A 144,179-nucleotide genomic window follows, 5' to 3' on the forward strand; every position below is an offset into this window, starting at 1 on the left:
GAGTGGTGATTAAACCCAGAACCTCGCATGCAGGAAGCCAGCACTCAACCACTGAACCACACTGGCTCTCCTGAGTTGAATTTCTTGCTTTTTTTTTTTTTCATTTGTTCGATTTTTAGGTGGCACTGGGGACCGAACCCAGGACCTCCTATGTACCAAGCAGCCGCTCAACCACTTCAGTCATATCCCCTCCCGTAGCCTTGATTTTTAACACCTGATGATCCAGGATTGCTCTGTGAAAAGAGGACTTCATAATGGTAGTTCAGGTCAGAAGCAATTCAATCCCCAGGAAACAAACTCACAATCCTTGTGAAACAAATTCAGAGACCCTTCCACAGTTCCATGCAAAGATGAGTGAGCAAACATGAAAACCCGAGTAAGTCTTAGTATTTTCAGGATCAAGCAACTGGATTATTCTATATTTTGGATCACAGCCTAACCAAATAATACCTTATTTTCCATCAAGCAACTGGATTATTCTATATTTTGGATCACAGCCTAACCAAATAATATCTTATTTTCCATTAAATATTTACCTGGTTCTTCTTGTTTAAAGTAATGTGTTGACTTAACTACCTACCCAAAAGATGAGTACCCAGAAATAAGATATAAACCATTTTCAGGGGAAAACATGCATGCATTTATTTTTAAGCATTCCCAGTAAGGGGGAAAAAAAATTCAACATCTTTAAAAATGTGTTTATTTTTAAAAAAATCAGTTGTGTACAAAAGTGTTTCGTAGTTTTTAATTCTCAAGACAAATACCCCAACCCTCCACCCCAGCCCACCCTGCTTCAATGGTCTTTCTGTTACCCCACCCATTTTCCCCTTACAGGAAGTTTACGGCTCAGAGTAGACCCTCCTACAGAATATATCATCACTAACAGATTGTTTAGAATAGAGATCTAGAGAAGCTAACAAGCAAGGTTCTTTCTCAGTGAGGTTAATGAGAATCCCTATAATGGCAGTAGGCTTCCAGCAGACACCACAACAAAGCACCATCAATTGCTGAAAGCTAAAAAATAGATATTTTCAATAGTATTTCATTTTCTATTGGAAAAGTCTTTAAATTACATTAAATAAGTCTCTTTCCCCCCAACGAAATAGTCTAGCTTTTATTATGATGCCTGTAAAAAGTAGGTAACAGCAAGCAGACAAGGATCGTTAACAGCACAGTGCAATGATCTGTATCCACTCATCCCCTAGAATCCAACTGAAAACACTGTGTCACACCTGATTATATTTAGCAGCATGGTTGAAATAACCAAGCAAAAGGTGACACATTCACAACTTACATTTAAATGATGATCACAGATTTATGAGGGTAGATCAGTCCAATAAGCAGTAACAGAACAAATGAGACAAAGGAGCTAATGACATCCCCCTACCCTTATGCCACAAGATTTTTGATCCATATTGCAACAATGCAAACAGAACATGTGACATATGTAGACACTGCAGAAACTCACACTTGGAAAAAAGGCTATTTATCAGTAAATACTTCAAGTTGCCTTCTTCCCTAGTGCTATCAACAGGTTGATATTAAGCATTTATTTTAAAATGGTATTAAAAGAATGGAAAGGTAAATTTTTTAATCAATGGTTTGTACCCTGGATTGAAATTGTTTAAACTGAAAAGGCAATAAATACAACACCATTTTGTAAAAGTTCATGACATAAACTGTAAACAGACGGCTTCCATTTTCAAATCCAAACATTGTTTCTATCCATGTACATGAAGAAGGTATACCTGGCTTCAACTCTTCCCTGCCCAAGTTCATCTGAAATCTTTACAACAACAAAAATTCTTAATTTCCTGTGTGCATACACAGGATTGTGGAAATATTGTCATATTCCTAATGCAGTTTTAAAAATCCAAATCAGGCATACAATTATTGTAACTATCTGCATTTCACATTGATAAACTTATTAAGCAGCCTAAACATTAACACAATATGCTGCATTCTGTAGTGCATAAATAAGCAAAACCCACTTTAACAGCCAATTTTTCCATAGATACTTAAAAAAAATTTTTTTTGCATAGTTTTAAGTGCCACCAACAATTACAAATGTGATATACTTTCCAAAAAAAATTAGTTTTTCATTTCATAGACTACTTCCCTCAAAAGCAAAATACTCAAGACTCCAAACATTTATATATCCTTGGACATAGTATATGTTTAAATAAACCATGGTCACAATTCTGGACATTTGGGAGGGCCAACTTAAAGTATCTAATTTAGTATCAAGTTCCTTAAATATTTATATACTATGTATTTATTTGGGTCACAAACTGCTATTCATTCATTCAGAAATCTGTAGTGAAATAATATACAACTATTTCCTCTTTAAAAAGTCAGGCACATACTCAAAAAACAGACCTGATGCAGTAACAGCCTATTAGAGTATTAGGTAAGTTTAGCAAATCTGCCTGCCTTAAAAGTGAGTTTTAAATGCACTTTTAAACCATAATTTTTGATGCCTTTAAAACAAACTCATAAACATCAAGAATTATAAAAATAACTTCCACCACAGTATCTCTTTCTTAGGTCTATACTTATAGTGTCCTTGTTTCAAACATTTAAGAACACAGAGGAAAAAAAGGCCTGAATTTCTTACTGGGTAAATAAATCTACCCATAGAGAAGAGAAAAAAACAATAAAAATCAAAAGGACAGAGGGAAACGTACCAGAAAGGAAAAAGGGATTATCACATTAAATGTAAAAATGAGGTAAGTAAATTTTTATAATTAAGAATCCATTATGGAGAACCTCTCAAACCAAGTATCATCATATTTTCTAATTTCCTGGGCACTGGGAATATTAAAATTGTAAGTAGGTGTATAAAAATCAAAGGCAAGATACAGCTGCCTCCAAGAGCAAAGTGTGTGATGCATGAGCTTCAGTTCTAAGTCCCCTCTTCCTTCTGTCTAACCATAGTACAATTAAATATACCCTGATAATACAGGCAAGTAGTAACCTAAGTAGATGTCTTTGATATCTGTTTTAAATCCAAATATTACTAATATTTACCAAGCCATCCTCCATTAAAGAAAATTAATTATAACCAACATGGGACAAAAGTCTCCACATTTTCACACATTCCCAATTTCCTTCAAACTATAAAGTACAAGATTTTAGCTGCTTAAAATAAATAAAGAAAAATCTTGTTTCCTTTGGCATCTTTAGAAAAGAACTATACTACAACAATAAAAGGAAGTGATTGTATAACGAAAATTTTTCTTTAAACAAACATTGGGGGGAAAAACATAGCAACTTGTGTTTAGTATGCAATAATATCAACTACAAGAGTTTACTACTGAATAGGAAAGCCTTACAAGTTTTTGGAAGAACCTTCACATCCTTAACATTATAATATATTTAATAATGATTCTTTTATTGCTTCTAAGTATCAAGATTATTGAGAAGTCAAATGAAGTTATGTTGAATTGATGGTTCAAAAATTATCCCAAACACTTTTAACCATTATAAATTTAGGATAAATAACATTATAGAGAAAGCAAATCTTTTTAAATATGACTTTCAAAATACAGCCTTATTTTAATTCAGTCTGAATCCATTACAGTTTTTGTTATTTAATAAGAACTGTGTTTCTATGAATAGGACTGCCTACATAAATCTACTTCAACCTTTATGAAATGGTCACATTAGTGTTTGAGCTTGCAAAACTAGTAATTTTCAAACTTTTGAACTTAGAATGAAATGAAACTTTAATACGAATAGAAAGTTTGACTATGTACAAGAAAAGGTAAAGTTTTCAATTCTTAAACCAGAAACATCATAAAGAAAGCTAGATTTATAACACACTTCTATTCCTATGTGCATCTGAAGTATGTACAGTAAAACACCAACACAGCTTTCATGTTTCAATAGGGGAAAATGCAAGCAAAGAATGACTTTTTAAAAGTATCCAATAAAGCAATAAAGCCTCAAGTTAGGCAAAAACAAACAAAAAACTAACTACTGCAGCTGACTGCATCCTTACAAGTTTCAAAGGAAAATTTTATCAAATTTTAAAAATAGTAAGATGTCAAATTAATAAAAATTAAATTGGGTTCTTTCATTAAATCTGGGAATACTGCAACATCAAGAATTCGCTGTTATTTTACTTTTTTTTTTTGCTAGATAAATAAAATTGGCAGCTCCATTTTTACATTATTACTTACATAATAAGAAAGCTTTAAGAGTGTTTGAAGAACCATGACAAAACATTCAAATCTATGGCCTAAAACTGAAGCAAGGGATACTACTGTCCCTCGGCACATTTCCCCACCAAATACAGAGAAATTTACCATTAGAATATTAGCTGTGTGTGGTAGAGGGGAAAAATAGATAGGGTATCCCAATCTGTTGACAGGGACAAAAAAAGGCTCTGAATAGGTCACCATCTTCAATTATGGATAAATCTCATACTCGAGAATTCGCAAATGCTTAAAATGGTGGTCTTTTCAGCTACCCACCCTAAGAAGTCAAGTACAAGCATGCAAGTAAATTCACAGGCACAGAGGATCCATGTTAAAAACGGTCAAGGTAGCTGTAATGCAACACCAACAATTTGAATGGTCCTGACACACTCAAAATAGTATCTTAATTATTCAACAAAATCCTGAAGCAAACTCTTGCTAGTCCTGGTACACTGCTAAACACTAAAGTAGCATGTTTTTCCATGGTTTTAGCTTAGCTCAAAGAATTTTTACACTATTAAGAAAAAAAATTAAAGTATTTCCCCTTTTTAAATTTACACAGACGTTTAATTAGCTTTATTTACAGAGCAGGGGTTTGTTTTGTTTTGTTTTCAGTCTCCAATGGTGCCTAGATAACATCATTAGGCAAGAATGCCAGTTTAAAAGAAATCTATGCAGAATCCTAAAAATAACAGATGCTGATGCTCCTCAAGAAGGGGCAAGCTTGACTATATATCAGCAGCGCTCTCTCTCTCTGCCTCAATTACTCAGAAGTAATTCTGTTGCAGTCTCTACATCCCATGATTTTGAAGACAAGGCCACTATTACTGCATTCTGTAGAAAAGAAAAGGAAACAAAAAAAAAAAATCAAGGGAACACTGTTAAAATACAGAATCACTGTGTTTACATAATCATTATATAGAAATCAATATGCCCTTAAGTACTTACCCTATCAAAGCCCATAGCACATAGGTTTTCTATCTTTTTGGTGTATTCCGGACTAGAAACTGGTGCTCCAGCATACACATGTGCCCAAAGTCGAGCTGTCTGTTTGAACATTTCGGGATTTTGTTTGTACTATTTTTTGGGGAAAAAAATGATTCACAACAGTTATAATATTCAACAGTTATAATAGTTCAGCTCTAAATTGCCTAAGATCCTGCATTTTCTAAAGAAAATTAATTTACATTTAAAATGTCATTCAGTTCCCATTGCAAACAAGCTGTGTCACAATCCTGAAAAGACTATTGAAACCGAAGCTTTAATTCACAAGATGTGTTGATAAGAAAAACAAAAAACATTTATCAATTTTAATCTCCAACTTCAACAAATAAAAGTAGCAGAAAACTAAGACTAAGTGAAGTGATATAGTAGAGATGGTTTTAAACACTGTGCAACTGCAAACATTATTCATGACAATTACTAGCTTCTAAAATTATGTGGACCTTAATAAATGGGATCAACTTTTACATTAATCACAGCTCAGGCTAGTATACAACTGGATTTTGCTGTTTTGCTAAAAAATGTATTCATGTACGGTGATTTAAAGAAATCCAACATGCAAAGTGCCAACCTGACTATTACTGACTCACTATAGAGTACTTTTAAAGGGTAAGACTTCCCATATACATTGGAAAGAGGTCAATTTATCCTCAAATACTTTGGGACCATCATTACTTAGTAAAGCAACGCATAAATCTAAAAACAACTTCTCAAATTTTTCTTTTTAAAGTGTTTTATACATATCGAAAATCTTAAGACTGATCAGAGCAGTTTACAAAAGAATAATTAAATTCCAAACATTTATATATCTTTGGAAGTGTTAACTGTTTAAGTAAACCATAGGAACAATTCTAAATATTTACGGGAGCCAAACCAGAGGATGTAATTTACTACCAAGTTTTTAAATATTTACATACTACATATATTTATTTGCATCACAATCTGCTATTCATTCATTCACTCATAAACCTGTATTGAAATACTATACAACTAATTATTTCTTCTTCCAAAAGTCAGACACATACTTAGGAAATTGACCCAATTACAGTCAGAATCTGAACTAAGGCAATGTAAAGGTGGTGATACTGGGACTGGACTCGACACAGCAAGGAGATATTAAGGAATCCAGTCTGAGGTGTAGATATTTAACTAAGCTGATAATGGTATTATAGAAGAATGGACAGGTTCACAGGATTTAAGATTCTCCATTCAGTTTGACAATGCTGTGCTGAGGTATGCAGGGAGCAAACAAATAGAAGAATCTAGTTGCAAATAGGCTCTTGTGCTCATGACTTAAGCCTGAACAAAATTTTTAACAATGTAAAAATAGCAACATCCATGTGGGGTATGGCAAGCCAAGTGAAAGTATACAAAGGAAAGTAAAGGGAATAATGTCAGAATTGAGGAACTACATTTAAAGGGCAATGGGAAGAGAAATAACTATAAAAACTATTAAGAAGGGTATTAATGGGAAAAGCTACCATTTATAGATCAGTACTTACCAATTACATATACTTCAAGTATATATAATTTAATTCTTCCCTAAAATGTAATAAAAAGGAACTGAAATGGTGTTTCTGTGGTGACCCTCCAAGAATTATATCAAAGGAAATGTAATAGGCTATTGTGTCCAGTTTCTGTTGAACCCTCCATACCTCACAGCCTTTCCATTCTCATTAAAGAAAAAGGAGGTACCACACTTTTGTTTTGTGGTCCTCCTGGTTGGGGACCATTTGATGAGTTGTGAACGATTTAAGAATGTCTCTTTAGTTTACACAGAAAAAGATACATTGCTTCTTAGCATTTGGGCTAAGGTCAAGCGTAGTATGGAGAAAAAGCCATGATACTGCATAAACTTTCAAAAACACAAACTGAGGGCTACACACTAGTTACCAGTGAGATATTAAGAATTACACAAATTGGGAGCAAATGTGGCTCAAGTGGTTGATACCCACCTCCCACATGGGAGGTCCTGGGTTTGGTTCTTAATGCCTCCTGGAAAAACAAAACAAAACAAACAACAACAACAAGCAAAACAAATGAAAAAACCAACACAGGGAAGTTGATGTGGTACAGTGGTTGAGCTCCAGCTTCCCACATATGAAGTCCCGGGTTCAATCACCGACCCTGGGACCTCCAAAAAAAAAAAAAAGTCTTACAGCAAAAAGGGAAATAAAAAGGGAAATAATTTTTTCAAGAGTGTGCACATGTGTTAATATTGCAAACCACTGAAGTAAAGGTCCATAAGGCAAGTATACAAAAGTTTCAAAAGCAGCTATCTTACCTGATTTGCTACTACAGCATCTTGTGGATCATCTGGTTCTGCAGCTGCCAACAGTGCTTGCAATGACAATAATACCGTGCGGAGAGTCATTGCTGCCGCCCTAAAATTCAAAATAGGAAAACACCCTGATATTAAGAGGGCTCTGCATGGCACAGCAAAGTAGGCGTTTTCTGAATAGTGAAAACATCTTAAAAAGCACTTGAGCTAGAAGTAATCTAGATTTTACTTTAATCATATACTTATGGAAATTTATCATTACATATCTGCCTATTTTATCTTTTTCTTCTTTACAATGAGCCTGTTTCTTAAGACAATTCTAGCCATCCTAAAGGGACTTGCTTTTCTCTTACTGTTGCCAATATCCTTTTTGTCACCTTTATCAACCAACTTACTTTCTACCCTACAGAAATAAATTTAAAATAAAGTGATAAAATATTAGTATCACTCGCCTCTGGAACTCACTTTCAGTGGCACTCTAAAAGATAAGTAAGATACTATCAAGAAAACATCCTTTACTTTCAAGAAACCCTGAATTCATTCCATAACATCCTGAAATACCATAAGTTTTCTGTTAATAATAAATCACTTAATTCATACTTCTAAATATTTATTTGACGCAAACATTGATCTAAAAATTGGATATCTACCTATCCAGCAAGGATTCCTGGCATTTTAAAGTTATTTAACAATTAATACTGAAATATTTATAAATAATATACATCACACCAATATATTCTAAATGTTTAATAATATTAAACCATCTACTTATTTTTACCACATAAATTAGTTCCTTTTAAATTAGCTTTTTTAAAAACTGGGTTCTTTGAATGACAGAACACAGAAAATTGAGTAACAATTTTCCCAAAGATGGTATCAAACTAGTACCATCCTAGATGCTTGGGAGAAAAGTTGAATTTGTAAGAAATGCAAATAATCAAGCCCTTCAACACATTACCTGAATCAGAAATTCTGCCTGTGTTTTAAAAAGGACTCCAAATAACTATGATGCACACTGTTTGAGAAATACTGCCTTAGGCCATTACAGCTTAAGCCAAATGAGAAAGGCTTTTCTAAAGCGATAAATTAAAATCAATACTACAGCATTAGGCTATATTTTATAGAGAGAAAAAATTACACTTTAAATGGCCTTTTATCTAAAATGCTATTAGAACAAAAATTATATTCATCTTTTTATCTTTTTAAAGAAGCTACAGGAATAGGAAAACGAATTGGTTATGACTTTTTGAGCATCACAGTTTATAGTTTACCTAAATGCTAAACAGGCATTAAAAAGAGAATAGGATTTAAAAGGATTTCAAATTCATAGTTATATGTAATGGAAATTTCTAATTCTGAAATAGGAGAAAGTAAGTAGAAAATGTTTCTCTAGACCAAAGTCCTAAATTTCCCTAAGAGCTTAAACAAGTTATTTTCAACCAAGAGTCCTAACATCTTTAGTATAATCTATTTTATTAGTCAAAACATAAAAAGCCAAATTTTAGTTCCTAAATCTTTATTCTTGTCCTAACATTACTACTGTAAAAGGGGGAAATGCTTTCATTATTAGGAATATACTACTACAATTTGAATTTACATTTGGGTAATTTCAAAGAGACCATTTACAAGCACATGTATCTCAAAGCTGGCTAGAGGGAAGTGGACTTGGCTCAATGGATAGGGCATCTGCCTACCACATGGGAGGTCTGTGGTTCAAACCCCGGGCCTCCTTGACCTGTGTGGAGCTGGCCCATGCGCAGTGCTGATGCGTGCAAGAAAGTGCAGCCTGCCCAAGAATGGCACTGCACACACGGAGAGCTGACACAACAAGATGATGCAACAAAAAGAAACACAGATTCCCGGTGTCACTGATAAGGATAGAAGCGGTCACAGAGGAACACACAGTGAATGGACACAGAGAGCAGACACCTGGGGGGGGGGGGGGAAGGGGAGAGAAATAAATAAAAAATACATCTTTAAAATAAAAAATTAAATTAAAAAGCTGGCTAGATGAACAGTATGATGCTGACTTAAAATGACAACCAAAATAATAATAATATTCTAATTTAAAAAACCCATGCTATTACTTTAAAAATCTTAAATTATAATTTTAAATATATTTTTTTCAAGGAAATTTATCTTAATGTTGAAAATACATCTTCACCAAAAGGAAATAACTCTATACTTACACATAAAAAATTAGTTATTTACTGGAATTGTTAAATATAAACACTGAACTCAAAATAATTTTTTTTTAACTTTGGTTTTTTTTTTAAGGATTTATTTATTTATCCCCCCCTCCCAACTGTCTGCTCTGTGTCCATTCGCTGTGTGTTCTTCTGTGTCTGCTTATATTCTCTGGAAGCATTCGGAACTGATCCTGGGTCCTTCCAGACTGGGAGAGAGGCGATCATTCTCTTGTGCCACCTCAGTTCCCTGGTTTTGCTAAGTCTCTTATTGTCTCTCCTCTGCGTCTCTTTGTGTTGCATCATCTTGCTGTGTCAGCTCTCTGCATTGGCTGGCACTCCTGTGGGGTGGCACTCCTACGAGGGCAGCACTTCACGTGGGCCAGCTTCCTTCACCAGGAGGCCCTGGGTATTGAACCCTGGACCTCCTATATGGTAGACGGGAGTCCAATTGCTTGAGCCACATCCACTTCCCTCAAAATAATTTTAACTTGCAATGAAAACAAACTATTAACATAGGTAGCTTTATATGTATCTCAATGAGGTAATAAACATTTCCTTAAAAGGTTATAAACTCTTTCCATAGAAACTCATGAATAGTTTTCATAAAATAGTTGCTACCTTTCTATTTACCATGTTTTCCTAGGGGGAAATCACTCACAAGCCATTGGACTTTTTGGAGTTACCACTTTAAGAATCAGAAACTAAGAACTTAAGAGTTGAACATGTAATATAACTTTAAAATTAAATTCATAATGATCTCAAAGAGCAAAAACTTTATGCTTGAAAATGTACATAATAAAATATTTTTGGGGGGTTATATACCATTAATTATCAGTTATTTGAAAAAAAAAATTTAAACACAAAGGTTTAAGAAAGCTGAACACAAAAATCAATGGTAAAATAATGACATATTGATAATCAGTCAATCTCTACTTCTATTTCATTTATTCTTCTTTTCAAAATACAGAAATAAATGCATCTTGCTTTGAGGTTTTTAGAGGCCAGTGTGTAAAATTAGATTAAATCTACTAAAAAACAAATTCCAGCAAGCAAACAGGAGTATGAAATATCAAAATGTGTTAGTAAATTTGTATAAACCAGTGGATGATATGTAAGTTCCTTCATAAATCTATCTTTACTAACTTTGCTCAAGTCTCAAGTCAATAAATATTGTTATTGTGGCTAAATGAATATTCATTCACGAGGACTCAGCTGGGTCTTTAATGTGTAGAAAAACCATGTGCATTGTTAAAGATATTCTACAAGATAATGAATTATCTATGTTTTTCACTCAAAACACTGAATGATTCTTATAGATTGGCAACTTTTTTAAGGATTTATTTTTTTAAATTTATTTCTCTCCCCTTCCCCGCCCCAACCGCCCCCCCCCCAGTTGTCTGCTCTGTGTTCATTTGCTGTGTATTCTTCTGTGTCCACTTGTATTCTTGTCAGCAGCACCCAGAATCTGTGCATTTTGTTGCGTCATCTTGCTGCATCAGCTCTCCGTGTGTGTGGCGCCATTCCTGGGCAGGCTGCACTTTTTTCTCACTGGGCAGCTCTCCTAATGGGGCACACTCCTTGCGTGTGGGGGACACCCCTGCGTGGCACTCCTTGCGCGCATCAGCACTGAGCGTGGGCCAGCTCATCACATAGGTCAGGAGGTCCTGGGTTTGAACCTTGGACCTCCCATATGATAGGCAGACACCCTATCCGCTGGGCCAAATCCACTTCCCTCAAGATTATTTTTTAACCGAGATAAAATAAGCAGAGTAAAATACTATCCAGCTAGATGAACATTTACATATGTGTAATGTGCCCATGTAACCACCACATACATCAAGATACAAGATAAAACTTAACTTGCCCCTCCCATTCACAACCCTCTCTTACTCCCACCCTTACCCTAATTTCTATTATCATACATTAGTTTTGAGTGGACTTAAATTTCATAAAAAGGAAATCATACAATATGTATTCTTTAATGTCTGGCATTTGTCATTCAACATGTCTGTGACAGTCATAGATTTGTTTTTGTGTGTCAATACTATGTCCTTTTTTATTGTTATGTAGTGTTCCACTGTATGATTATACCATAATATATCCATTTTCTTGTTGATAGACATTTAACAAGTTTGGGGCTATTACAAAGAAAATGGCTATGAACATTCTTGTACAAGTTTTTTTAGTGGACACATGCACTCACTTCTCTTAGAAATATACCTAGAATTACACAGGTTGAACCATATGGAAGAAATACCTTAATCTTTAACTGATACCACACATTTTAATTGGCTGAACCACATTCCCCAAAGCAATGCATGAGAGCCATTTGCAGGTTTGTAGCTGTATCTAAATGTGACTCTAATTTGCATTTTCCTGATTGACTAATGATTCCGTGCATAGTAAATTGACCATCAGACATTCTGATTAGCAAAGTATCTGTCTAGTCATGTCTTTTGGAAGGCCAGCATTATTGAGTGCAATTTTTATGTTGTCATTTTTAACCCAGGTAAAGGGACAACTTTAGTAATAATAGGTGTCAAAGAAAAAACATTAGGAAATAGTTTCCACACATGGTAAGTTGCTGAAACCATACTAAAGTAAGTTAAGAAATAAACCATACTATATTCAGCTATTTCATTTGCCTCATGAAAAAGAAAAAATTGATAAAAATGTTTTGCTACAAAAACTCAAGTTATCTTTCTATATATATACCATAATCTTTTTACAAGCTATAAGGAAATACTAAGTGGTTAACTAAGCAAAAAAGGAAGCCACTGGAAGGTTTCGGTATGGAGTTTTGTTTTATTTTTAAAGGGAAGGGAGGGGGAGTTGTCCTGGCTTGAGTAGGGTGAAGTTAGAAGAAGAAAGGTAGGCTACTGGAATCATCCAGGCAAGAAGTAATGCAGCTTGGATCAAAAGTGGAGAAGTGGAGGCTTCACCAACAAGACTGCAGATAGACTATAGGTTATCAAGAAAGGAATAATCAAAGATCATGACACGGTTCTGGCCTGAACAATAGTAACTTAAATGGGATGACTATCTATAGAAGAAGCAGATTTGCGGTTAGAGGAATACTGGTTCAGTTTTTGACATGTTTACATTTGAGATGACCTATTAAATATTCAAGGGAAAATATTAAGCAGGAAATAGGATATGTATGCCTGGAGTTCAGGAACGATAAACCGTGAGCTAACAGTATATAAATGGTGGGAAAATGAGCTCACCGAAGAAGTCAATACAGACAGAAACAAACAGAGGTCCAGAACTTAGCTCTGAGGCATTTTAATGTGCAAAGCTCAAGGAAATGAGGAAGTAGTTAAAGAGGATGGGAACAGAAAAGGAGAGGGGACTAGAAGTCTGATATTCTGGCAGCCAAATGAAAAAAGTATGACTTCTTTAATGCTGCAAATATTCATTAGTATCACTGAATGACAGAACTACAAGAGGCATTAGAAATAGTTTTATAGATAAGAACAATGAAGCCTCGAAGCTCAATAAATTGCCAGAAATCAGCAAGCTAAAGGGTGACAGGTCTATTCCATACTGTTCAAAGTATAGCAGTACGGAATATAGATGAAGAAACTAGATCCCAAGAGATGATCTGCTGAGGGAGAGTTACTCAAATGTGGTATTACAATGGAAAAACAAAACCAAACCAGCAATTCTAGTCTAATTATCCAGTTACTGAATAATGAAATAACCGTACACTAAATGTTGTCATTCCTGTTTCACCTTATTCTGTTCCACTCTTTTCTTACTGAATTAAGTATAACTTAAAGATTAGGTAGACAGCCTGGGCACATTAAAAATTGTCTTGACTCCATTAATTGTCATCGTTTCTCTTATTTTCTTTTTCCTTCTCTTGGAAAAGAGTAAAATCAGAGGAAAACAGGTCCCAGAGTATATCCACTCAATATTTTCTAATTTTATTGTTTCCTCCAATTCAAATGTCTTTTAATGCCTCTTCTCTTAATTTCTCCACCTATAAAATCATGTGCTAAATAAATAACACCTATTTTTTTGCCTACACTACCACCATCTTCATTATTGTTAAAGTATGCCAGGCTCTAAGAGAAATATATAAAATAACTAATTTAATCCTCTCAACAGCCCTATGAGGTAGTTATTATTATTAATTCCATTTCACAAATGAGGAAACCAAGGCACAAAGACTTTAGGTAACTTGCTGAAGACCACACAGCTTAATAAATGGCAGGGCCAGGATTTGACCTACCTCCAGGTTAAGTGTTTTTACTTAAAACACTATGTTAAAATCAAATCAGAAAAAATCGTATGAAAGCATTACAAAGTACTATGCAAATGAAGCTATCACATAGAGTACTCCTTGTAATCTGGAACTTTATGCTCACTTAACATAACATCTAGTATTTTAACCCAGAGTTGAATTCATTATTTCAATACTTACCTTTTTAGTCTTTCACAAATATCATTCTGATACAGCAAAGAATCAAAGGATAACTAAAAGACTTCATAAAGTTTTTAAAATCATTGCCAAAAATAAAAGAGTGTATAGAAAATGCTTATATTTTAGGGCAATTCCACATTTAACATGCCTAAGCTTATTCATGGTATTCATGTGAGAGAGGAGAGAAGTGAATTCAAAATCTCTTACCATTGATCTTTCAGGATATCCAAACAAATAGCCCCTGTGACGGAACTAATATTAGGATGCCATATTTTAGTGATAAACCGGACCTAGAATATAAAGCACATTTGAGTTTTTGAGTAACAGAAATAAAACATAGTTTAAGCAAAATTAACTAGAAGAAAATGAAATCTACAGATTGAAAAAAAAAAATTACATCATTTTGCCTAGGTTACAGCAGGGGTAGGTGCAGAAGGCAATGCATCCAGTAAGCAAATGCCATCAATGAAACAGATATTAAACCTTTTAATATATGCCCCACCTTTAAACAAACCCAACAATTACTAGGTGTTTACAATTTATGTATTCTAGATGCTGTGAGAAATTTAAAATGTGACTAAATCCAACTTCTGAGTAAAGCAGTCCAGGAAATTTAAAAAAGAGAACAGTAAGTGGCATCTTTCTTAGAGTGAGATAGGGTGTAGAATAGGAGTGAAGGAAAAAGTAAATAAAATATATGCACGGAAGCATGAATAACATGTGGCTACACAATTGCTACTAATTTTCTGTAACAATTTTTCTCAAATTCTTTAAAAAAATTTTTTTTTTAAAATTTGAATGTCTACTATTATGAGTCAACCACTGAACAGTGTGGCTTTGAGTTTAAGAAATTTTGTATCACTGAATAATACTCCATTGTACAGATGTACTACAGCCAAACTTGTCTTTCAAAGTGGCTATATCATTTTGCATTCCCACCAGCAATGAATGAGAGTTCCTGTTCCTCCACATTCTTGCCGGTGTTTGGTATTTCAGTGTTTTGTATTTTAATCATTTTAATGAGTATGTAGTGGTATCTCACTGTTTTATTTTGCAATTCCCTAATGACTTATGTATTGAGCATCTTCTCATATGCTTATTTACCATTTATATATCTTTTTTGATGGGTTGTTTGCTTAGATCTGTTCTCCATTTTGTAATGAAGTTGATTGTTTTATTACTGTTGACTTTTCAAGTCCTTATCAGATATGTATTTTGCAAACAGTTTCTCCTAGTTCATGGCTTGTCCATTCCTTCATCGTTGGCTGTTATTTGATCCTCTTTGCCCCTTCAAATAATTTTATTATTACTCTCAACGACATTTACTTCTATTCATCCACAGAGCTACCACCCCTGTACAGGTGGCTATCATTCTTCACCTGGGTTATTGCAGTATCCTCACTTCACTGCCTTCAATCTTGCTCCTTCCAATCTATTCTCTACAGTGAAACCAAAGAGAGCTTAAGGACCTTTAATGACTTTTCATTCCCTTTATGAAGTCCCCATTTTCAACCTGGCCTTAGACCTACCTCTCAAATCTCAATCCTATCTCCAACTCCCTATTCTGCAATCCTACTCAATGAGCCATATTCAAAATTATTTTTGCCTCTGGGCCTTCATACATGTTTGTTCTCTCAGTAACACACATCATGTCCTCCCCGATTAGCTCCTTTTCATCCTTCCTTCAAATTACAGCTTCCAGATCACTTCATCCTGACCTATTCCCACAGCACCCTGTACTTACCTATGTCACACTAATGATCACACTTTTTTTTTTAATGATCACACTTCTATAATCAATCCCCTATCTGTCTTGTCTTCCCTAAAAGGGACTTTATCTATCCTGTTTACTACAGCATCCTCAGTATCTAAAAGTGCCTCACATTGAACGAATATGCAATCAACATTATGACAAATCAGTTTTTACAAGGTTGAACAATCACTCCAAAACACAGTGCAGGTCAAATTAAGCCTATGCACAACCAACACTTCTTTATTCACAGCATTCTGTAACTTCAAAACTAAAGGTGATTCAACATTTTCAAAAGAATTAAAAAACAGACTTTAAATTATCACTGAGGATTTCAGAAGGTTATGGTTTAGGCAAGTAATCTGAGGATATGTGAACTATACCATATTTTTTAAAGAGGGTTCTTCAACACAGGATTCTCTGTAGACTAAACATAAAAACCAATACACACATGCAGAACCAAGAAAATTATGCACCTAAGTCCTACTTTGTAGTACAATCTACAGTTAGGAATAAACAACTTTGAATTTGCAGGTAATCTAGTAAAGAAATTAATTTTCAAGGGGACACTATTATCCACCAGTACAGATAAAGTGTCCCATAAGCAGATTTTTTGTGAGACCTACCAGTCTTTCGCTATTTCTCTCTGTTTTTCTTTAGCATCAATTACTCTCCTTTCCGAAGTTTTTCACATCTTTCCTTGTCATTCTCAAGTCTTAATGTCACCAATTAGCACCTACATATATCCCAAAACTTTTTCCTATGGTCTTACTATCCCTGGTCTATATCAAGAAAAATGCAGAATCAAAAGATCTTGGAATAATTAAAATAACAAAAAAGAAAGAAAAAAGATCTTGGAAGGTATATGTATTAAGTAAAAAAAATAACACAATAACATTTATTGTGACCTACTTTACATGAGCCATGAATGATTACAAAACATACTGGGAAGGTTTACAGAACTAAAACATTTATCAATAACAATTCAAGTTTCATTATATAAAACTGATACTAGCACTATCTGGGTAACTTCAGAACATTCCCTAGCCTTGAGGAGCACTCAAGGAATAAACAAAAATCTTAACACTATGTACTTAGTAGAAACTGTGTTACCTGACAAAAATGAAGACTATTTTAATTATCTATATTAGAACACCATCACCAGTATTCTTATCTCATACTAAAGGATGCATCCTACATTTCATGCTTTCTTTAGTTCAACAAACATTTCACCTCCTACTTCATGGTAGATAAATTTGAGTTCCTATTTCCATACAGAACTTCCAGTTTCAAGCTTGGAATTCAAGGCTATTATAATATTAAACTGGCTATAACTAGTTTATGGTACAGAACAAAGTGCTATTTTATTTTAAGCATACACGGTTCAGATGGGTAGACTATAAAATAAAGGTCATTAACACTGGTATTTATGCTCAATTTTACATTTAAGAGTATATTTATACCACAAAAGAGAAAGAAAAATTCATACCTTAATCTCTAATACATAATAGAACAAATCATAACAGTGGTTATATATAATGGATCAAATCCCAACTATACTACATACAGATGATTCAAAGATTTTTTTTTTCCATCTAATAGTAAATCTCTGCAATTCTAGTCAATAACTTCAGGCAGAATAATAAGCAATTACAAAAATATTCTATGGCCATGTAAAAAAATTTATCTAAGTTTTCAATATCTTCTCAAATTTTAACTGCAAAGAGATTATAACCAGCAAACTCTGATACTTTTACCTCATAAGGCTTATAATTAAACCTTTTTCTATATGTGAAGCCTATCTGAACACATGATTCAGAAAGAAAACTGCACAAACACCCTGCATTCTTTCCATTTTATTTTATATTTACCAAACAGTAAAAATTCAAATCACTACAGTTTATACATGGAATATACTTACCATAAATTCTTAAAAGCATTAATCTTTTAGCAGTAAATGTCAAGTGGGATGTATACCGTATATAAAAGTATACTATTTAAAAGAATAATTATGACTACTTGGTTGAAGCCAGAGGGAGACAATCTGGTTTAATTTAAAGAAGACCTTTCTAAAGCTTGAAGCTACTTCAGGATAGCATAGCTGGAAATAGGACAGTGGTGGCCTGAAGGGCAGCCTGAGGTAGCAGCAAAAACATGGTTCGGAAATCAGAAAGACAGTTCCAAGTCTGACTTTTCAGCTCTATGTTTATTGCCCATTTTCTTCATTTTATATTGAAGGGGAAAAAAAGAGTAAGTCTAATACAACAGTTATTTCAAGAATTAAATGAAATAATATGGCAAAGTATCTAAAACAGAGCCTGGACGATGTAATTACTTTGAAGCTATTCTAGACTATAAAGGGGGAAAATGTAACACCTTTAGTGAGATATAATTCACTTTGGTATTTAGTATATTCAGAGTTCTGCTACCATCACCACAATCTAATTTTAGACCACTTTCATCACCTCAAACATAAATCCTGCACCCATCAGCAGTCATTCATTCCCCAATCCTCCCCTGCAATCCTCCACACCAACCTCTCAGCTCTAGACAATTCCAATCTACTTTCTATCTCTGAATTTGCCTCTCCCAATATTTCATATAAATGGAATCATGCCATTTGGGTCAGGTTTCTTTCAAGGCTTTCAAGGTTCATCCAAGTATCAGTACTTCATTCCTTCCTATAATGAATAATATTCCATTGTATGGATGCACCCACCATATTGTATTTACCCATTCATACACTGATGGACATTTGGGTTGTTTCACTTTTTGGCTATTATAAATAATGCAGTATGAACACTCGTATACAAGTTTATAAGGGGGTTTATGTTCTCATTTCTCTTGGGTAGATACCTCAAAATAGAACTGCTGGATTATAAGGCAACTTTATGTTTACCATTTTGAGCAAAATGTTCTCAAAAGCAGCTGTACACTTTTACATTCAACCAACAGTGTATAAGAGTTCCAGTTCATAGAGGATATTTAAGTGGAAATGCTACTGTATTTTAAAATGAATTTACAGAGGGAAGACAACAGACTACTTCAGAAAGGGCTTCTTAGGGTGATAGCTGTTGGTTAATATTAGCTGATATTTATCAAGTATTTATTCTGTGCCAATATCTGTTCTAAGCATTATATTTTAATGACTATCAGGCAGCATCAACTATTCAAGATACCATTATTTTATGTACCCTTGAGAAAAAAAAAGAAACCTCTGCCAATTAAATTATGACATGCCATCTATTTGAGGAAGCATCTTATTTTGGAGATGTTAAAAATGTGAAAAATTGTTTCAAAGATTATTGAAATATATGGTGCTTTACATGGATTAAGTTATTTAAACTTTACAATCCTATGAGAGGATATTAGATAAGGAAAAGGAAGCAGAGGCTGGATAACTTGCCTAAGATTATAAAGCTAGTTAAATGGCAGAAGATTTGAACCGTGGTAGATTTTTCTTGGTAAAGTCTGATTCAGACCGATAGTTCTTCTTTCTCCTTATCATGATCAAGGAAGAAGAGGACAGTTGTTTAACACATGGGCTACCAGAGCCTTATGCCATCTGTGATCTATTTAACATCTAAACCTCAGTTCCCTCATTTATTACGGCTGTTCTAAAGACTTTTAAGAAAGGCATATAAAACTCTTAGTATAGAAACAAGTGATGGCTGCTGTCATTATTTAATAGTAAAAATGTTGTGGTTCAGAGCACTACTTCTTGAGCTTTTTCTTTCCTTTTATCCTTTCACATTTCTGTTTTCTTAAAAGCACTTTAGGTCACAAAGACAAACTATCCTTATCTTCTAAACATTTTAAATCTTCTTTACTGAAATTCAGGGTACTCTACATATAAGGTAGCTTCAGGTCACCTACTCATTATAGTAACACATTGACAACCTATATACATGAAATCCAGGGAGGGTGACCAGGATGAAGATGGTCTAGAAAAAGCATAGATTAAAGATATATTTAACAGTGATCATCTCTAGGTGGTAGTAATTGTTCTTTATAGTCTATGATATATTTTCCTCAAATTTTACAACAAACACAAACTAATTTTTTTCTTTTCTTTTTTTTTTTTTTAAGGTATCAGGGAAGGGGACTGAACCCGGGACCTAGTATATGGGAAGCCAGCTCTCAACTACTGAGCTGTTTTGTTGGTGCAAAAGTAACTGCAGTTTTGCACTGTTGAAATTTGCCGTTTGATATTGGCATATATCCTTAGATAAATGAGGTTATGTTATACATCGTTTTAATGTGCATTTCTCCTCTTTATGTTTTTTTACTAATGCTATTACGTGCTGTTTACTTTATATTTATTTTAGACTATGGAAATGATGTTAGATAAAAAGCAAATTCGAGTAATTTTCTTATTTGAATTCAAAATGGGTCGTAAAGCTGCGGAGACAACTCAAAACAAGGACAATGCATTTGGCCCAGGAACTGCTAACAAATATACAATGCAATGGCGGTTCAAGAAGTTTTGCAAAGAAGAGAGGAGCCTTGAAGATGAGGAGCTTAGTGGCTGGCCATCAGAAGTTGACAATGACCAAATGAGAGCAATCACAGAAGCTGATACTCTTACAACTGCACGAGAAGTTGCAGAGGAACTCAGTATCAATCATTCTACGGTCATACTGCGTTTGAAGCAAACAGGAAAGGTGAAAAAGTTCAGTAAGTGGGTGCCTCATGAGCTGACCAATTCTCAATTAGATTGTGATGTGCAAGGAAAAGTGGATTTTCTACGACAACCGGCGATAACCAGCTCAGTGGCTGGACTGAGAAGCACCTCTAAGCATCTCCCAAAGCCAAACTTGCACCAAAAAAAGGTCATGATCACTGTTTGGTCGTCTGTTGTCAGTCTGATCCGTTACAGCTTTCTGAATCCCAGAGAAACCATTACTTCTAATAAATATGCTCAGCAAATCAATGAGATGCACTGAAAACTGCAACACCTGCAGCCGGCATTGGTCAACAGATAGAGCCCAATTCTTCTCCATGACAATGTCCAACGCTTCAAAGGTTGAACAAATTGGGCTATAAAGTTTTGCCTCATCTGCCTTATTCACCTGACCTCTCACCAACCCAACTACCACTTCAAGCATCGTAACGACTTATTGCAGGGAAAATGCTTCCACAACCAGCAGGATGCAGAAAATGCTTTCCAAGAGTTCATCAAATCCTGAAGCACAGATTGTCATGCTACAGGAATAAACTTATTTCTCATTGGCAAAAATGTGCTGATTGTAATGGTTCCTATTTTGATTAATAAAGATGTGTTTGAGCCTAGTTATAATGATTTAAAATTCACAGTCCAAAGCTGTAACTCCTTTTCACCAACCTTATACGTTGGCTCCCCCAAAGTTTGTTCTTTTATTTGTTTTCTTTTCAGGAGGTACAAGGGATTGAACCCAGGATCCCATACATGGGAAGCAGGTACTCAACTGCTTGAGCCACATAGGCTCCCCACAAACTACTTTTAAAATAGAAAAAAAAAAAAAAAAAAGGAAAACAAAAAATTAACCAGGCTTATAAAAAAAAAAAGATTCATATATGCCACAGAATAATAGGAAACTTGAACAGGGGCTCCAAATTCACCCTGGAACTTCCATTGCCCTATCTATTCTTATATGGGAACAACCAATAGTTTGAATGAATTGTGGATGATTTTCTTGAGTGACTGCTATCATATGCTCAAAGGGTACTATCAGAAACTGTAGAAAACACAAAAATGTATAGACATGGCACTTGTCCTCAGAGAACAAAAGCTAATAAAAGATACATATCCAAAATAATACATGTATTGTGTACTGTATATTTAGAGTGATACACATAAAATACAATTGAGGGAGTAGAGGGAGAAATAATTTTATGGGCACAGTTTAATGAAAAAAGTGGTCATTTTTATCTAGACTTCAAAAGAAAACTAGAATTTTAAATGACAGGGATAGGGATGGGAGAAGGAACAAGGATTCCAGTGAAAATGATAGAAAGTGTAGAAGAGTAAGCATCACCAACCAAAGGCAAAATATCTAGGCTAGAAAATGAGACCTATGTTGCAGGTAGAAGGGTGGAAGATCAGAGTGGAAAAAGGATTGGCATCAGGAGGTTTTAAATGCCAAGCTGAGAAGCTGAGGCTTTATTAACAGGAACAGAAGGGAAGCATAATGAAAACTGTATTATAGGAAGATTTATAAAAACAGGAGTGTAAAGGAATGAGAAGTGGCAAAGATGGAGCAGAGACTAAGTAACAGGCAAAACAGGGAAGTACTAAAGTTGAATGACTGAACTAAAGTAGTGATGGTAGTAGGTAGAAGCAGACAGAAATGAAGCTATTCAGTCAAAATATAAGTTTAGGTTAGGTCCCCTTATACAGTGACCTTAGAGTATTCCATTCCTTCTTATAAAAGTAATCAGTTGTAATTACTTGTTCAGTTTTTTGCATACAAGATTGTGAGCTTCATGAAAGCAGGGACAGAATCAGTCTTATTTACTACTACATTCCCTGGCACACGACATTCAAATAATTGTTGAATGAATGTAAATACAATCTTATCTAAAAAGCATACTTCTTTGAGGCTAAGTAAGAACTGCTCTCTACTTGTACAGCAGTTTTCTAAGTTTGGGAGCACTGCAAGTTTCTAGACCTACAGTTTAAGCCACTGTAAGATGCACAGCCTATTCTTTTGCCTAGAGCTATTACTGCCTGCCTTTGAGTAAGTTTGCTTTTCATTCTAATTCCAGAAGCAAAGCTTCTGCCAATACTTAAAATCTTCTCCACAATAAATTTACACATAGTAAAAAACTCATAAAGTGTAATTTTAATAAGCACTAAAACATATATTAACTAAATGGGCCAAGAAAGGTAAATATTTTAAAATTTCATGCACAGAAAGTTTACAATACCTTAGGGGGATTAAATGGATAGGTTTCTGGTATTTTTATCTCTAGCTGGTATCTTCCTCCTGAAAAATGGGGAAAACAGAAAGTTAAGAATGCTGCTCACTTCAATATGTGAAGTTAAATAAATTAATAGGACTTCTGAAAACATTTACTTTTTTTTAACCTAATTACAACAAATTCATTTGTTTTAAAGTTTAAATCCAAAAAGAAAATTATCAAAAACACTAGTTTTTTTACTTAAGTTATTTAATGTATACAGAAAACCCATTTCTTACTACTATATTATTAGTTGATCGGTAAATAACAGAGCCACAAATACATCAAATCCATAGAAAATCCAATTCCAAAAATGTCATTAGAAGAATTACTAGAATATGTTCCACCTCCTTTTGTTTCTTTCAGTCTGGTTTCTCTAGTATTAGGAGTTGCTAAATAACAGGGAAAATGGGAAGGAAAAGAAAAATAAAGAAAAGAAAAAATAGAGAAGGTAAAGAGGTGCCAAGGCAAAAGAAAATAGATTATTCACTAAATGAAGTATCTGCTTTTAACTGGTTCTCTCAAAGGCAAAACGTCCCAATCTTTTAACAAATACAAAATAAAATGCCAACACATCTTGCTTTTATTTTGAAAATAAAATCCAACTGGGCATTATTAGGACTTAGTTCAAGGAGCACAATGCAGATATGTACACCCTATACTCAAGTGCTCAGAAAATGGACTGATAGACTGACAGATGGATACCTAGTATGATAAAACGAAATGTGGCAGAGTTAAAATTGTGTGGCTCTGGGTATCTTGGGGGTGGGAAGGGTATGTGGGAGTTCTCTGTATGGGATTTATGTTGTTTTTAAAACTGTCCTGCAAGTTTGAAAGTATTTCAAAATAAAAAGTTGAAAAAAAAATACAACAATAAGACAAGAGGTCAGCATATACATAGAAAACTATTCTCTCTTCCTTTAAATGGCTATATAAAATGCAAAACTTGGGAGTGGATGTAGCTCAAGTGGTTGAGCACCTGCTTCCCATGTACAAGGTCTTGGGTTCCAGGGTTCAATCCCTCGGACCTCCAAAAAAAAAAAAACACAAAATAAAATAAAATAAAGCAAAGCATTACAAAATATTACCCTATCATGGAAGCAACACATTGGTTTGAAGTTATCTTTAACAACAAGCAGCTAAATAGGTATAAAAAAAAAGTACCTAGCTTCCCATGACTATTGTATTCAAGCAGAGAATTATCACCTCTCAGGAAAGTGAAGGGGGAATGGGGTGTCTTACACTGGATGAGAGGATGGATTCAAATTCTAACCCTAACAAACCTCCAATTCTAAGATTTCATAAATCATTAACATAGAATACTATTACAAAATACGGCAATTAAAATTGTGCTATTGAAGTATTTACAGATGAAACTATGTCTGATATTTGCTTCCAAATAATCATGGGATTGATGTGTCATACACTGGCAATGAGTTGATAGTTAAAGGGGGGTGGTAAGTTCATGAGTTTTTTTTTATATCTTTGAAATTTTCCAAATAGGAAGTAAAGTAAAATAAAATAAAACTTGTACTAGGGGATTATTAACTTCAAAATTCCATATACTCAGTGCTTGAAAAAGTCAAAAGCAGGGGACTTTCCTAAGTGTATCCTTCTTCAAATACATCTCCATTGTTAAGAATGGATGAGTGCGGATCTGGAAGATTAATGAAAAAGCAATTCATTTGACACCACTTTCTTCAACAAGCCCTTTTCCATTCTCTTCTTGCTACTTCTTTTACTAGAGTCCCATAATGACTGATGCATGAGTTGAACTGGATGTGCCTGAATCACACAGCATATGGTAGCAGTGAAACATTAACAAAAACAAAACAGAAGAAACAAAAAAGTAAGACAGGTAAGAGAAGGGAACCTGAGGAATATTTGTGAATATGGAGATTAACTGCTTATGCTGAGCTAAAACAGCCAGTCTCAAATACAGGTATAATAAATTTGACCTGAGCAATACATAGGCTCTTCCTTTTTCTTCCTAAAGAATCTCATTTTTTCAGATAAAACACCAGATTTTCTTCTCTTTAGCCTTTCATAAAAGTTCTCATCCTTAAATGAATGTTGAAAACAGAAGAATTATATAAATGACACTGGATTCTAGAGCCCTGAAATTCTATTTATTCAATATGATATTAATAGGTTGTCTTGGACTACATTTTGACTACTTTCAAAACATACCACTCTAGCATTATTAAATATAGGGCAACACAACTAAAGAAGTCTTATAACTTACACTATTCATATTATAACACATCTCACATAAAACATTTACTTTCTGAAGAATAGCTTGTAATATTAAAAACTTATAATTTTTTTTGAGGTACTGGGGACCTGGAACTGAACTTAAGACCTCGTATGTGGGGAGCCAAAGAGCAACCACTGAGCTACATTGGTTTCCCTAAGTCATTTGTTGTTGGTTTTTGTGTTTTCAAGAGGCACTGGGAACAGAACACAGGACCTCCCATGTGGGAGGTGGGCACTACACTACTTGAGCCACATCCACTCAAAAAATGTACAGTATTTAGGTTTAACTTAATCCAAAGGCAAATGGGAAAGAGGTGACATTTTAAAAAAATATTAGCAAATATTCCACAAATTTAAAAGATCTCTTAAGAAGAAAGTCTTAAGAACTAAAGGTAGAATTCTTAGAAAAACTGTTCCTTTGCCATGGAGGTATTATTAAGGCAAAAGAAGTTAAGAAAATTGAGTTAAGCAGCATGTGCTATTGACATCTTTTCCACAGGGATTCCACTTCTCAATCTGATTACTTTAAATACTATATAAAACAGTTGCCTCTTTTCTTAATGATATAAAAAGTTTACTATCCCACATGTAAACTTTTGCCTTAGCTTTTAAATTTGGATTAAAAAAACCCTTAAAAAAAATAGCAAAAGCCTTATAATAAATATTATCAAAATATTTATCCAAGTTCAAATTTCAAAGCAAAAGCATCTAAAGCTTATACCTTTGATTTTCCTAAAATTCTCTTTGACAGTTTTATGATAAGAACAGAATTTAAGTTAATATAGCTCAAATATAGATACAAAAAGCCTATTAAAACAAAGTTTAACCAAAATATTTCTCATTTTACCAATAAAAATAAGCATTTAAAATGAGGTAACTTGTCTCTAAAATTATGGTATATTTGGCTATTATACAAATAAATGTGCATCATTCATATTTTTAAGTATCAGCTACTTATTAAGGGATGCTATGAAGGTTAACAAACATTCTACCAGTCTAATTTACCTGAGGATGTGCCTTGTTTATAAAAATCAATACCACCCTACTCTTTTAGTAATATATCTAAACAACCTGAAAAAGTAATTCAGAATATTCATAATGCCTGCTGCCTTCAAGAAGTTAGTATATCATTACATTTACATAGAGTATCTGCTATTAAGACAATCACTTAATTTTTTTTTTAAAGATAACTGAATATCTCTTTTCCATCTAATGACTGTCAAGAAGGACTGAAAGAAATAGCATCCTTAAAAACATCCAGACCAAGTCTGGCACATAGTAAGCACTCAATAAACAAAATGAACAATTAAATGCTGATGCCTAGCAATGGCTCATATCATGAACTATAAAACAGAGAATAAAATTTTTATCATTTAAAAATGAATAGGGCATGGTAAATACATCCTGCGGGTTTTAAGTTTGTAAACAAAGAAGGGAAAAATTCTAGAATACTAGATTTTTCTGAAAAAATGTTTTGGCAGCTGTTCATTTGAGAACTGTAGAATCACCGCATCCAAACTAGATATAAGCACTACTTCCAATATTCGGATTTATTGAAAAGCAGAAGAGAGTGACTAAAAACACAGGTTTTGAAGTAAAAGGCTATATTAGGACTCAAATCCCAGCTCCGCCATTTAGATGTATGATCTTCGAGAAAAGCCACTTAACTTTTGTGAGCTTATGTTTTTTCATCTATGAAACAGTGATAACTTACCTTAAAATTTTGTTGTAAGGATCAAATGAGAAAATACATGTAAAGCTCTTTTAAGCTAAGAGTGTAATAAATGCTATTGTTACAAATAATTCTATTACATAATCCCATTGAACAAACATCTGAATATCTGTTATATACAATAACCTGGTAATGCTACATAACCCAAATTTATATTCATAACCAAAGACTGATGACTGAGGAATTACGAAGCTATAAGGCTTCTTTCTTTATCTCACTACCCAATTTCATGGTCTAAGTAACCACAGACTGAGGTTAAAAACACATAATTCAGTGAAGTTGCCTGTCTTTTCCATGTACCTTTTCTATATGTTTCTAGAATAAAGAACATCAATATTTGTACTACAGCCTGTATGAAGATATATGAGTGAATGAAATGCTAAATGAAAAACAGGAAATCTTTTAAAAAAAAAAAACAGAACACTTCATCAGTCAGAAATTTAAGGCAAGGTTTTTCATAGATACCATGTAGAGGGCAACTGAGAGTCTACAGTCTATATAAATTAAAGGCTTAACATGCTACAAAGTTTATATTGTTAAATTCCAACCTAGATACTCCAATCTATATAGCCTATTACTTGGTTCTGTTAAAGTTATTTTGGGGAAAGGAAAAACTAGCTAAAATTCATTAAGAAAAATCAGTCTAGATATATATCTAAATTTATTATTTAAAAATTGCTGTATATCCTAAGCCAAATTAAATTAGCTTCCATGTAGTTTACAGATGCTTAAGAATATTCTGATTTAAATATTTCAGACAAGTTCTAATAAGCACAATATTTTGATACGTGAAAAAGTACTTGCCTTCATATGGTGTGTCTGGAGGTCCTGCTATTTCTCCTCTTAATTCTGTAAAATTCTCATCTACAAGATCTACTTTAATTTGATTTTTGCTCGTCTTAAAAATAAACAGAAAATAAATGTTAGTTAAGTCAGCAAGAAAAAAAGCCTAATTTAAAGTATTACCTATAAAAATTTTTGAAGCCCCCTTTCAAAAACTGATTGTCTGCTCTAGTAAAAATAAAAGTCTGTGCTTCTTGAAAACTTAAGAAATTTCAAAAATATTTAAGACAAGGAAACTAACAAATTTTAACTTCACTGTTTTTAATGAAAGAACACCATTCTGAACAATAGTACAATGGCTTGTTGGTTGCATATTAGGTCATAAATCTATTCATCTGTAGATGAATGCTGCTAAACTATATCTCAAACCTACATGGGTTCTATTAAAAGCTATTTAAGGGGGCGCAGATGTGGCTCAAGCAGTTGAGCAGCCACCTCCCACATGGGAGGTCCTGGGTTGGGATCCCAGTGCCTCTCAAAGAACACAAACAAACAACGAGCAAAATCAACAAGCAAGACAACAAGCAGGGGTAGGTGTGGCTCAAGCAGTTGAGCGCCCGCCTCCATCATGGGAGGTCCTGGGTTCAGTTCCTGGTGCCTCCTAAAGAAAAAAGAGACAACGAGCAAAAAACAACAAGCAGAAAACGAGAAAAAATAATAATAATAATGACCAGACAACGAGCACAAACAATGACCAAAAACAGACAAAGGAGCCATGGAAGGAAAGGAGCTGCTATTCAAGCCATTAACTCTCACTTGAACTAAGTAGAACAATCCTAGATGTCCAGAGTAACCAACTGAAACACTACCCCATCCACTACAACAGTGAGCTCTCTAGACAGATAATTAATTCTGCCATGAAAATTCTCAATGCCTACATGACTCACTAGAATCTTCTACTGCATTCTTAAGTTTTTCTGCTTAGTTTACTTCAATGATCACTGCATTTTTTTCAAAACTTTTTTCTATTAAATCTATCCACATTTATTATTTTGCACTTTACACTTCTCAAAGTACTTTCACATCTATAATATCACATGAGTCCCCAAAAATCATGTGACTCAGTTCACTTTCAGTCATCAAAGGCCTTAAAAATGATTGAGAAAACCCTCCTAAAGGATGCACATTACCATTCACAAGTACTTGCCCGCTAATGGGATCTGCCCTTACATTTAAAAACTTACACCTTGTGGATCTACATTCCTAACATAGTAAATCTTCCACTTCTCTTAATTTTTTGAACCCAAATCCCTAATAAAGAAGTGATCTTTTTACTTTTAGATGTTAGGATTCCATATTTTTACCTAATTGATACAACATTTCTACACTTATTTTTAATCTTGCTTACTGAATAGAATAGTATAAGAAATATTGTTTCAAGGTTCTTGGCTCCCTCACCATTCTCCTCCCCCTTCCTACTACAAAGGGTTCCATTTTTACTATTTTTCTATACTATAACATTTTAGTACAGAATGTTTAACTTTAAAACTCCAAATGTTAAAGATTATGTAAATCCTAATTTTAACCTACCTTATAATAAGAACACAGAATTTTTTAAAAAAACAAAAAACTTTCTTTCTTGCATTTTAAAACAGTCTATTTAGTCCTGGTTTCTATTTAAAAACTTTTCAAACGTTTCAGATTACTATGCAAGAATGTCATAGTTTTCTGAAAATATTTTACCCAAAAATGTACTTTATTATACAAAGAAATTTTCTTATACAAAGAAAATTTCTCTCCGTGGCATAAAAAATAATGATCACCACCACTGGTATTTGCAGTGGAAAATGAAAAGTACATTTTCAGCAATGGTAAAATACTTTGTCCAGTATGTGCAAGAATAAATAATGTTTTAAAAAAAATCAGAGGCATCAGACTTTCATTATCAATTTAAGAGGCCACAAGAGTTAACTATAGGGAAGCAGATGGGGCTCAGGTAACTGAACTCCCACCTACCACACGGGAGATCTGGGCTAGGTTCCCAGTGCCTCCTGGAGAAAATGAACAAGACAGTGAGCTGCCACAATAGGTTGGGATGGCAAGCTAACACAGTGAGATGACGCAACCAAGAGACACAGCAAGGAAACACAATGAGAGACGCAACAAAGCAGGGAGGGAAGGTGGCTCAGGTGATTAGGCATCTCCTTCCCACATTGGAGGTCCTGGGTTCAGGTCCCGGTGCCTCCCAAAGGGAGAAGACCAGCACACAACAAAAGATACAATAAACGCAAACAATGAGGGGGTGAGGAGAAATAAAAAAAAAAATCTTAAAGAAAAAAAAAGTTAACTACAGGCTTCCATTTCTCCCCTAAGATTTCTAAGTTAAAAACAGACTAATTAAACATTTTAAATCATCTGTGCTGTTACGTTCTCTATAGTTCCCCACTGCCCCCATAAAAGAAAGAACCTGATGAGACTTAAATTTTGGAGGAGGGGAAGAGAAGGTTAACAGAGATTTTTAGAAGAGTTGCTTTTTAGGCAGGTCCCAACTGTCAGGTTTGTAAAATGCAGATAACTAAAGATTAAAGGAAAATGGAAAGCTTAAAACAAAGATGTTTCATAGCTCAATAATTTTTCCATCAAGCAAAAATTAAAATTATCCTTTGAATATTTCCACAGTTTAATTCAACATCCACTTATTTCATAATCCAAATAATGAAACTTAAATCCCTAACTCAAAACTTAGGAATTACTCGGAAGACCATTGAAAATAGCAAAAGATGACAGCATTAGAAGAGGAATGCCTTTGGAATCAGACAGACGTGTTAAATCCTAGTTAAGACACTTAATATCTAACTCAATTTTCTTGCTGTAAAATGAAAACATTTATCTCAGAATTAAAGAAAGTCTCCAGATAGAAGTAAATAGCATATTTATTTCTCTCCTAACCAATATTAATCATAGAACCTTTGATTTCAAGGCCCTAATTTATAAAATTTATTTTGTAGTTGTTTCCATTCTAAGAATGGAAACATAATTTCTAACCATAAGTAACAAAATGTGTTATTCACTTTAATGACTGCAACAACCATGGATTGCTGATATTTTTGGCTGAAACCATGGAAAACTGTGTTATCACTGTGCAGCTACATCATTATGAAGATAGCTACAAAAGTCGTTTTATATACTTCATTCTCCCAACTAAGCTAGATACACAGTGGATCCTTCTGGTAGTCTTCCTTTTACTGATGTTCCTTCCCTTGGGGATACTACACATTTCTAATGCTTAAAATGAAAAGAGATACATAGAAGTTACAGCTCTTAACACAAAATTCTAAAACTATTTAAAAATATAAAGTATGCAAAGTAGCACATAATTTTAAAAGAATGAGTTTCATTTTTTTTTAAGATTAATTTCTCTCCCCTTCCCCCCCAGCCCCCCACCCCACTTGTCTGTTCTCTGTGTCTATTTGCTGCATCATCTTCTTTGTCCGCTTCTGTTGTTGTCAGCAGCACAGGAATCTGTGTTTCTTTTTGTTGCATCATCATGTTGTGTCAGCTCTCCCTGTGGGTGGTGCCATTCTTAGGTAGGCTGCACCATTCTTTCACGCTGGGCGGCTCTCCTTATAGGGTGCACTCCTTGCGCGTGGGGCTCCCCTACACAGGGGACACACTGTGTGGCACGGCACTCCTTGCGCGCATCAGCACTGCGCATGGGCCAGCTCCACACGGGTCAAGGAGGCCCGGGGTGTGAACCGCGCACCTCCCATGTGGTAGACGGACGCCCTAACCACTGGGCCAAGTCCACTTCCCACAATGAGTTTTAAATCATTTAAATAAATGATTATTGCTAATAAGCAACAGTACAGAATTTAAAGCAGTTCTACTAGATTTCCAAAGTTATCTCTCAGTGAGTTAATAGCATAACAACTTTCAAATATGGGAAGCAGACTTGGCGCAGTGGTTAGGGTGTCTGTCTACCACATGGGTGGTCCACGGTTCAAACCCAGGCCTCCTTGACCCGTGTGGAGCTGGCCCATGCGCAGTGCTGATGCACACAAGGAGTGCCGTGCCGCGCAGTGTGTTCCCTGCATAAGGGAGCCCCACGCACAAGGAGTGCACCCCATAAGGAGAGCCGTCCAGTGCAAAAGAAGGAGCAGCCCGCCCAAGAATGGCACACGGAGAGCTGGAGACTGTCACAAGATGATGCAACAAAAAAAAACACAGATTCCTGAGACGCTGACAACAACAGAAGCGGACTAAGAAGAACACACAGCAAACAGACACACAGAACAGACAACTGGGGCGGGGGAAGGGGAGAGAAATAAATCTTAAAAAGTAAATAAATAAATAAAATAGCTTTCAAATATTTACTGGTTTTTACTGAAGGGTTAAGTGATGAACAAAACTAAGTCTCTGCCCACATAGACAGTTTATATTCTACTGGGAAAACTAAAAATGGAAATATTTAAATCATATATGCACTACGTACAGGGTATACTGCCATTTAATCTGTTTAAAACTTACTAGGTAAGTGACCCTTAGCAAATTAATTAATACCTCTGTGTCTTAGTTTCATGCTCTGCCAACTGGGGATTATAATAGTGCCTACCTCATAGGGTTCATGAGTGGATTTATGTTAATACATTACATAGAACAATGCCTGCCACATACATAGAACAATGCCTGCCACACAGTAAATGCTGATGGTATAATAACCATTTAACATTATAATATTAATATACTGACTTTTGATAATGAGGCTGTAGCAGAAATTCCCACCCCCCAAAAAAAACTGTATTTTTTTTTTAAAGGATAACTTTTCATATCAGTCTCACTTCTATTTATTCTGGAAATTTTTCTTTCTAAAACAAATTTCAAATGAGACAAATGTAATTCTTAATTACTCTCAAGTTAAAGGTAACTATCATATTCTATAAAGAATTATGAATTTGTTTCCTAGTCAAATCACTAACATCAAAATTTAGTGCTCTGGTCATCATTATCATGGAGATTTTAAATTCAGCTGTTCCTAATTTTTTGGAAACGAGGCTTAAAGTCTTAATTGCTACCACTATTGTCTCATAATTTAAAATAAAGGTCCTGTCTTTCCTCTACTTTTTTATTCTAAAGTCCAAGAACCAAGAAAGATTTCTACCCTCTAAGCAATTAAAACAATTTTGAAACTTGAGACATACCTGGAAACTAAGGGACCAGGAGGATAATGGAAAACTGGGGCCCATGGGAACCTATTTATAGTTCACAGTAAGACCAAGTTCTAGACCATCATTGTCCAATAGAAATATAAGATGAGCCACAAATGTACTTTAAGTTTTTCTAGTAACCACATTACATGAAGAAAAGTGAACAGAGCCTGAGGAATCTGTGGCAATCATCAAACATGCCAATATACACATTGTTAGAGTCCCAAAAAGAGACCCTGGGTGGTACCTAATAAGGGAAGAGAGAAGGATCAAAAGGATATTATTGGCTTTGTTGGTTATACTCTTTTGTGGACCCCAGAAAATTATATTCTTAAATTGAACCTACTGTGAACCTTTGATCAGATTGCTACAGTAGGGCATGACCCAGGGTGGGTCCTTCATAAAGGGAAGAACAAAAAGCTGCAGACACAGGAAAACAGTCACAGAGACAGAGAAAAACCCACTAAGCAGAGAGAATACAATGAGAGCAAGAAGCTGAAAACAACACAGCCTGGAGGAGAAGGCAGAGATCGGCAGGTCTTTTAACCTAATAAATCGCCATCATAAAATGCCAACCCATTTCTGGTATATTGCATCAACAGCCTTCAGCAAATTAGAACATTAAGACATGAAAAAATTGAAATATAGACAGTAAGCTTTATATCAAGGTTATATTTCTTGGGCTGGACTACTGTACTTAAGGTGGGCATATAAGTGAATATTCTTGCTCTTAGGAAATATACTTGTCAGAATTAAGGGTTCAATGAGGAACCTGATGTATACAACCTACACTCAAGTATTCAGAAAACTAAATGACAGACTGATAGAGATGATGGACAGATAGAATGATACTGCAAATGTGGCAAAATGTTAAAATTGGTGGATCTGGATATTTAGGGGAGATAAGGGTATGTTGCAGTTCTTTGTATGGGGTTTCTATTATTTTTGTAACAGTCCTGTAAAATTGCAAATATTGGGGGAAAAAAAGGTTAAAATTGAAAGAGAGAAAGCCTGTGAAGGTAAAATCTAGAGAATTTGGTTACCACATACTAAAAGGGTAAGAAGAAGGAGACATGGGGAAGTCTCATAGTTTGGATTTTCCATTCAGTGGATATGGTACAATAAAACTAAGATAAGGCAACAATGGGATAAGACACCAGCTTTTGCAGTAAAGTAAAAATCGAAAATTCAGTTTTGGACACGTTGAGTACGAGGCATCTGTGAAAATCCAAAGGGTCAGTCAACTGAAAATCCAAGTCCAGTGTTTAGGAGTGATCAGGACTAACAATATATGGCGAGAAAGGTAGGAAAATCCAGGATAGTCTGATACCACTGGCACCACAGGAAAGAAAATGTTTCTAAGAGGGAGTGGTTAATGCTGCTAAGAGATTAATTATACTTTTAATAGACAGCTAAATACATAACAGTTTCTAGACACTATTCTAACCAACTTATATATAACAACTCATTTAATCCATATAACAATCTTATGTTTGCCAATATGGAAACTGAGGCACAAAGAGGTTAAGAGATTTACACAAGTTCACACAGCTAATAATCAATGGAGCCAGGTTTCAACAGAAGCAAAGACACATTCTATATCATCCATTATGAGATACCCTATGTGTGCCAATAAGAAAAAACAGTGCCATATAATATTTTCTTATCATTTAGAATTTTTACTTTACACTTACTTAGAGCTGTCAGACTTTACATATATCGTTCTTCAGCATGTGTAAGAGGAAAATTATCAAAATAGATAAGGTATTTCTAAAACTTCATCACATTCAAACTTCTATGCTCCTACATCACTTTGCCAACTCAATCTTTGCTGTCCATTCTCAGGGTCATTAAGTATGTTGATGATACATTTCCACTAAAAGAGTACTTGTGCTATCAAAAGAAAAAAAAAAAAAAAGAAAACCCTAAACGTTCCCAGCCATTAAGAAGAATGAGGTAAAAGGGTATTTTAAAAGGAAAACATAAGGAAGCGGACTTGGCCTAGTGGTTAGGTCGTCCGTCTACCACATGGGAGGTCCACGGTTCAAACCCCGGGCTTCCTTTACCCGTATGCAGCTGGCCCATGCGCAGTGCTGATGCACTCAAGGAGTGCTGTGCCACGCAGGGGTGGTCCCCCGCATAGGGGAGCCCCACACACAAGGAGTGCGCCCTGTAAGGAGAGCCGCCCAGCGCGAAAGAAAGTGCAGCCTGTCCAGGAATAGTGCCGCACACACGGAGAGCTGACACAACAAAAAGAAACACAGATTCCCGTGCCACTGACAACAGAAGGGGACAAAGAAGACGACGCAACAAACAGACACAGAGAATAGACAACCGGGGCAGGCGGGAAGGAGAGAGAAATAAATAAATAAATCTTTAAAAAATAAAAAAAATAAATAGGAAAATATAAAAATTTTTGAAAATCTAAGAAACCTGAGCAAGTACTGGGTTAGACGATATTAAGAAACTATTGTTAATGCTGCTGGTCTAATAATGGAACTGAAATTAGGTTTTATAAAAATGTCCTTATATGTTAGAAATGCTTAAGTATTTACAGTGCAGGCACAAGATGTCTGGGAGCAGCTTTACAATAAGCCAGTAGGTTTGTTTCAAAATAATCCATAAGGAAGAGGAAATCTAACAAAACTTGGCCACATGTTGATGTAACTGTAGAAGGTACATACAGGAGTTTATTATCCTAGTCCCTGTATTTTAGTGAAAATCTGAAAATTTTAACAAAAGTTGCTTTTTTTAAAAGGTAATGCCACACACTGATTGGAAACAAATTATTAAGTGGGAAAAAGCAAAAAGCAATGTTTATTATGTGCCTTATTTGTGTTTATAAAAAGAACAAAAATATATATGTACAAGGGAGCTTATGGTGCTTTATGAAAGTTACTTTAGGGTGGTGGACTTGGCCCAGTGGTTAGGGCGTCCGTCTACTACATGGGAGGTCCGTGGTTCAAACCCCGGGCCTCCTTGACCCGTGTGGAGCTGGCCCATGCACAGTGCTGATGCGCGCAAGGAGTGCCGTGCCACGCAGGGGTGTCCCCCACATAGGGGAGCCCCACGCGCAAGGAGTGCGCCTGATAAGGAGAGCCGCCCAGTGTGAAAGAAAGTTCAGCCTGCCCAGGAATGGCGCCGCACACATGGAGAGCTGAAGCAACAAAAAGAAACACAGATTCCCGTACAGCTGACAACAACAGAAGCGGATGAAGAAGACGCAGCAAACAGACACAGAGAACAGCCAACTGGGATGGGGGGCGGGGGGAGAAGGGGAGATAAATAAATAAATAAATCTTAAAAAAAAAAAAAGAAAATTACTTTAAATATATAAACAACTAAAGGCCAAAGGACTGAGCAACAAAGAGGTTATTACTGACTTTGGCAAGACCTACTCAGAGAGAAAAGTGAAAGCATAAGGTGGAACTGGATAAGCCATTTAAAGGTGAGGGAATGGAGACCATGAAGAATGAACACTTTCAAAAACTTCTGGCTATGCAGGGGGAGAAAGAAATATGGCAGTAGTGCAGTAGTGCAGTAGTGCAAGGAAAAAAGAGGGTAAAGGACAGTTCTTTCCAAGATGGCCTTGAGTAAGGTTAACGCTAATGGAAAAGCTGTGGTAGAAAGGGGGAGGTTAAAAATAAAGGATAGTAGATAATACAATGAACAACATGGAAATGGGAAGCAGATGTGACTCAAGTGATAAGGTCTCTGCCTACGATATGGGAAGACCCGGATCTGATCCCCCCAGGGGCCTCCTGGTGCAAAAGAAGAGAGAGCACGCCTCTGCGGCAAGCTAGTACCCACGTCATGAGCCGAGTGCCCACGCAGTGAGTGAAGTGCCCACATGGGTGCCCCAAGGTGAGCCAAGTGTCTGCGCAATGAGTCATGCAGCAAGATGATGACACAACAAAAGAAAGAAAGGGAAAGTCAAGGTGAAGTGCAGCCGAGACCAGGAACTGAGGTGGCATAATTGACAGGGAACCTCTCTCCACACCAGAGGTCCCTAGGATTGACTCCCGGTGAATTCTAGGGGAGAAAGACGAGAAGACAAAAAGGAAAAGATACAGAAGATCACACAGTGAATGGACATAGACAGCAAAAACAGCAGGGCAGGGGCAAGGGGGGAGTGGGAGGGGGAGAGGGAGGGGGAGAGGGAGGGGAGGTAAAAAAGAAAAGATGGAATGGAGTAGAATGGATGAAAATCAGAATGAGAAAATGAATGACTGGCCTTAGATAAGAGGAGGGAACACCTCAACTGTTATCAGAAAGGAAGGAGAAAAACATATGCAGGTGAATGTAACTGTGTAGGTTTCTTGCTTTTCTACACTCAATGAACCCCTAATTTTTTTCCATTCTACTAGTATGGGCTATATAAATCCTAAGAAACCAAGTCTTACTTCTGAACCCTGTCATCATCATCCTGATTCACACAGTCTTTGGAGGGCCACTTATTGGAGAAAGATTACCAACTTAACAACAGTGCCTATATTTCATTCAGAGGTCAGCACACTGTAAGAATGCAATGCTTTTAAGGACTGGTTTAAATAAACTCTAATTTGTAAAGGAAATTGGGAAGCAGACTTGGCCCAGTGGTTAGGGCATCTGTCAACCACATGAGCGGTCCGCAGTTCAAACCCCGGGCCTCCTTGACCCGTGTGGAGCTGGCCCATGCACAGTGCTGATGCACGCAAGGAGTGCTGTGCCACGTAGGGGTGTCCCCCGTGTAGGGGAGCCCCACGCGCAAGGAGTGCATCAGTGAGGAGAGAGAGCCGCCCAGCGCGAAAGAAAGTGCAGCCTGCCCAGGAATGGCGCCGCACACACAGAGACCTGACACAAGATGATGCAACAAAAAGAAATGCAGATTCCTGTGCTGCTGACAACAACAGAAGCGGACAAAAGAACACTAGCAAATAGACACAGGGAACAGAAAACTGGGGAGGGGGGTGGGGGAGAAATCAATAAATAAATCTTAAAAAAAAGGAAAAAAAAAAAGAAATAGATACCCAAGATAGGTATGTGACTGTGTTAAGATTCTCTAATGATCACAATTACACTGGTACGTACAGTTAACAATGACACTTATAGCCACATTTTCATTTTTTGTTTGTTTTTTTGAAGACACAGACCACAAAAAAAGTTACATTAAAAAATATAAGAGGTTCCCATATACCCTACCTCCCACACCCCCACTCTTGCCACATCAACAACAACTTTCATCATTGTGGCACATTCACTGTAGTTGGTGAATACATTCTGGAGCACTGCTGCACTGCATAGAACCTGTGTGTCTCTGTAGCTCTCAGGAGCACCAGTACCTGGGGTTACATCTACCTTGGCTGTCTCTGGGATCCTCCTGAGGCATGCGCAAGCGCAACCCCTCTGATGACCTCCTGACTCTTTTTTGAAGATTCTTAGCCATATAAACTCATTTGTCTTTACCTTTTATTCAAGGTCTTTTTCTAGTTAAATCACCACTTAGTGACTGGTAGTAATCCCTCTGCACCAGGGAGGCTCATCCCCAGGGGTCATGTCCTATGCTGGGGGGAAGGCAATGCATTTACACGTTGAGTTTGGCTTAGAGAGTGGCCACATCTGAGCAACACTGAGGGTCTCAGGAGGTAACTCTTAGGCACCCTGCAGCTCTAGGCCTAGTTGAAATTTCAGGCACACAGGTTCATAAGCATAGTCATCAATATCAAGTGCTTATCACTGGACCATTCCTCTTCACTGATCTTTGCCCTGACACTTGGGGGATTATTGCTGTTCCACTGGGGAATGTGACAGAGCTCCCCTGGCTAGAACTCAGCACTCCCTCAGTTATATCCACATTTACACACTCCTTCACTTCATCTTGCATGAGCAATTATATTCCCTTTTTCATTTTTTGGTGAAAGTCCCACTTCCAGCAACATAACTTCAATAAAATACCTCCTATTAACAAGTACATATATACAACCCAGACAAATTTCCTCTTTAGAATTTAAGGTGTTGTTTTTTTTTTGGGGGGGGGGGGGAGTAACCACTACTACATTAGTTCATTTCTCCAAAGCAAATCACACTCTACACTGTGTGATGACTTTCTGCCTACCACCTTCTACCAAGATAGTGAAGGTCCTACCACTTCCAACATGGCCACAATTCCAATCTACAAAAATTTTGAGGGATTTGGAAACATCCAGAAAAACAAGGAAGAATGTAATCACCCAGAATCTAAGAATTAGGCTAATCCCCATCCTGAAAAAAAATGCCCAGCAAAACAAAACAAAACAACAAAAAAAAAACCCACTTCAAATAAAAAGAGCAAATTTTAACTACCTAACATTATACACAAACCACATAAATACAGGGTTCAATTTAGAGATACTACTTCAGTTCAACAGAAAATACACAGAACACAAGAAAATATATCTACAAAGGAAGCAGCATCCCCATGTAAATAGTATGAATCACCTATAACATGCTTCTTAAAAAATAATAAAAACTGTTATGGGGAAACGGACTCGGCCCAGTGGTTAGGGCATCTGTCTACCACATAGGAAGTCCGTGGTTCAAACCCCGGGCCTCCTTGACCCGTGTGGAGCTGGCCCATGTGCAGTGCTGATGCGCGCAAGGGGTGCCATGCCACGCAGGGGTGTCCCCCCGCATAGGGGAGCCCCACGCGCAAGGAGTGCCCCCATAAGGAGAGCCGCCCAGGGCAAAACAAAGTGCAGCCTGCCCAGGAATGGCGCCACCCACACTTCCCATGCCGCTGACGACAACAGAAGCGGACAAAGAAACAAGACGCAGCAAATAGACACAGAGAACAGACAACCGGGGTGGGGAGGATTAAACAAATAAATCTTTAAAAAAAAATGTTAGGAAACTACCTTTGATATTGAAAGATAGGGCTAAAAAGGTATTATTAAGGATGCTTTGAAAGAGACTAGAAAGAAAAACTAACAAAGCAGATAATCAGTAATGATGATGTTCTTATACAATAAGTGAAAATTACATATAGAGATGATAATGTGCAAAAGAAACTGATGAAGGAAGCAGACTTGGCTCAATGGATAGAGCATCTGCTTACCATATGGGAGGTCCACGGTTCAAACCCAGGGCCTCCTTGACCCGCGTGGAGTTGGCCCATGCGCAGTGCTGATGCGCGCAAGGAGTGCTGTGCCTCGTGGGGGTGTCCCCCGCATAGGGGAGCCCCACACACAAGAAGTGCACCCCATTAGAAGAGCCGCCCAGCACAAAAGAAAGTTCAGCCTGGCCAGGAATGGCGCTGCACACACAGAGAGCTGATGCAGCAAAATGATGCAACAAAAAGAGACACAGATTCCCGGTGCTGCTGACAAGAATAGAAGAACACACAGCGAATGGACACAGAGAACAGACAACTGGGGCAGGGGAAGGGAAGAGGAGAGAAATAAATTTTTAAAAATAAATCTTTAAAAAAAAAGAAAGGAACTGATGAACCTTAGAAATAAAGAAACCATACAAAATAAAGGTGCAAATAACAGAGATCAGAGAGATTTGAGATATGGGAAAATTAACAACATGAAAATCATTTAAGGGGTATTTTTTTAATGATCAAGTTTTGTTTATTTTAGAAGCATAAACAGTGCAACTGGGAAAAATGTGTAACATGGACATCTGAGGGTATATAAAGTTTAATCAAGAAAGCCCACAAATATAAAAGGGAACAACATCACTATAAAAAATAAATAAAACCAAAATAAACAAAAACAAACAATAGAACAAATGACTCAATAAAATAAAACAAAATAAAAAGTCACTGGCTCAACTCATTTGAATAGAGAAAGAGCAAACTAAAGGCAACAAAAAGGAAATATAACTAAAAAAAGGAAATAGTAATCCTGTATTTGCTACATATTAATAGATTAAAAATTTGAAATGTATATTCAATAAAATATGCAAACACTTAAACTGACAAAAATTAAGAGAATGAACAGAACAACAACATAGAAAAGGGAAAACTGAAAAAACATGCTTTTTAGTTCTAAAGATATATCCAAGGAAGAGGTTGCTGATGTGGGAGGAGTGGGGTGAGTGGGTATATGGGAACCTCATATTTTTTAATGTAACATTTAAAAGAAAATGAAGAAAAAAATAAAAATAAAAATAAAGATATATCCAATTTACAAAGAACAATTCCATATTGTTTCAAAACAATGAAAGAAATAGAATTATTCCAAACACATTTCATAAAACAAATATAGCTTTGATCAACCAAACTTAAAAAGCACAGGTTTGAACAAATTCACTCTAGTCCCCAAAAAGATACAAAATTCCGAACAAAACCTTGGTAAACAAACTCCAGTAAATTTAAAACCACTATGACCAAGAGGGGTTTATTCCACAAATTCAAGGCTGATATAATTCCATGAAAAAAAAAAATCAAAACTGAAACAGTTACTAAAAAGGTATTTGATAATGCTTTAATATTCTAAAAAGTATGACCTTAACTTGACAAGGAATATATACTTAAAACAGAGACAAAATTATACATTCCTTAAAAAAAGGTAATAGGCAAGAATATTTGCTATCACTGTTACCCCTTACATTACAGTAATCCTTCTACCTAAACATAAATTTTGCTTTTGTGAAATCCAACATTTGCATAAATATTATTGTACCAATGAGAATTTCAGACAACAGACAGATCTCAAATTACTCTCTAAACTGTGAAACTACTTGTAATAGTATAGGTTCCAAAAAATCCAATCAGGCACTGGTTAAATAAATTATGGTTTAGTCATTCAAGAGACTATCATATACCTAGCCAATAAAAAAATTTAAAAAGTGGTTCTACATGCGTAATCTACAATATGCTACAAAGATAAATGGTCAAGTAAAAAACAGAATAGTGAAACTTTATGCTTGTATATGCAGAGAATATCTCTGGAAGAATACATAAACCACTGTGGGAAAAACAAGGAAAAAAGAGAGGTTAGGGTGGGAGGTGTGGGTAATGGGGCATATGGGAATCCCTTATACTTTTTTTTTTTAATCTTTTTTTTTTTAAGATTTATTTTTTACTTCTCTCCCCTTCCCTCACCCCCAGTTGTCTGCTCTCTGTGTCCATTCACTGTGTGTTCTTCTGTGACTGCTTCTTTCCTTATCAGCCGCACTGGGAATCTGTGTTTCTTTTTTTATTGCATCATCTTGTTGTGTCAGCTCTCTGTGTGTGCGGCGCCATTCTTGGGCAGGCTGCACTTTTTTTTGCGCTGGGCAGCTCTCCTTACGGGGTGCACTCCTTGTGCGTGGGGCTCCCCTATGCGGGGGATACCCCTGCGTGGCACGGCACTCCTTGTGCGCATCAGCACTGCGCGTGGGCCAGCTCCACACGGGTCAAGGAGGCCCAGGGTTTGAACCTTGGATCTCCCATGTGGTAGGCAGACACCCTATCCATTGGGTCAAGTCCACTTCCCTTATACTTTTTTTAATGTAACATTTTATGTAATCTATATAGCTTTTTAAAAAATTTTTTAAATATTTTTAAAATCTAGATACAAATTCTCTTTAATATTAATGTTGTTTCCTTAAATTACATATTTGAAAATATTTTCTCTATGCAAGCTATGCAAGTTGATTGTTTTAAGTTCCATGTAATTATTAAACTTTTTTAAAGTAATTCTTTTTATTTTAAAAAAGTTTTAGATTACATAAATGTTACATAAAAAATATAAGGAATTCCCATAAGTAATACATTCTTCTGTGTTTTTTCACTTGTTTACAAGTTTTAGTAAAGTAAATTTATGTAGGTAAAATAAAATGTCAAATAATTACAAACAAGTGTTCAGTAATTACCCAAATAAATGAATTTTTAAATCTTTAAGAGAGAGAGATTAGGGAGTGATTAAGTAGACAACTTAATTTTCTCTGTATGCTCTCCCTTCCTGTTCTCCAAATTTTGTTAACTCATGCACTACCTATCCCAAAAATAAATTACACACTAAACGCCTATAAATTTTTAAAACAGGAAAAATGTTTCTTTCCTGCCTGTTACCCACAATAAAGCAAAGATTTTACTAAAATTGTGGAGGGAGAAAAGTCAGAAAAAATTTCTGAAACTACAGATAGGAAAGAAAATTGATTATTTATAGTACCCACCCATCATTGAGACAGACAAGAGTTAACGATTTTTTTAAAGTGCTATTTATTTTGCCTTAACAGAAATTTAGAATGAGAACAGCCTGAGTTTTCTCTCCAAGTTACTTTTCTTTGTAAGAGAATAAGGGCTATAAACCTTGAATAAATAACAATTTATGCATCACAGTGCTAGTCAGAGAAAAAAGAGAAAAGGAAAAAAATTATTTGTCACCTTCGGAGGTGACTATCATAGGTAATTTTCATCCCAGTTGATTATGGAAAGCAGTTCCTCACAAAAGAATTTCAGCTAAAATATATAAGGTTAACAATAACAAAACCATCTTTCTGCAACTACCAACGAAATAAGTGATTCAGGGAAGGATCATCAATGGATGCTAAACTATCCACACAGAAGTCTACTGAGAAATAAGGTATTTGCAGAGCACCAGAGTATTTCCCCATAATTTACTTGTTAATTGCAAAGGGGGAAAAAAAAAGACATACTTTCACAAACAGATCTGATAGTTATCACCTTATCCAAGTGATCAAATTCAGCATTACTAACAATGAGTCAAAATGATATTATATATTTAATATGGTTCAATATGAAGTACACAACATCATGCTTAGTGTCTTTTTCCCAAAAAGTGTTTAATCTAAATCTAATCAAACCTCTCTTTACACCTGAACTCCCAGTTTACAGGAAATATGAATTAAAGCTTTGCCTTGAGGAAATAGTCAAATCTCCAGGGTTTTCAAAGTATCAGTGAAATGGGGAGAAAAAGGAGAAGTGTGTGAGGAAACTATCATAAATTTTAAAAGACACACCCAAATGGAATATGCAAACCTTCAAGGGATCCTGGTTAAAACCTGTTAAAAGCAGCAAGGGAGAAAGAAATTGAGAGGTGAAGAATTTTGTTTATTATTACTGAAATAATTAAATGTTCTAATAATGATTGATGTGACAGATGCACAACTATGTAATTATACCAAATACCACTGATTGTACACTTCAGATGAATTGTATACTTTATTATTAATAATATGTATCAGTAAAATTGATTTGTTAAAATTGTTAAAAGCTATTTTTAGTTAACTGGTAAAATATGAATATGGACTTGAATATTAGATGTAAGCAAGGAATTAAAAATTTTCTTAGGCAGGATATTTTAACATGTGGTCATGTTAAAAAACATTATTTTTAGGAGATGCATACTGATATTTTGGGTAGTGAATTACCCTTGTAACAGCAACCCTCAAGTGGTTCAGCAAAATATGACAAAATGCTAACAACTGCTGAATCTAGGGAGTGAGGATATGAGCAAGACTGTTCTACTTCTCCATTTGAAAATTTTCATAATAAAAAATGAGATAAACAGAAAAATTGGGACAGTTGGTTTTTATTTGTAATTTATTTTAAAAGGCTGTATTAATAGTGAGACTATTAAGAAATGGGTAGCCCCATATGCTGTCAGCATTAAGGTAATGTACAACCAGCTTTTTTTTTTTAAGATTTATTTTTAATTTATTTCTCTCCCCTTCCCCTTCCCCACCCCCCAGATGTCTGCTCTCTGTGTCCATTTGCTGTGTTCTTCTGTGGGAATCTGTGTCTCTTTTTGTTGCGTCATCTTGCTGCGTCAGCTCTCCATGTGTGTGCAATGCCATTCCTGGGCAGGCTGCAGTTTTTTTTCACACTGGGCCACTCTCCTTACGGTGCGCACTCCTTGCGCGTGGGACTCCCCTATGTAGGGGACACCCCTGTGCAGCAGGGCACTCCTGTGCGCATCAGCACTGTGCAGGGGCCGGCTCACCACATGGGTCAGGAGGCCCTGGGTTTGAACCTTGGACCTCCCATGTGGTAGGTGGACGCCCTATTCATTGGGCCAAATCCGCTTCCCTACAACCAGCTTTCTAGAAAGTGCTTTGGCCATGAGACTATGAGAAGTGTATCTTAAGAAAATAAATTCAGATAACAATGATCATGTAAAATATACCACACACACACCATTATATATAGTGTGTATATAGTTTATAGTATATAATAATATGTATTATATTGTATATAATATAGAAGGAAAGATGGAAACAAATGTTCAACAAATGAATGGTTAAATAAGTCAGGTAGCACAGTCGTTAGTATACGTACTAAGATCCTAATTTTGTGAAAAGAAAAAAGGATGTGTGGCAATTTGAAATTATTTTATGAATCCCAAACAGAGAAAGATTATGTCTGTAAACTAATCTATTTCTCTGGGAGGGGTACCCGTTGATTGCATTACATTCAGCAGAGGGGCCTTTGATTAGATTACTTGATAAGCTCACTTTAGGGCCATGTCAGTGAGGCTTAACTCAGGCTGGGTCTCCGTCCCTTTATATCAGAAAGGGAAACACAGAGGAAGACTTGGACACAGGAAGAAAGAGCTGTCATTTTTGATCCTGCCATGTGACAGAAAGGAAAAGGCTCAAAACCTGAGGCCCTAGGAAGAGATGAGCCATTTGCCTGGTAACTTACAGCTAAATCTGGGAAGAGAGCAGAACAGCTGAGTCTGTTATAAGAAGCCTTAAGAGACAAGCCTATGCCAGCTTGCAGCTGAAATCAGGAAGAAAGGAGGGCAGCGGAGTCACAGAAAGCCAGGAGGGGAAGGAGAGATCAGGCAGAGATCAGCCACAATTTTGCCTCAAAACATGACATCTGACTTTGGTGAGAAAGCATGTCTTATGGTGCCTTGAAACTGTAAGCTTTTACCCCAAATAAATCCCCTTTATAAAAGTCAATACAGAGAAGCAGACTTGGCCCAGTGGATAGGGCGTCCATCTACCACATGGGAGGTCTGCGGTTCAAACCCCGGGCCTCCTTGACCCATGTGGAGCTGGCCTATGCACAGTGCTGATGCATGCAAGGAGTGTCATGCCATGCAGGGGTGTCCCCTGTGTATGGGAGCCCCACGCACAAGGAGTGCGCCCCATAAGGAGAGCCGCCCAGCGTAAAATAAAGTCCAGGCTGCCCAGGAATGGCGCCGCATACACGGAGAGCTGACGCAGCAAGATGACGTAACAAAAAGAAACACAGATTCCCATGCCACTGACAACAACAGAAGCGGACAAAAACAATAACACACAGCAAATGGACACAGAGAACAGCAGACAATGGGGCAGGGGGGTGGGGGAAGGGGAGAGAAATAAATAAAATAAATCTTAAAAAAAAAAGTCAATATTTTCTGCTACTTTGCATTGGCAGTCCTTTGGCAGAATAAGACAAGGTGATAATATCAACAGTAACCATCTGTGGTTGATAAGACTGTGGCTTAATCTTTGTACACATCTTTTAAATCCTCATAGAATAGCAAGGAGACAAGGATTGTCTTCTTCCCAATAAATATTAACAGATCATAAACTCCTATCCCTATAGGGCTATACTCTAGATGTTGTCATCACCAGTAAGTGCACCTTCTCTGAAATCTAGTTTCTCAAGTTCTCAACCTCTATGGATTACATTCACTTACTTTAGCTAACTGGTTTCATCAAATTCTGACCACTCTTCCATTGGTTCCATGGGTGTTCATTACAATCACTCCCTTGCAAATTTCACTCTTGACAACCTTGATACGTTCTTCCTTAATGGTACTCACAGGGCAGAGCCCCAGTGCTAGTTAAACTCACTCCCCAATTAATTTAATAAATCTTTCTCTCAGTGTCTGCCTCAAGCCATTAAGCACTGCTGAAGGAAAACATAATCGTCATTAACTGGTCTCACATTAAAATTTAAGATCACAAATCCCAAATGGAAACTTAATGCCCAGCAATTCTATGCCAAAATAGCCATTTCACAAAGTTTCATTTCTCTGTAAAACTCCTATGCCCTTCTTTCACATCTTTACTCTCAGATAACCTTATCTCACCTACAAAAATATTCTAATAGCTACCAAGATTAAAAAAAAAAAACATCCTCAAAAATATTCCTCTCCAGCTAGGTATCACTTGTCTTCTGTGTTCCCCAGTTAAAGCAAATTTCCTAAGAGATGTCCATAGTTGTCACTTCCTCACCTCACATTCTTACCAACCCACTCCAATCAGACTTCTATTTGCATGATCTCAATGAGAACCTTCGTTTCAATGTCACCAATGACCACAACGTTGCAAATTCAATAGTCCTTCCTACCAATTAGCAACATAAAGTTGACCACTCTCCTGAAACACTGTCTTTCCTTGGCTTCAATGCCTTCAATTTTCCTGGTTTTCCTAGTACATCACTGACAGCTCTAGCTCTCATTATCCTTTGTTCTGCTGGATCCAATTTCAAAATGTGCATGCGGGCCCAGGACAAACACCAGGATTTTGTCCTAGATCCCACCCTTTTCAAACAGAATTCTCCCAGAGTTAAGATCCCTCACACCTCCAATTTTTTCTTTCCCCTACTCCTTCCCATCTCAGAAATTAGCTGCTGAAGACAAAAATTTAGGTATTTCTCTAGCTCGGGATCTTAACCAGGGGTCTGTGGAAAGATTTCAGGGGGTCCGTGAGCTTGAATTGAAATTCAAAAGAACATTATTCTTGTGGGGATGTGTTGGTATGGGTGTGATATATTTATTAAATAATACACGGCATAGTTTGGACTTAGTATGATTTTTATTTTGATGTAGTGTCTTCTGAGTGCAGTGGATAAATGCCTGCAAAAAGGTTGGTTAATGATGGCAGAGATGGTTTTATGATGCCGTGGGAAAACTTGAATTTCTAAATGTTGGCTGGAAATGACCATTGATGTTAAACTGTGTTAGGTTATTGGGTTTTCAAATTATCAGAAAGTTGTAAAACGTAATTTTGAATAACCCTAAAATTTAATTTAAAGACGTGCCGATGTTGAGTGTCATAAAACTATCTCCTGCTACATTCTAAGAAGGGGTCCGTGGTTTTCACCTGACTGGCAAAGAACAAACAAGGTTAAGAACCCCTGCTCTAGCTTCTTCACCTCCCTCTATATCCATATCTAATCTAACAGCAAGTTCTATAGACTTTATCTTTAAAACATGTCCCAAGTCCTTCTACCATTCTTCAGCTGTATTAATGGTAGAAATAAAATTCAACCTAGCCCCTAGGCTGTCAAAATGGCTTCCCAACTGATCTTCTTGATTTTATTCTTGCCAATGCAATGACTACTAGCTGCCTACTAGTTTCCTTTATCCTTTTCTTACTAATGAGATTCAGATTTTAACTGGGGAGCAATGTGCCCAGCTGAAAAACATTTCCCAGCCTCCCTGAAAATAAGTGGTTGTATAACACAATCCTGGCTAAAGAAATAAAAACAGGCCACTGAACGATACTTCTTGGAAAGCTCTTTAAAAGGGGCAAATTCAGCTGGCATGTGTCTTGACCTACACCTTGCTCCTTCTGAAATTAGACATGTTGGCTGGACTTCTGGCAGCCATTTTGAGAGCTTGAGAACAAGAGTCAAACCCATAAGAATGGGTTAGAAGTGGGAGCCTCCTTGTTGCACAAATGTGACCACTCTCTAAGCTGAACTCAGCATATAAAAGCAGTAACTTCCCCAAGCATAGTACAGGTCTCCCACGGATGAGACTCCCTGACACCAAGGGATTGCTACCAAGTACCAAAAAGCAATGCAACTGGTGGGAAAAGAAATTGACCAAAAGGGGGAAAAGGTAAAGACAAATGAGTTTGTATGGCTACGAAACTTTGAAGTGAGTCGGAAGGCCATCCCAGAGATAGCCCTTATGCACATCAGAAAAGGATCTCATTGACAGCCAAAGTAGATACTACCCCAAACAGCAAATCTCCTCTGCAATATGAAGACATCCAAACACTATGGTCAGGGCAGTTAGCTCAAGAATTTAGACCCTGGCCAGTGGGTCCTAATCTGGTATTTATGCTCCCCAGTATGACAGATTTAAGACTCAGGAGTGGTTTCCCTATGCATCACTTTTCTGTCCTTCCATATGAACCTACAATTAGTTCTAGAATTGGCAGGTATACACCCAAGAGAGAGAAATCTTTGGGCTGTCCATGTGCCAGCTAAGCCCTGAATTTCAACAGAGTTGCAACACCTACTCTCCAATTCAATGGACTCTCCAGGACAACTAATAGGGAGGAGATGATGGACAAATGATATACCAAGGAACCAAGAGTCCCTGTAACTAGAAGCAAGAGAGTCCCATTCATTGGATGTATGGGATCGAAGCACTTCTCAATTAATAGCGGAGTGGGCATCACCATCCCAGAGCCCTCAGGATTGGGAAGCAAACTATGGACTTAAAAAAAAAAAAAAAACTTACTAGTATTCTACTCTAGACTTATTATGATTCTAGCAATGGAAGAAATACCATTGCTGTGGAGGCAGTGACCCAAGGGATGTATGAGGATTAAGGAGAAGAAAAAAAGGGTGTAATATGGGGTCATTTTTGGGACTTGGGAATCATCCTGAATGACATTACAACAACAGATACAGGCCATTATATATCCCGCCATTACCTACAAAGTCGATGGGAGAGTATAAACTATAATGTAAACTATAATCCGTGCTTAGTGGCAATGGTCCAAAATGTGTCATCAATTGCAATGAATGTACCACACTGATGAAAGATTTTGTTAATGTGGGATAATGTAACAGTTATGTAATCGAAGTATCTTTTAAAAAATAAAGTGGAGAAAAAAAATGAATGGCTTGAAGTAGGATACATTGTAAAGCCCCAAACAAGCAACCTGGACTACCTTCCTCAGATAGCTTTTCTATTTATTTAACCACTACTATTTTGCTTCTTCTGTTACGTTTGATCAAACTCAGATCCTAACAATATCCTTTTCCCTTACATCTTCAGACTAAATTCTTCCTCCATATAGCACCCAAAGTGGTCTTTTAAAATGTAATTCTTGATTTTTAAGAACACAAATAGCCAAGCCTTTGCTTTAAAACCTCCAATGGCTTATAGTCGCACATAAAATCCAAACTCCTTATCCTAGCCTTAGAAAGTTTGGTATGATCTGGCTCCTGTCTGTTTCTCTAGTTTTATCTTGCACCACTCTCTCCCCGTGCCACAATACTCTAGCCCAATGACCTCCTTTTGGTTCCTCAAATATACCAAATTCATTCCCACTTTAGAGTTTTCACATTAACTATTTCCTCTGACCTGGAATGTTCCTCCCTTACAGCCTTGGCTTTATCATTCTGATCTCAGTTTAAATCTAAAATCCTAGGAAAGGGCTTTCCTTTTTAATTGATCAATCAAAAGTAACCAGTTGTTCCTATCTATAAAATATTATTGTATTTCTCTGCATTGCATTTACCAATCCTTTGTCTTTCTCCACCCGCCCTATTCACCACTACATCCTAGGCACCTAATATTGGTGACTAACACAACAGCCCTCAAATATTTGTTAAATTAAGGAGTCCTTGGCACTGATGGCACAAAGTTGAGCCAGGATACCTACCCTTGAGAGGCTTAGCATCTAATGGGAAAGACAACTTCGAAGGACTAAAATACATAAGAAATGACAGGCTCGGGTTTTAACCCATGTGGGAATAAGCTCTTAAGGAGAGCACTCTCATCACAGGCCATTCTGCAAAAACTGGGCAAGGAGTTTTCTTTTCCTCACCTGTCCCCTTTTTGGTTGTTGTTATTGGTAGCCCCTGGAATTCAAGGAAATCACCGTTATAGCTTTAGTTGGATACAAGGTTAAGGACCAGATGCCTGAGAGTCTAAATTCCAGTGATAACGCATTTAAATTTCAAAATGTTCAGGTTGCAATAAAAGACTACAAAACATACAAAGAAAGAGGAAGCAATGGCCTGTGCAAAAGAGAAGACTAAAGCATTAAAATCCACTGATGAGGGAAGCAGGCTTGGCCCAGTGGTTAGGGTGTCCAGCTACCACATGGGAGGTCCGCCAGTCAAACCCCGGGCCTCCTTGACCCGTGTAGAGCTGGCCCCTGTGCAGTGCTGATGCGCGCAAGGAGTGCTGTGCCACACAGGGGTGTCCCCCGCGTAGGGGAGCCCCATGAGCAAGGAGTGCGCCCCGTAAGGAGAGCCGCCCAGTGCGAAAGAAAGTGCAGCCTGCCCAGGAATGGCGCCAGACACACAGAGAGGTGACACAACAAGATGACGCAACAAAAAGAAACACAGATTCCCGGTGCCGCTGATAACAACAGAAGCGGATAAAGAAGAACACGCAGCCAACAGACACAGAGAACAGACTACAGGGACGGGGGTGGGGGTGGGGATAAATAAATAAATCTTAAAAAAAAAACACCACTGATGAGGAGAACCAGACCAGGAACATATCAGACTTTTAAAAAATGGTCCGAAACCTGCTGAGAACTAAAGGAAAATATGGGCAACCAACTAAAGGAAATTGGGAAAATAACAGATGGACACAAACAGAATAACAAAAGAGAGATGGAAATTATGAAGAAGGAACCAAACTGAGCTAAAGATCACAGTAACTAAAATAAAACATTCCCGGGAAGCAGACATGGCTCAACTGATAGAGCGTCCACCTACCATACGGAGGGTCCAGGGCCTCCTGACCCGTGTGGCAAGCTGGTCCACGTGCAGTGCTGCCATGTGCAAGGAGTGCCCTGCCATGCAGGGGCGCCCCAGCGTAGGGGTGCCCCACACACAAGGAATGCACCCAGCAAGGAGAGCCGTCCTGCATGCAAAAAGTGAAGCCCACCCAGGAGTGGCGCCACACACAGAGAGCTGACGCAGCAAGATGACGCAACAAAAAAGAGACAGTTGCCCAGTGCCACCTGACAATGCAAGCAGACACAGAAGAACACAGTGAATGGACACAGAGAACAGACAACGGGGGGGAAGGGAAAATAAATAAAACAAATCTTTAAAAAATTAATTAATTAATTAATAAAACAAACATTCCCTACAGGGGTTCAACAGCAGATTGGAGTTGCCAAGATTCTGCGAACTTGAAGATAAAACAACTGAAACATTCAGGTTAAGGAGCAGAAAGAATGAAGAAAAATAAACAAAGCCTGAATATACAATGAATATATACACTGTGGGAGTCCCAGAAAGAGAAGAGAGATAGGGGCAGAGTATTCAAAGAAATAATGGCTGGGAAACAGATATGGCTCAAGTGATTGGGCTCCCGTCTACCATATAGGAGATCCAGGATTCAATTCCAGGGGCCTCCTAGTAAAGGCAAGCTGGCCCACAAGGCGAGCTGGCACAGAAGTATGACGCAACAAAGAGAGACAAAGAGGAGAGATATAAGAGACATAGCAGACCAGAGAGCTGAGGTGGTGCAAGAGATTGAGCACCTCTCTTCTATCCCAGAAGGTTCCAGGATCAACTGAAGACAAGCAGATACAGAAGAACACGCAGGGAATGGACAAAGAGAGCAGACATGGGAGATAGGAGGTGTAAATAAATAAATCTTGAAAAAATAATAATAATGGCTGAAAACTTTTCAAATTTAATGAAAGACATGAAAATACTCAACCAAGAGGCTCATCAGACACTCAAACGGGATAAACCCAAGTAGACCCGTACCACAATATATTATAATCAAACTGTGGAATGCCAAAGAGAGAATTCTGAAAGCAGAGAAAGAAGCCACATGTCACATAAATGAGATCCTCAATAAGATGTATGATTTCTCGCTGGAAACCATGAAAGCAAGAAGGCAGTGGAAGACATATTAAAAGTGGTGAAAGGAAAAATAACCATGCAATTTTTTTTCCAGCAAAACTATCTTTCAAAAATGAGGGAGAGGGAAGCGGCTGTGGCTCAATCAGTTGGGCTCCCATCTACCACATGGGAGGCCCTGGGTTCATGTCCCTGGGCTGCCTTATGAAGGCAGGCTCACCCACATGTCACAGAAAGCAGTCAGCCCGCAGTGCCGTGGAGAGCTGACTCAGCAAGGTGACTCAACAAAAAAAGGAGACAAACAAAAACACAGAAGAATGCGCAACTAATGGACAGAGAGAGCAGACAGCAAGCGAGCCACAAGATAAATAAATAGATAAAAATAAATACAGACACAGAAAAACACAGCGAATGGGCACAGAAAGCAGATAGCAAGCAAAAAAAAAAACCGTGGGGGGAGGGATAAAAAAAATGAGGGAGAGATTAAGACACTTCAGATTTTTTTTAGAAGCTGAGGGATTTGTCACCACTAGAATGGACCTATAAGAAATGCTAAGCTGACTTCTGCAGGCTGAAAAAGGCATTAGAGAATAGATCAATGCGACATGAAAAAATAAAGATCTATGGTAAAGATAATAACATGGATAAATATAAATACCAGTACTACTGTATTTTTGGCTTGTAACTCCTTTTTACTTCCTACAAGATTTGAAAAGCAAATGCATAAAATATAATTACCAATCAATGGTTTGGGTCTTGTATAAAAATGTAATTTGCAACAAGAACTACATAAAGGTGGGGGGATAAAAATGGTAAAGGAATACAGTTTGTGTATGCTATTGAAATTAAGTTGGTATCAATCTAAAATTGTTAACAGATTTAGGATGTTAAAGGTAAGGCCCAAGTAACCACAAAGAAAATGCCAGAAAACATGCAAACTCATGGAGGCAGAAAGTATAGGTTATAAGGGACAGGGGCAGGGGGAATGAGGAGTTAATGCAAAGTTGAGTGTAGGGTTTCTACTTGAGGCAATAGAAAAGTTCTAGTATGACGGTGCGAGAACTGCAACATGGTGAATGTGATTAATCTCACAGAATGGTATGGTTGGGAGTGGATTGAGATGGGAAAGTTTACGTTATATATCCTTTTCCACATGACAGGACAGGAGCAAATTCAAAGACAATGATGGGAAAAGGATGTGGCTCAAGTAGTTGGGTGTGCGCCTACCACATGGGAAGTCCCAGGTTTGGTTTCGAGGGCCTCCTAAAGAAGACAAGCAAGACAGTGAGCTGATGCAACAGGTTGATACAACGGGCTGGCACAGCAAACTGATGCAACAAGGAGACACAACAAGAGACAAAACAAGCAGGGAGCAGACGTGTCTCAGGCAATTGGATGCCTCCCTGTCACACGGGAAGTCCTAGGTTTGGTTCCCTGTGCCTCCTTAAAAAAAAGAAGACAAGCAGGCAGAGAGAGCACACAACAAACATACACAGAGAGCAGACAACAAGGGGGGAGAAATAAATTAATCCTAAAAAAAAAAAAAACAATGACAAATGCAAGATATGTTCCTAGACTAAATATAACGGAGGGAAAGGCTAAAAAGGACACTACTAGGATATATGGGGTAAAATGGAATATAGACTGTAAGCTTTATATCAATGTTAAATTTTTTCTGTAAGCTTTATATCGATGTTAAATTTTCTGAACTGGACAACTATACTTAAGGTGGTTACATAAATGAATATTCTTGTTCTTAGGAAATGTACATGGAATAATTAAGTGTTAAAGAGCATGATTTATACAAGTTGTTCTCAAACACTCAGAAAAATGGGTTAATTGATAAATTAGGGATAAAAAGATACAGTAAATGTGGTAAAATGTTAAAATTGAGGGATCTGTGTATGGGGGTGTGTATGTTGAAATTCTATATATGGGGTTTGTAGTATTTTCACAACTATCCAACAAGTTTCTAATTATTTCAAATAAAAAGTTTAAAAGAATAAAAAAGCAAAGAAGGAAAAGGCATATTTCAGGCAGAAAGAACAACTATATAGCAAGCAATTTAGGATAGGTGAAGTGTGAGGGAGAGAGAATCTTAAGGTATGTGTGGGCATCATGCTTGTGTTTGACATTTGACAAGAAACAGGTGTGGAAAGGTAGGTTAGAGCAATAATAAAAAGGTTTTGACTTTAGCTACAGGCAATAAGAAATTTAAAAATTTAATCCAATAGCACAATGACAGTTGAACAGAGGTAAGGAGAGACTAAAGGTAGAGAAGCATAGTAAGCAGTCAATAAACTACTTTTAATAGTCCATATGAGATAAGAAAACCTGATCTAGGGTGATTACAAAAGAAACGAAAGGGAAAAAAGATTCAAGAGATAAATGGCAGAAGGGGAAGTGAAATCCAGTGAAAACAACTTATAAAGGCAAGTAACAAGTCCAAGAAAAACCAGAAGAGAGTAGTATAGAGTGACCAAAAGAGGAAGGTTCTAAGATGGAAATGGCTGAACAAAGAATGAGGGTTGAGAAGTACCCTGCATGTAAAATTCAGATCATAATGCTAACTCTTGAAGGAAAACTTTCAAGATGATATGATAGATACAGAAGCCCAAGAAGAATGAGTTAACTTTCAAAAACCAAATATAGAGAAAATCATTATGATAACCAAGGGTAGAGAAGGACTTCTTAAAATACAGAAAAGCAAACCATACCATAGATGAAAAGACTGAAAAATCTGACGTCTTTAAAATTAAACTTCTGTGAGACAAAAATGTAACAGTTATAAATCAAGTCACATAAGGGAAGATGGACAAAATTATATGTATTTGTGAAAAACACAAACCACCCACTTAAAAAAACAAGAAGAATGTAAACACTAAATTCACAAAAGCTAGCCTAAAGGCTAATATATCCCAAAATATGTTTGTTATCTCTACGAACAAGGAAAATGAAATACTATTTCAAAAATCTAAGCCATATGATGTCAGGTCACTAGAGCGCATATAATACTAGCAATGCGTAAATTGATACAATCAACTGCAGAACAATGAAACAATATCCATTCATGCAGAAGATGAAAATGTCTTCGTATCTTGCAATTCTGCTTCCTCTCTTATATGCCAAAGAAAATATAAGAATATTTAATACCTCCTGTTTTGTAATACCTAAAAGGTTGGAACTAAATGCCATCAATAGAAGAATGCATAAATTAACTATGAAATGGAACACTATATGATTTAAATTAATGAACTAGGGGGATATGCATTGTCATGGATAAATCTAAAAAAAAATTCTGAGAGGAAAAGTTACTGAATGAGATGGAGAGTATTATAATCATCTGTGAAAAGTTTTAAAATACCCAAAAATACTATGTTAATGAACAGTAAAACCAAAATATGCCTAGGGAGGATATATACCAACTTCAGCATAGTAGTTACTTCAAAGGAAGGAGAATGGATACAAAGTGAGTATGAACTCTATGTTTGGTTTTACTTCCTGGCGAGAAAAAAAACCAGCCCTTGGGAAGCAGATTTGGTTCAACTGATAAAGTGTCCTACTACCACACAGGAGGTCCAGGGTTCAAACCCAGGTCCTCCTAGCCCATGTGGTGAGCTGGACCACACGCAGTGCTGACTGTAAGCAAGGACTGCCATTGCCACGCAGGGTGTCCCTTGTGTAGGGGAGCCCCACACGCACCGCATGCAAAGAAAGCGTAGCCTGCCCAGGAGTTGCACCGCACACATGGAGAGCTGATGCAGCAAGATGATGCAACAGAAAGAGACAGATTCCCGGTGCCACTGACAAAAATGCAAGCAGACACAAAAGAACACAGTGAATGGACACAGAGAACAGACAACGTGGGGGTGGAAAGGGAAATAAATTTTAAAAAATAAACCTAAAAAAAAAAAAAAAAAAAAACCCAAAAAACAGCCCTTATCTGTTAAATCTGGGCCACAGATAGAAAGGTGTTTATACATTATTTTTTCTACTTCTGAGTGATAAATATTTCATTAATTTTAAAAATCGAGGATATAAGTATACATTACTCTTTCCACATAATCCCTGTTCCACTAAAAAGTTACATGATAATGAGAAAGTTATTTAATTTCAGAGCTGTAACTTTCTAATGTGTAAAACAAGAATAATATCAATCTCATAAGGCTGCCACATATATAAAGCATCAAATAGTTGGCATTTAACTATAGGTAGGTATTATTTTAAATTTGCAGTGAAACTAAATACCCAAAGAGTAAAGGATTTTGAATGAAATGAACTTCACCACGTTATTAGAATTATGTAAGCAGGGAAGAGGATGTCATTCAAGTTATAAGACCATATGAGAGGACCCAGGTTTGATCTCTGGGACCTCCTGGTGAAAAAGAAGAGAAAGCATGCCCATGTGGTGAGCCAGTGCCCATTTGAGTGCCCAGTGAGCCAGTGCCTGCACAAATGAGTCATGCAGCAAGATGATGACATGACACAACAAGAGACAAAGGGGAGAGTCAAAGTGAAGGGCAATAGAGACCAGAAATTGAAGTGGCACAATTGACAGGGAACCTCTCTCCACATCAGAGGTCCCCAGGATTGAATCCTTCTGAATCCTAGAGAAGAAAGATGAGAAGACAAAAAGACAAATACAGAAGATCACACAGCGAATGGACACAGACAGCTAAAACAGCAGGGTGGGGGAGGGGAGAGGGAGAAAAAAAAGTAAATCTTAAAAAAAAAATTACATAAGCAACTATCATAACCTACATGGATGTGACCAGCAAGTTTCTAGCTTCCAAGTTCCAATTATGAAAAAAAAATTTACAAAAGATTTAAAATGACATATAATAGTGTTGGGAATCAAATCATGGCCTCACATTAGACATGTTCAAGTCCTAACCCCCAGTCCTTTGAAAGTGTATCTATTTGTGAGTAGGATCTTTGTAGATCCTATTTAGATGACGCTAAACTGAATAAAGGTAGGGGCCTTAATCACAAGGCTGGAGTCCTTACAAGGAAAGGAAATCTGAACAGAGACACTGAAGACTGAGCCAGAGAAGTATAATCTAGAGAGTGAAAGAGCAACATGGGATGGAAGATTGCCAGAAAGTCATTAACATAATATTACAGACTCGAGAAAACATGGCCTTCTGATACCTTGATTTTGACCTTTTACCTCCAAAACTGTAAGTCAGTAAATTCCTAAGACAACCAGTTTGTGGTAACAGTCATGGCAGCCCCAGCAAACTAAGACACAAAGGTTGAGAATCCGGATCCCTTGTTTCCAGTTCAAGGAGACCAGAGCCATATCAAGAAATCCAAAGTAATTCCATAATTCCGTATATTTAAAAGATTCCTGCTATGGGTTGAATTTTGTCCCCAAAAAGATAATATTTGAAACCCTAACTCCTAGTACTTGTGAATGCAATGTTATTTGGAAAAAGGATCTTAGTAGATGTAATCAAGTTAAAATTAAGTCATACTGAATTAGGGAGGGCCCTAATCCAGTATGACTGCTGTCCTTAGAACAGACACATAAATAGACGCAGGGGAAAAGGCCAGGTGAACATGAAGACAGAGACTGGAGGGATGTATCTACAAAATAAGGAATACCAAGGATTACCAGCAAGCTAGAAGAGGAAAGGATGCAAGGAAGGATTCTCCTGTACAGGTTTCAGAGGAAGCACAGCCTTCTGGACACCTTGATTTAATACTTCTAGCCTTCCAAACCATGAGAGAATAAATTTCTGGTTGTTTTAAACCATCCAGTTTTTTTTTTTTTTAAAGATTTATTTATTTATTTAATTTCCCCCCTCCCCCGGTTGTCTGTTCTTGGTGTCTATTTGCTGCGTCTTGTTTCTTTGTCTGCTTCTGTTGTCGTCAGCGGCACGGGAAGTGTGGGCGGCGCCATTCCTGGGCAGGCTGCTCTTTCTTTTCACCCTGGGCTGCTTTCCTCACGGGCACACTCCTTGCGCGTGGGGCTCCCCTACGCGGGGGACACCCTTGCGTGGCGCGGCACTCCTTGCGCGCATCAGCACTGCGCATGGCCTAAACCATCCAGTTTATGGCACCTAGGAAACTAATACAACTCCCAAGTAAAATTATTTTTCGCACTTTAGATCACACTTTAACACCAACTTTTTTCCAATTTATAAATGACTCCTAAAAAAAAAAAAAAAGAGTATTCAACATCTTAAAAACAAAACTCACACAAATTGTTTTTATCTCCCATTACCCAATGGGTTTGTTTAAAAACAAATGACAGGGAAGAGGACTTGGCCCAGTGGTTAGGGCATCCGTCTACCACATGGGAGGTCCACAGTTCAAACCCCAGCCTCCTTGACCCGTGTGGAGCTGGCCCATGCGCAGTGCTGATGCGCACAAGGAGTGTTGTGCCACGCAGGGGTGTCCCCCGCGTAGGGGAGCTCCACACGCAAGGACTGCACCCCATAAGGAGAGCCACCAGCGCAAAAGAAAGTGCAGCCTGCCCAGGAATGGCTCCGCACACACGGAGAGCTGACACAACAAGATGACGCAACGAAAAGAAACACAGATTCCTGTGCCGCTGACAACAACAGAAGCAGATAAAGAAAAACATGTAGCAAACAGACACAGAGAAGAGACAACTGGGGGGGTGGGGAGAAATAAATAAATAGATCTTTAAAAAAAAAAAGAAGTAAACAAGGCGGAAGTGGATGTGGCTCAAGTAATAGAGCTTCCACCTACCATAAGGGAGGACTGGGGTTCAATCCCTGGGGCCTCCTGGTGAAAAAGAAGATAAAGTGTTCCCATGCGGTGAGCCAGTGCCCGCACAAGTGAATCACGCAGCAAGATGACAACACATTAAAAGAGAGACAAGGGGAGAGTCAAGGTGAAGTACAGCAGAAACCAGGAACTGAGGTAGCACAATTACAGGAAACCTCTCTCCACATCAGAGGTCTCCAGGATCAAATCCTGGCGAATCCTAGGAGAGAAAATGAGATGGGAAGACAACACAGCAAAAACAGCAGGGTGGGAGGAGGGGAACGGGGAGGGGGGGGGGATAAATAAATGAATAAGCAAATAAACTTAACTAACTTTGAAAAAAATTTTTTAAAAAGGGAGCAGATGTGGCTCAAGCAATTAAGCACCCACCTCCCACATGAGAGGTCTGGGATCCAGTTCCTGGTATCTCCTGAAGAAAAAAACAAATGAGCAAAACAACAAGGAAGCAATGAGCAAACACCTGAGGGAGCCAACTCAGGGGAGATGATGTAGTTCAGTGGTTGAGCTCCGGCCTTCCCCATACAAGGTCTCAGGTTTGATCCCCAGTCCCAACACCTCAGGGGGGAAAAAAAAGTAAAAAAGTAAGAGAGGCTTCTTCCAGCCTTAATAGCCTTCCTTCCCAAGGTCCTACAAAGCAGGTCTGCAACCAATACTGGGTCCAGGGCCCAGATATAACCAACTAAGAGGGACAATCCTAAAGACCCAGAATAGGTTGAACCAAAAATCAAAGAACAGTAATAACACACACCTCCCGCCACTAAAACCCTATAGAGAGAAAGAAATCAAGCATTTGATCAAATACACCACCTTAATCAGAGGACATGAGAAAAAATTACAAGCCATACTAAGAAAATGGAAGAAATGGTCCAAGAGAAGGAATATATCAAAGCCCCAGAAGAGATAAGGATTTGAGACAACTAATCAACAAGATGCACACAAATTTCCAAAATCAAATTAACAAGCTGAAAGACAGTATGGGAAACAGAGATGGCTCAGGCGACTGGGCTCCCGCCTGCCATATTGGAGGTCCCAGATTTGGTTCCCTAGACCTCTTGGTGAAAATGAGCTGGCCCATAAAGAGAGCTGACCCACATGGAGAGCTGGTGCAACAAGAAGACACAACAACAAAAAAAGACGAAGAGGAAAGACAATGAGAGACACAACAAACCAGGTAGCTGAAGTGGCTCAAGCAACTGAGTGCCTCTTTCCCATGTTGAAAGGTCTCAGGACCGGTTCCCAGTGCCTCCTATAGAGAAGACAAGAAGAAAAGACAAGAAGATACAGAAGAACAAGCAATGAATGGACACAGAGAGTAGACAGCAAGTGCAAGGGGCAAGGGAGGGGGGTAAGTAATAAAATAAATTTTTTTTTTAAAAAAAGAGAGACAATATGGCTAAAGAGATAAAGGACATCAAAAAGACATTGAACAAGCACAAAGAACTTGAAAACCTGAATAAAAAAGTAACAGAGCTCATGGGAATGAAAGACTTGATAGGTAAACTAAAAACCACATTAGAGGCATACAACAGCAGACTCAAAATGATAGAATAATAAATTATACATAAGACAACGAATGAAACTGAAAAGAGAAAAGAACAAGGAGAGAAAAGAATGGAAAAAATAGAACAGGGCTCAGGGAGTTGAATGATAATACAAAACACAGCAACATACTTGTCACAGGAGTTCCAGAGGAGAAGAGAAAGGAAAAGGGGTAGGAAAGAGTATTTGAGGAAATAATTCCTGAAAATTTCCCAAATCTCATGAAAGAAATGAACTTACATGTCCAAGAAGTACAGCATACCCCAATCAGAATAAATGCGAATAGACCTACTCCAAGACTCATACTACTCAGAATGTCAAAGATCCTAAGAGAAAATTCTGAGCAGCAAGAAAGAAGCAAACCATCACACACAAGGGACACCCAGTAAGACTTAGTGTGGATTCCTCATCAGAAATCATGGAGATGAGAAGACAGTGGTATGACAAAATTAGGAAACTGAAAGAGAAAAACTGCCAGCCAAGAATTCTTTACTTGACAAAATTTTCCTTCAAATATGAAAGTGAATTTTAAACATTCACAAACAAATAGAAGCTAAGAGAGTTTGTAAAAAAAGAATCCACATTTGCAGGAAATATTAAACCTTACAGCCTGAAAAAAAAGAAGCAGTTTGGAGGAGAGTATAGAAGAAAGACTAGCAGAAAAGGTAATCAAAAGAGTAAAAAGATGGTCAAAAATAAGACATGATACATGAAAATCAAAGAATAAAATGACAAATAAATAATGCATTTACAGTAATATCACTGAATGTGAATGGATTAAACTCCCCAAACAAATGATATAGGCTGAGAAAATGGGTAAAAAGACATGAGCCATCGATATGCTGCTTACAAGAGACTCATCTAAAACCCAAGACACAAACCAGCTAAAAGTGGAAGGTTGGAAAAAGATACCCATACAAATAGTAACCAAAATAAGTAGGGTTAGGTATACTAATATCAGACCATCAGACTTTAAATGCAAAAAGTTATAAACAATACATAAGGCCACTATAAATTAATGAAAGAAACAATCCACCAGGAAGAATTAACAGTCATAAATATCTACGCACCTAACTAGTGTGCTACAAAATACATGAGGCAAACTCTGGCAAAACTTAAGGGAGCAACAGACATCTCTACAATAATCATTGAAGACTTCAACACACCACTCACATCATTAGATAGAACTAGACAGAAGATCAACAAGGAAACAGAGAACATGAACAATATGATAAACAAGCTAGACCTAAAAGACATATACAGTACCGTGCATCCAAACTCAGCAGATTATACATTTTTCTCAAGTGCCCATTTATCTTTCTCCAGGACAGACTGTATGTTAGGTCACAATGCAGCTCTCAATAAATATAAAAAATTGAAATTATACAAAGCACCTTCTTAGATCATAATGGAAACTGGAAATCAATAATAGACAAGAAAGAGTTAAACTCACAAATGTGTGGAGGCTTAACAACAAACTCATAATTAATCAGTGGGTTTAAGAAGAAAAATTGCAAGTGAAATCAGTAAATACGCTGAGACAAATGAAAAGAAGAACACTTTATCAAAACTTACGGGATACAGCAAAGGCAGTCTTGAGAGGGAAATTTATAGCCCTAAACACCCATATTAAAAATAAAAGAGGGAAGCGGATTTACCTCAATGGATAGAATATCCACCTACTACATGGGAGGTCCAAGGTTCAAACCCAGTGTGGTGAAGCTGGCCCATGCGCAGTGCTGATGCATGCAAGGAGTGCCGTGTCATACAGGTGTGTCCCCCGCGTAGGGGAGCCCCACACATAAGGAGTGCAGCCCTGCAAGGAGAGCAGCCCCGCAAGGAGAGCCACCCTTCATGACAAAAGTGCAGCCCACCCAGAAGTGGGGCTGCACACACGGAGAGCTGACGCAAGATGACGCAACAAAAAGAGACACAGATTCCTGGTGACGCTGACAAGAATTCGGGCAGACACAGAGAGCAGATAACTGGCGGGGGGGGGGGCGGGGAAGAGGGGAGAGAAATACATAAAAAAACAAATCTTTAAAAAAAAAAAAAGAACGGAGTGGATGTAGCTCAAGTGGTTGAGCACCTGTTTCCCATGTACGAGGTCCCAGGTTCAATCCCTGCTACCTCCTTAAAAAAAAAAAAAAAGCCAAAAACTAATCTGTGGGAAGCAGGTATGGCTCAAGTGATAAGGCCTTCACCTACCATATGGGAGGACCCGGGTTCAATCCCTGAGGGAAAATGTCCCTGTGCTGTGAGCCAGTACCTATGTGGCAAGCCACGTGCCCACATGGTGAGCCAAGTGCCTGAGTGCCTGCGTGGTGAGCCAAGCGCCCACGAGGCAATCCAAGTGCCTGTGTGAGTGCCTGCATGGTGAGCCAGTGCCCACACAAGTACCCGCGTGACGAGCCAAGTGTCTGTGTGGTGAGCTGAATGCCCATGTGGCAAACCAGTGCCCGTGCAAGTGAGTCACACAGCAAGATGAGGATGCAACAAAAGAGACGAAGGGGAGAGTCAAGGTGAAGCTCAGCAGAGACCACGAACTGAGGTGGTACAATTGACAGGGAACCTCTCTCCCCATCAGAGGTCCCCAGGATTGAATCCCAGTGAATCCTAGAGGAGAAAGATGAAAAGAGAAGATGAAGAGAAACAGATACAGATGATCACACAGCAGACACTGACAGCAAAAACAGGGGAGAGGGAGGAAAAAAATAAAGTCTTAAAAAAAAAACTAATCTGTGTAGTCAGGTAAGTGACTGAAAATCATCTTATTATATATATTTTTACTTTAAAAAAATATGAAGTGTATTTCTTGCTTAATTTTATCAATAATCTCTTCACCTACTGAGGAAATCCACTTATAAATCACAGTATTCCTGTAATTCCTATGGAACTATCTCCTGAACTTAAGGTCAGTCTCAACTTTCCTTCAGAACCTAGCTCAAGAACTCCTTCCAAATGTGTACCCTCAGAACTCCTACAGCATTTATTCTCTTCACACCTAGCATGTAGTATACCTGGGCACCATGCTGCTTTATCAATCTTTTGTCGGCTTTCCCTCTCCAACGAGGTGGAAGTCTTCTGGGACCCTAATCAATATGATCAATAACTGGTGATACTGTGTTTATCAGGAAAATAAAAGTATATACTCTTTACAGAGGTGTGGCATACTGGTGGAAAACCAGATGCATCTAAGTCTACGGCAGATGGGCAATCTCAAAGCCTTTCTAATAAATAAATTAAAACAAGAAATGTACCCCTAACTGTGTGAGTACGCAGGTTGATTTTTTTTTACCCATTCTATAAGCTTTCTTGTCCAGTTCACACACAGAACACAATAAGGTACTATTTAAATAAGTACCACAGATCTGTAATGTAAATAACTTTAACGAAAAAAACACTTTCTGCTCTTAAGAAAAACTGTTCCAAGATGGACTACATTACTTTTTTGGCAGAGAATTTCATTTTTTGTTTAAATCAAAAGGATAAACATTCAAAAAAGGAAATTATTAACTTTAAAATAACCTGTTAAAAGTTCTGAAAATTAAAACAATATTCAAAGAGATATTTTTTTGTACCTTTATTGTCCATTCATCCTTTAGATAAATTATACTACACATCTTACATGGCAGTTTTAAATGTTATTCTAAAAGAGTTTTGTCTACAGCAAGTCTTCGACATTTGGTAATATCTGGAGACATTTTTGGTTATCACAAGTGGCTTGGGGAAGGCTGTGGCTTGGGGAAGGAGAGGGATGTTGGGCAGTGCTGATGGCAACTCGTGTACAGGCTAGGGATGCTGTAAACATCCTACAATGCACAGGAGAGGCACAAAACAAAGAATTAATTATTCGCCCAATATTACAATACTGCCAAGGTTAAAAAACCATGGTCTACAGAAAATCAAGAGACTTCTGAAGATTTATAACTACTTCTATATGGAATAATCTAGATGGAATACATTAAATTTACAAAATTTAAAATAATACAAAAATGCAATTAAATGCTTCAAGCAAGCTTTGATAACAATGGTAGTTTCCATGAAACCCATCTGTTAATACTGTAGACCCTTACATTCCCTATGAGAGTCCCAGAAAATGAGATCAAAGTGCAATATGTTAGAACTACAGGTAGTATAAAATAAGAACAAGCAAGTGTATATAAATTGATTTAAGTGCATTTTATTTCACTAATTTTCAAATTTAAAAATATTTTGCATATTGAAATGCAAGTAAATCAATCTCATTGTAATGAGTTTCAACTAACTATATTAGGTTTGTATTTAAATCCTTTAAGCAAGTAATACAAATCAGGTTCAATTATTTTTAAAGAAATAAAAGCATGCTTATCCTAGCAAGTAATGACAGTGTGATGCAGTAAACACAGACCTGGATCTAAATCCCAATACTATCTCCGTTTGTAGACAAATAGTTTGAGATTCTATGAATCTCAGTTTTCTTGTCTAAGAAATAGAAACTCTAATTTAGAGACCTGTTCTCAAGAATTAGCAGTAATGTATAAATGAAGTGGCAGTTAGTTGTTAACAGCAACAATAATTGGTAAATAACACAACCTATAAATAAAATACAGATTATGGCTTTATTATATCCTCACAATCAATAACCACTTATTTAACTCATAAAATAACTCAAATTTACTACAAAGTTACCCTTAAATCAATTTTCCACTCCCAGAAACTTGTAGACATTATCTACAAATTCACACTAAGATTTCAAAATAAGTATTTGTCTATAAAAGACAGACTTAGTCTTAAAGAAAAAGGGGCCTTTTTCTTATTATTTTAACAATAATAAGAGAATATTGCTTTTAGTTATTATTTTATTTTGGCCAAATAAGATATTTGCATGACTCAGAATTCAAAAGGGAGTTATATCTCTCTATCCCAGACACCCAATTCCTCTTCACAGAAGCACACAATGTTATTAATTTGCCATGAATCTTTCACCTGTACAGGCAAATATTTATTTACCCCCTTCTAACACAAATAGCAGCCTCGCACACAGTTCTGCACCTTGCTTTTTACATTATCTTAGAGGTTATATTTTAAGTAACAACACTCTCTAAAATGGTCATTTATAGCCTCTTATGACCAGAATTCAGGAAACATCAGTTATCTTTACAACATCAGTTGTCTTTAAAAGGACAATTAAAAAACAAACAAAGGAAACACACGGACTGTATACAAGTACTTCAGTGAGTTAATAATAAGCAACATAAATACAATTCATTCATAAAACTGGGACTGCTAAAATACTGACAAAAAATAAAATACTGATGAAAATAAAACTATTTATTGGTTATATTCATTCCAAGATTAAATCATCCATCTGACCCTTTCCTAAGTGTTCTTGGGAACTTACTTCCTAGAAGTTTCCTTTCAAATTTATAAAGGTACTGTTCCTGAAAAATAACTTGTCTGCCTATTCGTATTTCCTGTTTTCTTCCTCTGAAACATTCTGACATTTATTTGAAGTAAGGCTTCATCATCCCTTACATAAAAAGAGCAGTATTATTTTAAACATATGTATTACTAGAGCAATCAAGAATTTCTGGTAATCCTCAACTAATTACTAACTACTTAGTGCTACGTACTAAGACTACCATAGTGAAAACTCCTCACATAAGGTTAAGAGACCAACCAATATGAATTACCAGAGTAGTAAACCTCATCACTTTTAAGTAACAGAAAACATTGCATTAGAAATCTATTAAAAGTTTCAGGTTTGTTCCTTACTATAGAAAATGTTTTAGGCAGTTGACAATAATAGCTGCAATCATACATTAGGAATATTTGTCAATTTTCCTAAATTTATCTGATTAAATAAAAATAAAAGTCAGAATCACTGCTTCCCTGTATCAACAGATATCTAATACTCTTTTTCTGCACTATGCCACAAAAATACAAAGTCATCCTTCCATTCAGAGTTTTGGCACTTGAATACAGAGGTCAGAGTTCATATACATGCTCTGTAAAACAGATCTTACTTATAACTATCTACATTCAATAAGTCAACTAGCACTGCCATTTTCAAATAATTTTAAATAATTATTTTCTCTATGTTTAGATTCAGTGGCACAAATCAATCGTGTTATCTGACTTGTCAGTTACTCATCACTTATTTAGAATACCTGATTTCAGATATCATTAACATTATCAAAGTACCAACATAAGGAAAAAATAGCAACGATATGTTCAATGATAGCAATAATAGTAGCTGACATCTAGAAAAATAATTGTCATTATTACTTTTTAATCTATCTTTGTTAAATCCAAGAGGGGAAAACAATCTGGCAATTCTTGCTGATTTGGGTATGAAGAACTATACTGATATTGACATAGTTTTGAGTCATATTACTATAACGTTTTCTATCTCATATGTAAATAATTGGGGCCAGCACTAATATTTTTAGAATTCAACAGGACTCAAGAACAGCTTGAGACAAATGTGGATTTTTTTGGTTATTTTTTAAAATCACTTCAGATAGATGTTGGGATAAACCTTCTACTCAATAAGGAGCTGTAACAACGTATTAATCTGGTGAAATATCAATATTTTTAATAGAGCTATTTTTCAAAAGTAAGATTCAAGTTAACTACGAGGGACATCATAATGAAGTTTCATGGTACAACATTAACAGTCACAGAGGCATTGTCTTAGGAGAGACTCTCTGATTTGTGACTCGTAAATAAAATTTTGAAATAAACTGCTCATACTCTTGACTATATTTTCTTTTTTCTTTTCCTTTTATTGAGGCCAGTAAAAAGATCCACTATATTTTCTTAGCTAAAATATTAAATGCTTTTACTATATCAAACAACCCGCCTTTTCCAGTCAGAAAGCTTTAAATGTCTATCAGAAAGAGGCGAGGAATTGGACTAAGTGGAAATTAAATGATTTAATTTGGAATTTTCCTTCTCGTGAAAATACCCTTATCTTTTCCCTCAAATGAGATACTGTACCATCATGTCTCCGCTTCACGTCCAATACCCAAGTAAGAGGGTGTAACTGCGAATGTCTTCCTTTCTCCTTTCATCAATACCCAGGAGCTCTCATCGCTCCTTCCCCTAAGGACAGGCAATAACTCAGAATACCCTAAATCGAGGGTGCCGGCCTGGGAGCAGCGCTGCCCTCCTCGGATCCAGTTACCACCTTTCCCCTTCCCCCAACCCACTTCCCGGGTTTTCGCAGGCTCGGCCTGCTCGCTCCCCACCCCGGAGCCACACTTCCAGCTGCTGCCACCGCCACGGAGATCTTTTTAGGACTCACACCAAGGCAAGAAGTGCACCCCTCTCCACCCTGCCCCCCAAACCTTGCTCTTCCCCAGACCACCCGCTGGCGAGACCATTCCAGGGCCCGGGGAGGGGAGGGAAAGGCGGCGGAAGGAGAAGGAGGCTGCTGCTTCTCCACCGGCAGAAGGGCGGCCGCGGGAAGGGCCACCCACCAGGGATATGGGGGTCGCGGAAGAAAGGGCCCTCCCGCCCAGGGCTGAGAAGGGGGATGGCCGGGAGTTCATTTCTGACCTCCTCGCTCTTCAGCACCTCCTTGAACTCGCGCTTGATTCGCTGCACCGCGATGTTGGCCATGTCTCCGCCCGCAGCTGATTCGTACCCGCCTCCTCCGCCACCGCTACGACCACCGCCACCGACGCCACGTCTTCCTCCGCTGCCTTCTCCTTTGGCGATTCAGACCCGAGCACACGAATGCTGCCACTGCCTCCCCGGCCGCCGCGCTCTCCTCAGTGTGGAATCACCTCCGCGCCCGGCCACCAAAATGGCGCCGGCTCCGCGCATGCGCACGACGCTGACGCGACCGGGCGGCGTAGTGGCTCCTGTTGTAGACTCCTATACGTCTCTGCTGCGATCCCGCGCCGCACCGCGGTGCGCCGCGCCTCTAGCCTCTGAGCCAGAGCTGCGACCGCGTGGCTCCGCCCTTCGGGCGTCTGGGACAGGGAGGGTGCGGCTTCCGCGCTGGCCTGCCCTGACCCGGGCTCTCGGGTCGTTTCCTGCGCCGCGCTGCGAATCAGCGTGGTGCGATCGCAGCTTTCAGCCCCTGGCGGGTGGCCAGAGGTGCGAAGCCAACCCAGCCGTGTCCACGCGGCCACACTCGGCCTGGAGCGCCGCCCTGACTCAGCCAGAGCAGAGCCCCAAACCCACAGGCTGACTGTACCTATTCTTACTGTGCCTAGTGTATTAACTCAGTCCAGCCCATTTTCAGTTGGTACTGTTCCAGAAAACCCACTGCGTCCGTTTTTGTTCTGAAATCATTAAAGTGCCATTATTATTACAATCATCCCAGATACTACAAGTCATTGAATTAAGTATTGGTCATTGGTGGGTCCATCAGGCATGTTTGAGACAGGTACTCCATGGAGAGGTTTGAGGTGAGTTTAGACGCCAGTGCCGATCTTTGACCTATTTAGGTAATTAATACGGAATTATGGGACCTAAAACTATGGGCTCCAACCCTAAAGTGTGCGGTAAGCCTGAGATTTTACATTTCTCAAAGGCCTCCAGATGTTAATGCCGCTGGTTCAGGGACCAAACTATGAGAGCTGAAAACAAGTATATATTGTAAATGGAAATTGGAGAAATAGAAGCTCCGGAGGACAGGAGAGGAATTTACTTCCGTAAGCCTAGGACCTGCACTAGCACTAGCACTGGTAGACTGAATAAAAACAAGAGAAAATGTTTCAAGTGGAAAGAAAGTTTGGAAGGCAACTAGAAAAGGGTTGCTGGGACTTATAAAGAAATACGGTTTTGATGCTGAGAAGCACTTTTAATAGAAACTTCCAATGTAATAATGGAATAAGTAAAAAGTGTTTAGAAAACTTCAGCTAACCAATTAGTAAAGTATCCTATTCAGAAATATTGCAAATACATCGTTTGCAAAAGTTACTAAAATTGTGCCAGCAAAAGGGAGAAATAGCCTCTAGAGGTGAATCTTTAGTGGAGGCATATGGTAAAAGGAAATTCTTGAATTCCTGCTCCAGGTACCAAGAAGAGGTTTTTGATTCCAGCTCTTCCCATGCCTGACTATAAATTCTTGGCCAACCTATTTCCTAATCTGCGAAACGAGGAAGCAAAGCTGGATTAGATGATCTCTTTCAAATTCTAAGAGTTCAGAATTCTAAAGCATCCTTCCGTAACATCGTTTCCCGGGGTGGAATAACATAAATTATAAAAACCTTCTAGCAGAGCCCCCTAGTGGTCCTAAGAGGAACCAAATATATAATGTGGCTCTTGGTAAAATGAGTAATTGGTGTAAGGTAAATCAGTACTATGTCTATGTGTGCCAGAAATTTTTTTTTAAAATCCTTTACAAGTGCGCAAAAAAAAATATTAAATTACCTTTATCGGCCTCCTTCAGTTCCCAATTCTAATGTTGGAACTTCAATAACCCTGCAAAACTCAATTCATAGGACTGGTTAGAAGAATCTGATGATTTCTCTGGGAGAGAAGGGCCTGATGATTTTTAAATACACGTAATCATTGACCCTGAAATTCCACTTGTATGGATTCATTATCCAGTCCTTTCAAAGAATGAGGCAACTGCCTATTAACTGACATAAGAAGATCTTTAAACTATATTTTAAGTGATAAAAGCACCACACTAAAAGCAATGTGTTATCCTGGATTAGGTTCTAGAACCAAAAAGACATTAATGGAAAAACTAGTGAAATATAAGTAAAGTCTATAATTTAGTTAATAGTATTGTTCCAGTCTTAATTTCTTAGTTTTAATATGGTACCATAGGTATGTAAGATTTTAATCTTAGGGGAAACTGGGTAAAGAATCTCTGTAATATCTTTGCAACTTGTCTGTAAATGTAAAATTATTCCAAAATAAAAACTTTATTTTTTAAAAAAGCTGCATGCAATCTATATTGTGCAAAGTATGCCACCATATGTTTGAAGAGTAAAGACTACTCTTGTGATATAATATTTTGGAATCCATAAAATAATTATTGAAAGATACTTAAGACACTGACATTAGTGGTTATCTCTGAGGGAGAAACTTAAGGACTTTGGAAAGGGCAAGATGGAAGACTTCTCACAATATCCCTTGTTGTATATTTTACCTATTTAATAAAATAAATTTTAAAAAATCAGTTTCCAATAATACAGGTCAAAAGCTCTTTAGCTGCTATGATCTAATTCTCATGGATTACTTCATTAGATAATTAATTAATTAATTGAACAGATATTTACTGAATGCCTATTACCTGCAAGGCATGATCTAATTCCTGAGGCTGTATCAGTGAACAAGAAACAAAAGCCCCTGCCCTGCCTCTCTCCTGAAGGAGAGTAGAATTAATCTCAAAGTATTCTGCAGACTGCTGGTGGTCCCTGAGATGTTTTCAGGGAGTCTGCCATACCAAAACTCTTATCATCATAATACTAAGATATTATTTGCCTTTTCATTGTGTTGGCATTTGCACTGATGGTGCAAAAGCAATGGTGCATAAAAGTGATGTAAAATTACTACCCCAGCAATAATTCTTCAATGTCACACACATTCTGTAAAAAAAAAAAAGTCGGTTTCACTTTAGAACAGGGGTTCTTAACAAGGGGTCAATGAGCTTGAATTTAAATTAAAAAAAAAATTATTCTTGTGGGTATGTGTTGGTGCGGGTGTGATATATTTATTCAATAATACACAGTAGAGTGTGGACTTAGTAAGGAGTCTGTGGTTTTCACCTGACTGGCAAAGGGGTCTGTGGAACAACAAAGTTAAGAACCCCTGCTTTAGAATTTTTTTTTAAGATTTACTTATTTTTATTTATTTATTTCTCCCCCCCTCATTGTCTGCTCATCTTCTTTTTAGGAGGCACCAGGAACCAAACCTGGGACCTCCCATGTGGGAGGGAAGTGCCTAATTGCTTGAGCCATCTCTGCTCCCTGTTTGTTGTGTCTCTCATTGTTTCCTTGCTGTGTCTCTTGGTTGCATCATCTTGTGTCAGCTCGCTGCACCAGCCAGTCATGTCAGCTCACTGTCTTGCTCGTGGTCTTTAGGTGGCACTGGGAACAAAACCTGGGACCTTCCATGTGGTAGGGGGAGCCGCTTCCCTAGAATGTCTTTGGTGAAGCAAAGTTACAAATTTTATTAAATCTAAACTTTTGAATTCATGTCTTCTTTAATATTCTATATGACAAAATAGAAAGTATACATAAAGCGCTTCTGCTGCATACCAAAGCACATGCTACAGTACTTGAGCAATTAATTGGCTGAGTTGCAAGCTGAACTAACTTTTTTTAAAAAAAAGATTTATTTATTTATTTAATTCCACCCCCCGGGAGTCTGTTCTCTGTGTCTATTTGCTGCATCTTGTTTCTTTGTCCGCTTCTGTTGTCATCAGTGGCATGGGAAGTGTGTGCGGCACCATTCCTGGGCAGGCTGCACTTTCTTTCGCACTGGACGGCTCTCCTTACGGGCACACTCCTTGCGCGTGGGGCTCCCCTACGCGGGGGACACCCCTGGGTGGCAGGGCACTCCTTGTGCACCTCAGCACTGCGCATGGGCCAGCTCCACACGGGTCAAGGAGGCCCGGGGTTTGAACCAGCTACCTCCCATGTGGTAGACGGACGCCCTAACCACTGGGCCAAGTCCGCCACCTGAACTAACTTTTTTAAAGGAATACCATTTCAAGTTAAAATAATGACTGAGAAGTTATGTTTATTCAGACAAGGGTTTGTGGCAAACATTTTCTAAAAACTGAACAAGGTATGTCTGTCACTTCAAGGAAAATAATTGACAGGATTTGTTGTCAATGATAAAATTCAAGCTTTCAAATAAAAAGTAGAATTTTAGAAAACTTATACCTACCACAATGAGCTTGAAAGCCTCTCAATACTTAAAAGACATTTCTAATGAAATTGGTTGATATTAACAAACGTGATTGATAATGTATAATGAAATATGTCAACAGTCTGTATAAATCAGTGAACCAATATTTTCCAAATGATCAGTGTATGATGTTACAAAATTTTGGATGGGAAAAAAGTCCCATTCAAGGTTCAAGATATAGTTATGGATACATATGTATTAATAACGGAGTACAAAAAGCTCACTGAAAACACTTCGGATTTCATGGCAACTAACGTTTAAGAAACAACCACAGGGAAACAGGCTCAAGTAAAGGGCCTCCGCCTACCATATGGGAGGAACCTGGGTTCAATCCCTGGGGTCTCCAGGTGAAAAAGAAAAAGAGAAAGATTGCCAGTGCAGCGAGCCAGTGCCCACATGGCAAGCCGAGTACCTGCATGGTGAACCAAGTGCCCATGCTTGCGCAGCAAGACAAGTGCCCACATGAGTGCCCACATGGCAAGCCAAGTACCCATATCATGAGCCAAGTGCCCACGCGAGTGCCCGCGTGGCAAGCCAAGTGCCTGTGTGAGTGCCTGTGCAGAGAGCCAGTGCCTGCGCGGCAAGCCAGTGCCGGTGCAAGTGAGTCATGCAGCAAGATGACGACACAACAATAGAGATCCAAAGGGGAGAGTTAAGGTGAAGTACAGCAGAGACCAGAAGCTGAGGTGGCACAATTGATAGGGAACCTCTCTCCACATCAGAGGTCCCTAGGATCGCATCCTGATGAATCCTAGAGGAGAAAGCTGAGAGGAAAAGATGAAAAGAGAAATAGATGCAGAAGATCACACAGCGAATGGACACAGACAGCAATAACTGTAGGGCGGGGGAGGGGGAGGGGAAGAAAAATAAATAAAATTTTAAAAAGGAAACTACCACTTGTCTAGTTTTGGTGTAGTATCAAAAAGAATATCCATAATCATCGGAAAAAGATATTAGAATACTCCTCCCTTTTCCAATTATATCCAATTATATATTTTTATGAGGTTGGACTTTCTTCACATACTTAAACCAAAACATCATACATACTGAATGCATATTGAATGCAGAAGTGGATATGACAATATAGCTGTGTTCTATTAAGCCATACATTAAAGAGATTTTGTTTTAGAAAATACACATATTTTTCATATTATTTATGTTATTTTATAATGGGTTTATATTTTATTATTTATTAATGTTTTCAAAACATCTCCATTTTAATTTCTAATACAATTAGTGTTGATAGATACAATGAGCACAAACCAAAGTTCTTTGAATCCTTAATTTTTAGGAGTGTAATGGAGTCCTGAGTACATTCAAATATACTATACTTCTAGGCATGAGCCTTAGATCTAAAAAGTCAGGCCTTCAGAATTCAATGCATAAATTACAGAAACATTATATATGTGAAGGTTGTAAAATTAATTTTAGATTTAATGGAAGAAAATAAATCTGGCAATTCTTCTGTTGCTCCTAAAAGTTTTGAAGTGTTGATTCAAGCAAAAATCATCATCATCATCATCATTTGAAGCATGCAAGTCTTTCCTTTTTGTAGACCTTGCTAGTACATTACTGTTCTTCAGTTTCAAATTTCTTGCTGTTCCAAATGCAGAGGAATTCTTTTTTCCCTGCACCCCTTTCCTGACCTTGGGTTTTGCCAGCTCTTTGATAATTTTTCCTCCCTTTCTTTCTTACCATTGCCTATTTAACTCTTTTTAAATTTAATTCTCATTTAATTCTTTTTGAAATATCCAATCCCAACTCTGAGACCCTATCCCTTTTTTCTGCTTTTACTGAGCACTGTTTTCCCATGCGGCTGCCCCGACTCTCACATAATCCTCTACCTTTCCCACTCCCTTACTCCCCCACCCACTTACTTCCCCACTCCACCCCCAACCTACCCACTTCATCTGGGGCGAGGAGATCTAGCAGAAAGAGTGGAAAGCGGCACAAACTTAGATCCACAAACTTCTAAACTTAGCTTGCTAGTGGGCATGAAAGTATTGATTGTAATGCGCACCATATCATTCCAAATGTAGAGAATAGATCAGAACTCCCTCCATTGCGACTTTCAGAATATCTGCAATGGACAGCTGATTTCACTAGCACAGAATACGCTTCTGTGTCTTAAGCTACTGATGAGATTCCTGTCAGTCCTTTGGCACAGGGGTTCTGGAAGAAACTTTATTCTGACCAAGGATACCTTATAAGCGGGACATGGTTATTAAGGCTTCATGCTTCACATTCAAGATACTAGCTACCATCCCAGGAGACTGTGTCCTTTGCTCACCATTCTCAATTGTTATTGATGAGTTGGTTAATTTTTGTCGCTCCTCCAAACCAGAGTTTACAGCCTGGAATTGCTAGCACAGCAATGCAATGAACTCAAACCCCCTGTAGCAGTTTGATATTATTGATGAATTCCAAAAAGAAATATTGGATTATGTTTGTAAACTGATCTTCTCCTCTGGACATATTAGATTATATTGTATTCAGAGGTTTACTTGATGAAGTAACCAGGTAAACCTCTTGGGCCAGTAGGGATGGGGACTCACAGATAAAAAGACATGGCAAAGGACAGAGTTGGGAGTTCTTAATGTTGGACTTTTGATGTTGGAGTTTGATGCCAAAGTCTTAAGCTGTAGCCCGGGGAAGTAAGCATACAGAGGATAGAGAAGCAAGCACCCGGAAGAAAGGAAACTTGAAGCCGGGAAGAAACAAGACTAGGGAAGAAAGGAACCCTGAACCCAGAGAGAAGCAAGACCTTGGAAGGGAGGAACCCAGGAAGCCTGAACCCTCACAGACATCGGCAGCCATCTTGCTCCAACACGTAAAATAGACTTTGGTGAGGAAAGTAACATGCTTTATGTCCTGGTATCTTTGAGCTCCTACCCCAAATAAATATCCTTTATAAAAACCAACCAATTTATGATATTTTGCCTCAGACCCCTTTGACTGACTAATACACTCCTCTCCCTACAGAAGCCACTCTTTTAAAATCCCCTTCTTTTGGCCACGTGGGAAGTTCCTGCTAACTAAAGTCCCCAACCACCTTCTACCTATTTGACCACTCATTTATGTCAGTTATTCATTACTCAGAGTACTGATTTTCATAAATTATATAAATTTTACTGTTAGCTGGATATTCTCTGTTTGCTCCTCCAAATCCATTCTCTAACCTTCTCCACTCTGCTTTGTGCCCTGAGATGCTAGAAGTATGGTCTCCATGATTTCCTTACCTTCTGGAGACCACGTGAATGTGGTCATTGGAAAGCTCTGGCAGGAGATGAGAGGGTGAGAGGAGGATGAGGCCAAGAGTTAAAAGTAGCTGCATTTATCTATCAAAGATCACAGTTCCTGCCCTGTGGTCCTCTCCTTCAGCTACAGCTGCAGCTACAGTTAGCGCTCTTTGAGGATTATAGTAATCTTGCTCCCCGTACACTTTCAAGCCTAGATCTCTAAGGTTGCCTGGCTATTGTTAACCCTTGTGGTTCACTTTTAGTCTTTATGAATAGTCTGCTCATCAAGCTCTTCTCATTTACCCCTGTTTTGCCAAGACCCTGTATATTAGTCAGGGCTTTCCAGGGAAACAGGACCAACACATGCACACACATACACACACATATATATAGAGAGAAATTTATTGTAGGAATTGGCTCAAGCCACCATAAGGATTGGCAAGTCCAGATTCCATAGGGCAGACTGTATGTTGAAAACTCTGATGAAGTTTTTTTTTCCAAAGATTTCTTTTATTTCTCTCCCCTTCCCCCCCCCCCCCCAGTCTGCTCTCTCTGTCCATTTGCTGTGTGTTCTTATGTGTCCGCTTGCACCCTCCGTGGCACCGGGAAACTTCGTCTCTTTTTTGTTACGTCATCTTGCTGCGTCAGCTCTCCGCATGTGCACTCCTGGGCAGGCTGTGCTTTTTTTCACATGGGGGCAGCTCTCCTTGCAGGGTGCACTCTTTGCACGTGGGACATCCCCACGCGGGGGCGCCCCTGCATGTCAGGGCACTCCTTGCACGCAGCAGCTCTGAGCATAGGTCAACTCACCAAACAGGTCAGGAGGCCTTGGGTATTGAACCCTGGACCCTCCCATGTGGTAGGCAGATGCTCTATCCATTGAGCCACATCTGCTTCCCTCTGATGAAGTTTTTGATGAATTCCCCAGTAGAAGCCAGTTGGCTGAAGCAGAGATAGAAATTTTTCCTCTTACTTCTCAATTCTCTTTTAAGGTCTTCAGTTGATTGGATGAGACTTCTCTTATTGCTGGAGGCAATATTCTTTGTTGATTGTAGATGTAATCATCCATAGATGCAAGCAATTGACTAATGATCTAAATCCATGAAATATCCTCACAGTAAAAACAGACTAGTATTTCTTTAACCACACATCTAGACACTATAACCTAGCCAAGTTGACACATCAATTTAATCATCACAGTCCATCCCTTGTCAACTTGGCACTCACACACATTGCCTTAAACTATATTTAATCTCTAAATAAAATATAATTTTGCCTAATATAAATCAACTGTCCTGTGTATAACCAGACATGCACTAACCCTTTCCCTAGAAGAGGATGCAAGTACTTGGGTAATAACCCTCTTAAATGTGATGACCTATATAGCAGTTTGACATAGTTAAGAATTCCAAAAATAGATATTGGATTATGTTTGTAAACTTGTCTAAACCTGGGCATATTAAGTTATGGTTTGGGCTTTGATTGGGCCACATCATTAGGGTATTAATGACAAAAGGCATGACAAAGGACAGAGTTAAGGGTTTTCATGTTGGAGTTTTGATATTGGAGTTTGATGGTAAAGCCTTAAGCTGGAGCTCTGCAAAGTAAGCTCATAGAAGAAAGAGAAGCAAGCCCCAGGAAAAAAGGAATACTGAACCCAGAGAGAAGCAAGACCCTGGAAGGGAGGAACCCTGAACCCAGACAGAAGCAAGACTGTGGAAGGGAGGAACTCAGGAAACCTGTATCCTTACAGACATCGGCAGCCATCTTGCTCCAACACGTGAAAATAGACTTTGGTGAGGGAAGTAACTTACGCTTTATGGCCTGGTACTGTAAGCTCCTATCCCAAATAAATACCCTTTATGAAAACCAACGGGAAGCGGACTTGGCCCGGTGGATAGGGCATCCACCTACCATATGGGAGGTCCGCGGTTCAAACCCCGGGCCTCCTTGACCCATGAGGAGCTGGCCCATGAGCAGTGCTGATGCGTGCAAGGAGTGCCCTCCTACACAGGGGCGTCCCCCACGTAGGGGAGCCCCACGTGCAAGAAGTGTGCCCTGTAAGGAGAGCCGCCCAGCGCGAAAGAAAGTGCAGCCTGCCCAGGAATGGCGCCACATACACAGAGAGCAGACATAACAAGATGACACAACAAAAAGAAACACAGATTCCCAATGCCGCTGATAAGGACAGAAGCGGTCACAGAAGAACATATGGCGAATGGACACAGAGAGCAGACAACTGGGTGGGGGGAAGGGAGAGAAAAAAAATCTAAAAAAATAAAAACCAACCCATTTCTGATATTTTGCATCAGCACCCCTTTGGCTGAAAAATACAACCTGTAACTTAAATACTATGGCAAAAAGTTAATACAACTAATGTTATTTGATAATGGGATAAGAGAAGGAAGATATTTGCTTTATGTATATATACAAACATATTCCTAACAAACCAAAGAAGGTATAATCATTACAGTCTTCATGTTTGTAACTGGTCATGTGACCACAGCTCATATTTGTAACTAGCTTCTTCCACTACCCATTTCGTATTACCTTTACCCTCAGCAAGCCTGGTGGGGTGATCCAAACCTTCCTTCCTGAAGGTTCTGGACTATTAGGGGTCCTGCCTGGATTGTTTTGTTGCAGCTTTCCATTGATTTTATTCATAGGGCATGAGAATACTAAGAGACACCTTAAGGGATATCTTGTATTCGAAGCATACTCTTCTTGATCCCCATTGTGTAGTAGCAGTCTTTTCTCCTTGATAATCAGGATCAATAATGCCAGCTAGTAAACATTCCCTTCTATGCCTGTTGACTCAGAGGTATGAGCACACCTAAGTGGTCAGGTGGTAATCATTGTTGTGCAAATCCTCCTTCATGACTTAGTGGGTCAGGCAACACCTAGTTTATTTTTTGTTTTGTTTTTTCTTTTTCTTTCTTTTCTTTTTTCTTTTTGTACACCTAGTTTATGATGGGCATTTCGGGTCTCATGGTAACTTCATGGCTCATGGTTAAGCATTCGGTCTCTATTAAGGCCCTGTACCAGGCCAAAAGCTGTTTCTCAAAAGGAAGATGGCAGGGCTTTGTTCCAGAAACCTAAGGGTTTGCGTTATGCTTCTCCTACAGGGGATTGCCAAAGGCTCAAAACAGCTCCTCTATTTACCCTGAATTTCCAGGACCATTGGATCTGCTGAATCATACGGCCCAAGTGGCAGAGCAACTTGCACAGCAGCCTGGAAATATTGCAGAAACCACTCTTGCTCTGGTCCATACTGAAGAACGAGCAGCTTTTTTGGGTCACTGAATAAACGTGCCGGAGTAGCATATGCAAATGAATATGTTGCCTCCAAAATCCAAACAGGCCAAGGCACTGGGTTTCTTTTTTGGATGTCAGAGGGGCTAGGTGCAACAACTTATCCTTCACCTTAAAAGGGATATCTCGACATGCTCCACACCAATGGATGCCTAGAAATTTCACTGAGGAGAAAGGCACGTGAATTTTTTTTCTTTTTTCCTGTATTAGAGAAGATGTGGGTTTACAGAACAATCATGCACAAATTATAGGATTCCCATACACCACCCCACAACCAACACCTTGCATTGATGTGAAACATTTGTTACAATTGATGACAGCACACTTTCATTATTGTACTATTAACTACAGTCCATAGTTCAATTTAAGGCTGACTTTTTATCCCCCCTGCCTCACCCCTTCCCCCAACCTGCTGATTTTGCAGTCTGTATCCATTTGCTATGTGATCTTTTGTATCCATTTCTCTTCTTGGTCTTCTCTTCTTATTTTTTCTCCTCTAGGATTCACCAGTATTCCATCCTCTGGATCCCTGATGTGGAGAAAGGCTCCCTGTTAGCTGTGCCACCTCACTTCCTGGTTTCTGCTGTGATTCACCTTGATTCTTCCCTTCGTCTCTCTTTTGTCGCATCATCTTCTTGCTGTGTGACTCATTTGCACGGGCACTGGCTCATCGCGCGGGCACTGGCTCACTGTGCGGGCACGTTTCTTCTTCTTTGTCACCAGGAGAACCCGGGTCCTCCCATATGGTAGGCGGAAGCCCTATCACTTGAGTCACATCCACTTCCCCTCACTGTTTGTGTAGTATAGTTCCACAGATTTTTAAAAAACTTTATCCTGTTACCATATCAACAATCTAACATTTCACCTTTTAATCACATTCAATTATATATTTCTCATATGTTAACTATGTTCACAATGTTATGCTATCATCACCACCAACCATTACCAAAACATTCTCATAACTCCAAATAAGTACCCTGTACATTTTAAGTCTTATCTTCCCTTTCCCTGTCCCTACCCCATCCCCTGATAACCCATATTCTAGATTCTGACAATATGGGTTTGCTGATTCTAATTGTTTCAAATCAGTGTGACCATACAATATTTGTCCTTTTGTGTCTGCCTTATTTCACTCAACATGATGTCTTCAAGGTTCATCCACGTTTTCTCATGTATCAGGGCTTCATTCCTTTTTATGGCTGAATACTATTCCATTTTATGTATATACCACATTTCAAATGATCCACTTATCAGCTGAGGACACTTGCTTCCATCTTTGGGCAGTTGTGAATAATGCTGCTGTGAACATCAATGTTCAAATATTTGTTTAAATCCCTGCTTTCAATTCCTGTAGGTATACACTAGTAAAGGTATTGTCAGGTGTAACAGTTTGATATTATTTATGAATTCCAAAAAACAGATATTGATTATGTTTGTAAACTGATCTTTTCCTCTGGGCATGATACCCTTTGATTGTATTAAATTCAAAGGTTTTACATTTACCTGATTAAATCATACCTTAGTAGGTTATGACTCAGGGTTGAGTCCCACCCTCTTGTTGGGCTGGTAGAAACAGACACTCAAGAAGACACACAGAAGAAGACACATGAGAAAAGAGAAAGAGCTCCATAGATGCCAGAGGAGACAACACTGTCATGACTTAGGAGAGAACTTTGATCCCGCAGCCCTGGGAAGAGAGATGAACCCTATGCCAGCCTACTGCTGAGATCAGAAGAAGCTGGGCCTACAGAGAATTAAGAAGGATGGAGAGACCAGGGACAGACCGCCTGCCATCTGGCTTCAATACATGGCAACTGACTTGGGTAAGAAAGTACCTCTTATGGTACTTTGAGTTGGACTCTTTAGGGCCTGTAACTGTAAGCTTTTACCCTAAATAAATATCCTTTAAAAAAGCCAACAGGTTTCTGGTATTGCATCAGTACCCCTTTGGCTGATAATATACCAGGTCATATTGTAATTCTATACTTAGCTTCCTGAGGAACTGTCAAACTGTCTTTCACAGTGGCTGCACAATTTTACTTTGCCACTAGCAGTGAATGAGTGTTCCTATTTCTCCACATCCTCTCTACTATGTGGTTTTTCCCATTTTTTAAAAATAGCAGTCATTATAATGGGTGTGAAATTATTTTGATTTGCCTTTTCCTGATGGCTAATGATGCTGAGCATCTTTTCATGTGCTTTCTGGCCATTTGTATCTCTTCTTTGGAGAGATGTTTATTCAAGTCTTTTGCTCATTTTGAATTTGGGTCATTTGTCTTTTCTTTTTAGGTTGAAGGATTTCTTTATATATGCTGGATATTAAACCTTTATCCGATATGTGCTTTCCAAAAATTTCTCCAATTGTGTAAGTTATTGTTTCACTTTGATGATAAAGTCTTTTGAGGCTCAAAGGTTTTCAGTTTTGATGAGGTCCCATTTATCTATTTTTTCTTTTGTTGCTTGTGCTTTGGGTATAAAATCTAAAACACTATTGTCTAACACAAGATCCTGAAGAGCTTCCCTACGTTTTCTTCCAGGAGTTTGATATCCTGGCTCTTATATTTAGGTCTCTGATCCATTTTTTATTTCATTTTTAATAAGATTTATTTATTTATTTCTCGCCCCCTTGTTGTTTGCACTCACTGTCTGCTTTCTGTGTCTGTTTGTTGAGTGCTCTCTGTGTCTCCTAATCTTCTTTCAGGACATACCAGGAACCAAATGCGGAACCTCCCATGTGGGAAGGAGGTGTCCAATCGCTTGAACCACATCCACACCCTGCTTGTTGGATCTATTGTTGTGTCTCCTCCTTTTGTCTCCTCATTGCATCATCTTGTTGCATCAGATCATTGTGTCAACTTGCCATGCCAGCCTGTCACATCAACTCACTGTCTTGCTTGTCTTCTTTAGGAGGCACCAGAACTGAACCCAGAACCTTCTGTGTGATAGGCAGGTGCCCAACTGCTTGAAGCACATCCACTTCCAAGTTGATTTTTGTATATTATGTGAGGTAGGGATCCTTTTTTTTTTTTTTGCAAATGGAGATAAAATTTTCCCAGGAACATTTGTTGTAGAGATTTTTTTTTCGCATTTGAGTGGTCCTTACCACCTTGTCAAAAATCAGTTGACCATAAATACAAAGGCTGATTTCTGAGCTCACAATTCTATTCCATTGGTCTATATGTTTGTCTTTGTAACACCACAATGCTGGGGTTTTTTTTGTTTATTTATTTTTACTTTTAAATTTTGTCCCCCCTCCTTGCGACTTGCTTGCTGTCTGTTCTCTTTGTCCGTTCTCTGCACATTCTTCTGTGTCTGCTTGACTCCCTTTGTTGGGTCATCTTGCTGCACCAGCTCTCCAGGGGCGCAGGTCATCAGCTCTCTGCAGGCACGGGCATGGGCTGTCAGTTCTCCCATGCTGTTTTGATTACTGTGGATTTGTATTTTAAGATCAGGAAGTGTGAGTCCTTCAAATTAATTCTTTTTTTTCAAGATGGCTTTAGCTATTTGGGGCCCCTTACCTTTCCATAAATTTGATGATTGAATTTTCAGTTTGCACAGAAGGTTGTTGGAATTTCTATTGGGATTGCATTGAATCTATAAATTGTTTTAGGTAGTATTGACATTTGGCTTTGGTATGGGGGCGATGTTGGCCTTGTAGAATGAATTAGGGAGTGTTCCCTCCTCTTCAATTTTTTGGAAAAGTTTGAGCAGAATTGGAGTTAAATCTCATTAAATCTCCTTGAAATGTTTGGTAGTATTCCGTTTTAGTTGGCTAGGTTGCTGAAAGCAGATACCATAAAATAGCTTTTAACGGTGGAACTATATTAGCTTACACATTTACAGTTTCAAGGTTGAGAAAAATGTCCAAATCAAGGCATCATGAGATTCTCTCTCCCTGAAGACCAACTGCCAGCAATCCTGGACTCCTCTGTCACATGGTAAGGCACATGGAGACATCTGTTTGTGTCTCCCTTCTTTTCCAGGTTTCATTGCTTTCAGTGTCTTGCTTCTATAATTCTCTCTCTCTCTCTCCCTCTCTCTCCCCCCGCCCCGCCCCTCTCCATTTATAAAGGACTACAGTAAGTGGATTAAGACCCACCCTAGGCCATGCCTTAACTGAAGTACTCTAATCAGAAGGTCCTACTTACATTATGTTTACACGCACATGAATGGAATAGCTTTAAGAACAAGATTTTCTGGGGATACATACAGTTTCAAACCACCACAGTTTCAGCAACTGTGAAGTTACTTTGTTGGAAGGTTTCTGATAGCTGGTTCAATCTCTTTACTGGTAATTAGTTTGTTAAGATCTTTCATTTCTTCTTAAGTCAATATAGGTAATTTATGTGTTTCTAAGAATATGCTCATTTCATCTAGGTTAACTTATTGGCATACAGTTGCTTATAGGTTCCTCTTGTAATCATTTTTATTTCAGTGGTGTCTTTAGTAATGTCCCCCTTTTCATTTCTGATTTAGTTATTTGTATCCTCTCACTTTTTAAATTTGTCAGTCTAGGCAAAGGTTAGTAAATTTTATTGATCTTTTCAAAGACCCAACTTTTGGTTTTGTTGATTCTATGGTTCTTTTGTTCTCTACTTCATTTACCTCCACTCAATCTTTGTTATTGGGTTTATTTTGGATTTCTTTTTCTAGTGTTTACATTGTGTTTACACTCTCTCCCACTCGATTCTGTAGGTTATAGCAGGAGATAATGGCCTGTATCTGTTGTTGCAATATCATTCAGGACAATTCCAAGTCCTGAAAATGCTCCTTATTACACCTCTTTTTCCCTTTCTCTGACTTCAGCACCTCCAGTGACCACTGTGTCCACATCAATGATATAATTTCTTCCATTGCTAGAATAACATTAAGTCTATAGCAGAATACCATGGTGTAAGTCCACTCTAGTCCATATTCTTCTCCCCCAATCCTGAGGATTCTGGGATGGTGAAGCCCACTCCACTTCTAGTTGAGAGGGGGTTTCAATCCATAAAGTTTGTGGATGGGACTCTCTTGCTTGCAGTTGTAGACTCTGTCAGTTCTTTGGTTGTCCATTCTCACCTCCTTATTATTGTCCTGGGTGAGTCCAATGAACTGGAGTAGGTGTTGCAACGCTGCTGAGGCACAGGACCCAGCAGCCATATGGACAGCCCAGAGATCAAGTCTCTTGGATGTACACCTACCAACTCCAGCACCATCTATAGGTTCAAATAAAAGGGACAGAGGAGGCATGTGTAAAGAAGTCACATCTGAGTCCAATCTGTCACACTTGGGAACACAAACTCCAAAGTAGGACCCACTGGCAAGGCAACAAACCTGAAACTATCTGCCATGACCATAGGACCTGGGTGCCTCCAGAGCCCTCAGGAGCCCCATTATTTGAGGTAGTATCTACTTTGGCAGTCTATGAAATCCTGCTGAGGTGTGCACAAGTGTTACCTCTCTGATGACCTCCCAACTCACTTTGAAGTCTCTTTACCATATAAACTCATTTGTCTTTAACTTTTCCCCCTTTTATTCAAGGTCTTTTTCCAGTTGTGTACTTTCGTCTTTTTAATGTAAGCACTTAGAGCTATACATTTCCATCACAGCACTGCCATCACTCCATCTCATAAGTTTTAGTATGTTTTATTTTCATTTTCATTAGTTTCAAGGTATTTCCTAATTTCATTTCTGACTTTCTCTTTAATCCATTGTCTAAGAATATGCCATTTAATTTCCACATATTTATAAATTTTCCATTTCACCTTGTGTATTAGTCAGCCAAAGGGGTGCTGATGCAAAATACCAGAAATCTGCTGGGCATTATAAAGGGTATTTATTTGGGGTAGGAGCTTACAGTTACCAGGCCATAAAGCATAAGTTACTTCCCTCACCAAAGTCTATTTCCACATGTTGGAGCAAGATGGCTACTGATGTCTGTGAGGGTTCAGTCTTTCTGGGTTCCTCTGGGCTCAGCTTCTCTCTTTCCTCCACAAGGTCAGCTGTAGACTGTGAGGCTCTCTAGGCTTTGCCTCTCTCCACAAGGTCAGCTGTAGACTATCAGCCGAAAGGTTCTATCTCTTTCTCTGGGGTTCCAGTTTAAGACTTTAGCGTCAAAGTCCAACATCAAAACTTCAACATCAGAAACCCGCAACTCTGTCCTTTGCCATGCCCTTTATCTGTGAACCCCCACCCACCAAGGGGCAGGGACTCAATGCCCTAATGACGTGGCCCAATTAAAGCCCTAATCATAACTCCATCAGGCCCAGGTACAGATCAGATTACAAACATAATCCAATATCTATTTTTGGAATTCATAGACATATCAAACTGCTACACTTTGTTATTGATTTCTACCTTCATTCTATAGAGAATAAGCATTGTATGATTTTAATATTTTTTAATTTATTGAGACTTGTTTTGTAACCCAACATATGGTCTACCCTGGAGAATGATCCATATGCACTTGAGAAGAATGTGTGTTCTTTTTTTGTTGGGCAAAGTGTTCTATACATTTGTTAGGTCTAGTTGGTTTAGAGTATCATTCAAGTCTTGCCATTCCTTACTGATCTTTTGACCAGATGTTCTCTACATTATTATTTTTTAAAGATTTATTTATTTATTTATTTATTTTTATACCCCTGCCCCATTGTTTGCACTCAGTGTCTACTTTCTGTGTCTATTTATTGTGTGTTATCTGTGTCTGCTCATCTTCTTTAAGAGGCACCAGGAACCAAACCCAGTTCCTCCCATGTGGGAGGCAGGCAACCAATTGCTTGAGCCACATCTGCTCCCCAAGATATTATATCAATTATTAAGAGTAATGTATCAAAGTGTCCTAATATTAATGTAGAACTTTCCTTTCTCCCTTCAAATCTGTCAGTATTTGCTTTATATATTTTGGGGCTTTCCTGTTTTCTCTGTATATATTTATAATTGTTACATCTTCTATTGAATTAATCACTTTTTAAATATATAATGACTATCTTTGTCCCTCATAACAGTTTCTGACTTGAAGTCTATTTTATCCAATATTAGTAAGCCACCCCAGCCCTCTTATAATACTGGCTTTATTATAATAACCCAGTTCTACAATAGTACTGGCATTTATAATTACCAAAATGAGTACCTTTACTACAAGTTTTTATTTTTTTATGCTTCTTTGAACCACTCTAGTGCCCTTTCCTTTCAACTGGAAGAATTCCCTTTAGCATTGCATGTAGGGCAGGTCTAATGGTGGTGAACTCCCTCAGCTTTTAAAATCTGAGAATATCTGAATCTTATTTTTGAAAGAAAGTCTTGTTGGATATAAAATTATTGTCTGACATTTGTTTTCTTTGAGCCCTTTAAGTATTATAACCTACTGCCTTCTTGCCTCCATGGTTTCTGTTGAGAAATTGGCACTCAACCTACTTGGGACTCTCTTGTATACAACAGGTTGCTTTTCTCCTGCAGCATGCAGAACTTTCTCTTGTCCTTTCATTTGATAGTGTGATCAATATATGATAAAATGTATTTTTCTTCATGTTTGTCCTGTTTGGTATTTTCTGGTCTTTTGGATGTACATATTCACATCCTTTGCTAATGGAGAATTCATTGTCACTATTTCTTTGAATACTCCTTCTGCCCATTTCTCTCTTTCATCTCCTTCTGGGATTCCCATAATGCTTATATTGTTGTGCTTGATGTCTTAAGCTATTTTTGCTTTTAATATTTTTTTTTTCTTTCTGCTTTTCAACCTGAGTTTCCAGTGTCTTGTCTTCAATATCATTGATTTTTTTCTTTTGCTAACTCCATCTGCTCTTAAAACTCTCTTGGCATTTTTCATTTCAGTTATTGTAGTCTTCAACACCAGTAGTTCTATTTTTTTTTTTTTTTTTTTTAGGTATTTGGACCACATATGTGGGAAGCTTGTGCTCAGCTACTGAGCTACATCAGCTTCCTGGTTCCTTTTTAAAATTTCTATGTCATATGAAATGACTCTCGTATTGCTCATTCATTGTTTTCCTAATAGCCTTTAGTTCTCACTATGTATTTTCCTTGATCTTCTTGAGCATATTTAAGATCATTTTTTAAAGTTTTGTTTGGTATGTCCACATTCTCATCTTTATTGGTGTTTTCTGAAATTTTTTAAAAAAGATTTATTATTTATTTATTTCTCTCCCCTTCCTTCCCCCACCCCCCCCCCCCAGTTGTCTGCTCTCTGTGTCCATTCGCTGTGTGTTCCTTGACATTTGCGTGGATTCTTGTCAGCGGCACCCAGAATCTGTCTCATTTTTGTTGCGTCATCCAGCTGCGTCAGCTCTCTGTGTGTGAGGCGCCATTCCTGGGCAGGCTGCACCTTTTCCACACTGGGCATCTCTCCTCACGGGGAGCACTCCTTGTGCTTGGGGCTCCCCAATGCGGGGGATGCCCCTGCGTGGCAGGGCACTTCTTGCGCACATCAGCACTGCACGTGCGCCAGCTCATCACACTGCCAGGAGGCCCAGGGTTTGAAGCTCATGTGGTAGGCGGATGCTCTATCTGGTGGGCCAAATCCACTTCCCATGTTTTCTGAATTTTTATCCTCTTTCTTTAGTTGGGGCATCATTTCCTATTTCTTTGTTTGTCTTGTACTTTTTTCTTGGACCGTGCACATTTTAATATTCTAAAATGTGTAAACTCTGGGATTTATTCTCTAAAATATCTGCTTCTTCATTTTGTAACCAGGGGTGATAAGACATTTTCTTGCGTTTTAGCTATCCTATAAGAAAGGTTTGCCCAAGGCAATGCAGTGTGAAAGGATTTCCCTGTTTTTCTGGGCCCCTGTATTGTCCTAGACTTTGGCTTGTAAGTTGCTTTGGAGTTTCCCTGTCTATAGGAGTTTGGTTGTCCCCTCTTTTTGCCAGAGGACAGACTATCCTCTCCCAGTTTTTGAGGACAGCAGCCCTTTATCCCAGATTGTCTGCCTCTATAGTTTTTTATACTTGTTTTGTTATCATAAGCTGCTTTTGCCTGAAGGGCATATTCTGGGAGAAGGACACAATGGAGAGAATTTTCCCAGGTCAGTCTAACCCAGTCAAAGCTGGAACAAGGACAAGCAGCAAGATGGTGGCAGAGGTGGCAGACTTGGCCCGGTGGTTAGGGCGTCCATCTACCACATGGGAGGTCCACAGTTCAAACCCCGGGCCTCCTTGACCCATGGGGAGCTGGCCCATGCACAGTGTTGATGCATGCAAGGAGTGCCCTGCCATGCAGGGGTGTCCCCCACATAGGGGAGCCCCACGTGCAAGGGGTGCGCGCCCCCATAAGGAGAGCCGCTCAGCGCGAAAGAAAGTGCAGCCTGCCCAGGAATGGTGCCGCACACACAGAGAATTGACACAACAAGATGACGCAACAAAAAAAGAAACACAGATTCCTGTGCAGCTGACAACAACAGAAATGGACAAAGAAGATGCAGCAAATAGACACAGAGAACAGACAACCGGGGTGGGGGGGGGGGGGGGAAGGGGAGAGAAATTAAAAAAAAAAAAAGATGGTGGCAGAGTAAGGAGCTCCTAGAGTCAGCTCCTGCTACAGGGCAGTTATAATCACCCAGAACAATCTAAAGAACCTGTTTCGGGGCTCCAGGAGACCAGAAGAGCATCCTGCAACATCCTTGAAAGAATGGAAGGAGGAGACTGCCCACCTGCAGAGATCTGTAAGTAAAACACTCCACACCAAGGAGGCCAGTGCCCAGCCTCCATTAGAAGCACAAGCTTCCTCAGGAGCTATTCTGCGGCTGGAATTGGAATCTAAACTTCCCCAAAACAGGAGAAGAGATGATTAGGCACCAACTTCAATTACTGATTAGTACATATGGTGGGCTAAAGTATAATCCCAAGAACAGCTAAAGTTTGAACCTGTCCAAGTCAGCTGCCATCTTAACTTTACACCTGGCATGAGGGGAAACAGGGCTGATTGAAAACCACAGTGCTGGTAGGGACCAGTTTTCTTCCATCCAGATCAAATTGCAGCTCTAGCATAAGCCCCAGCCCTACCTACAGCAGGGAGGAAGCTGGGGGTGGCGGGCCTGCGCCAGCCTATCCAGGAAAATACAGGTCACAGTGCTGAGGCCAGTGATCACCTTACTTTGGCAGCACAAGCCACCCCAGTGGCTATTCTGTGGCTGGACTTGAGGTTCCATTTCCCAAAAACAGGGGCGGAAGAGACTGTTGGCCACTGATTTCACCTACTGATTAGTAAATTCGGCTGAATAAAGTATAACCCTAAGAACAACTAAAGTTTGAACCTGTCCAGGTCAGAAAGAGATTGGTAGCCACCATTTTGACTCAGCTTCCAGCATGATGGGAAACTGTGCTGACTGAAAGTCAGAGTGATGGCAGAGATGGGTTTCTTCTGCCCAGATTGGCCTGCAGACCTAGCCTAGGCTTCAGCCCCACCTCTGGCAGGGAGAAAGCTAGTGGGCCCTGCACCAGCCTATCCAGGTAACTACAGGTACATTTGACTGGCACACACTGAATAATCAGAAGTCTTCTGGGGCAACTGCAGTCATCTTGGGCCTGCACTACATAGATTGTTGCCCACACCTTCAGCTCCCCCTGCCCCAGACAAGGGAAAAAGGGATGTAAAATTTCATTAGTCTTCCTGGACAATTACAGCCTAGGCCTGCACAATTTGGATTATTCCACACAGCTGTGGCTCTGTCCTTACCCCTAGCAAAGGAGAAAGGTGGGAGAAGCTTCATTGGTCTCTGCGGCGATGAGGGCAGCTTGAGCCTCCATAGCTTATAGCACCTTGACTATACACATCCTTGACTCCTACATACAACTAGCAAGGGAGAAAGGGTAGGAAGCCCTAAACTGAAGAGAAAAATTGCACCTATAATAAATATTCTAGTAAACCAGATGCCAAATCACCAACACAAAATTGCAATCCACATCAAGAAACATGAAGATATGGCCCAGTTAAAGGAACAAGATAAGCCTCCAGATGACATAAAGGAGTTGAGACAATCATAGATGTTCAAACAAATCTCCTTAATAAATTCAATAATATGGCTAAATAGATTAAGGATATTAAGAAGATATTGGATAAACCCAAAGAAGAATTTGAAAGCATACATAGAAAAATAGTAGATCTTATGGGAACAAAAGGTGCAATAAATGAAATTAAAAACACATTGGAATCATATAAGAGCAGATTTGAGAAGGCAAAAGAAAGGATTGGTGAGCTTGAAGAAATGGCCTGTGAAAGCAAACATACAAAAGAACGGATGAAGAAAAGAATGGGGAAAAAAATGAACAAGGTCTCAGGGAACTAAATGACAGCAAGAGATGTGCAAACACACATGTCATGGATGTCCAAGAAGAAGAGAAGGGAAAAGGGACAGAAGGAATATTAGAAGAAATAATGGTAGAAAATTTCCCAACTCTATTGAATGACATAGATATCCATGTCCAAGAAGCACAACATACTCCCATCTGAAAAAAACCTGAATGGACCAACTCCAAGACACATACTAATCAGAATGTCAAATGCCAAAGACAGAGAGAGAATGCTGAGGGCAGCAAGAGAAAAGCAATGAACAATATATAAGGGATACCCAATAAGATAAAGTGCTGATTTCTCACCAGAAACCATGGAGGCAAGAAGAAAATAGTATGTGTATTAATTAGCCGAATGGGTACTGATGCAAAATACCAGAAACTGGTTGCTTTTTATAAAGGGTATTTTTTTGGGGTAGGAGCTTACAGATGCCAGACCATAAAGCATAAATTACTTCTCTCACCAAAGTCTATTTTCACATGTTGGAGCAAGATGGCTGCCAACATGTGAGGGTTCTGGCTTCCTGGGTTCCTCCAGGCTGTTTTCTCCACAAGGTCAGCTGTAGACTATTAGGCAAATGGCTCTGTCTCTCCTCAGGGCTCCAGCTTAAGACCAGCATCAAACTCCAGCATCAAAACTCCAACATTAAGAACCTTAACTCTGTCCTTTTCCATGCCTTTTATCTGTGTGTCCCCACCCACCAAAGGGTGGGGACTCAATGCCCTACTGGCACAAGAGATTTACATAATTACTTAATCAAGGAAACGTATGAATCCAATATAATCTAATATGCCCAGAGGAAAAGATCAGTTTACAAACATAATCCAATATTTCTTTTTAGAATTCATCAATAATATCAAACTGTTACAGTATGATATATTTAAGATACTGCAAGAAAAAATTTCCAGCCAAGAATCTTATATCCAGCAAGATTGTCTTTAAAACACAAGGGCAATTTTAGAATATTCACAGATAAAAAGAAACTGAGAGAGTTTGTAACCAAGAGACTGGATTTGTAGGAAATACTAAAGGGTGTGCTAGAGCCTAAAAAGAAAAGACAGGAGAGAGAGACCTGGAAGAAAGTCTAGAAATGAATATTATATCAATAAAGGTAACTAAAAGTATCAAAAGAGTGGTGAAAATAAAATATGGCAGATAAAATCCAAATATTTAGGAATAAACTTAACCAACAATGTAAAGCACTTGTGTTCAGAAAACTACAACTCGATATTAAAAGACATCAGAAAAGGCCAAAATAAATTGGAAGAACATTCCATGCTTATTAATTGGAAGACTAATATCATTAGGATGTCAATTCTACTCAAATTGATATACAAATTCAATGCAATCCTGATAAAAATTCCACCAGCATTTTTTAAATAAATGGAAAATATGATTATCAAATTTATTTGGAAGAGTAAGGGGTCCTGAATAACCAGAACATTTTAAAAAGGAAAAGCAAAGTTGGAGGACTCTTGTTTCTGGACTTTAAATCATATTACCTAGCTACAGTGGTAAAAACAGCATGGTACTGGCATAAAGACAGACACACAGTACAATGGAACCGAATTAATGGTTCAGAAACAGATGCTCACATTTATGGTCAAGTGATATTTAACTGGCCTGTCAAACCCACCTAACTCGGGCAGAATAGTCCATTCAACAAATGATGCTAAGGCAACTGGGTATCCATAGCCAGGAAAAGGAAAGACGACCCCTACTTAACTTATACCTTAGCAAAAAATTAACTCAAAATGAATCAAAAACCTAAATATAAAAGCAAGAACATAAAGCTTCTAGAAGAAAATGTAGGAAAATATCTTCAAGACCTGGTAGTAGGTGGTGTATTCTTAAAAGAGATAAGAGGAGGACTGAGGTGGACTACTGATGTTTTTGTATGTAGAAGTTTTAATTAGCTTTACTGTAAAAAAACTTTGGAAATGTACAGAGTTGATTGTAACATATTATAGTCAGTAACAACTGTTTTATAAATGGAGATATGGCTAAAAATGGTAACTAGGAAAGTAAATGCCAATTGGCAGAATACTAGAGATTAATCTAGGTACTGAATAGCACAGAAAACCCAGAGGTAGATGAGAATTGTGGTTGATGGTACAAATGCAAGAGTGTCCTTTGTTAGCTAGAGCAGATGTATATCACTATTGCAGGGTGGTGGGAATGTGGAGAAGCATGGTAAAAATACAACTGGGGTGACCTATGGACTGTGGTTAGCAGTAATAATGTAATATTCTTGTATCTATGCCAAAGATGTACTGTGTTGATAATAGGGGGAGTATGGAAAAAGTGTGCCAAATGTACACTATGGACCTGGTAATAATTGGATGATATTGTCTCATAATCTGTACCAAATATTCCACCATGGTATGGTGTGTTGATAGAGGGGTGTAGTTTGGGAATTCTTCACATGTGCATGATTATTTTGTAAGTTTACAATTTCTGTCATAAAAACATATTTTAAAAATAATAGTAGGGTATGTTGGGGGAAAATACACCAAATGTAAGATAAGGACTATAATTAATAGTAAGATTTTAACAATATTCTTTCATAATTTGTAACAAATGTCTCATGACAATGCAAGGTATTAGTGTAGGGTTGATGTATGGGGCCCCTGTATGATATTATGTATATCTGCTTTTTAAGTTCATAACTTTTACTATACATTTATTGTTTATGTATGTTTATATATAAATGATATAATAATAATAGGGTGAGTTGGGGAAAAATACTTTGGTTAGTAGTAAGATTTTGAGGATACTCTTTAATCATTAGTTAAAAATGTTTAACAACAATGCAAGGAATTAGAGGTAGGGTGAGGTATAAGAGCCCTGTATGATGTTAAATATGTTTGTTTTGTAAGTTCACAACTATTACTATATACTTATAGTTTATATATATTCATGTATGAGTGATATGCTTCAATAAATTAAAAAGAAAAAAAGGTAACATCACAGAATCCTCATGGGCCTTTCAGATTTATGTAATTTTTAGCTTAAATAAACATATGTTTAAAATGAAAAAAACAACAACAAAAACTGAACCAAGGACCCATGAAAGCGATGCAGACCAACTTCAATGTGCCCTGGGAATGGTACCAGGAAGGGCACCAAGACCTTCTTCTGTGGCTTCCCAAAGCTGAGCTTTCCTGGCCTGACACACAAATGCAGCCTTTCAGCTAACTGTCCCCCCCACCCCCACCCCAGTCTTGTGGAAGTACAGCATCTTTCAGTCTTCACGGCAACTGCCCCAATCTGGAGCATGCTGAAACAGTGGCTGCCCTTAGAGCCAGAACCCCAGCAATCCATAGTTGCTAATCAAAAGTGTGATCAATGATCAGCTATGCCCACCCATGTTCTTAGTGTAGAGAATTTTATGTCCTGCTCTGTCACCAGTAACTAGCCAGGGTGTGGACTCCATGGTGGCCTGCCACAGGGGTGATGGGCGCCAGTAGCTACCTCTCAGAGAGAGTAATTTACTCTTCTTTACCGTGAGTTATCAGCCTCTTCCTTCTGTTTTTCCCTGGATGCTGTACATAGTTCTTCTGGTCTCTGTGATTTCAAAATAGTTGTTTCAGACAGTTCTTGCTTGTTTAGTAGTTGAAATCGTGGAAGTTTCCAACTCTACCATCTTCCCATAATGCCCTATAATTCTGTTTTGTCTAAATAATTTGAATTAGTATTTGTATCATTTGCAACCACTAATACATCTCTCATATCTAAAATGGCTGTTAGGGGAAACGGACTTTGGCCCAGTGGTTAGGGCGCCCGTCTACCACATGGGAGGTCCGCGGTTCAAACCCCGGGCCTCCTTGACCTGTGTGGAGCTGGCCCATGCGCAGTGCTGATGCGCGCAAGGAGTGCCCTGCCACGCAGGGGTGTCCCCCACGTAGGGGAGCCCCACGCACAAGGAGTGCGCGACCTAAGGAGAGCCGCCCAGTGCGAAAGAAAGTGCAGCCTGCCCAGGAATGGTGCCGCCCACACTTCCATTGCTGAGCACAACAGAAGCGGACAAAGAAACGAGATGCAGCAAATAGACACAGAGAACAGACAACGGGGGGGGGGGGGGGATTTAAATAAATAAATAAATAAATCTTAAAAAAAAAAAAAGGCTGTTAGTCTGCAAAATGAAATTACTTTAAATGTGTAGTGGCCTTGAATTAAATAATCAAAATAGAATTTCATGGCCAGAAGTTCTTTTAGAGATAATTTCGTCTAAACTTACCTCCCTACCTCTTGAATTTCAAGGTTGGAAAATTCCAAGAAACTTGTCTAAGGTCATGTAGGCATTAGTGCTAGAGCCAAAACTAAAACCTGAGCTCTCCAGGCTACTATGCCATTTCCCTATGCTGCCAGGAAATGGGAACATAAAATCAAAGCCATGCCATTGTCTGTGCTCTGTATGTGTAGAGCTATTGTTGTTGAAAATATTGTTTATCTATCACATTATTGTTAAATGCTCATTTCGAGCTGTTAGTCAACAAGATTTTCCAATTTTCTTTTCACTTGAAATACAAGTAAAGCCAAATCTCAACCTTCTGTTCTTATGTGGCAGTTATTTTTTTCAAGCACATATACTTGGCTTTATATTAATCCACAAGAAACTACTTGAAACAGCCTTTTTAGACCTTCTTGAATCTTCACTGTCATTCAGCTTGTTACCTACTAATCACTCCTCACTTTATATCATCTGCAGATTTTATAAGCATGCTAAACCAGGGCTTTTTCATGCTAAGCTATTCATGAAAATGTTAACCAGGATGGGGCCATAGAGGCCTTTGACAAACTGCTAGAGACTTCTGTTCCTTCAACTTTGCATGGATGGTTTCAGCTCCCAAGAACTGCCCTTCTGGTCCACAAAGATTTGTCAAACATCTTGAAAAAAATAATATACAAAGTCCATGCCATTTTCTTGATCTAACATAATAGAATGATAGTAATGAATAATGGTAATAATGACTTCTGTTTATTAAGTTGCCAGTCCTAGTGATTTTCATATATACATATTTTAATATTTTTTTATTTTTAAAGAACATATGTATATTACATAAATGTTACATCAAAAATAGGGAGCAGATGTGGCTTAAGCTGTTAAGTGTCTGCTTCCCACATGGGAAGTCCTGGGTTCAGTCCCAGTGCCTCCTAAAAACAAACAACAAACAAATAAAAGAAAACTAACTCAGAGGGTCTGATGTGGCTCAGTGGTTGAAGACTAGCTTCCAACATATGAGGTCCTGGGCTCATTCCCAGTTACTGGTACCATTAAATATATATATATATATGGGATTCCCATATACCCCACCTTATTTTATTTTGTTTTAACTTTTTATGGTGAAATACTTAAAAAAATTTTTTTGTCTTTTTTTTTTACAAGATAAATAGATCACATAAAATGTTACATTAAAAAAAAAACATAAGAGGTTCACATATATTCTCCACCCCATCTCCACTCCTCCCACATCAACATCCCCTTTCATCAGTAAGGAAATGTTGTGGGAAATTGGCTTACCTGTTCCTTATTGTAAATATTACACCTGTTCTATTGTAGATGTTGCAGTTGTTCCCTATTATTGTAGATGATGTTGCAGTTCTAATAGCAAACAGCTGTTTGGTAGTTTCCAATAAATACAAGGTGGAAACTAGGGTCAAGGCTCTCAGTTCCAGAAGCTGTGAGTCCCCTGGTCCAATCGTTATCTCTTCTCTTGTGTGTGTCTCTCTCTGTCCCTTTCTTTCATAATGTTCTGCGTTGCCTTCCCTTCCAGCCAACCTATCACTGAGCTGATCGCAGCAAGGCACATTCATTGCACTTGGTGAATACACCCTAGAGCACTGCCACACCACATGGACCATAGTTTACATTGTAGTTCACACTCTTTCCCAGTCCATCCAGTGATTTATGGCAGGATATATAATGGCCTGTATCTGTCCCTGCAATATCCTTCAGGACAACTCCAAGTCCCTTAAATGCCCCACATCACACCTCTTCCTCCCTCTCCCTGCCCTCAGCAACTCCCATGGCCACCATCTCCACATCAATGATGAAATTTCTTCCATTGCTAGAGTCACAACAGTTCTATAGTAGTATACCAGCAAGTCTACTTCAATTCATATTATATTCCTTCACCCTGTGGACCCTGGGATGGTGCTGTCCACTTCACCTCTAAATTGAGAAGGGGCTTAGATCTCACGTGGCTAATGGATGTGATTCTCCTGCTTGCAGTTGTTCCCTGGTGGGTAGTTGACCATTTTCACCTCCCTGTCAGCTGACCTGGGTAAGTCTAACAAACTGGAGAGTAGGTGTTGCAACTCTGTTGAGGCTCAGGGTCCAGCTAACACATGGACAGACCAGAGATTCAAGTTTCCTGAGCATACACAAACTCCAGCACCAATCACAGTTTCACTAAAAGTGGCAGAAGAGGATGTAGAGAGAGGTCACATCTGAGTCCAACTCCATCACAATCAGGGGCACAAATTCCAAAGTAGAGTCCACTGGCTAGGCAATGAACTCAAGATCCATCTGCTTTGACTGTAGAACTGTGTGTCTCTGTAGCCCTCAGGAGCACCAGTACCTGGGGTTGTATCTACTTTGGCTGTCTCTGGGATCCTGCTGAGACGTGCGTAAGCACGACCCTTCTGATGACCTCCTGACTCATTTTTGAAGTCTCTTGGCCACATAAACTCATTGTCTTTACCATTTCCCCCTTTTATTCAAGGTCTTTTTCTAGTTGCATCACCAGTTGATGATGGTAGTAAACCCTCAGCACCAGGGAGGCTCATTCCCAGGAATCATGCCCCACACTGGGGTGAAGGTAATGCATTTACATGCTGAGTTTGGCTTAGAGAGTGACCACATTTGAGCAACTTGGAGGCTCTCAGGAGGTAACTCTTAGGTACCCTGTGGCTCTAGCCTAGTTGAAATTTCAAGCACACAGGTTCATAAGCATAGTCATTAGTATTAAGGGCCCATCAATAGACTATCCTTCAACTGGTCTTTGCCCTTGTACTTGGGGGATTGTTTGAAATACTTTCAAAATTATAGGACAGTTACAAAAATAATACAAGCCCAATATAAAGAACTCCAACATACACTGTGCCCTCAGATACCCAGCTCCACAAATTTTAACATTTTGTCACATATGGTATATAGTCTGTACATCAATTTATCAATCCATATAAAGCTATCCATCTAGCAGTCTGCCTGTCTATTTATAAATCCACCTTACGTGCAGTTATCCAGTTCAAGAAATTTAACATTGATATAAAGCTTATAGTCTATATTCGAAATATTTCTTATGTCCTAATAGTGTCCTTTTAAGCCTTTTCACCTCTCTTGCTAGATTCTATCCAAGGTGACCTTGACAGTTTGAAATTATTTATGAATTCCTAAAAGAGATATTGATTATGTTTGTAAACTGGTCTGCTCCTCTTAGCATGATACATTTCCACTGAATCAGATTCAGCTGAGATGTCTTTGATTAAATTATGTTAAGATTAGCACTTTGATTCAACCATGTTAGTAGAGTGTAACAGTTCCTGCCCCCTTTGTGGGCTATATAAATGGACACTCAATCAAGGAGACACACAGAAGTAGATACACAGAGAAGATACACAGCTCCATAGACATGGCAGAGGTCCCGGGAAGAGAGATACACCATTTACCATATAGTTTACGGTTGACCTTGTGAAAAGAACAGAGCAGCCAAGCCTGGAAAGAAACAAGCCATAGGAAGAGAGACAAGACCTATGCCAGCCTACATCTGAGATCTGAAGAAGCTGGAATCATGGAGCCTTAAAGAGGAAAGACGAAGGCTGAATTCTCATAGACTTCACCCACCATCTTGCTTCAACATGTGGCAATAGATTTTGGTGAGGAAGTACCTCACATGGTATCTTGAATTGGACTCTGCAAGCTTCTACCCCAAATAGATACCTTTTAAAAAAGCCACCAGATTTCTGGTACTTTGGATCAGCACCCCTTTGGCTGACTAATATAGAATATGGTACTGAGAAGTGGGGTTGTGCTTTCATAATTACCAAAAATGCTGGAACAGTTTTATAAATGTGTAAGGGGTATTTTCTGGAGGAATTGTGAGAAAGAAAGAAAAAATAAATCTTTTAAAAAAACACAAAAAACCCTCAACACTGTCCTTTGCCGTGTCTTTTATCTGTGAGCACCCCCTACCAAGGTGTGGGGACTCTACGCCCTAGTGACATGGCCCAATCAAAGCCCTAATCATAACTTAATCACACCCAGGTACAGACCAGATTGCAAACATAATCCAATATCTATTTTTGAAATTCATAACCATATCAAACTGCTACACCTTAGCAGGAAATGATGAAACTATTACAGAAACTGGAGGAAAAGCAATCCATGTTTTAAAGTTGCAGAGAACTAAGCAAGACTGACTCCTGATGTTATTATGAACTTGGACATTTAGCCAAGGAGATTTCCAAATTAAATGTGGAAAATGCAGCCTGGCTTCTTCTTACAGCTTACAGCAAACGTTAGAGGAAAGAGATAAGCTGATAACTGTGTTGTTGGGCACAAAGAAAACAAAACTGATTCTGGAAATTCCAAGCCTCTGGAAATCAAGTCCCCAGAGTCAAAGAGGTACTGATGCAAAGTACCAGAACTCTGTTGGCTTTTATAAAGGGTATTTATTTGCAGTAGAAACTAATAGTTACCAGGCCATAAAACATAAGTTGCTTCTCTCACCAAAGTCTGCTGCCATGTGTTGGAGGAAGATGGTTGCCAATGTCTGCAAGGATTCAGGCTTCCTCTTCCTTAAGACTCCATGGTCCCAGCTTCTTCCAATAACAGCTATAAGCTGGGATAGCTCTTGTCTCTCTCCTGGGGTTTCTCTCTGAGCTCAGGTGCTCTCTTCCCTCACTAGGTCAGCTGTAGACTATCAGACTCTCTTTTTCTTCCCAGGGCCTCTGCCATTTCTATGAGCCATCTCTATTCTTCTACGTTCTTCTCACATGTGTTTACTTCCCAGGGTTCCAGCATATTAAAAAACTCCACTGTCTGCTCTGCCATGTGGTTTTCTCTGTGAGCCCTGGCCCACCAAGGGGGTGGGGACTCAATGTCCTATTTACATGCCCCAATCAAAACCTTAATCATAACTTAATCAAGTAAAAGTGAAAACTCTGAATCCAGTATAATCTAATATGCCCAGAGGAACAAATAAGTTTACAAACATAATCAAATATCTATTTTTGGAATTCATAAATAATGCCAAATTGCTACGGTGCCCCATTTGAGGAATTAACTAAACCTGGAACTTGTAAGTCAAGATTGAAAATGCAGCTATCCAGGAAAGAACTGTGAAAAGTTTTACTGTCTAATGGCTTGGATCCCTGCTTTCTGCATGCTAAACCAACAAGCTCTTTGAGAGAGCTGTATAAACAAAACCACTGTTACCCTGGACTGAAAGGGACATGGAGGGGAAAGATGGAAGAGAAAACAGCTTTAAGAGGAAAACCATGGAAGCTAAGGTCTGGAATGAAGTGGTTTCCTTGGGCCAAGAGAGGAGCCCCAACCATGAGTACAGAGAGAGTGATTTTTCCTTGGCAGTTGAAGAGGGTGGACATTCCAGACCACTGTTCAGGGAGACTTTTGCAGCCCCAGGCTATAGAGAGGGTGGAGCACATTTCCCAAGGATTGGGGAGAATGAAGTCAACACCCCATAGGCCTGAGAGGGGTGGGCCTGCCCCCTATGGATTAAGGAAGACCAGGTTACCACCAACTCATTGCTCTGAGAGAGTTGGGCCTGTACACCAGAGATTAGGGAGAGTGTTGCCTCCACCTCACTGTATTAAGGAAGTTGTGACTCTACCCTGGAGATTGGGTAAAGTGTGGCCATCATTCCAACATTCTTGGAGGGTGAGGTCTGGAGCTCAGTTGCCACCCAGATCCTTAATGAGGATGGAACCAAGAAATGGTCATTGGGCAAGCCTGTGGAAAGTGTGGGTCCCCATGAGGCCCCAAGGATGTGAAGAAACCATGATCTTAAGACTAGTTCTCAGACTTTGAAATCTTCATTTATTTTTATTTTTTTGTTGTTTTCTTTATTTTTTATTTGTTTTTTGTTGTTGTTGTTTATTTGGTTGTTTTTTTGTTTTGTTTTATTTTTGCATTTCTTTCTTTTTTTTATTCTTCTTTTTGTTTTTCTTAGTATTTTAGACTTTGAAATCTTATGAAATACACCCTGAAGATTTTCAGAACTGTAGGGGACCAGTGACTCAGGTTTCCCTCAAAAATTCTCCTTACGGTAATACAAATGTCTATCCTTTATCTGTCCCTGTGTATATTGGAAGAAAAATTGTTTTGTAAGTTTCACCAGTCTTCAGCCAAAGGGGACTTTGCCCCAAGACAAACTGTATTTCTATAAACTGATTTCAATGTGATTTTGTACTTAGCATTGTTACTGAATAAGGTTTTTTGAATATTGTAATGTCTTTTTGGAATTCAGAGGAGGAGTGTGGCAGTTTGATATTATTTATGAATTCCAAAAAGAGATATTTTTTATGTTTGTAAACTGGTCTGTTCCTCTGAGTGTGATACTCTTTAATTGTATCAGATTCAACTGAGATGTCTTTGATTAAATTATGTTAAGATTAGTGCTTTGATTCAACCATGTCAGTAGAGTGTAACAGTCCCTGCCCCTTTTTTGGGCTATATAAATGAACCCTCAATCAAGGAGATACTGAGTAGATACAGAGATGATATACAGAGGAAGAGAGACAGCTCCATAAACACAGCAGAGACCCTGGGAAGAGAGATGAGCCATTTGCCTGATAGTTTGTAGCTGAAGAGAACAGAGCAAATGGACTCTATGCCAGCCTACACCTAAGATCTGAAGAAGCTGAGATTATGGAGTCTTAAGAGAAAAGGGGAAAAGGGGAAAGCATTGCCTGCCATCTTACTTCAACATGTGGCAACAGATTTTGGTAAGGAAGTTATAAGGTACCTTGAATTGGACTCTTTAGGGCCTTGTAACTGTAAGCTTCTACTCCAAATAAATACACTTTATAAAAACCAACAGATTTCTGGTACTTTGCATCGGCACCCCTTTGGCTGACTAACACAATCACATATTGCATTTAATTGCCATTGTTTATTTAGTTGCTTTTTCTTTTTTTAATGGTGAGAAAGTATATATATGTTCTCACTATTAAAAAACTTTCCCCTTTCAAACACTTAAGCATATCATTCAGTAGGATTACTCATATTTATAATATTGCAAATCCTTACTATCTTCCATTACTGAAACTTCCCCTTCTCCCCAAACACAAACCCTATATTTATTATGCATTAATTCCCCATGCCCCCTGCCCTTGTCCCTGGCAACCTGGACTTAATTTTGGTCTCTATGAACTTGCATATTCTTTGTTATTTTCTTTGTATTTACCATGGTGCTTAAATTTAACATCCGAAATCTATAACAATCTTATATGCTTAGATATCAATTTAACTTCAATAGTAACACAAACTATATTTCAATACCCATCTGTTCCGGCCACCTTTATATAGTTCTTGTCATAAATTACATGTTTATACATTATGACTCCAAAACTACTGGTTTCTCATTACATATTATGCATTTGCCTTTTATATCATAGAGAAAGTAAAAAGCAGAGTTAGAAACCAAAAATACAATAGTACTGGCATTTATATTTACCTATGTCATTAACCTTAGTAGAATTCCTTATTTCTTCATGCACCTTCAATCTATTGTCTATTGGCTTTTCCTTTCAACCTGAACAACTCTCTTTAGTATTTCTTGTAGGTGCTGTCCAGTGGTAAAACTCCTTCAGCTATTATTATTTGGAAAGATCTTCATCTTTCCTTCATTTTTAAAAAAATTTTACTTTGGAATAATTTCAAAATTACAGGACACTTACAAAAATAATAGAAATGCCATACAGAGAATGTCAACATGCTCCTCTCCCTTCAGATAACCAGATCTACCACTTATAACCTTTCCATAATTGCAGTATTATTCTAGCTATATATCCTTTATTTTATCTATCAATTCATTTTCTGAACAGTCGAATATAGTTTGTATACATCATCCTCCTTGAACACATACTTCCTGTATATTTGCTAAGAATAAGGATATTGACATATATAACCACTTTTAAGTACAGTTATGAAGTTCAAGAAATTTAACATTGATAGAAATCTTACAAACTATATGCAATTTTTTTCACATGACCAATAATGTCCTTCTCTCCCTTGTTAGATCACATCCATGATAATGTATTGCTTTAATCATCATTGTCTATTTAGTTGCTTTCTTTTTTTTAAATTGTGGAAACATATATAACACTAACTTTCCCATTTCGACTACTCCCAAACACACCATTTAGTGGGATTAATCATATTCATGGGAAACGGACTTGGCCCAGTGGTTAGGGCGTCTGTCTACCACATGGGAGGTCCGTGGTTCAAACCCCGGGCCTCCTTGACCTGTATGGAGAGGGCCCATGCACAGTTCTGATGCGCACAAGGAGTGCTGTGCCACGCAGGGGTGTCCCCCGCGTAGGGGATCCCCACGCGCAAGGAGTGCACCCATAAGGAGAGCCGCCCATCGGGAAAGAAAGTGTAGCCTGCCCAGGAATGGCGCTGCCCACACTTCCTGTGCCGCTGACGACAACAGAAGCGGACAAAGAAACAAGACGCAGCAAATAGACACAGAGAACAGACAACCTGGGGAGGGGGGGAATTAAATAAATAAATAAATCTTTAAAAAAAAAAAATCATATTCACTGTGTTGTGGTACCCTCACCCCCTTCCATTACTAAAACTTTCCCATTTCCCAAACAGAAACAGTACACTCACTTTGAATTAACTACTGTTGCCTCTGCCCCGGGTAACCTATACTCTAATTTTTGTCTCTGTGAGCTTTCATATTCTCTGATATTGTCTTTGGAGTTACCATGGGAATTAAATGTAACATCCTAAATCGTAAAAATTTAATTTGCTTTGATACTTTTTTTGATACTTTTTTAACTTCAATAGTATACACAAGCTACATTCCTATACCTCTCCATCCCCCTCACCTTTATGTAATTCTTTTTTTTTTTTTTTTTTTTTTAAAGATTTATTTATTTATTTAATTTCCCCCCCTCCCCTAGTTGTCTGTTCTTGGTGTCTATTTGCTGCGTCTTGTTTCTTTGTCCGCTTCTGTTGTCGTCAGCGGCATGGGAAGTGTGGGCGGCGCCATTCCTGGGCAGGCTGCTCTTTCTTTTCGCGCTGGGCAGCTTTCCTCACGGGCGCACTCCTTGCGCGTGGGGCTCCCCGACGCGGGGGACACCCTTGCGTGGCACGGCACTCCTTGCGCGCATCAGCACTGCGCATGGCCAGCTCCACACGGGTCAAGGAGGCCCGGGGTTTGAACCGCGGACCTCCCATATGGTAGACGGACGCCCTAACCACTGGGCCAAAGTCCGTTTCCTACCTTTATGTAATTCTTGTCACAATTCACATGTTTATACATTTGAGTCCCAAACCACTGATTTCTCATTCTGTGTTAAGCATTTGCCTTTTAGATGATATTTGAAATAAAAAGTGGAGTTACAATCCAAAAAATACAATATTTTATTTACCCCAGTTATGGTTTTTGGAAATCCTTAGTTTTTCATGTGACTTCAAATCTGAAGAACTCTCTTTAGCATCTCTTATAGGACTGGTCTAGCAGTGATTAATTCATTCAGATTTGGTTTATCTAGGAATGTCTTAATCCTTTCCTCATTTTTGAAAGACAGTGTAGCAGTTTGATAATGTTTATGAATTCCAAAAATAAATACTGGATTATGTTTGTGAACTGGTCTGGGCATATTAGATTATATTGGAGTCAGAGGTTTAACTTTTACTTGATTTAATAATGATTAAAGCTTTGATTGGGCCAAGTCAGGAGGATGTTGAGAAAACAACAGGACAGAGCAGAGTTGGAGTTTTGTATGCTGGAACCCCAGGAAGTACACACACAGGAGAAGAACACAAACAAATCGAGCAGCTCCATAGACATGGCAGAAGCCCCAGGAAGAGAGAGCCTGATAGTCCACAGCTGGCCTTGTGGAGGGAGCAGAGCAGCTGAGCCCAGAGAGAATTGAGCCCCAGGAGAGAGATGAGACTTATCCCAGCGTTCAGCTGATATTGGAAGAAGCTGGAACCATGGAGCCTTAAGAGGAAGAAGAAGCCTGAACCCTGGCAGACATTGGCAGCAATCTTGCTCCAACACATGGCAACAGACTTTGGTGAGGGAAGTAACTTATGTTTTATGGCCTGGTAACTGTAAGTTTCTACCACAAATAAATACTCTTTATAAAAGCCAACAGAGTTCTGGTACTTTGCATCAACTCCCCTTTGGCTGACTAATACTGATAGCTTTGTCAGGTATAGAATTCTTGGTTGGCAGTGTTTGCTTTCAGCACTTTAAATATGTCACCCTACTCCCACCTTTTTTTTTCTTTAGGAGACACCAGGAACCGAACCTGGGACCTCCCATGTGGGATGGAGGCACTCAACTGCTTGAGCCACATCTGTTCCCTGCTTGTTTGTATTTTTTGTTTTGTCCCTCCCCCACAGATGGCCTCATTTCTTTGCTTGTTGTTTTTGCTCTTTGTCTGTTTGGGTTTTTTATTTCTTTTTAGGAGGTGGGAACTGAACCCAGGACCTCCCATGTAGGGGGCAGGCACTCAACTGCTGAGCTATATCTGCTCCCTGATCATTTGTTTTGCTTATTGTCTTCCTTGTTTTTGCTTGTTCCCTGTTTTTTTTGGTGCTGTTCGTTGTCTGCTCATTATTTTTTCTCCTTGTCTGTTCATGTTTTTGCTCACTGCTCATTGCTTTTGCTCGATATCTGCTCATTGTCTGCTTGTTGTTTGTTTGTCTTCTTTAGGAGACAACGGGAACTGAACCTAGGACCTCCCATGTGGGAGGTGGGCACTCAACTTCTTGAGCCACTTCTGCTCCTTCTATTGCCATCTTGCTTCCATAGTATCCAATGAAATATCAAATCTTATTGAGTATATCTTATTAAGTATCCCTTGCATGTAACATGTAGCTTCTCTTTTGTGGTTTACATACTTCTCTATCTTTGATACTTGACAGTTTGTTTTCAATGTATTGTGGTGTAGGTATATTTGGATTTATCCTTTTTGGAGTTTCATCTTTCCTTAAGTTTGGGATGTTTTCAGAATTATTTCTTTGAATATTTTCTCTTCTCCTTTCTTTCTTCTTCTTGGAGTCCTACAATGTATATATTGATATGCCTGATTGTATCCCACAGTTTCCTCAGGCTCCATTACTGATCCACAGACTGGATGGTTTCAATTGTCTAATCTTCAAGGTCACTGATTCTTTCTTCTGCTAGCTTCACCCTTTTGTGAGTCCCTCTAGGGAATTTAAAATTTCTGTTATTGTGGTCTTCGGATCTGTTTGGTTTCTTTTCATTACTTCACCTCTCTATTGATATTCTCATTGTGTTTATCTATCATTTTCCCAATTTCCTTTTAGTTCTTTGTCCAGGTATTCCTTTAGCTCTTTAAGCATATTTAGCATCATTTTTAAAAAGTATTTTTCTGGAATATCCCTTGTCTGGTCCTTCTCATTGATAGTTTCTACATCAATTTTCTCTTTGGCCTGGGCCATCACTTTGTGTTTCTTTGTATGTTTTCTAAACTTTTCCTGAAACTTGAACATTTTATATTTTAATGTTTTTTCACTGGAATTTAGACTCTGAGATGTCTATTCTTTAAGCTTGTATCCAGCTTATGGTATGATAGAGCTTTCTATAAATGGGAAGAGCTAACAGACAAAAAAAAAAGAAGGAAAAAAGAAAATACTTTTCCCACTTTTTGAAGATTGGCTTGTGTGAGTACTCTCCTTTAAAGCTTATTCATACAACGAGTTTAGAAAATAGCTTGAGGCTAAAGCATCAGTGTCTGCTCTGATACTTTCTGTGCATGTATCTTGGGTTAGGTATATGTATGTAGGTATATGTATGTAGCTCTAGGATTTTTCCCATTTTCATGGATACAAATGTCCCCTCTTCCGTAGGAAACAGATTTCTCATGGTCCTGGGCACGGCACTGTACATTCTATAGCAAACAATCATCAGGCAACCACAACTTGACTGCTCTCCCCAAGCATTATATAGGAGAGTTCTGTGAACTGACTTCTACATACAGCTCAGGATGGCAAGCCTGCAATGAGTGCCCTAGTTCAGTTCTTAGGTATCTTCCAGACAGATTGGGCCAGACATACTTGCGGTATGTGCAAGAGGATTACTCTGCTTCCTCCAGAGGCCATTGAGTGGTGGGGAAGAGGTCAACCAGGGTGACACAAGATCCTACTGATTTTAAGTAGCCCTCTTATTGGTTTAGCACTTGCCCTGTTACTTCAGTTCTTTAACTATTTTCTGGAGCTTTGAGAAAGATGTTTCTGTCAGTGTTTGCTGGTTGTTCAAAGCTTCTGTGGGGGGATGGAGCACTTAAATGTGCAACTCCACCATCTTGAGCTCACGAGTTATTAATTTAGTCCTCTCAAAAATTCTCTGAGGGACACAACCAACAAGATGGTGGTGGAATAAGAAACTCCTAGAGTCAACTCCTGCTACAGGGCAGTTAGTAAACACCCAGAGCTATCTGGAGCTAGCTGAAGCACCTGTTTGGGGGCTCCAGGACACCAGAAGAGCATCCTGCAACATCCTTGAAGGAATGGAAAGGAGGAGACGGTCCATCTTCAAAAAAGATTCATAAGTAGAATGCTCCACACCATGGAGGTCAGTGCCCATCCTCCACTGGAGGCTCAAGCTGCCTCAGGAGCTGTTCTGCTGCTGGAATTGAAAGCTCCACTTCAGGGGGAGGAAGAGATAGTTGGGCACCAACCTCACCTACTAAAGAGTAAATTTGGAAGGCTAAAGTATAATTATAACAACAGCTAAAGTTTGAACCTGTCTAAGTCATAAAGAGGCCAGTAGCTGCCATCGTAACTCCATGCCTGGCACAAGGGGAAGCCAGGTGGACTGAAAATCACAGTGCTGGTAGGGACTGGCTCCTTTTCATCCAGATCAGATGGCAGCTTTAGCCTAGGCCCCAGCCCCACCTCTGGCAGGGAGGAAGCTGGGGGAACCTGTACCACCTCTCCAGGTAACAGCAGATACCTTTGGCTGGCATAGACTGAATAATTGGAAGTCTACTGAGGCAACTGTAGTCAGCTTGGACCCTCACTGCAAAGATTGCTGCCTACACCTGCAACTCCATCTCCACTCTAGGCAGGGGAGAAAGGGGCATGAAGCTTCATTGGTCCCTCTGGGCAACTACAGCCTAGGCCTGCACAACTTGGATTATTCCACACAGCTGTGACTCTGTCCCTACCTCTGCCTGGCAAAAGAGAAAGTCAGGAGAAGCTTCATTGAGCCCTGGGGTAATGAGGGCAGCTTGAGCCTCCATGGCTTATAGCATCAACTACATCTTTGGCTCCTATTGCACAACCAGCAAGGGAGAAAGGATAGGAAGCCCTCAACTCAAGAGAAAAACTGTACCCAAAATAAATACTCTAGTGAGCCAGATGCCAAGACACCAACAAAAAATTACAGTCTACACCAAGAAACAGGAAGCTAAGGCCCAGTTAAAAGAACAAGATAAGCCTCCAGATGACATAAAGGAGTTGAGACAACTAATCACAGATGTTCAAACAAATCTCCTTAATAAATTCAATGAGATGGCTAAAGAGATTAAGGATATTAAGAAGACATTGGATGAGCACAAAGAAGAGTTTGAAAGCATACATAGAAAAATAGCAGGTCTTATGGGAATGAAAGGCAGAATAAATGAAATTTTACATTTTACAAAACATTGGCATCAAATAATAGCATTTGAGGAGACAGAAGAAAGGACTGGTGAGCTTGAAGAAATGGCCTCTGAAAGTGAACATACAAAAGAACAGATGAAGAAAAGAATGGAAAAAAATTGAACAAGGTCTCAGGGAACTAAATGACAGCAAGAGATGTGCAAACATACATGCCATGGGTGTCCCAGAAGGAGAAGAGAAGGGGAAAGGTGCAGAAGGAATATTTGAAGAAATAATTGCAGAAAATTCCCCAACCCTACTGAAGGACATAGATATCCATGTCCAAGAAACACAATGTACTCCCATCTGAAAAAATCCAAATAGACCAACTCCAGGACACATACTAATCAGAATGTCAAATGCCAAAGACAAAGAATTCTGAGAACAGCAAATGAAAAGCAATTCATAACAGATAAGAGATACCCAGTAAGATTAAGTGCTGATTTATCACCAGAAACCATGAATGCAAGAAGACAGTGGTATGATATATTTAATATACAACAAGAGAAAAACTTCCAGCCAAGAATCTTGTATCCAGCAAAATTGTCTTTAAAAAATGAGGGCAAGTTTAGAATATTCACAGATAAACAGAAACTGAGAGAATTTCTAACCAAGAGACCAGCATTTCAGGAAATTCTAAAGGGTATGCTAGAGCCTGAAAAGAAAAGACAGGAGAGAGAGGCCTAGAAGAGAGTCTAGAAATGAAAATTATATCAATAATAGTAACTAAAATTATCAAAAGACTGATGAAAATAAAATATGACAGATAAAACTCAAATATTCAGGAATAAACTTAACCAATGATGTAAAGCACTTGTATTCAGAAAACTGCAACTCAGTGTTAAAAGGAATTTTAAAAAGGCCAATGTAGCTGGAGAAACATTCCATGCTCACGGATTGGAAAACTGAATATCATTAAGACGTCAATTCTACTCAAATTGATATACAGATTCAATGCAATCCTGATAAAAATTCTACCAGCTTTTTTTTCTTAATTGAAAACACAATTATCGAATTTACTTGGATGTGTCAGGGGTCCTGAATTACCAGAAACGTCTTAAAAAGGAAAAGTGAGCTCTCACCTCTAGACTCTAAATTATATTACCTAGCTATAGTAGTAAAAACAGCATGGTACTGGCATAAAGACAGACATAGACCAATGGAACCAAGTTGATGGTTCAGAAACAGAGCCTCACATGTATGGTCAAGTGATTTTTGTTTTTTTAGTATGTTTTTATTTATTTCTCTCCCCTTCCCCACCTTGTCACCATTGTCTGCTCTCTCGTGTCCATTCGCTGTGTGTTCTTCTGTGACCGCTTCTATCCTCAGCAGCACCAAGAATCTGTGTTTCTTTTTGTTGTGTCACCTTGTTGTGTCAGCTCTCCGTGTGTGTGGTGCCATTCTTGGGCAGGCTGCACTTTCTTTCGTGCTGGGTGGCCCTCCTTATGGGGCGCGCTCCTTGTGCGTGGGGCTCCCCTACGCGGGGGACTCCCCTACATGGCACGGCACTCCTTGAATGCATCACCACTGCGCATGGGCCAGCTCCACACAGGTCAAGGAGGCCCAGGGTTTGAACCATGGACTTCCCATGTGGTAGGCGGACACCCTATCCATTGGGCCAAGTCCGCTTCCCGAGTGATTTTTGACTAGCCTGTCAAAGCCACACAGCTTGGACAGAATAGTTCATTCAACAAAAGGTGCTGAAAGAACTGGATATCCATAGCCCAAAGAAGGAAAGAGGACCCCTATCTCTTACCTTATCCAAAAACTAACTCAAAGTGGAGCAAAAACCTAAAAATAAAAGCAAGAACCATTAAGCTTCTAGAAGAAATTACAGGAAAATAGCTTCAAGACCTGGTGGTACATGGTGGATTCTTAAAGGACATAAGAGGGGGACTGAGATGGGCTATTGATGTTTAAAGCATGTAGAAGTTTTAATTAGCATTACTGTAAAAGTGTAGAAATGTATAGAGTGGATGGTAACACATAGTAACATCTAGTTTATAAATGGGGATATGGCTGAAAATAGTAGTTTAGGTATGTAAATGGCTATTGATAGAATGCTAGAGAATAATCTAGGAACTGAGTAACACAGTAAACCAAGAGGTGGATGAGAATTGTAGTTGATGGTACAGATGCAAGAATGTCCTTTGGGCGGCGGACTTGGCCCAGTGGTTAGGGCATCTGTCTACCACATGGGAGGTCCGCGGTTCAAACCTCAGGCCTCCCTGACCTGTGTAGAGCTGGCCCATGTGCAGTGCTGATGCGCGCAAGGAGTGCCCTGCCACGCAGGGGTGTCCCCCGCGTAGGGGAGCCCCACGCGCAAAGAGTGCACCCTGTAAGGAGAGCCGCCCCCCATGAAAGAAAGTACAGTCTGCCCAGGAATGGTTCTGCACGTACGGAGAACTGACACAATAAGATGACGCAACAAAAAGAAACACAGATTCCCATGCCGCTGACAACAACAGAAGTGGACAAAGAAGATGCAGCAAATAGAGACAGAGAACAGACAACCGGGGTGGTTGGGGAAGGGGAGAGAAATAAATAAATAAATCTTTGAAAAAAAAAGAATGTCCTTTGTTAGCTAGAGCAGATGTACATCACTACTGCAGGGTGGTGGGAATGTGGAGAAGCATGGAAAAAAATATAACTGGAATGACCTATGGACTGTGGTTAGGAGTAATAATACAATATTCTTGCATCTATGCCAAAGATGTACTGTATTGATAATGGGGCAATATGGAAAATGTGTGCCAATTGTACACTGTGGACGTGGTGTTGATATTATCAGATGATATTATCTTATCTGTAACAAGTGTTCCACCACAGTGTGGTGTGTTGATAAGAGGGGTGTTGTTTGGGAATCTTGCACATGTGCATGATTGTTTAATAAGTTTGCAATTTCTGTCATAAAAAATATATTTACAAAATAATAATAGGGTGGGGTGGGGGAAAATACAGCAAAGATAAGATAAGAACTATAATTAGTAATAAAATTTTGACAATATTCCTTCATAATTTCTAACAAACGTCTCACAACAAGGAAAGGTGTTGGTGGAGGGTTGATGTATGAGATCCCTGTATGATGTTATGCACGTTTGCTTCGTAAGGTCACAAGCTTTACTATACACTTATTGTTTATGTATGTTCATATATAAATTATATAAAGACAATAATAATAATAGGGTGGGTTAGGGGAAAAGTACTTTGGTTGGTAGTGATGTTTGGACAATGCTCTTTAATCATTAGTTAAAACTGTTTAGCAACAATGCAAGGTGTTGGTGGTGGGGTGAGGTATGAGAGCCCTGTATGATGTAATACATGTTTGTTTTGTAAGTTCACAACTATTATTGTATACTTATTATGTACGTTTATGTATGCGTGATGTACTTTAATAAATTTAAAAAATATTCTCTGAGGTATTTTTAATATAATTTTTCCCTGGTAGAAGAATTACGGTTCCCTTAGGGCATACATAAAGGTAATGTCTTTTTGGCTAACTACATCTTCTTTTGCCTAAATGTTATTGTTTGCCTTTTTGTTTCACTAACTGTTGGTAAAGCAGAATGAAAATTCTACCTAGAGAGGCTTTGGAAAAAGGAATATTTTTGAGGGAATTAGAGATGACGGAGGTAAGGTAGATTCCCTATAGGAGGAATTTTAGGGAAAGAGATTATAGAAGGAGATTTTTGTGAAGTTTTAGTTGGGTCATGTATAATATAATACACATTATTTATCAAAGCCTACGAGGTTGGAATTTTTGTTTCCATTGTTTTGTAATGAGCTAATGTGTGAGACTGGCCTCAAGGAATGCCCTGTGTGTGAAGGCAGAACTAGCTCTAAGCTCCGTTCCAATTGAGTTACAGGAGCAGCTCAGAGAAGTTGAGTGTCCAAGACACATGGTGGAGCTGAAATTGGAATTCAGACTCATCTAGCTCCCAGACCCATGTCCTTCACTTGTACTACACTGTAGTGGTTGGATTAGGGAGAGTAGGAACCCTATCTAAAAGGAGGATTGCTTGGTTTAGATACGCTTATTTTTTAGTGAGTAAAAGCTGTGCCTGGATTCTTTTCTTTTTTTTTTAAAGATTTATTTTTATTTAATCCTCTCCCCTAAACCCCCAACCCCCAGTTGTCTGCTCTCTGTGTCCATTTGCTGTGTTCTTTGTCTGTTTGTATTCTTGTAAGCAGCACTGGGATTCTGTGTCTCTTTTTGTTGTGTTATCTTGCTGTGTCAGCTCTCCGTATGTGCGGTGCCACTCCTGGGCAGGCTGGACTTTCTTTTGTGGGAGGCAGCTCTCCTTACGGGGCACACTCCTTGCGTGTGGGGCTCCTCTATGCAGGGGACACCTCTGCATGGCACGGCACCCTTGCACACTTCAGCACTGCACGTGGGCCAGCTCCCCACATGGGTCAGGAGGCCATGGGTTTGAACCCTGGACCTCCCATGTGGTAGGCAGATGCTCTATCCATTGAGCCAAGTCCACTTTCCATGAATTCTTTTCTAAAGATTCACAAACCAGGAAGTGGATTTGGCCCAACGGATAGAGTATCTGCCTACCACATGGGAGGTCCAAGGTTCAGACCCAGGGCCTCCTGACCCATGTGATGAGCTGGTCCATGCGCAGTGCTGATGGTGCAAGGAATGTCCCCTGTAAGGAGAGCTGCCCAGCGTGAAAAAAAGTGCAGCTTGCCCAGGAATGGCACTGCACACACAGAGAACTGGTGCAGCAAGATGACACAACAAAACAAGACACAGATTCCGGGTGCCACTGACTAGAATACAAGGGGATACATAAGATCACACAGCGAATGGACACAGAAAGCAGACAACTCGGGGGGGGGGGGGGTGGGAAGGGAAGAGAAATAAATAAAAAATAAATCTTAAATTAAAAAAAAAAGATTCACAAACAATTTGTCTAATTATCCATTCCAGAATTTTCCAAGGAAAAATGTGCTCACAGGCTTATACTTCCATTTTTTTAGAGTGTGATATTTGTCCATCTCCAGTCTTCTGGTACCTCTCTTGTTTTCCTCATGGTTACCAGCACATTTTAAGTTCTTTCAGTAAACCAGAGAGGTGAAATTGTGTTACGGTACTTAACTCTCTCATTTCTTAATGTGCCTTGGACTTATAGTTCTTTTTTACCATGTAGGTTCCACTCTTTTAACTTTGAAGGTAATTTTCTTTGAAGGAAAATGAAAGTAAATTAGGAGCTAATTGATTCTGCTTTTTTCTCTGTCATCTGTTATCATTAAACCTTCTGTTTCTTGTTCTACTTGCTCTGAACATCAATTTTCCTGACATTTCTTTACATATTACTGCAATTAAACACTATTATCGCCAATTAGTATGTTTAAATTAATATATTAATATACATCATGGACAGTTTAATACAAAACATTGCTTTTAAAAATACTTTACCTATTCCAAAGTATTGATGTAGTTGTTCTCTTATATAACAAATTATAACTGCAATTCACAAAGTATCTTATTTACACTATTTCATCTAAAATGTGTTGGTTCACACAGCAATTCAACAACTTCATTGTTTAAATAGAGGTCTTTTTAAAAATTAAGAAGAGAAACTGACTTCCATTTCTCAGAAAGTACAAAATGGTAATAAAAAAGAAACAGTAATTTTTTAAAAAATATTTATTTTTTTATTTATTTATCTCCCCTTCCCCTCCTGGTTGTCTGTTCTCTGTGTCCATTCAGTGTGTGTTCTTCTGTGACTGCTTCTATCTTTATCGGCGGCACCGGGAATCTGTGTTTCTTTTTGTTGTGTCGTCTTGTGTCAGCTCTCTGTGTGTGCGGTGCCATTCTTGGGCAGGCTGCACTTTCTTTTGCGGGAGGCAGCTCTCCTTAAGGGGTGCACTCCTTGCGCGTGGGGCTCCCCTATACGAGGGACACCCTTGCATGGCAGGGCACTCCTTGCGCGCATCAGCACTGCACATGGGCCAGCTCCACATGGGTCAAGGAGGCCCAGGGTTTGAACTGCGGACCTCCCATGTGGTAGGTGGACGCCCTATCCATTGAGCCAAGTCCGCTTCCCAGAAACAGTAATTTAATAACAGAAATTTTATTTAGATCATTTTCTCCCTTCAAAATTATCTAATATCTCTGTTTGAGGAGTTAAACTAGCCTTGCATTTCAATATTTGATTTGAATTTCCATGTTTTTTCTATTTTAAAAAAATTGCCATCTTTTCATTTCCCTGAATGGCTAGCAAGAAAACCTCTTTAAAGGAAATGTGGTTAAATTCTACATTGTTTCATTTATATGATTTTTTTTCTTTTTGAGGTACGAGGCCTGGGATTGAACCCTGGACCTCATAGGTGGGAAGCCAGCACTCAACCACTGAGCCACATGGGCTCCCCAGAGTTGACCTTTTTCTGTTTGCTTGTTGTTTGTTGTTTTGTTTTGTTTTTAGGAGGCATTGGGAACCAAACCCGGGGCCTGCCATGTGGGAAGCAGGAGCTCAACTGCTTGGGCTCCATCCATCCATTCCCCTCGTCTTATATGATTTTGAACCTCAACAGATGTGACTCAAACTGACTCTTTGGGTGGGCTCTCAGAATTCAGTCGCTGCAAACATGACATTTTCAGCGTTGCATCTCTTCTCTGCTTTTATAATGCTGCAGAATTTTCAGTTCAGTCCAACATATTGTTCCAGAATAATTGCCACATTCTAGTCCCTGTCCTTTGTATTAGATTATGACTATGAGTCAGCCCATGCCTTTAAGATGCTCATAGCCTAACACAAAGATTAGGGTGGTTATAACTGAAATAGAGAATTAAAAAAAACAGCAGAGATAAACATCAAAATCAAAAGTCGATTCCTTGAAAAAATCAGTAATATTGACAAACCTTTAGCTAAACTGACAAAGAAAAAAGAGAAAGAGGGGCGTGGAGGTAACTCAAGCAATTGAGTGCCTCTCTCCCATATGGGACGTCCCAGGTTTGGTTCCCAGGACCTCCTAAAAAGAAGATGAACAGACACAGAGAACACACAGCAAATGGACACAGAGAGCAGACAGCAAGTGCAAACAAAGGTGTGGGGGATGGGAAATTAAGAAATCTTTTAAATAGAGGAAAGATTCAAATAACTAAAATCAGAACTGAAAGGGGGAACATTACTACTGAGCCCACAGAAATAAAAAAAAGCATTATAACAGGGTAACATGAGCAATAGTACAACAACAAAAAAGATAACCAAGATAAGATGGATGAATTCCTAGAGCCACACAAATTACATAAACTGTATCAAGAAGAAATAGAAGTACATAACAAACCAATAAGAAATATAGAGATCAACTCAGTAATCAAAATCCCCCAAGCCTAGGACCAAAGACTCCTCTGGTGAGTTTTACCAAATATACAAAGAAGAATTAACATCAATATTTCTCAAAACTCTTCCAAAAAACTGAAGAGGGAGGAAGATTTGCTAATTCATTCAATGAGACCATCATCACCCCTATACCAAAGCCAGATAAAGATATCACAAGAAAAGAAATCCCAGACCAATAATTTCTTATGAAGATGTAAAAAATATAAGCAAACCAAGTCCAACAGCACATTAAAATCATTATACACCCAGACCAAGAAATGCATGGATGGTTCAACATAGGAAAATTGATCAATATAATATGCCACAGTAACAGAATTAAAGTAGGGAAGTGGACTTGGCCCAGTGGATAGGGCATCTGTCTACCACATGGGAGGTCCGCGGTTCAAACCCTGGGTCTCCTTGACCCATGTGGAGCTGGCCCATGTGCAGTGCTGATGCGCGCAAGAAATGCCATGCCAAGCAGGGGTGTCCCCACATAGGGGAGCCCCACGCGCAAGGAGTGCGCCCTGCAAGGAGTGTGCCCCATAAGGAGAGCTGCCCAGTGCGAAAGAAAGTGCAGCCTTCCCAGGAATGATGCCGCACACACAGAGAGCTGACACAACAAGATGATGCAACAAAAAGAAACACAGATTCCCATGCCACTGACAACAGAAGCAGACAAAAAAGAAGAACACGCAGCAGAGAACAGACAACTGGGGTGGGGGGGAAAGGGAAATAAATAAATAAAATAAATCTTTAAAAAAAAAACAGAATAAAGTAAAACCACCTGACCATCTCAAATGACACAGAAAAGGCATTTGACAAAATCTAGCACTTTTTCATAAAATACTCAGAAAACAGGAATTGGAGGGAACCTCCTCAACATGAAAAAGGGCATATATGAAAAACCCATGGCTATCATGGCAGTTTGATATTATTTATGAATTCCAAAAAGAGATATTAAGTTTATAAACTGGTCTGTTCCTCTGAGCGTGATATACTTTGACTGATTTAAATTCAAAGACTTTAAGTTTACTTGATTAAATCAAGACTAGGGCTTTTATTTGACCACATCATTAGGGCATGCAGGGTTGCTTCCCTGCCTCCTTGGTGGGCTATATAAATAGACACTTACCCAGAGAAGAAACACACAGAGGAAGAGAGACAGCTCCATGGAGGCCTCAGGAAGAGAGATGAGTCATTCACTTGATAGTTACAGCTGACCTTGTGAAGACAACAGAGGAGCTGAGCCTGGAAAGAAATGAACCCCTCTAAGAGAGATGAGCACTATGCTAGCAAACAGCTGATATTGGAAGACCTGGACTCACAGAGGCTTAAGAGGGAAGAGGAAGCCTGAACCTTCACAGATGTCGCCCGCCATCTTGCTTCAACACGTGGCAACAGAGTTTCGTAGGGAATTAACCTTGAGTTTGACTCTGTAGGGCCATGTACCTGTAAGAGTTTACCCCAAATAAATACCCTTTATAAAAGCAATAGATTTCTGGTACTTTGTATCAACACCCCTTTGGATGACTAATACAGTTATCAATATACTTATTGGTAAAAGACTAGTTTTTCCCCTGAGATCAGAAACAAGACAAGGATATCCAATTTCACCACTGCTATTCAACACTGTATGGAAGTTCTAGCCTGAGCAATTAGGCAAAAAAAGAAAAAAAAAAGTCATTGAAGTTAGAAAAGAAAAGGTAAAACTGTCCCTATTTGCAAATGACATGATCCTATATAAATAGAAAACCCTGAAGAATCTACATGAAGGCTTCTAGAGCAAAAAATGAATTCAGCAAAGTAACAGGATACAAGATCAATACACAAATATCAGTGGTGTTTCTATACATCAGAAATGAGAAATCAAAAAAGAAATTTCAAGAAAACAATTCCATTTACAATAGCAACTAAAAGAATAAATTTAACCAAGGATATAAAGGAAGCATACATCAAAAGAAATTAAAGACCTAAGTAAATGGAAAGACATTCCATGTGCTTTCATTGAAAGACTTAATATTGTTAAAATGTCAATACTACCCGAAGCAATTTACATATTCAATGAAATCCCAATAAAAATTCCAACAACTTTCCTTGCAAGGGCATATTTATATAGAAGGGCAACGGGGGAAAAGCGGATGTGGCTCAACTGATAGAGCATCTACCTACCATATAGGAGGTCCAGGGTTCAAACTCAGGGCCTCCTGGCCCATGTGGTGAGCTGGCCCATGCGCAGTGCTGCCATGCGCAATGAGTGCCATGCCATACAGGGGGACCCCCTATGTAGGAGATCCCCACACACAAGGAGTGCGCCCCTCAAGGAGAGCCACCCCGAGCAAAATGCACAGCCCGCCCAGGAGTGGCGCCACACACACAGAGAGCTGACACAGCAAGATGAGGCAACAAAAAAAGATAGATTCCTGTGCTGCCTGACGAGAATGCAAGCAGACACAGAAGAACACACAGCATATGGCCACAAGAAAGCAGACAACGGGGGGGAGGGGGGAAAGGGAAGGGGAGAGAAATAAAATAAAAAATAAATCTTTAAAAACATAAAAAAGAAGGGCAAGGGGCCCAATTATCTAAAACCACCTTGAAAAAGAACAACGTTGTTGTATTCACACTTTGTGATTTAAAATCTTACTACAAAGCTATAAGAGCATGGTACTGGCACAAGGACAGAAACTTAGATCAATGGATAGAATTGAGAGTTCATAAATTAACTCATACCCTTATGACCATTTATTTCTGACAAGCATGCCAAGTCCTCTACATGGGGAAAGAATACTCTCTTCAATAAATGGTGCTGGGATAACTGGCTATCCACATGCAAAAGAATGAAAGTTGACACCTACCTCATACTGTATACAAACTTAACTCAAAATGGATTAACAACCTAAACATAAGAGCTAAAACTATAAAACTCTTAAAAGAAAACAGAGAAATATCTTCAGGAACTTGTATTAGATGATGGATTCTTAGACTTTATATCTTAAAGTATGAGCACCCAAAGGAAAAAAAAAAAAAAGATAAATTGAACTTCATTGAAATTAAAAACTTTTGTGCATCAAGAACATTATCAAAGAAGTGAAAACACAACCCTACGGAATTGTAGAAGATATATGGAAATCATTTATCTGATGAAGATTTACTCTCCAGAATATATAAAGAACATCTACAACTCAACAACAACAAAGCAAAAAAAAAACAATTTAAAAATGGGCAGTTGGGGAGTGGATGTGGCTCAAGTGGTTAAGCGCTTGCCTTCCACACGGGAGGTCCCAGATTTGGTTCCTGGTGCCTGCTAAAAACAAAACAAAACAAAACAAAACAACAAGCAAACAAATGAAAACACCAACTCAGGGAGCCAATGTAGCTCAGTGGTTGAGTGCTGGCTTCCCACTTATGAGGTCCCAGATACAATCCTTGGCCCCTGTACTTAAAAAAAAAGGCAGGGGGGTGGGCAATGGACTTGAATAGACATTTCTCCAAAGAAGATGTACAAATGGCCAATAAGAACATGAAAAGATGCTCAACATCATTAGCCATTAAGGAAATGCAAATTAAAACCACAAAGAGATACCATTTCACACCCACTAGACAGGCTACTATTTAAAAATGAAAATAATAAATGTTGGTAAAGATGTGGAGAAATGGGAACACTTGAATATTGTTGGTGGGAACGTAAAATGGTGTAGTTGCTGTGGAAGAGATTGGCAGTTCCTTAGAAAGTTAAGTATAAAATTCTATTGTATGACCCAGCAATATCACTTTTAGGTGTATACCCAAAAGAATTGAAAGCAGGGTCTCAGACATAATTTTGTCCACTAATGTTCATAGAAATATTATTCTCAATGGCTAAAACGAGGAAGCAACCCAAGTACCTATCAACATATGAGTGAATAAGCAAAATGTGGTATATATATATACAATGGTATATTATTCAACCACAAAAAGGAATGAAATTCTGATGCATGATACAACCTGGATTGAAGACATCATGTTGAATCAAATAAGCTGAACAAAAGAGGACATATATTGTATGATTTCACTTATTTGCAATAAAGAATATGCAATTTCATAGAGACAAATAGTAGATGACATTAACAGAGACAGAGGAGAGGCGGTACGGGGAGTTAATTGATAATGGGTACAGGATGTTTGTTTTGAGCAACGGGAAAGTTCTAGTAATGGATGGTGGTAATGGTAACTTAACGTTGTAAAAGTAATTCATATCCCTGAAATGTATATTTGGAAGTGGTTAATATGGGAAATTTTATGTTGTAAATTGTTACCACAATATGTTACCACAATAAAAATTTAAAAAGTAAAAAATAGAGTATACAGAACAAAGAAAAAAAGATGTTTTATTTTTGTTGATAATACCAGAGATATACATATATACACCTATTTCTCACATTTTCATAGTAGTCAACAAGGGAGAATCCATTTCAGGAAATACTTATCCAAACCCAAAAGAAGCTGGGAAATATCAGGAAACAGCTAGCTGCTCACATCTGGTAAGGCTCTCAAGGAATGAATTTGCTTCCCTGAAGAGCACTGCTCTTCTCCTGAGGAATATAACAAGTCCTAGGTGAAACAGAGTTGACCAGAACTAGCAGAACCAAAGAAAGGTCTCCAAGTCATTCATAAAAGAATTACTTTGAGGACAGAATGTTCAAGCAACCCTTCAGTATCATTTCTTGTTCATGTTGCCCTCCAAACCAGTTTTTGCAGTCCTCCATCTATTCCATATTAGTGGGCTTGGCATTATCATGAGTCTTATTTTTGAGATCTATCTTCTCACTGGTTGGAAACTGATAGCTGAGTAGGGAATGTGTTAAGTGGAATACATCTTTCTAACACTTTCATACATTTGGTTTAGTGGTATCAACTCACCATTAAGTAAATGTTTTATGATTATATATATATTTTAGGAGGAACTGGGGATTGAACCAAGGACATCGTACATGGGAAGCAGGTGTGCAACAACTTGAGCTAAATCTACTCCTGCTTCTGGCTTTTTATCTCTAAAACAGGGACAATGAAGCTAGGTATGTATTTAACAAATATGGTATAAGACTAAAAAAGTACAAAACATGTCATTTAAAATTTATTGTTTTACTTTTCAGATGAATGAAAATGATGCAAATACAAAATGTTATTGCAAACACTAGAAGGCACTATTTCTCTACAAAGGCAAAAATGAATAAAACACAAATTGCATGAATCTTAAAACTTTTCTTTCCCAATTCTGTTCAAGACAACAATAACAAAAAAATGCAGTATGACAAATAAAAAAAAATACATTTCTATAATGAACTAAGCAGTGTAAAGAAAAGGAAAAGTAGGAACAGAAACATAAATCACCTATTGAAAAAACGTAAGCCAATAAAAGAAAACAGAAACAAAAAAGCTGCAAAAAGTGATAAAGGAGAAAAGGGATAATGAAAACAAAATGAGATTAAAGCAAGTTTCTTTTGTAAAATATAACGATGTGGGAACTGCTTTCCATGTCATAGCTCTTTGGCAAATCATATTGGAAAATGCTAATTAATATGAAGAATTTGGAGTCATTATGAGAATGCAAAGCTGCTATGATAGTACTGTCTGGTAGGAAGGAAAGTAGTAGACCAATGCCTTACTCTTCCTTCCCCAAGTGATTGTGCTCAAAGCTTAGGTGAGACTTAATAAAGGGATTAATGAGATCCTGACTGATGAGAATGAGATTGGCCTAGACTATTTGGTTAAAGTCTTTTTATTTTTTAAAATCTTTTAAATTGAAATCAGTAGCTTGAGTTCATTTGTGTTTCTCTGTCTGAAAGAGTGCCTCTGAACCTTTTTTCTTTCCTTTTTAAAAACATTTTTTAAAAGAAGTTTTAGGTTATATAAAAGATACTTCAAAAATATAGGGGGAATCCCATGTACCCTAGCCTTCTCCCTCCCCCACTTTTCCCAATTAACAACATCTTTCATTAGTGTGGTACATTGGTTACAATTGAAGAACGCATATTGAAACATTGCTAATAATCATGGTCAATAGTTTACCTTATAGTTGACACGTTGCACTGCACATTTTTATAGGTTTTGACAAAATATATAATGTATCTGTCACTGCAATGTCACTCAGAAGAAATTCAATGTCCCAAAAATGTCCCATGTTACACCTATTCTTCTCTCTCCCTCCCCTCAGGACATCTGGTGACTATTGCCTTTATATCAACATTACAAGATCTTCCAATGCTAGAATAATAATAAATCTACTTCACTTTAGTCCATAGTTGCATTACCCCCTTATGTTTGTTGATTCCTCAACCTTAAGGATTATAGGATGGTGATGCCCACTATTTCTGATTGAGAGGGGACTTAGATCTCATGGGGCAGCTGGGTGGAACTGTTTTGCTTGCAGTTGTAGATACTCTTTTTTGGGATGGGCATTGTCCATCATCATCATTTTGTTAGTTGTCCTGGGTGAGTCCGATGAACTGGAGAGAAGATATCACAACACTGCTGAGATTCATGCTCAACTGGCAAATGAACAGACCAAAGATTTAATTCTCTGGTAAGTATTTTTAAGGAGTATGGTACTAATTATAGGTTCAAATAAAAGGAGCAGAAGGGCCATGTGTAGGGAAATTATAAACACGTCTAACTCTGTTACATTGGAGAACACATATTCCAAGGTAAGGCCCAAAGAGAAGATGCGGAATTCCTGAGATTGTCTGCCCTGCCTATAGTGTCTGTGTCTCTCGAGCCCTCAGGAGCACCCCTGCTTGAGGCATGTTTACTGTGGTAGTCAATGAGATCCTCCTGAGATGTGCATAAGTGTAACCTCTGGAATGAACTCCCAACTCACTTTGAAATCTCTTACCATAAAAACTCATTTGTATTTAGTATTTCCCCCTTTTGGTCAAGGTCTTTTTCCAAATGTTTTGCAAGTTGGTGCTCGGTAATACTCTCTCGGTGCCAGGGAGGCTTATCTCCTGGAGTTAAGTCCCACACCAGGGGGAATATAGTGAATTTATATGCTGAGTTTGGCTTAGAGAGAGGGTACATTTGAACAACAAAGATGATTTGAGGAAATAACTCTTAGGCAATATATAATACTAAGCTACGTTTCAATTTCATAGGAACAAGTTTCATAAGTACAAACATCAATGGCTAGGGCTTGGCATATTGGTTTTTCCTCCTTTGCTGGGCACTGCCTATGTACTCTAGGGATTCTTGCCATTCTATTAGAGAATGTAGCAGGACTTCCCAGGATGGGAATTCAATATTCTGTTATTGTGTGGGTCTCCAACCACAGAGACAACATCCCATCATCACTTGAACATATTCATATTCCATAAAGGTATGCCCCAGGTGCACCCATACCCCACATCCCCCAATCACTGACACCCCGCACCACTGCTCTTCCCCTGTCACAGTTCTGCAATCCAAAATCTCCCCAAAAACAAAGCCAAAAAATTTTATGAAAATTAATTTTTAAAACAAATAAAATATGAAAATAAACTATAAATTAAAAAATGAAAAAAAATTTTCAATGTGTTTTTCATCACTATAAGATGTATTATCTTTTATGTACAATGACAATTTCTTCTGTATGTTCCCCCAGTGTCTTTTTTGTCCTTTTTGCTTTCTTTTCTTTTCTTTTTTTTTTCACTTTATTTTCAAAGAAGCTTTAGGATACAAAAAGTCACAAAGAACATATACAGGATTCCCCTATATCCCACCCCTTCCCCTTCTCACATTTTCCTTACTGATAATATCTTACATGAGTATGGTACATGTTATACAATTGATGAACAAATATTGAAGGTTACCATAGGTTCTGGGGGGAAAGGAAAAGAAGAACAAAATAGATAGAACATAGGGAAGGGAAGAATAAAATAGAACATGTGGAGCATTGGAATTGTTCTGCATAATATTGCAATCACAGATACGAGCCATTATAAATTTTGTCAAAACCTTCCCTTTTTTTTTTTAAGATTTATTTCCCCCCTCTCCCACTCGCCCATTGTTTGTGCTTGCTGTCTGCTCTTCTTCTTTTAGAAGGCACGGGAACTGAACCCAGGACCTTCCGCTTGCCTAATCACTTGAGCCACCTCCACTCCATTTGTTGTGTCTCTAATTGTGTCTCTTCACTATGTCTCTTGGTTGCGTTATCTCATTGCATCATCTTTTTTTTTTAAAGATTTCTTTATTTAATCCCCCGCCCCCCCCCCCCCGGGGGTCTGTTCTCTGTGTCTGTTTGCTGCGTCTTGTTTCTTTGTCCGCTTTTGTTGTCGTCAGTGGCACGGGAAGTGTGGGCGGCGCCATTCCTGGGCAGGCTGCACTTTCTTTCGCACTGGGCGGCTCTCCGTTCGGGGTGCACTCCTTGCGCATGGGGCTTCCCTACGCGGGGGACACCCCTGCGTGGCAGGGCACTCCTTGCGCGCATCAGCACTGCGCATGGGCCAGCTCCACACGGGTCAAGGAGGCCCGGGGTTTGAACCGCGGACCTCCCATGTAGTAGACAGACGCCCTAACCACTGGGCCAAGTCATCTTGTTGTGTCAGCTTGCTGCACCAGCCTGTTGCATCAGTTCACTGTCTTGCTCATCTTCTTTAGGAGGCACTGGGAACCAAAGCTGGGAACTTCCATGTGGTAGGCCGGAACACAGCTACTTAAGCCACATCTGCTTCCCCCTTTTAATTCTTGATAATTAAAGGAAATGAGGTGGAGGGTGCACACAGCTGGCTACTTAATATTTGAAGTACATTTAAGGAGGCAATCTTGAGATTGGCTTCTATTAGTCCAGCTTAGTTGTCAATTTAGGAAAGGAAACAGGAATTGAGAATAACAGATGATCCCCATTATAGCTGTATCTCAAAATACCAAAAACTCAAAGAGTCCAGGCATCATATTTTGAAATCCTGGGGGACATTTTATAAAATGTCCTTTTATAAAATAGGATTAGCTAGCAAATTGAGCATAAGATTGCAGGTTAAAAAAACGTGTCTAAAACAATTTCTCAAAAAACGATCTTGTATTCATCTAACTATGAACTCTCAGAGACCTATGTCTTACATCTTACTCATCTTTGTACCCTCAATGCCTGGCATATAGCAGATATACAATAGATGGTAGGTGAATGAATAAATGAATGAGTGAATGATGCATTCAGGCTATCAATTTTTTTTTTTCCTCCTTGTTTTCATTAAACCATACTCATATATTTTTTTAAAGATTTATTTATTTTTCTCCCCTTCCCCCCCCGCCCAGCCCCAGCGGTCTGTTCTCTGTGTCTATTTGCTGTGTGTTCTTTGTCCACTTCTGTTGTTGTCAGCGGCATGGGAATCTGTGTTTCTTTTTGTTGCGTCATCTTGTTGTGTCAGCTCTCCGTGTGTGCGGCACCATTCCTGGGCAGGCTGCACTTTTTCTCGCACTGGGCGGCTCTCCTTACGGGGCACACTCCTTGCGCGTGGGGTGTCCCCTGCGTGGCACGGCACTCTTGCGCGCATCAGCACTGCGCATGGGCCAGCTCCACACACAAACCATACTCTTATGATGGAAAGTATTGGTAATCACTTCCTCTTCTCTTATCAGGAAGGATGTCTTGGTCCAAAGGGTACAACTGAGGCTGATGCCAATCTCTGAGTGAGAGAGAGGGGAAACTCAAGCCCTTTGGAGAAGTAGGAACAAAGCCATTGGGAATTTATTGATGACAGAGGACATATTCTCTCTTCAGTATGAGTTTAAACTCACGATGTCTTCAAGAAAATTAATTTAAGTCCTTAGGACATATACTTACCTTATACATGGCCAAAGAACTAGCAGTGTCAATGTCCACCAGTTGAAGTTCAGAAGTTACTTGAAACCAGAGCCTTTGAGAGTGATAAGAAATTCAGTAAGAGGGGATTAATATTGCTAAGCATCATAATTGGCATTTTTATAATAGTTTGTGCTGACTTCCTTCTCCTCTTGTAGTCACTGCTGACACTACAGAACATAGACTGGTGAAGATAGAGGGAAAAGTAAGAGGTAAAGTACTCTTCCATCCTATTTCTCCGTACTCCAGTAGAGAAACCAATAAGCCTATCAGACAGACTGTGGCTATTAGCTGGAGGCCTCAGTTCCTTGCCACATGAACCATTTCTCATGACATGACTCCTGGTTTCCCCAGAATAAGTGATTCAAGAAAGAGAACCACAGAACCTATAATATCTTTTATGCCCTGGCCTTGTGACATACCATCACTTCTACCATGTTCTATTGGTCACACAGACCAACCCTGTTACATTGTTGATCATGTCCTGGAACTGTTGTTCTTCAAAACACACTTTAGGAAATGCTGTTTTAGGTCATAGACATACATTGGACTTTTCTGGCAGGTATGGCATGAATCCATTTGTGTTTTGGAAGATAGCTGGGAAAAAAACATGTTGAATGAATTCAAGGAAGAGGAAAGAAATATAGTTAGACTTGTTAGAAAAGTTTGCAGTTTTTTGTTCCAGTCAGTCCCGAGGCTGCAGCTGTGGAGGGGTGGCTTGAATAGAAGCTGCAAAGATGCTGTCCGTGCGCATCGCTATGGCCGTGGCCTGCACTCTCCCTTGGCGGGCCAGGCTGGTCTCCAGAAATGTTTTGGGATCATTCTTCATCGCCACAAGGAACCTCCACGCATGTAACACTCATCTTCAGAAAACTGGCACTGCTGAGGTGTCCTCTATACTTGAAGAGCTTATTCTTGGAGCTGATATTTCTGCTGACATTGAGGAAACTGGGCGTGTCTTAAGTATTGGTGATGGTATTGTCCAAGTACATGGGCTGAGAAATGTCCAAGCAGAAGAAATGGCAGAGTTTTCTTCAGGTTTGAAGGGTATGTCTCTGACCTTGGAACCTGACAATGTTGGTGTTGTCATGTTTGGAAATGATAAACTAATTAAGGAAGGTGATATTGTGAAGAGGACAGGAGCCATTGTGGATGTTCCAGTTGGTGAAGAGCTGTTGGGTCGTGTAGTGGATGCCCTTGGTAATGCCATTGATGGAAATGGTCCGATTGGTTCCAAGACCCACCGGCGAGTTGGTCTGAAAGCCCCTGGCTTTCCTCGAATCTCTGTGCGTGAACCAATGCAGACTGGCATTAAGGCTGTGGATAGCCAATTGGTCGTGGTCAGCATGAGCTTATTATTGGTGACTGACAGACTGGCAAAACTTCAATTGCTATTGACACAATCATTAACCAGAAACATTTCAATGATGGAACTGATGAAAAGAAGCTATACAGTATATATGTTGCTATTGGTCAAAAGAGATCCACTGTTGCCCAGTTAGTGAAGAGACTTACAGATGCAGATGCCATGAAGTACACCATTGTGGTTTCTGCTATGACTTCTGATGCTGCCCCACTTCAGTACCTGGCTCCTTATTCTGGCTGTTCCATGGGAGAATATTTTGGGGATAACAGCAAACACGCTTTGATTATCTATGATGACTTATCCAAACAAGCTGTTGCTTACCGTCAGATGTCTCTATTGCTCCACCGACCCCCTGGTTGTGAGGCTTATCCTGGTGATGTGTTCTGCCTACACCCCCACCTGCTAGAGAGAGCAGCCAAGATGAATGATTCTTTTGGTGGTGGTTCCTTGACTGCTTTACCAGTCATAGAAACACAAGCTGGTGATGTGTCTGCTTACATTCCAACAAATGTCATCTCCATCACTGATGGACAGATCTTCCTGGAAACAGAATTGTTCTCCAAAGGTATTCGCCCAGCCATTAATGTTGGTTTGTCTGTGTCTCGTGTCGGGTCTGCTGCCCAAACCAGAGCCGTGAAACAGGTGGCAGGTACCATGAAGCTGGAATTAGCTCAGTATCGTGAGGTTGCTGCTTTTGCCCAGTTTGGTTCTGACCTTGATGCTGCTACACAGCAACTCTTGAGTCATGGTGTGCATCTGACTGAGTTGCTGAAAGAGGGACAGTATTCTCCAGTGGCTATTGAGGAACAAGTGGCTGTCATCTATGCTAGTTAAGGGGGTATCTTGATAAGCTGGAGCCCAGCAAGATCACAAAGTTTGAGAATGCTTTCTTGTCTCATGTTATCAGCCAACACCAAGTTCTGTTGAACACTATCAGGGCTGATGGAAAGATCTCAGAAGAATCAGATGCAAAGCTGAAAGAAATTATAACAAACTTTTTGGCTGGATGAAGCTTAAACTCATGGATTCAAATTAAATGTCAGTTTGGTTTTGTCATTGTTCTGGTAATCAGTTCCATTTGTAAAAGGAGTACTCTCATACTTATGTAAAGAAATCACATTAAAAATAAAAGCTCCATATTGTTTGGTGGAAAAAAAATGTTTGCAATGTTGTATGTTAGAGGTCATGACAATTGGGCATGGCAATGAGGATGAAAAGAAGGAACTAAAGTGAGATGTTGGGCAAGGTAGGAACAATAGGAAATGTGACTTTGAAAGAGAGAGGCAACCAAAATGACTCAGATTTCTAGCTTAAATGATTGGGTCCATGAAGCATTGGAAATAAAATGAGCAGGTATGAGAAATTTTTGATAAAATCAAGTTCTAGATATCTTGAATTTTTGGTGCCAGCAAGGGATATATTCAGATGAGAGTATCATAATTGATATGTTTTCACCTACAAGCACCAAAACCTTCTCAAGTTGACTAAATAATAAGGACAATATTTGGTTTACAAACTGGAAATTCAGAGGTGGGGCAGGCTTTAGTTTCATATACTCTAGTGTCCATTTTCCTAGTGATTTTCTTAGCTCTGGTTTCTTCCCCATGACAGCTTCAATCTTAGGCTGGTCTTAAGAACACTGCAGCTACTCTGCCCTGTGACAGTTAGAAGTTCTTTTATGAATCCCCAAAAGAAAAAAGATGTTTTTTAATAAACCTATTACTATAGATGTGAGAACCTTTCTATTGGACTTTGTCAGTGAGGCATGACTCAGGTTGAGTCTCTGCCTTCTTGCTGGGTCTGATATAAACAGACACACAGAGAGACAGACAGACAAAGAGGAAAAGGAAACCGTCATATTGATCCTACCATGTGAGAGAGAGGACTGCAGAAAAACGGAAGCACTGAGGGGTAAGAGAGGTCCCAGAATCTGGAAGCAGCAGGGCACAGAGGCATGACTAGGGGCCCCAAGAGGCTGGGCCCAGGCTGAGGAGGCCTGGTAAAAGCCCTATGCCAGGTTTCCCACAGCTGCGCTCTGGGAGATGGTAGATTCTGGAGGGAAAGGCAGACACTTTGGCAGAGATCTGTCGCCATCATCATCAAATGGCAAAGTAGTAGCTGACTTTGGTGAGAAACATCACTAATGGTGCCTTGATTTGGACATTTCATGGCCTTGGAACTGTAAGCTTTTACTCCTAAAAAAATTTCCCATTATAAAAGCCAACCTATTTCTGGTACTTTGCATTGGCAGCCCTGTGGCAAACTAAGACATGGCCTCATACTGCACGTCATTATACTGAGGGAGGTGGGGGGCGGAAAGAGGCCATCTCTACCTGCAGCTCTTTCTCTCCCCTTCTCTCCCCTTCTCTTGTCAATGGCCCAGATTGGATCTCAAGCTCAGCATTAAATCAATTTCTGAGACCAGAGAAATGCTTTGTCTTCATTTAAATCAATCACCAGCAGGGGGGATTAATGGGACTCAAAGGGGAATGAAGCCTACCACTGGAACTTGGGTGTAGTGGTTGTAGAGGGTAACTCCACAGTCCACTAGAATGAGTCCAGCCAGCAGGCAGTTGGAAAAGTGATTGGAGGGCAAAAAAAGATGCAGATTTCTGAGACATTTACCTTGGTATTATTGACTTGGAAAAGTTTGAGATCATTTAGGGTTACAGTGTATTATGAGAACAAGAGAATATTGAGGTATAGCTACATAAAAGGGCCAATCCAAAGTGATAAGAGCCAGAAGAAACTGAGGAGTGACCACTGAGTCAGGTAGTTGTGGGTCAGAGTACTAACAACTTCTGTGAAGTCATGGAATGAGGGTTGTTTCAAAGGACTTTATTTTTCGTTTGTTCATATTTTATCTCCCCAACTCAGTATAGTTCTTTGTAGGAAAATGTCCTCTCTTATTTCCTTTTATCTTTCACAAATGTCCATCAAGTTTCTTGTATATGGTAAATGCTCAGTAAATATCTGATTTTTCTTATAATGGTGGAAAATTTGGCTAAGAAAGTGCATTTTGTGAATATATAGGATAAAGTGTAACCAAAGGGAAGAACACTTGAAGAACTTTAGCTCTTAATTAAATTCATGTATTGGTGTCATATTTTATAATTTTTAAAAAATAAAAAGTTGTATGTAAGTAAAACCACTGTGTCATGAGTACACTGATGACTTTGGAAACATTGTTTGAAGCATATTTAATAAAAATGGTTAAAATGTAAATTTTAGATTAGAAGTGTTAGATATGGCCTGCCTGTTTATATTACCTAATGTTAATTTTGTGATTCTTTTGTTAATTTTCTCCTCTCATAATAAGAGTTTTAAATGTGTACTTTTAGGATATAAGGAAGAAGAAGACAAAGAATTCCCTCTTTATCAGTTTAGTCTGTTTTTAACACTTTAAATTTACATTATTTTTATTGTAAATAACATCTCAAAACTTGTGTAGGCAGGAATTGTTTTGCTTTATTGAAAGATGGGATGGACATCTAATAAAATCCCCAGTACACTAGGAAGTATAATGACTTACTTGAAATGAAAAAGTCATAATAAAGAACTTACGTCTTTTTCTATAAGTTATGCATAATATATATGAATCACAGCACCAATTTAATTGATATTTCCATAAAGTATTTTCTTCTTCATCATCATCAGAAGCAGGAGCAGCAGCAATTTGTTAATATTTGTTAATTTTTTACACCACCAACCTGATGCTAGAATCCTAATCAAAGAATCAACCAATCAAGTCTTTATACTTCCTAGTATAAAGTCTGGTGAGCTGCTTTTCTATTTTCAGGTCTTTCTCCATTGTTTCCACTAGCCACCCTGCAGATGTCATTGAACATTGGCTAATGGAGACAAGTCTTAGAAGACAGTGATTAAAAGCTCTGGCTCTGAAGTAAGAATGCTGGGGTGATCTAAACAAGTTATTTATTCTCTATGTTCCTCAGTTCCTCATCTATAAGAAGCAAATAACATTATTGTATTACCATGAGAATTACATACATATCTAACACACAAGGCCTGGCATATTAAAAAATACTCAGCCGGTGCTTGATGTTCACTAATGACTACGAAGTTTCACTTTAGGTAATCCCCAATGATCTATCCACTCTGTTTGCAAGTAATTTGGTGGACAGACACATTCATAGTCTCATGACAGTTGCTGCTTGTGTGATTTCCAGTATTTGGGTGGAGAACTATTTCTCAAAGCCAAGAACTATGTGTTCTGTTACTGTGTCATGTTTATTTAATCATCTGAGAACCACAGACTCTGTCTTTGGCCTTGCCTTACTCAATAGTTCTATGATTTAATTGCTGAAAATGATATCTGGTCCTATATTATGTTTGTAAGTAGGATATGATTTCCAGTATGAAAAGTAGGCCTCCACCCTTATACATCATTCCATCCAGAAACCTCCTCTAGGTTAATAACTTTGTCCTAGATTTTGCCCCCAGGTCAAATACAAATACCTTGGTTTCTACAATTTAGGGTAAAAACTTTTTTTGCTTTTACCCTGTGCTTTCAAAATATTGCCAAGTATTAATATTGTATATTATTTTGATATTAACTTCTTAATTAACATTGATTCATTGATATATTTAAACATTAATATTATTTTTTTCTTTTCATTTTTTTATTTTTAAAAGATACTTAGATTATATAAATGTTTCAGAAAATATATAGGGGATTCCCATATGCCCCGCTCCCCACACCTCTCACATTTTCCCACATTAGCAACATTTTTCATTAGTGTGGTACATTAATTGCAATTGATAAACACATTTTGAAGCACTGCCACTAAGCATGGATTATAGTAGTTTATACTCTCTCCCACTCAATTCTGTAGGTTATGGCAAGACATAATGGCCTGTATCTGTCATTGTAATTTCATTCAGGATGATTTCCAAGTCCTGAAAATGTCTCTGGGTTACACCTGTTTTTCCCTCTCCCAACCTCAGAACCTCTAGTGGCCACTGCTTCCACATCAGTGATATTTATTCCATTGCTAGACTCACAATTAGTCTATAGTAGAATACCAGTAAGTCTACTTAGTTCATTCCCCAATCCTGAGGATTCTGGGATGGTGATACTCACTCCAACTTTAATTGAGGGGAGGCTTCAATCCCATATGGCCGATGGATGGGACTCTCTTGCTTTGCAGTTGTAGACACTCTTGGGTCCTTGGTATGTTGGTTAACATATCCTCCTTGTTAGTTGTCCTGGGTGAGTGCAATGAACTGGAGCATAGGTGTTGCAACTCTGTTGAGATTCAGGGCCCAGCTGGCACATGGACAGCCCAAAGATTTAAGCCTCTTGGATGTATACCTACCAATTTCAGTACTAATTATATGTTCAAATAGAAGGACAGAAGAGCCATGTGTAGGGAAACCACAACTGGGTCTATCTCTGTCACACTGGGGAGCATAAATTCCAAAGTAGGGCTCACTGGCAAGGACCAAACTCCTGAGCTTTCTGCCCTGACTTCAGTGTCTGGATGTCTCCAGAGCCCTCAGGAGCCCTGCTCTTTGGGGTAGTATCTACTTTGGCTGTCAATGAGATCCTGCTGAGATGTGCATAAGTGTTACCTCTGGAATGACCACCTGACTCACTTTGAATTCTCTTAATCATAAAAGTGCATTTGTCTTTACGTTTTCCCCCTTTTGGCCAAGGTCTTTTTTTTTTTCTTCCCCTAGTCGCATTGCTTGATAATACTTGGTAGCAATCCCTTGGTGCCAGGGAAGTTCATCCCTGGGAGTCATGTTCCACACTGGGGGGAAGTTATTGTGTTTATATGCTGAGTTAGGCTTGGAGAGAGGACACATTTGAGCAACAAGGAGGTCCCCAGTAGGTAACTCTTAGGCACCCTATAATACTAGGCTAAGTTTCAACTACAAAAGCAAAGGCTTATAAGCACAGTCATCAATATCAAGGGCACATCAATAGACCATCCTCCTTCATTAGTTATTGCCCTTATACTTGGGGAATTGTTGCTGTTCCATTAGAGAATGTGATAGAGCTCCAGGATGGGAATTTGATATTCTGGCTATTGTGTGACTCTTCACCCACAGTGACAATGCCGCATGAACATTTGAACAGATTTATGTGCCTTATATATATATGCCCAGGTGAACTTCCTCCCATGTATCCCCCATCACTGACACCTCACACCAGTGTCTACTAAATCCAATGGATCGTCTCATGCTCTCCAAAAACTTTTGCCTTGGCCATATTTAACTTATACTTGAGAACTGAAAATACTTCCATGGTTGGTTTCTGTTTCCAACTTTTCCTGATTTCAGTTCATGTTAGATGCTACAAAATATTTCACAAAGCATACCAAATTTATCCATGAATACCGCTCCTTAACTCTCCCCCCAGGCTTGTATTAGACATGAACTAGGATGCCCTTAGCTTGGGATAGGGGGAGACTCTAGGACTATATGTTTAAACAACAAGGTCACTTATTAGAATCCAACCATACTCTTTATTTATTTCTCTCCCCTTTCCCCCCGTTGTCTGCTCTCTGTGTCTATTTGATGTGTGTTCTTCTGCGTCTGCTTGCATTATCCAGCATCACTGAGAAACTGTGTTTCTTTTTGTTGCATCATCTTGCTGCGTCAGCTCTCCATGTGTGCGGTGCCACTCTGGGCAGGCCATGCTTTTTTCCCTCAGAGCTGCTTTCCTCACGGGGCACACTCCTTGCGTGTGGGGCATCCTATATGGGGGTGCCCCTGCATGGCACGGCACTCCTTGCATGTGGCAGCACTGCGTGTGGGCCAGCTTACCACACGGGTCAGGAGGTCCTGCGGATCGAACCCTGTACCCTCCATATGGTAGATGGACCCTCTATCAGTTGAGCCATGTCTGATTCCCTGACCATACTTTTGGCTAACTACATCCTGGAATCATAGCATCTGAAAGTTTAGCAAAGTTTTAAATTTCAAATAAACTGTTTTGTGTTGGAATAGTTCTAGTTGGAATAGGAGTGGCCATTTTTGACTCCCCATTAAAGTAGTAGGGTTCTTGATTCAAAACATTGGGTTTTTTTGTTTTTTTTTTAAACAGGGCTGGGGATTGAACCCAGGGCCTTGTATGAGGGAAGTCAGTGCTCATCCACTGAGCTATCCAGTTCCCCAAAATATTATGCTTATTACTTTTGTTCATTATTCTAATAGAATAGGAGAGTTTGCACTATACATGCACTAAGAGTACTAGTTACCATGGTTCAATTGCTAAAGAAAACTTACAGGACTCAAAATGACAATATCTATAAATCTGCTGTTTATTATAGGAAAAGGATACAATGTTGCAATGTTCAAGTAAGGATATGCATCAGAGCCAAAGGCTGCCTTACAGCAAGGGGTTCAGAGAGTCCAGGGGCAGGCTCCTGTGTCCATTCTTTGTAAGGGCTAAGGTCAGATGTAGTTTCTTTCTCAGATCAGGAACCACTGATCTGAACACCTTGAAACCAAGGAGCCCCAAAAGGAGTCTTGGCTTGGATTTTTAATATAATACTTGTCACATAGCATAGTCCTGCTAATTGACCAGCAGCAACAGCAGAACTGAGACCTGGTACAAATATTAATAATCAATGTTTCCTAAATTTTTACTGTAATATTTTGTGTGATTTATGTATCTTTTAAAAATAAATTAAAAACATATTAAAAAATAATCAATGTTGACAAGATGATATAAATGGCAAGCACCCAAAGCTCTCCACAGACACATGTTTATGAAACTACACTAGTAATTGGTATCTTTTATGCCTTGACTTGACCAGGGACCAGAGTGATGCAGGAAGTTTAGCAAAACAGCTCAGGCTAATTCCAGACCTGCTAGAATTAACCCTCAATGCACAATTTACCACTCTGATCTGTGTACATGGCCTTTTTAGGACAAAATGATTGTCCTTAGTTTTACAGAAATTACTTGTCTTACAATAAAAATGCACATACAAACCCTAAACATTTACAATAACCAGTGAGGAGTTAAATGGATTTAAATAGTGAAGCGGACTTGGCTCAGTGGTTGGGGCAGCCGCCTACCACATGGGAGGTCCTCGGTTCAAACCCCGGGCCTCCTTGACCTGTGTGGAGCTGGCCCATGTGCAGTGCTGATGTGCACAAGGAGTACCGTGCTTGGGAAACGGACTTTGGCCCAGTGGTTAGGGCGTCCGTCTACCACATGGGAGGTCCGCGGTTCAAATCCCGGGCCTCCTTGACCCGTGTGGAGCTGGCCATGCGCAGCGCTGATGCGCGCAAGGAGTGCCGTGCCACGCAAGTGTGTCCCCCGCGTGGGGAAGCCCCACGCGCAAGGAGTGCGCCCGTGAGGAAAGCCGCCCAGCGTGAAAAGAGAGAGCAGCCTGCCCAGGAATGGCGCCGCCCACACTTCCCGAGCCGCTGACGACAACAGAAGCGGACAAAGAAACAAGACACAGCAAATAAACACCAAGAACAGACAACCAGGGGAGGGGGGGAAATTAAATAAATAAATAAATCTTTTAAAAAAAAAAAAAAGGAGTACCGTGCCATGCAGGGGTGTCCCCCGCCTAGGGGAGCCCCACGCACAAGGAGTGCGCCCCATAAGGAGAGCCGCCCACGGCGAAAGAAAGTGCAGCCTGCCTAAGAATGGCGCCGCCCACACGGAGAGCTGACACAAGGTGATGCAACAAAAAGAAACACAGACTCCAGTGCCGCTGACAAAAACAGAAGCGGACAAAGAAGACGAGGCAGCAAATAGACACAGAGAACAGACAACTGGGGCGGGGGGGTGGGGGAGGGAGGAGAGAAATAAATAAAATAAATCTTGAATAAAATAAAATAAATGGATTTAAATAGACAACTCTAACATTCAAAAATGCCAGCACAAACTTTCTCATATTTTTATACTGACATTACAATTCTTTTGCCCCCCTGATAAACAGTGATCTAAACTTTAAGGTTCATATCTACTGAATGTTTAAGAACTGTAATCAATTTATTATTAATAAACTCTAAATCTGTAGGCCAATTCTCCATAGGGATAACGTCTATGAAATAAGAACAAAAAGATGTAGTACATTAGTGTTTTTCTTTATAGTCATAGTTAGAACTCCCTTTTTCATAGAATTTGAGGAAATGGACACTCCTGGAAGCATTTTCTCCCAGATTGAGCCAAGCCTTTTCAAAAGGGAAGGAGGTTTTGTTAAACAGAATCCTTCTCCCCGATGGGCATGTGAGTTCACGCTAACACAATACAATTCTATTGCTCTAAGTCTTGCCAAAATTAGATTTTCCCCTTCTGTAGCACCTTTTTATTGGCTCCTTTCCCTTCAGCAACAATTTTATCCTTCTTTCATTTATCGTCAAATTTAATCCAAATCTTTCCCCCCAAAGTAGCTCTCTGGTTCAACTACTGGGCTGGTCCATGTGGCTTGTAGCAAGGTGACACATGCCTGGACTTGCCATTCAGTCCATCCCCAATAATAGGGGGTTGGATTGGGTAAGTAGAGGAAAAATGTGACTCTACTGTCCACTAGGTGACAAAACATTTACATACCCCCAACTCAACAAGGTGTGTAAAGGAATAATCTATCCCATCATTCTCTTTGGAATTCTTGCAATTAGTTTTATTTATTTATTTATTTTTATTCTTTTTTTTTAAATATTTATTTTTTATTATTATTATTTTTTAATTACATTAAAAAATATATATGAGGTCCCATTCAACCCCACCGCCCCCGCCCCCCACTCCCCCCACAGCAACACTCTCTCCCATCATTGTGATACATCCATTGCACCTGGTAAGTTCATCTCTGAGCATCACTGCACCCCATAGTCAATGGTCCACATCATAGCCCAGACTCTCTCACGTTCCATCCAGTGGGCCCTGGGGGGATCTACAGTGTCCCGTAATTGTCCGTGAAGCACTATCCAGGACAACTCCACGTCCTGAAAACGCCTCCACATCTCATCTCTTCCTCCCGTTCCCCACACCCAGCAGCCCCCATGGCTACCGTTCCCACACCCATTCCACATTTTCTCTGTGGACATTGGATTGGTTGTGTCCATTGCACATCTATGTCAAGTGAGGGCTTAGATTCCACATGGGTACTGGATGCACTCTTCCCGCTTCTAGTTGTAGACACTCTAGGCTCCATGTTGTGGTGGTTGACCTTCTTCAACTCCATGTTAGCTGAGTGGAGTAAGTCCAATAAGTCAAAGTGTAGGAGCTGAAGTCTGTTGAGGCTCTGGGCCTGGGTGTCATATTATCAGTCCAGAGATTCAAATCCCCTACATATATCTTAAACCCAGCACCAACTACAATTCCAATAAAGTAGCATGCAAGTCTTGTGAAAAGAGATCCCCTCTGAGTCCATTTCCATCACGCAGAAACACCAGCTCCAAAGAAAGGCCATCTGTCATGGCAGTGAACCCCTTCTGCCATGACCATAGAACCCGTGGGTCTCTTTATCCCTCAAAAGAACCAATACCTGGGGTTGTATCTACCTTATCTGTCTCTTAGACTCTGTTCAGTTGTACATAGGGGTATTCCTTCTGACAACCTCCAGACTCTTTTTTAGAGACTCACAGCCTTATAATCTCATTTCTCCTTTCCATTTCCCCCTTACATTAGGTCAAACCGCTTCCCGAAGTCATGTTATTATATGTAGATAGGTATATTCTGCTGTTCCACATTGAATCTTTAATTCAAGGTCATTTTCTAGTTGCTTCTTCAGCTGGTATGTGGTAGTGATCCCTCGGTGCCAGGGAGGCTCATCCCCGGGTGTCGTGTCCCACGCTGGGGGGAATGCATCACATCTACACGCTGAGTTTGGCTGTGAGAGTGGCCACATTTGAGTAACATGAAGGCTGTCAGGAGGAAACCCCCAGGCACAATGCTACTCTAGGCCTTGTTCTTATTGCAGGTGCATAGGCTCAAAAGTGTAGCCATTAGTATCAAGAGCCCACTGTTGGGCCCTCCTTCCTTCCTGGTTCTTGCCGTTGCACCTGGAGGATTGCCGCTGCTCTCCCAGGGCCCACAACAGTGACCCCCCGGCCAGAAGCCCAGTATCCCCCCAGCTGTTGTTTTTAATTGTTTCCACTATGAGTATATGTAGACATTACCATATACCCTGGGCATATGCCCTGTATAACTCCCTGTCAACCATATATATCCTGTCAATAACATCCCATATCAGTATTCCTCCACTGCCATTGTTGAACCACTCTGTGATCCAAAACTTCCCGTAAAGTGAATCCCAACATAATGTCAGCTTCAGAAGAGTCTTAGATCACCAAAATTCATATATACAATATACAGTATTTTCCCCAGATCCACCATAAAACCTTTTCCCTTCCACAGCAATAATCTTTTAACTTATTCATATCATATTTCCTGAAACTGATGTACAGATTCCAAAACTATAATTTTCAAACAAAGTAACATTTGTGCTTACTATGTGGTCCATACTTTAGGTTGTACAGTTTTCTAAATTTTTTAGTTATCCTATGTTTTGTCTTATGGTTTTCATTATTAGTCTGTCGTCCCCTATATGTTTTTGGTGTAATATTAGCTGTTTTATATTCATCCTCGTGTACTCTCACATAACTCCTCTTTTGCCCCCTTATTTACCTTTGTTCCATCCATTGCACGTCCATTTTCCCCTCCCCTTAGGGCCCACAACGCCTGCCAATCTAATGCCCTGGGAGCCGTCCTTTCTCATGAGAGATACAGTTCTCTCTATTCGACGGCATTAGTCTTCCCCAGGATATGGGTCCACCCCACCCAATGGTAGAACCCACCTTGGCAAAATGAGCCTTCAGCTATTCCCTCCGGAGTCCTCCCGCATCAGACCATACCCCCTGAGCGTCCTAACCAGGTAACCCTCCTACTTATACTTTGATACGTTTTACTCAACATTTAGTTCTCAATGAACTTCTGGCACTCTCCCATGTTTGTATGTTGCCCCTCCCTCCCACCTATTTCTTGGACCATATTACCCCTCTTCCCATCCCCAGCCCCCCTCAAACCCAGAAAACCCCACCCGAAGGTAACCCCTTGCCCCCATTTTGTCCCTTCTTTGTGCTCATACTTACCCCCAGCTCATCACAGATTCCACCCCTACAGACATTAACTCACATCCTTCCTCCACCCCCCGATTTCCAGTAAGCCACTTTTCCAGACTCTAGCTCTCTGAGGCAGTTAACTTATTTCATATCATTGAGGTCATATAGTATTTGTCCTTCAATGCCTGGGTTGCTTCACTCAACATAAGATTCTCAAGGTTCATCCATGTTATCACGTGCGATTGTAGTGTATTGGTTCTTACAGCTGAGTAGTATTCCATTGTGTGTATATACCACATTTTATTGATCCACTCATCTGTTGATGGACTTTTGGATTGATTCCAACTTTTGGCGATGGTGAACAATGCTGCTATGAACATTGGTGTACATATATCGGTTTGTGTCCTGGTTTTCAGATCTGATGGGTATATACCCAGCAGTGGTATTGCTGGGTCATATGGCAAATCTATGGATAATTTTTTGAGAAACTGCCAAACTGTCCTCCAGAATGGTTGGATCCTTCTGCATTCCCACCAGCAATGGATGAGTGTTCCCCTTTCTTCACATCCTCTCCAGCATTTGTATTCTACTGTTTTTTTCATGGCTGCCAATCTTATGGGAGTAAGATGGTATCTCATTGTAGTTTTGATTTGCATTTCCCTGATAGCTAGGGATTTGGAGCATTTTTTCATGTGCTTTTTAGCCATTTGTATTTCTTCTTTGGAGAAGTGTCTGTTTAAATCTTTTTCCCATTTTTTAAATGGGTTGTTTATCTTTTTGTTTTCGAGATCTATGAGTTCTTTATATATGCAAGTTATAAGTCTCTTATCAGATATATGGTTGCCAAATATTTTCTCCCATTGTGTGGGTTCCCTTTTTACTTTCTTGACAAACTCCTTTGAGGTGCAGAAGGCTTTAATTTTGAGGTAGTCCCATTTATCTATTTGTTCTTTTGCTGCTCGTGCTTTTGGTGTGATATTCATGAAGCCATTTCCTATTACAAGGTCCTGTAGATGTTTCCCTACACTGCTTTCTAAGGTCTTTATGGTCTTGGCTCTTATATTTAGGTCTTTGATCCATCTTGAGTTGATCTTTGTATAAGGTGTGAGATGGTAATCCTCTTTCATTCTTCTACATATAGCTATCCAGTTCTCCAGGCACCATTTGTTGAATAGGCCATTCTCTCCCAGTTGAGAGGGTTTGGTGGCTTTATCGAATATTATATGGCTATATACATGAGGTTCTATATCTGAACTTTCAATTCGATTCCATTGGTCTGTGTGTCTCTCCTTATGCCAGTACCATGCTGTTTTCACTACTGTAGCTTTGTAGTATGTTTTGAAGTCAGGAAGTGTGATTCCTCCTATTTCGTTTTTCTTTTTCAATATGTCTTTGGCTATTCGGGGCCTCTTTTTATTCCAAATAAATTTCATAGTTAGTTTTTCTAGTTCCTTAAAGAAGGCTGTGTTGATTTTTACTGGGATTGCATTGAATGTGTAGATCAGTTTTGGTAGGATAGACATCTTAATAATATTCAGTCTTCCTATCCATGAACAGAGAATATTCTTCCATTTATTTAGGTCTTCTTTGATTTCCTTGAACAATCTTGTATAGTTCTCGATGTATAAGTTTTTTACCTCTTTAGTTAAATTTATTCCTAAGTATTTGATTTTTTTATTTACTATTGTGAATGGTATTTGTTTCTTGATTTCCTCCTGATCTTGCTCATTATTGGTGTATAGAAATGCTACTGATTTTTGCGCATTGATCTTATAACCTGCGACTTTGCTAAACTCATTTATGAGTTCTAGGAGCTTTGTTGTAGATCTCTCAGGGTTTTCTATATATAGGATCATGTCATCTGCAAATAATGAAATTTTGACTTCTTCCCTTCCAATTTGAATGCCTTTTATATCTGGTTCTTGTCTCAGTGCTCGAGCCAGTACTTCCAAGACAATGTTAAATAGGAGTGGAGACAATGGGCATCCTTGTCTTGTTCCTGATTTTAGAGGGAAGGATTTCAGGATTTCGCCATTGTAAACAATGTTGGCTTTAGGTTTTTCATATATACTCTTTATCATGTTCAAAAAGTTTCCTTGTATTCCGATCTTTTGGAGTGTTTTTATCAGGAAGGGGTGCTGTATTTTGTCAAATGCCTTTTCTGCATCTATAGATATAATCATGTGGTTTTTTTCTCTCAATCTGTTTATATGGTGTATTACATTGATTGATTTTCTTATGTTGAACCATCCTTGCATACCTGGAATAAATCCCACTTGGTCATGGTGTATAATTCGTTTAATGTGTTGTTGAATACGATTAGCAAGTATTTTGTTAAGTATTTTTGCGTCTAGGTTCATTAGAGAAATTGGTCTGTAATTTTCCTTTCTTGTGGTGTCTTTGTTTGGCTTTGGTACTAGGGTAATGTTGGCATCATAGAAGGAATTAGGCAGTGTTCCTTCTGTTTCGATTTTTTGGAATAGTTTCAACAGGATTGGTGTTAGTTCTTTCTGGAATGTTTTGTAGAATTCACCTGTGAAGCCGTCTGGCCCTGGGCTCTTCTTAGTTGGGAGATTTTTAATGACTGATTCTATCTCTTTGCTTGTGATTGGTTTGTTAAGATCATCAATTTCTTCTTTCGTCAGTATGGGCTGCTTATGTATTTCTAGGAATTTGTCCATTTCCTCTAAATTGTCATTTTTGTTGGAATATAGTTTTTCAAAGTATCCTCTTATGATAGTCTTTATTTCTGTGGGGTCAGTGGTGATATCACCTTTCTCATTTCTTATTTTGTGTATTTGCATCTTTTCTCTTTTTTTCTTTGTTAGTCTCGCTAAAGGTTTGTCAATTTTGTTGATCTTCTCAAAAAACCAGCTCTTGGTCTTGTTTATCTTTTCAAGTGCTTTCTTATTTTCTATTTCATTTAGTTCTGCTCTTATCTTTGTTATTTCCTTCCTTCTTCTTCCTGTTGGGTTACTTTGTTGTTGTTTTTCTAATTCCTTCAAATGTGCAGTTAATTCTTCAATTTCTGCTCTTTCTTCTTTTTTGATATATGAATTTATGGCTATAAATTTCCCTCTCAGTACCACTTTTGCTGCATCCCATAAATTTTGGTACGTTGTGTTATCATTATCATTTGTTTCAAGGTAGTCATTGATTTCTTTTGAGATTTCCTCTTTGACCCACTGTTTTTCTAAGAGTGTGCTGTTTAATTTCCAAATTGTCGTGTGAAGTCTGGGTCTCTGTCCCTTGCAAATTTCCAGCTTGACTCCACTGTGGTCAGAGATATTGTTTTGTATGATTTCGATCTTTCTGAATTCATTAAGCCTTTCTTTGTGGCCTAGCATATGGTCAATCTTGGAGAATGTTCCATGTGCGCTTGAGAAAAATGTATATCCTGCTGTGTTTGGGTGTAATGATCTATATATGTCTATTAGATCCAGCTCTTCTAATATACTGTTCAAATGTTTTGTTTCTTTAGTGATTCTCTTTTGAGATGTTCTGTCCAGAGTTGATAGTGGTGTATTAAAATCCCCCACTATAATTGTAGATGCATCTATTCTTTCACTTAGTTTTTCCAGCGTTTGCCTCACATATTTAGAGGCACCCTTGTTAGGAGCATAAATATTTATGATTGTTCGATCTTCTTGACAAATTGTCCCTTTCACTAAAATATAGTATCCTTCTTTGTCTCTCACAATTGTTTCGCATTTAAAGTCTATTTTGTCTGATATTAATATAGCTACTCCTTCCTTTTTTTGGTTGTTGTTTGCTTTTATGATTGTTTTCCAGCCATTCACTTTCAACCTCCATGAGTCTCTGGGTCTAAGATGTGTCTCTTGTAGGCAGCATATAGATGGGTCGTATTTCCTTATCCAGTGTCCCAGTCTGAATCTTTTGATAGGTGAGTTTAATCCGTTGACATTCAGTGTTATTACGTTTAGAGAGTTATTTATGGTAGCCATATTTTGGTTGGATTTGTGTTTGTTATATTTTGTTTGTATTATTTTATTTTCCCCTTCTATTTTTGTCTTTCTTGTTACTTTTACACTCTCCTCCATCTCTGACTGTCCTGTTTTTTCCTTTCTTCCTGCAGAATTCCCTTAAGAATTTCTTGAAGGGGAGGTTTCTTGTTGATATACTCTTTCAGTTTCTGTTTATCTGTGAATATTTTGAACTCTCCATCATTTTTGAATGCTAGTTTAGCTGGATAGAGTATTCTTGGTTGGAAATTTTTTTCCTTTAGTACCTTGACTATATCATACCACTGCCTTCTTGCCTCCATCGTTTCAGATGAGAAATCAGCACTTAATCTTATGGAGTTTCCCTTGTATGTGATGGTTTTCTTTTCTCTTGCTGCTTTTAGAATTTTTTCTTTGTCTTGAGCATTGGATAATTTGACAAGTATATGTCTTGGGGTGGGCCTGTTGGGGTTTATGACCAGTGGAGTGCGCTGTGCTTCTTGGATATGTACATCTGTCTCTTTCAGTAGATTTGGGAAGTTTTCATTCATTATTTCCTGCAACACTCCTTCTGACCCCTTTCCCTTCTCTTCTCCTTCTGGAATGCCTATAATACGTATGTTTGAGCGTTTTGCGTTATCATTCAGGTCCCTAAGTCCTATCTGGATTTTTTCTACCTTTTTATTGACCACTTCTACTATCTGTTTGATTTCCAATGCACTGTCTTCCACATCACTAATTCTCTGCTCTGCCTCTTCTAGTCTGCTGATATTTGCTGCAAGTGTATTTTTGATTTCTTGAATTGTGGTGTTCATTTCCATCATATCTGTTATTTTTTTGCGCATGTCTGCAATTTCCCCTCCAAGTGTTGTCTTCACGCTGTTAACCTCTTTCATTACTTCATCAAATTTGTTGGTGATAAATGTTCTGAGATCTTTCATTGCTTGTGCGAAGTCCTGCCCCCCTTCCTGATTTTAGTTTGTTGATTGGATTCAGCCATGTTTTCCTGATTACTGGTTTGGTTTGTAGATTTTTGTTGCTGTCTTGTCAACATTTTTTCTTGACGGGTTTAATCAGTTCCTTAGCTTCTTTGTCTAGTCTTGGAGATTAATTAGCTGTTGTTTTTGCGTAAGTGTTATATCTTCTCTTTGTCACTTTGTTCTTCTTATTCCAATTTCTTATTGCTAGTTAAGCTCACTTTAAAGGAAAGTATTAGTGCTGGGGAAAGTCAATTGTGTAAGGAAGGAAAAAGTGTGAAGTAGTATTGGTGATATATGTTTA

At 38.9% G+C, this 144,179-nt stretch overlaps 2 protein-coding genes across 2 annotated transcripts; one reads left to right on the forward strand and one right to left on the reverse strand.

Annotated features, from left to right (window-relative positions):
• Positions 1-616: 616 nt before the first annotated feature.
• Positions 617-70,213, reverse strand: UBE2K (ubiquitin conjugating enzyme E2 K). The gene is made up of 7 exons (XM_004475464.5): positions 68,328-70,213; positions 27,588-27,681; positions 22,763-22,821; positions 14,311-14,393; positions 7,489-7,588; positions 5,151-5,279; positions 617-5,036 (listed from the first exon to the last, which is right to left on the reverse strand). Exons 1-7 carry the CDS (start codon positions 68,388-68,390, stop codon positions 4,962-4,964), a joined length of 603 nt encoding a protein of 200 aa, XP_004475521.1. The 5' UTR covers positions 68,391-70,213; the 3' UTR covers positions 617-4,961.
• Positions 70,214-126,253: 56,040 nt separating this feature from the next.
• Positions 126,254-128,040, forward strand: LOC101446065 (ATP synthase subunit alpha, mitochondrial-like). The gene is given in 3 exon segments (XM_058299570.1): positions 126,254-126,839; positions 126,842-127,708; positions 127,711-128,040. Coding segments are annotated over 3 exon segments (1,635 nt in total). The 3' UTR covers positions 127,893-128,040.
• Positions 128,041-144,179: the final 16,139 nt, after the last annotated feature.

The sequence above is a fragment of the Dasypus novemcinctus genome, chromosome 1 (assembly GCF_030445035.2).
Source record: "Dasypus novemcinctus isolate mDasNov1 chromosome 1, mDasNov1.1.hap2, whole genome shotgun sequence".
NCBI classification, from domain to species: domain Eukaryota; kingdom Metazoa; phylum Chordata; class Mammalia; order Cingulata; family Dasypodidae; genus Dasypus; species Dasypus novemcinctus.

Bases quoted from the DNA above. Each gene is read 5' to 3' on its own strand.
- UBE2K (XM_004475464.5), bottom strand. From the start codon at position 68,390: ATGGCCAACATCGCGGTGCAGCGAATCAAGCGCGAGTTCAAGGAGGTG. The intron at 14,394-22,762 runs GTATTGTAAACT...TTTATATTCTAG, and splicing joins ATCCATTTAATCCCCCTAAG to GTCCGGTTTATCACTAAAAT. The intron at 7,589-14,310 runs GTAAGAGATTTT...TTTGAATTTTAG, and splicing joins GATATCCTGAAAGATCAATG to GGCGGCAGCAATGACTCTCC.